Source organism: Zingiber officinale, chromosome 2B (genome assembly GCF_018446385.1).
Source record: "Zingiber officinale cultivar Zhangliang chromosome 2B, Zo_v1.1, whole genome shotgun sequence".
In the NCBI taxonomy this organism is placed as follows: Eukaryota; Viridiplantae; Streptophyta; class Magnoliopsida; order Zingiberales; family Zingiberaceae; genus Zingiber; species Zingiber officinale.
The window spans coordinates 87426531-87570709 of record NC_055989.1 but is presented as its reverse complement, the minus strand read 5'-3'; the positions used below and the strand labels follow the sequence as shown (position 1 = coordinate 87570709).

The following is a 144179-nucleotide window of genomic DNA, read 5'->3' as shown; positions in this document are numbered from 1 at the left end:
CAAAGGAACACCATGTAATCTAAAAATCTCACGACAGTATAACTCTGCTAATCGATCCAGAGAATCAGTCTTCCGGATCGCTAAAAAGTGTGCGGATTTGGTTAATCGGTCAACGATTACCCAAATCGCATCATGGCCTCGTCGAGTCCTAGGCAATCCTACCACAAAATCCATAGTAATATGCTCCCACTTCCACTCTGGAATAGGGATCCTCTGAAGTAAACCAGCAGGTCTCTGGTGCTCAGCCTTCACCTGTTGACAGACAAGACATCTAGCTACAAACTCCGCGATGTCTTTCTTCATACCGTTCCACCAATAGGAACGCCTCAAATCACGATACATACGGGTCCCACCTGGGTGGATAGCAAATCTAGAACGATGAGCCTCCTGAAGTAACTCCTCCATAACCGGGTGAGACTGAGGTACACATAATCTACCTCGGAAATAAACAACCTCGTAAACTCACCGCTATCCGAAGCTATCCGCCGCTAGTGAATCAGAATGCCGATCTCCTACCGGGCCTCGATCCTCATCCCGATCGACGATCGAGCAACCATGGTAACCAAAACACCTCGCTCTTCCTCAAGGCCCAACTCGGAGAATCCTCAATCAAGTCCGTGACTAAAACTCTATGACAAGCTAAAGTCCCTCTGCTAAATGCATCAGCAACCACATTAGCTTTACCCGATGGTAGCTAATAGTACAATCATAGTCCTTCAGAACTCCATCCACCTCCTCCGTCGGAGATTGAGTTCCTTCGTGAAAATATATTTGAGACTCTATGATCAGTAAGAATCTCAAAAGTAATACCATAAAGATGATGTCGCCAAATCTTCAAAGCAAAGATAATAGCGGCTAGCTCTAATCATGTAATCGGTAGTTCTTCTCATGCTCCTTCAACCGACGAGAAGCATAGGAGACTACCCTACCGTCGCATCAAAACAATACCAAGCCCTCAAGAGATGCGTCTGTAGTATTTAATCGCCATCACCGTAGGTAAAACCAAGATCGGTGCCGATACTAATCTCCGCTTCACCGAAGCCGGTCTCGCAAGCCTCGACCACGTGAACTTCACGCCTTTCCGGGTCGACGTGTCAACGATATAGCAATGCCGGAGAAACCCTCAACGAATCGCCGGTAATATCCAACCAAGCCCAAGAAATTGCGGATCTCCTGATCGACTAACCGTCCTCTCTGAACGAAACTCCGGACGCTACATGCCGAGCCTTCAGCGAATAGTTTCGGCTCATGTGCTTGCAATAATAGCAAACCGACCGTCCTGTGGTGCATGCAGAGGTGATGTGTTCTGGGATCCATATCAAGTGCGAAGAGTCACCAGATCGCTTCCGCTCACGAGAAGACCGGAACATCCTCGATGAACAAGATCTTGACTGGGTCGCACTGATGACCCAAGTACCACCCATCCGAGGGTGATTTCCGCCCGCCCAAGAGTCGTCGGGTTGCCGGATCCGTCCGAAGTCCGATCACCGCTTTTCTTATCTCGTATTTGCTTCATCGAGCCGCTTAAATCATAAGAGCTCTATCCAGCCTCAGTATATGATGAATGACCAAAATCGACAATCTACACTGAAGATGCTCGCCCACCCGACAATCAAGCATACGAGATCGGCCATCGGCAACCAACTCAGATGTAATCCGCCAACCTAAATTCGCATCATACTCCATCACTGAGCGGTTATTCTATCGAAGACTCAGGAAATCCCGCCGACGTGTCAGCTGATACGCCCGGGGAAAACACTGACTCTCGAATGCCTCTCTAAATCTCGTATATATAACATGCTGCTCGCCTATAATCGAGCGCTGTGTGTCCCACCAGATCTCTGCCCCGTCTCGTAAGTGGTACGCAGCTAGCTCGGCCTTCTCCCACTCGGAGCAGGCAATGTAAAAGAATGTCCGCTCCATAGTCTCAATCCAGGACTGAGCTATGCTCGGATCAGTCTCCCCGCGGAATAATGTGAATCGGCTCTTCGCCGACTCTGTTAAGGCTGGGATCCGTGCACGTGCTGTAACTATGTCAGTGGGCATCGCTGCAGCACTGGGCAGAACCACTGGGACTGCTCCTATAGGTAGTACTGATGGCGGAACTACTGAGTAGACATATGTAGGGGCCACTGAGGGTACGGTGGGTGGTACCGGGTAAGATGTAACCGGTACTGCTGGTGCAGGTACCGAGTATGTAGTAACCCGCACAGATGTCTGTGGTGGTACCGAGTACGCAGTAGGCACGGCTAGAGAAGGTGCCGAGTACCCTGTAGGTACTACAGGCGGTACAGGCGAGGTAGGTACCTCTGAAGTCGGAACCATCAGGATCTGATAGTCTAACGTGGTCACAATACCCTGAGGAGTCTATCCCTGACGGACAGACTCAACCCTAACAGAACTCTCTGGAGACTCTGTCTCTAGAGAATCGATCGCCCTCCTACCTGTGCGACCACGTCTAGTACTAGAACGCGTATCATATATGAAAAAAAAAATGTTATCCAGATATCACTACAGGTATGAAAACTATAAAATTACCTGATTTACCTATTGCCGTCTGGAGATGTCCTGTCGCTGCATAGCCCCCAAATAGAACCAATAAAACCTCAGAATTCCGAAACGAGAAAATCGACGGAAATCCGTACAATCCGAAATACCGAGAAATGCTCACGAAAGTAAGCCTCGTAAATCTGCAACCCGACAAGTAGGTATCGCAAAACTCGTACGAACTAGGATCAGATAGGCTCTGATACCAAAAATTGGTATCAGATAAACCTCGAAAATCCAAAACGAAGAGCAAGTATCGTGAGCCTGGCTCTGATACCAAATAAATTGTCACGCCCCAGGTAGTCCCTGTCCGAAGAAATTTCGGCAGCATCTCCCCTGTACGGCGGACAATATGAAGCTCCGTATACATATATCTCCATACCTCGGCCACACACGGCCGGAATAATACAATACAAATAAGAACAAGCCACGCAGTTTATATCAACAATCCACATAAGTCAACATATAATCAATCCACGCAGTATAATAAGGAAAGACGATATAGAATCTCGAAGATATATGTAAACATCCTACTCCACTACATCGAAGAAAACCAAATCCACGAAGTAACGGAAAATATCTGCAGCGGAAAACAATAGTAGTAAACCCGAATGTCAATGTCTACAATACAACCCACAATACAAGTATATAAGATGCAAAAGCAGGATAAAATCCGACAAAGAAAATCCTCGCTGGATGGGGCTAGCGACTGGAATATCTCCCGACGGCCTCAACCTGAAAAATAGTAACAACGGGGTGAGTCCAAAGAACTCAGCAGGTAATCCAATAGATATGTACAGCAACATATAACTACCAGTAATATCCTAAGGTACAGTCTCCTAACCCATAGGATCAAGAGTACAGTTCTCTAACCATACAACCTACGGTATAGTCTCCTAACAGAATAACAGATATGCATAGCCGAAATAAACTGTAGTAACCAGCAATAGGCATAAAGTACAGTCTATAGCAAGAATAATAAGAAAATGCATAACCGAAATAAATCAGATTACCGCGAGGCTTCAGGTAACCGATCGAAACATACACGATAAAGATAGTCGAGCAAAAGCATATAACTCATGCATGTCAATCATACGCATCACCAAATGCATCAATCATAATTAATGCAATCAGGCATATGATGCAAATGACATGGTCACCCCGACGCCAGAATCTCACACACAATGGTGAGACCGCATGGGTAGGGCTGTGACACCGTGCACTCGTCGTCACTACCCCTGAGTGATGCACGAGTACACCTATCCTCCAACCTCAACTATAGGAGGGAGCGCAATGCTCTCATCTCCGTACACAATGACGGGGAGGCGGTGTGCTACCACGCTGCCTATCACACTACCCATGAGTGGAGCCTCATGGAGCACCACCATACACACCCTGGGTGCCGTGCCACTACCCATGCAATGGTCACGTGTGCAGAAGTAGCCGACCGACGAGCTCAATAATAATGGAGTCGTCAATCACCCAGATGCAATCATGCGATATGGTGCATGCGGCTACAATATGACATACCTGAACAAATCCTCCTCCATATGTGTAGATGCCAAACAGATAAACACATATATAACAAGGATAATAAACAGCATAAATCCAAAGACATCACATATAACAATGATGTAAGTATCATGAATCCAAGAGCATGTATCACACATGTAAAGCAACTAATCCAGTAGAGTAGAGCACTATAGATATGCATCTCTATGAACACAGATAAGCATAGCAAGAAAGAAAAACATGCTAGACTAAGGTATAGATGCTAATCGTAGCAACATGTATCAAGTATCAAATAACTAAACCAGGGAATATGCTAACTACCAATCGTTAATAATCGCCTACAGGTATAGAATAAACTATAACCAGAGAAGAGAAAGATCTACCAATTACTAGTAAACATATATAAACTGCACATATCACTAGACAATATCAACAAGATAAGTCAAAGGGTACCCGCCTCAAATAGAAGGTACAATCCAGTCCTAGTCCAATGTCAACTTCGAGACGCCCGCCTCGAATCAGAATCCTGCGTCAACAAACACATGTACATTTTATTTAGCTAAATTCAGATGAAATAGCTAAATAAAACCCCTAAAACTAGATTAGAGCAAAACCCTAATCAACTTCAATCACAACCTACCTAATTAATCTAACGGTCAATTAGGGTTAGTTACCTAATCCCTAATCACCAATTAGATTAGAAATCTAAACTTAGATTAAATCCAATAGTTGACTAGAGTTAATCGCCTTAACCCTAATCATTCTATTAATTTAATCTAAGTATATAAATCTGATTACAATCAGCCACTAATTACAACCTCTGGTCAACCCTACATATGATCATAAAATCACAATTATACTATAATCTACTGCCAAGATCAAATACCTACATATAACAACTAAATCATATCTAGTACAACAAGTATCAACTACCTCTACACTTACCTCAATTCAACCACTGCCCTTGATCCGCAGCCAAAGATGAGCTGCTGGAAGGAGTGCTGCCGGAACCCAGAAGCCACAGAACCCAATTCTAGATCCACAGGACACTCAACCTCACTGGAAGTCAATCGGATTACAACAAGAGATCAATCAAGGAGATCACTGATCCAGCAGCAACTCTTCTAGGCATTGCCCGACAACTCAAACACCCTTCACTGATAGAATTATTTAGATCAAACAATGAAAATCACAAATCATCAGCACCTAATCTTACCTCAACAGGGACCTTAGCCAGCGACAAGGAAGAAGAGCAAGAACAGACCACAAAGAATCGATCCTTGCCTCCAAGATCACAGCCAGGGCACAATCAGTATCTCCAGCCCTAGATGGCGACAATCGAGTACAATCGGCATCCATGGAACCGAGAAGAAGAAGGGAAGAAGGATTAGGAGATCACTAATCAAACAATGACCTAATTCCAACAAAGTTTACCTCCAAGATCGGTGACAACCCTAATTTCCCTCCGACGAAACCGATTAGGGCGGAGATGGCCGACCGCCGCTGTCGCTTGCCAAGGCCGAAGAAGATCTGGACTCCGCAGGTCCGATCGGGCTCCAGCAAGCTCCGGCGACTGAGGATGATCACCGAAGGAGAAACTCTGCTCCCGTCGCCTCTGATTCGCCCGAGAGAGAGAGAACAGAGGAAGACGAGAGGGAACGAAGGGTGTGGCTTCGAGCAGGGGAGATCGGGGAAGAAGTTTGGGATCGGCGTTTTGGGGCGGAAATAAAGAGAAAAGGAATTTATAAATAAAATAATTCCTCACTTAAATGGATATCCCAAACAGGCCTTATCCGCACCCGTTAATTCATCCACTCAAAATTCGTCGTACAAGCTCCGAAAAATTCCCAGAAAATTTCTAAAAATTCTGGAAAAATTCTATAAGGCTATTTCGGAAATAACCCTATTTATTGAAATTTTCCGAGGTCTCACAATCTCACCACATGAACAATTGCACCTGCAATCTCCATGTCTTGTCTCCATGTATTGTCAAACATCGAAACCCAAACATTAAGACTCGAGCTTGACCCAATTCAAGCTCAGTCAACCAGGTCAACCTTGACCTAGGGAATATTGCACCAACAATCTCCCCCTTTTTGATGTTTGACAATACCACTTGTAAGTTAGGCTAATCCCATAGCCTCCACTCATTTCATGCCAATATGAGAATGATGGTTTCCTTCATTCTCCTCCTTTTCTAGAGGGCAAACTCTCTCTTAAGGTATTGAAGGTCTAACTTAACCACACATTCTCCCCCTATTGACACACATCAAAAACTCTCCCCCTGAAGAGTTACCCAACGTTGTTGACAACTTCACTCGTTGTTCACAACACAATAACGAAGGTCCCATACCCTTCATTATTCTAAACGCTCATCCTTGAGCATATACCACTTGGTATATTCACACACGATTCAAATGAAGGTCTCATACCTTTCATTGTCATCAAATGCTCACCTGTGAGCAAACACCACATAAATAATGAAGATATCCACTCTTCATTACATTCAAATGCCCAACCTTGAGCATTTTCGCTAAAGAAGGTTAACCACCTTCCAAGGTGTATGAAAAATAAATTTTCATGTCCTTAAAGAGTAACTCCCCCTAAAGACATGCACGTAATTTCTGTCATTGCACCAACAATGACTTAGAATCCGGCCTAAACCTTTATGAAACCCAAATTTAGAAGTTTTGAGGTTCAAAAATTCAATATTGAAGCCAAACCTCAACCTAAACCTCTACTTAGTCTTCCTTAACCAATTCATCCTTGTTTTCATCATGAAAACTCCCCCTTTTTGTATACAAATGTGTTGTGAGGGGTTAGGAGTGGTTAACTAGACTAAAGGTTGTTCAAAATGCCGAAATCAGGCTTTCCCAACCAAAATCAACATCCCCAATCGATTGGAGTTGGGTCCCAATCGATTGAACCCTGCTGAATCAATCCACTGATCAATTCAGACTGCGTGGATCGATTGGCTGATCGATCCAGCGAGCTTCTGCTCGCGAGAAATGCCTTCTCAATCGATCGCCCGATCGATTGAGGCACTTCAATCAATCGGGTGATCGATTGAAACTCTGAAATTGCTGAAATTCACTTTCAGTCAATTTCAGAAACTCCCCAAAAATTCTACAAAATTCGAAAAATTATGAAAGTTCATGTAGGCATTCCTTAGGGCATATATTATCAAGGAAAAATAGTTTTATATGAAAATACTTCATATTTTCCAATATTGACACAAATTAGAAAACTTGTAAAAACTTTAGTGGTTTCTTCTAGTTTGTGTTTAACTTTTCAATGATGAGTATTGTCAAAAGATAGTCTTCATCAAGGTTTTCCAAAAGCATTTTAAAAATATTTTCAAAATCAATTTCCAACTATGTTCTTTGGGCTCAATGCACATGACTTGTACATTAGTTTTCCCAATGATTGGAAAACACATAACTATGTGTTTGATGAACTTAAAACTCAAAAGAATGCACTCAATCAACATGTTGAGTTTTGTTCATCATCCTAACATCTCACTTGTATCTAATGTGCAATAAAACACATACAAGTCACCTTATAGTTCTTTTGTGAGATGTAAAGTTTGGTTTTGCCCTAATCTAGGGATCATGCATATCTACCTAGGCATTTTGAGGTTATGAACATCCACTAAGGATGTTATTTGTTAATAAATGTCATTTGTCCTTAAATTGCAAGCAATTAAAATAATGCATGATATGTTATGACATACATCAAAAAGAAATAATTTTCAAAAGAAAATTTCCTATAACTATATGATGTATGTATGACATGACTGTTGGTTAATCCTAGGAAAACGTACCGGTTCCACTGTACAAAAAAATTTTGTACAAGTGTTGAACCTTTTCTTAAATAACTTATTGTGTTCTTTAAAAGTTAAATTAGGAATCGCAGACGGAACTTAACATCATTGATTCCAAATTTAACTTATCTATTCTTAATGGTTTAGATTTGAATCGCAAGCGGAACTTAACACTATTGATTCAAATCTACCTAAGTTATTAATTTCATTAAATATTAATTTCCAAAATTGACTTCCAAGATTGCATGGCGAGGCACATGACCTTCTTGGATATGGGAGCAACCGCCATCGCCTAGGCAAAGCCTTTTAAGGAAAGCTAATATTTAATTTCCTTAAATAACTCTAAGTTAACCAAAAAGAACAATCGAATGACAAATTTGAGAAAGAAGAAAACATAAACTCAAAAGATAAATTCGAAAAACTAGATCTAATTGCCTCTTGTATTTAGAATTCTTACAAAGAAAATAAATAGTATGATGCGGAAGAAAATTACTAGTTATACCTTCTCTTTGTAAGCTAATGACCTCGAGATCTTCTGCCGCATTCCTCGCCTCACCTTGGACGTCGTGTGGGCGACGATCTTCCAAGATGAACACCACCCAAAAGAGCTTCTCCTCCTTGTAATATTCGGCCACCACCACCACAATAGAAAAGAGAGCAAAGGGAGAAGAGAGGGAGAGAGGGGTCGGCCACCAAGAGAGTCTCTAAGCCAAAGAATAAGAGTTGTGTCTCATGAAGCCCCCTCACCCCTTCTTTTATATTACTTGCCCAAGGCAAATAAGGAAAAACTTTTTACAAAAAATAAAATCATCCAAGAGTTTTTCCTTTTCCCTTTTTATTTTTCCTTTTCTTTCCTCTTGATTGAATCAATCACCAAAATTATTTTTTATGATGATTTTATATTTTTAATTATGGTCGGCCACTTGCTTGGGCACCAAGCAAGGTGGTCGACCACCTCATCAAGAGGAATAAGGAAATATTTTTTAAAAAAAAAATTACAAGAAGAAATCTTCTTATAAAATTTACAAGCTCTCTTTCCTAAAGTAGGAGTTAAAAAAGGAAAGTTCTAAAAATTAAAACCATGTTTTAAAATTTAAAACTTCTCTTATAAAATTTTCTTTTTTAACATGATGATAGAAAATTTTAATTTTAAAACTTTTCTCCCTTTTTTACTTAAACCATGAGGATGGTTAAAAAAGGAACGTTTTAAAACTTTTAAAACTCTCTATTAAAACATATGACCAAATTTAAATAAGAAAAGGTTTTAAAATTAAAATATCTCTTTTAAAACTTATAGTTTTCTACAAAGAGAAGATTTTAAAAATTCAAAAACAACCCTCCTTGTTTGAATATTGTGGTCGGCCCCTTCATGCTTGGTCACCAAGCAAAGGCCGACCCCTATAAAGAGGATGTGGCCGGCCCTTGCTTGGTCACCAAGCATTGGACCGGCTCACTTCTTGGACACCAAGAAGAGCCTTACATTTGGATGGACTTGAGGTTATAATGAGGCTACGACAGGGACCTAGAGGAGAAATTAGTTTTGACCTTCCGATGAGCTTGAGTATCCCGTGCTCGCCCCGAACACACAACTCAAGTTCATCGATAATAACTCATTCCACTAGAGAGTTATTACCGCACTACCGCACCAATCCCAAATTACATTATGGGATCCTTCTTATTATAAGTGTGTTAGTCTCCCTGTGTTTAAGATTACGAATGTCCACTAATTAAGTAAGTTACTGACAATTCACTTAATTAATATCTAGCTCCAAGAGTAGTACCACTCAACTTTATTGTCATGTCAGACTAAGTCCACCTGCGGGGTTTAACATGGCAATCCTTATGAGCTCCTCTTGGGGGCATTCTCAACCTAGATAACTAGGACACTGATTCCTTTTATAATCAACAACACACACTATAAGTAATATCATTTCTCAACTTATCGGGCATATTGATTTATCGAGCTAAACCTCACCCTTTGATAAGTCAAAGAAATAAATAATAAATATATGTTCTTGTTATTATATTAGGATTAAGAGCACACACTTCCATAATTACTAAGGTCTAGTTCTTTTACTAAGTCAGTACAAAAAGAACTTACCTAAATGGTCCTACTCAATACACTTAAAGTGTATCAGTGGAATTTATTAGTCAAGATAAACTAATACTTAATTACACTACGACTATTCTGAAGGTTTGTTCCTTTCCATCTTAGTTGTGAGCAACTGTTTATAATTTATAGAGAATCGACAACATGATCTTCTGAGTGTGACACCACACTCCATGTTATCTACTATATAAATTAATCGAACAATTTCATTTAACAAATAAATGCACATATTGACCAATGTGATTCTTTTATTTCAAAAATAAATGTTTACAAAAGCTAGGCTTTTAGTATACACTCCAACAATCTCCCAATTATACTAAAAGACTAAGTTGTCATATTTGTTGTCATACATCTGATTCCCATCCCCTCCACATGCCTATCGAAAGCTTTCGCCGGAAGGGCCTTAGTGAAAGGATCTGCCAGGTTATCTGCTGATGCAATCTTGGCGACGACAACTTCTCCTCGCTTGACGATGTCTCGTATCAGGTGGTACTTGCGCTCTATATATTTACTTGCCTTATGGGCTCATGGTTCCTTCGAGTTTGCAACTGCACCACTATTATCACAATAAATTGTGATGATCTTGGGCAAACCAGGAATCACATCTAAGTCCATTAGAAAGTTCCTGAGCCATACAGCTTCTTTGGTTGCCTCAGAGGCTACCACATACTCAGCTTCCATAGTTGAGTCCGAGACGCATTTCTGCTTAACACTCCTCCATGCAATGGCTCCACCTCCTAGAGTAAACACATAGCCTGACGTAGACTTACTATTGTCCCTATCTGATTGGAAGTCTGAATCCGTGTAACCCACAGGGAGCAAATCATCTGCCTGGTAAACTAGCATATAGTCTCTAATCCTTCTCAGGTACTTTAATATATGCTTCACCGCAGTCCAATGTCCTTGTCCAGGGTTACTCTGATATCTGCTAACCATGCCCACGGCAAAACAGATATCAGGTCTCGTACACAGCATTGCATACATAAGGCTTCCTACAGCCGAAGCATAAGGAACTGCCTTCATGTCCTCTATCTCCTTTGATGTCTTCGGAGACATCTCTTTAGATAAGGCTCTCCATGCCTAAAAGGTAAGAAACCTTTCTTGGAGTTTTGCATGCTAAAACAAGCAAGGATTGTATCTATATATAAAGCTTGGGATAGGCACAACATTCTTTTCTTGCGATCCCTTATAACTTTGATCCCAAGAATGTGTGCACATTCTCCTAAGTCCTTCATATCAAATGGTTTGGACAACCATACCCTTACGTCTGATAATACTTTGACATTGTTGCCAATTAACAAAATATCATCTACGTATAGTACAAGAAATACCACCACGTTTCCGTTACACTTCTTGTATACACAAGACTCATCCGGACACTGAATAAATCCATATGATTGTATTACTTCATTAAACCGGATGTTCCAAGATCTTGAAGCTTGCTTTAGTCCATAAATGGACCGATTGAGCTTGCACACTAGATGCTCTTTGCCCTTTTCAATGAACCCTTCTGGTTGCTTCATATAGATGTTTTCTTCAAGACTTCCATTAAGGAAAGTTGTCTTGACATCCATTTGCCAAATCTCATAATTCATATGAGCGGCAATGGATAAGAGCATCCGGATAGACTTAAGCATGGCTACCAGTGAAAAAGTCTCCTCATAATCGATTCTCTCTTTCTGAGTATACCCTTTCGCAACAAGCCTTGCTTTGAAGGTTTTTACCTTCCCATCTATCCCTCTTTTCCTTTTGTAGATCCACTTGCATCCAATGACTTTTACACCATCAGGTGGTTCTACAAGCTCCCAGACCTTATTAGAATACATAGATTCTATTTTGGAATTCATTGCCTTTTGCCAAGATACTGCATTTATATCTTGGAGTGCTTCATCATATGTTCGGGGATCAGGTTCATATTTACCTGGGATCAAGTCCGAAGACTCTCCCAAAAACATGAATCTCTCAGGTTGCCTCATAACCCTCCCACTACGACGAGGCATTGTCTCTGGCTGTGTATTATGTGTGACTCGTGTTGCAGTTTCTTGTGGTACTTCATCTTGTACTGTTGGTACTAAAGTAGACGTGTCCTCTCTAATTTCTTCTAGAATAATTTCACTCATGGGCTTATGGTTCATTATATAATCTTCTTCTAAAAATCGAGCATTGGTGCTAACAATGATTTTTTTTATTTTTATGATTATAAAACAAACCACCTTTCGTTCCCTTAGGATATCCCACAAACAGACAAACTTCTGTACGTGATTCCAACTTGTCAGTATCTCCCTTCAGCACATGTGTTGGACTATCCCATATCCGAATATGATTCAGACTAGGCTTTTGCACATTCCATAATTCCATGGGAGTAGAAGAAATTGTTTTAGAAGGTACCATATTTAGAATATACACTGCTGTTTCCAGAGCATATCCCCAAACCGAATTTGGTAATTCTGAATAACTCATCATCGATCTAACCATTTCCATAAGAGTCATATTCCTTCGTTCTGCCACACCATTCTGTTGGGGTGTACCAGGTGTAGACAATTGGGATTGAATCCCGACTTCTGATAAGTAACTCCTAAACTCTCCAAGGAGGTATTCGCCACCACGGTCAGACCGTAGTGTCTTGATACTTTTACCAAGACGTTTCTCCACATCAGCCCTATATTCTTTGAACTTGTCAAAGCATTCAAACTTGCGGCACATCAGGTAAATATATCTGTATCTTGAATAATTGTCTATAAAGGAAACGAAGTATTCATAACCACCTCTTGCCTGGATAAACATAGAACCACACAAATCAGAATGAACCAGTTCTAACGCATCTTTGGCTCTATACCCCTTGGCCTTAAAAGGTCTCTTGGTCATTTTACCTTCCAAGCAAGATTCACATGTTGGAAAGTTTTCCAACTCTAATGAACCCAAGAGTCCATCGGCTACAAGCCTTTGAATCCTACTTAAGTTAATATGTCCAAGCCTTAGATGCCAAAGATACGTTTGGTTCATTTCCGAAGGTTCTTTTCTTTTATTAGAGTTAGAAGATGTGTTATTAATTTCCATATTTTACTTTGTGGGAGAAATTGGATTTAAAGTATATAAATTGCCAACCAATGCACCAGAACAGATAATCACCTTATTTCTCTTTATAACCACATTGTTACTAAAGGAAACTGAATATTCATCCAAATACAGTTTAGAAACTGAAATTAAATTCTTTCTAAAACTGGGTACATAAAGACAATTTCTTAAAACGAAATTTCTATTCCTATCAAAAGATAAATAGACGTCTCCCACTGCAACAGCCTCTACCTTAGTAGCATTGCCCATGTAGACAGTATCACTCCATCAAATAGTCGTCGGGTTTCCTGGAACCCCTGCAAAGAATTGTAGACATGATCAGTGGCTCTCGTATCTACACATCAGGTGCTGGTAGATAACACCGCTAAACATGTTTCAACTACTAGAGTATGAGATATACATTTATTGTTCTGGTTCCTACGAGGACAGTCCGCTTTCCAATGTCCAGACTACTTGCAGATGAAGTACTTGCCCTTCGGCTTCTTCATTCCAGTTTTCTGTCCTGTACTCTGAGGTTTATTCACCTTCTTTGCTGAAAAGACCTGTTTCTTCTTCTTCTTGTCTTTCGACTTAGAAGTAGAACCATTTTCAGCATAGTGAATCTGAGAACTTTGACGAAAAATACCTTCTGCTACCTGTAGTTCTGTCAGAAGTTCCGCCAACGTATACTCTCTTTTGTTCATGTTATAGTTTAGGCGGAACTGCTCAAAACTTCTGGGTAGCATTTGGAGAATTATATCGACCTGGGTTTCCCCATCGATTTCTCCTCCAAGAACTTGTATTTCGTTCAGATAAGTCATTATTTTGAGGATTTGATGAGGATATGATCCCTTACGGGTGTCCCCTCAGACATGGTGGATGTCATTAGCTTTCTCATTGCCTCTTGCCTAGCAGTCCGACTCTGGTGCCCAAAGAGTTCTTTGAGATTATTCATTATATCATAAGTTGTTGGTAAATCTTGATGCTGATATTGCAATACATTTGACATTGATGCCAAAATGTAACACCGCGCCATCTCATCAGCTTTTACCCATTTCTTATGATACTCAATCTCCTCTGGGGTAGAGTCACCGTCAGGTGCATCAGGGCAAGCCTCAGTCAGTACAAACTTATAGCTTTTAGCAGTAAGAACAATGTCCAGGTTTCTTTTCTAATCAATATAGTTGGGACCAGTAAGTTTGTTCTCTTTTAGTATAATGACTAGTGGGTTGAAAGTCATCCTAAGAATCATAAAAATAAACTTTGGTCAAGACTCTAAATTTAGAATAATATTGATTCCTCAAACAATACTATTTTAAATTAACCAACACCTCAAATCACCGTGAATATTGCATGCCACGTTAGTGTAGACGTATACAAATTCAACATTTGTAAGAGGAGGGTGTGACCCATTAATTTTATTATCTTGTCATCCTAACTTTATGACAAATAAAATTAATAGTTGGTTTCACTTTGGTTACACAATACAATAGCAGTGACTCTGTTGGGGAGGATACTATTGAATGCGTCTAAGTGTATACCATTACTTGATACTAAGTCCATTAAATAGGATTGTGCCCCTTCAGTTGGAGAAGATCACATGCTCCTAAATAATTTCCTATAAACATCCATTAAGAAAATTTGATCTAGTGATCCGCAACAAACCCATCCGTTGTGGAGGGAGGCACTCAGAGCCAACACGCAAACTTGTTGCATCACTTACAAACCAGTAATGGAGACCATGAGATTTATTAAAATCCCTCTCCCACTTAGTTATTTAAAAATAAGGATTTTAACCTATGCTAGCATACATCACATGCATACACACACATCACAGTAAATAAAAACAATAAATATGGAAATCATTTTCCAACTATTATGGCCTTTTTCTGTTACTGTCCTCCATATGCTCCAACCCTAGTTGCTGTCATCTTTAGCCACCGCCATCGGGTCGAGTAGTCACATCCATCTTGCTTCTTATTTCGCTGCACCTCTGGTGCTCCAAAAGTACCACGCCTCGCAAGAATCTGATTCGCGACAAAAATAGAATTTTACATATATCGATCCTATATTCCACGAGGGAATGTACATGTATTCTAGATCGAAAAAATAAAATTATAAAAATAATACAACTTTTGCTGTATTTGATACATACAATCATGCACACAAAATAATGCCCTTGATATGTCCAAGGGTCCAATCACACACAACATCTATAAGCCATAATAGTTGGAGCCTGCAACCAAAGAGTTAGCACATCCTACTATTATCCTGCCTAAATTATGGATGACATGTGCATAACCTATTTGAATTATAAACACACAAAGGTAAACCCTAGCTCTGATACCAATTGTTGGTTAATCCTAGGAAAACGTATCGGTTCCACTGTACAAAAAATTTTTGTACAAGTGTCGAACCTTTCCTTAAATAACCTATTATGTTCTTTAGAAGTTAAATTAAGAATCGCAGACGGAACTTAACATCATTGATTCCAAATTTAACTTATCTGTTCTTAATGGTTTAGATTTGAATCGCAAGAGGAACTTAATACTATTGAATCAAATCTACCTAAGTTATTAATTTCATTAAATATTAATTTCTAAAATTGGCTTCCAGGACTGCATGGCGAGGCACATGGCCTTCTTGGATATGGGAGCAACCACCACCGCCTAGGCAAAGCCTTTTAAGGAAAGCTAATATTTAATTTTCTTAAATAACTCTAGGTTAACCAAGGTGTTTTGATGTGATCAAAACAAGCTAAGTTAGGTCCTGCGTTTGTTTAACCCTTGTGTCTAAGTGTGCAGGAGCTTAGGAACATAGGAAGTCGAGCGGAAGACGCGGCTAGCGAGAAGGACGGCAGGGGAGAGAGTCGACGGGCTCGGTGCGTCCGAGGGACGAGGTGACCGCGGAAGAGTACACCGGTGGACGAGAAGAACGTGCGCGGCGTTCGAGGGATGAGAAACCGGGAAGGAAGGCTGCTCGAGGAGAAGGCCTGAACATGGGTTCGGGTGAGCCCTATTCCGGATGGTCGAGATCACCCAAGCTAGTGGAGCCGGAACAGAAGATCCAGACCGAGACGAGCTGAACCGAAGCGGAGCGACCGGACAGAAAAAGTCAACCAGAGTTGACTTTTGGGGTCCGGGGCGCCCGGACCGATGTTTTTGACCAGATCGAGTCAAACTCGATTTGAACGTTGGGGGATAAAGTTTTATCCCCCCAGGGCGCCCCGACCAGTGCTATAAATATAGCACTGGTTTGCACAGATCATTTAAACTCACTTGTAATCAATTCTTTCTATGCTTTCAGTTGTGTTCTTTTTATTTGTGCTGTCAACGTTGTAAAGAGGTTTCTCCGCCCAGATGAGATCATAGTGTGCTTACTTTCCTTGGATTAGCAATCCTCTGATTGCAAACCAAGTAAATCTCTAGTGTATGATTTCTTTACTTAGTCTCTACTTTTTATTACAAGTGTTTATGATATAGTTGAAATCCGAGAAAGGTTCGAGTTTTATTTTGTAGGGCAATTCACCCCTCCCCTCTTGCCGGCCTCCAAAGGGACCAACAAGTGGTATCAAAGCAAGGTGCGCTTCAAGAGGACTAACCGCCGATCGAAGCAACAAGATGGTCGGACCAAGCATCGCCCCACCAAAATTCGAGGGGAACTTCGCAGACTGGAAGCGTCGTATGGAGGTATTCCTAAGAACTGATTTCGAAATTTGGTTTATAATGAAGTATGGTTTTTTAGCTCCGACGAATCAAGATGGAAAAGAAAAAGAAGAGAGCAATTGGACAAAGAAGGAACAGAGTGAATCTGTAGCAAATAGCCGTGCAGAATATCACCTGCTGAGTGTGTTACCACCTCAAGAGGTCAACCGCATCGGAAGCTATTCATCTGCTAAAGAACTCTGGGAGAAGTTCCTGGAACTCCATGAAAGCACGTCTGAAGCGAAGCTCGCAAGAAGAGACATCCTCTGGAACAAGTTGATGAACATTCGTCTGGAAAAAGGTGAGAAGGTAGCCAATCTACACGCAAAGGTAAAAGAACTGATTACTGATCTCGAGAACCTCGGAGAAACGGTAACAAATCGGGATAGCATACGCTACGCACTCAACGCGTTTCCCAGAACTCCAGAGTGGACGTCAATCATCGACGCCTACTACATCTCAAAGGAACTGGAGGTAAGTACATTAGAGGAATGTTTTTCTACCCTTGAATTACACGAAACTAGATGTGCAGAGATATCAAAGGACACAACCCAGACTAGAGCGCTGAACGCAACCAACAAGGATGAACCCGAGTCAGACTCCGAAGACGATCAAGAAGCGTGCATGGTAAGAAACTTTAAAAAGTTTTTTAGATCTAATAAATTTAAAATGCAGAATAAAAAGAATCAAAAAGGTAGAAGAAAGGTACGGTGCTACCAGTGTCAGAAGGAAGGACACCTAAGGAAAGACTGTCCAGAACTCAAGAAGGTCAAAATGAAGACACCCAAGAAACACAACCTAAAAGCAACTTGGGACGACACTTCTTCATCCGAATCAGAAGCTCAAGAATATGCCGAGATAGCACTGATGGCAAGCTACGAAGGACAAAGCACATCAGAACCCAGCATCGATGAAGGGGGAGCGACCTCATATGGAAGTAGCGAAGCAGGGGGAGATTCAGGCTTCAAGTATGATATGGTAAGTGAGGTATGCCTCTTACCCCCTGATGAACTTTACTTTGGTATCAAAGCTATGACTAAATCCATGTATAAATTAGAAAATAAAAATGCCAAATTAGAAAATGAAATTTTAGAAATAAAGAGAATTTTGGCAAAATCATGTCTTATAGAGGATTTTGAAAAATTAAAAATTGAAAATGAAAAACTAAAAGAAGAAATAAAAATATTGAAAAAATCTAATGGTCCAAATATTTCTACTTTTAGAAATTATAGATGTTTAAATTGGTATTATAGATTTCATCAAAGTCAAATTAGAAATATATCAAAAATCTATGTACCTAGGAAATACTTGGTTAATCCTGTAGGTAGGAACCTCTACTGGGTTCCAAAAACCTGTTTAATTTAAAATTAAAATCAGACTTAGCATTTTCAGCAAGGAAATTAAACTAATTTCTTTATGAGACTTTGTCTAAGGAAGTGGTTGTTGCTCCAATAACCAAGAAGGCCTAGTGCCTCGCCACGACTTGGAAGCCAAGTATCGAAATGAAAAGTTTAATTGACTAACTGAAAAAGCATTAATTTTAATTACTTAATGCTTTAAAAGAGTTATTCAATTTGTGTTAGAAAATAATTTTTTTAAAAAAAAAAAATTCTTAGAAATTTTTTAGAAATGTTTTATGAAAGTTATCTTAGAATTTTTTATGATAATATTGCCTTATAATTTTTCTTAAAATTGACTTAGAATTGTTTCTTATGAATATTAACTTAGAATTTTTTTAATTAGAAAATTTTTTTGGGGGAATGTTAAGATAAGTTTCAAACTTAAATTTTTTTTACACTTATAATTGTTTTTATCTGAAAAATGTTTTACTTAAATTTTTTTCGAAAGAAATATTCTGAAGAGTGTCTTTACTTAGACATTTTTTTACACTCAAAATTTTGTTTGAATTTACCTTAGACTTGTTTATAACCCCAAATTTTATGTGATCAAAGGGGGAGAAGTATGTTAAGTCTAGGGGGAGGTAATATAATTTTTCATTTGAAAAATATTTGGACTTATTTGAATATAAATTGTTTTTATTGCATGTGTTTACCCTAACTTAACTTGGGTTGCTCACATCAAAAAGGGGGAGATTGTTGGAACCCCAAGGTGTTTTGATGTGATCAAACAAGCTAAGTTATGTCCTGCGTTTGTTTAACCCTTGTGTCTAAGTGTGCAGGAGCTTAGGAACACAGGAAGTCGAGCGGAAGACGCGGCTAGCGAGAAGGACGGCACGGGAGAGAGCCGATGGGCTCGGTGCGTCTGAGGGACGAGGTGACCGCGGAAGAGTACACCGGTGGACGAGAAGAACGTGTGCGGCGTTCGAGGGACGAGAAACCGGGAAGGAAGGCTGCTCGAGGAGAAGGCCGGAACATGGGTTCGGGTGAGCCCTATTCCGGATGGTCGAGATCACCCAAGCTAGTGGAGCCGAAACAGAAGACCCGGACCGAGACGAGCTGAACCGAAGCGGAGCGACCGGACGGAAAAAGTCAACTAGAGTTGACTTTTGGGGTCCGGGGCGCCCGGACCGAAGTTTTTGACCAGATCGAGTCAAACTCGATCTGAACGTTGGGAAATAAAGTTTTATCCCCCCAGGGCGCCCCGACCAGTGCTATAAATATAGCACTGGTTTGCACAGATCATTTAAACTCACTTGTAATCAATTTTTTCTGTGCTTTCAGTTGTGTTCTTTTCATTTGTGCTGTCAACGTTGTAAAGAGGCTTCTCCGCCCATAGGAGATCATAGTGCGCTTACTTTCCTTGGATTAGCAATCCTCTGATTGCAAACTAAGTAAATCTCTGGTGTATGATTTCTTTACTTAGTCTCTACTTTTTATTACAAGTGTTTATGATATAGTTGAAATCCGAGAAAGGTTCGAGTTTTATTTTGTAGGGCAATTCACCCCTCCCCTCTTGCCGGCCTCCAAAGGGACCAACAGTTTGTTTCTTTCCATCTTAGTCGTGAGCTACTGTTTATAATTTATAGAGAACCGACAACATGATCTTCTGAATGTGACACCACACTCCATGTTATCTACTATATAAATTAATCGAATAATTTCATTTAACAAATAAATACACATATTGACCAATGTGATTCTTTTATTTCAAAAATAAATGTTTACAAAAGCTAGGCTTTTAGTATACACTCCAACAATGATATGGTAATTTTTGTGTTTTTCATAATAAGACATGAATGCAAAAATAAATTTGATGTCATGGCATATGTTGATCAAACAACTCATGGCAAATTAGCATAAAAGAAATACCTAGATTATCTATCTAAGTATCCTTAACCTTAACTAACTTAAAAGTTTAAAACCTAAATTGCCCACTGTTTCCCAAGAAAATGCCAAAATTCAATTTTGACATTTCTCTAATCTCTTGATGTATTTATGCCAATTAAAACTAAGCACATTCCTCAAATTTTGGCATATTTCATTCTTCCACAAGAGCAACCAATTCAAGTTAAGGCTTAAATTGCCTTTACTTTCCTAAGAACATACCACAATCCCAACTTGGTAGTTCTTATGATTTTTCCAAATGTGCCAAACTAATTGTAAAATTTAAATTTCTCACATTATGGCACATCTTACTCTTTCCAAGAGTAAATGAAAATCCACTTCATTTTCAAAGGTTAATAGTAACCTTGAAAATGCTCTCCAAGTGTCAACTTCATCAAAGTTGGGTTAACTACCCTTCTAATCGGAGTTGACACTCTCTAACTCATATAAGGGGTAGAGAAAATGCTCCTAGGAACCCAAAACCTATTGGTGCTCCTTGGATGCTCTAGGTATTCACTAGGGATAACTTCCCTAGATACCTTCCTAGTGACCTTGTTAGGCTTCTTAGAGTCCTTGGTCACCTTTTCTAGGTCAACTCTAGGGATTTCTTCTCTTGTGACCTTCTTAGTGACTTTCTTGGACTTCCTAGAAGTCTTAGTCACGTTTGTTGCAAAAATATTCTTAGGAATAACCTTCCTAGTATTTTTGACTTGACCATTTGACCTAGACTCAGTTCCATAATTATATGGAACCCTATGGTTAGAAATTTCATCCTTCTTAGCCTTAGATTTGTATCCCAAACATCTATGGTCATTGGATCGCTTTTGTACTCCTAGACCTAGGCTATGCTCATTTTGCACTTTAAGGATATTTTCCATCCTTTTTAGGGTCTTGTCCATCTTATCAAGTCTTGAACTCAAGACTTGATTTTCTTCCCATAAATCCCTAGATTTTGATTTTTCCTTAAATCCTTGAGCATTTTTATTTCTAGGCTTATAACTATGGTCCTTAGTGTTATTGCCTAAACTTTTACCTATCTTCCTAACCTTAGGTTGAGTGGTTTTAGCATGAAAAGCTACATGTTTTTCCTTAATGCTATCATGCTCCCTATTTTTATGGTAAATAGCGTTAAAATGATATAAATTAGAATTAACATGCTTTTTACCATTATTTAAATGGGTAGGCTCAATAAATGATACCTTTCGTTTTACCTTGGAGGCTCCCCCTTGACTCGTGCTTCCTCGCTTAGGCTTGACCACCTTCTTCCCCTTAGGACATTGGCTCCGGTAATGTCCTTTTTGATTGCAAGAGAAGCACACAATGTGCTCCTTGCTCTTCTTTGTTGTGGGGACGGTCTCCTTGGGCTTTACCTTGCCCTTTAGTGCCACCTGGCCTTTCTTCTTGGTCAATTTGGGGCACTTGCTCTTATAGTGCTCATGTTCCCTACACTCAAAACATATAATATGATTTTTATTTTTAATTGAAACTTTTTTACCTTCATGTGTAGGGATGGTATCTTCTCCTTTTGATCCGGATGTAGAAACTTCCTCTTGTTCCGACAGTGATGCTCCTCCAATAGATTTGACTCGACTTGTGGAGGTGAAAGCTTCTTCATCCTCTTCTTCTCTTGACCCGGATGTGGAGACCTCTCCTTCTTCTTGATCCGGTGTCACCAAAGGTCGCTCCCCCTCAAACCTAGAGGTGGAGGCTTCTTCCTCCTCATCTTGTATATAGAACAAAGAGTATGCTCCCTCTTTGCCCTTTTCATTGTACTCCTTTGAGGATGAGTCTTCTTAGACTTCTTCATCTTTGGAAGTTGAGCATCTCTCAACTTCGGAGTCCTCTTGATTTTGATCCAATGAATCACCCTCTTTGGATTCTTCTTGATTTGGTACAGTGGAGGGGATCTCATGAATCTTGGCCAATTTGCTCCATAGCTCTTTGCATCTTCAAAATCTCCAATTTGCTCCAAGATGTTGTTCGGCAATAAATTGACCAAAAGCTTGGTCACTTTGTCATTGGCCTCACATATTTGGATTTGTTCTTGGCTCCACTTGCTCCTCTTGAGAATTTTACCCTTTGAATTCTTTGGAGCTTCGAAGCCTTCCAATAGAGCAAACCATTGCTCTATCTCAACCATCAAGAAATTCTCGATCCTTGATCTCCAAATATCGAAGCTCATCATTGTGAATGGTGGAGACACCCTCGTATCGAATCCGAGTCCATCTTGGAATTCCATCTTGAAGTTGAGCTTCTTGAACTCTTTGACTTTGATTAATTTGCTTCACCTTCTTCACCCTCTAGCTTTGTTGCCCATTCCGGCGATGATTCCGGTGAAGAGCGGCCTCGCTCTGATACCACTTGTTGGGACCAATTATGTAGCTAGAGGGGGGGTGAATAGCTCGGCGCGATCCTCGTGCTCTTAGTTGCTTGTTTCTTCAAAGATATGCAGCGGAAAATACAAGAAATAATACATACAACGCTAACACAAGGATTTACTTGGTATCTACTGTTGGTGCAACCTTAGGTCAAGGTTGACCTGGTTGACCCGACTCGAGTTGACCTGACTCGAGTTGTATTTTGATGTTTGACGAGAATAGAAAAGTTGTATTTTGATGTTTGACAAGAATAGAAAAGTTGTATCTTGATGTTTGACAAGAATACAAACTTGGGAGATTGTGGGTGCAACCTTCGGTCAAGGTTGACCTAGTTGACCCGACTTGAGTTGACTTGATTCGGTAAAGTCCAAGTATGGATACTTGGCATGAAAAAGTCCAAGCAGGGAGCTTGGCACAGGAAAAGTCCGAGTATGGAGACTTGGCACGGAAAAGTCCAAGCAGGGAGCGTGGCATGGGAAAAGACCAAGCAAGGAGCTTGGCACGGGGAAAAGTCCAAGTATGGAAGCTTGGCATGGGAAGTCAGAGAGGGCTCGGTAGCTTGTTCTCTGAACTGGATGGAGTCGGAGAGGGCTCGGTAGCTCGTTCTCCGGACTAGGTCAGAGAGGGCTCGGGAGCTCGTTCTCTGGACCGGACGAAGTCGGAGAGGGCTCGGTAGCTCGTTCTCCAGACTAGGTCAGAGAGGGCTCGAGAGCTCGTTCTCTGAACCGGATGAGGAAGTCAGAGAGGGCTCGGTAGCTTATTCTCCGGACTAGATCAGAGAGGGCTCGGTAGCTCGTTCTCTAGACCGGGAAGGCTTTAGGTTTAAGGCTGGGAAATTGGATCGATCTGCAGACCGATCCAGTGATACTATGGGTTATCTGATCGGTCTGGTGACCGATCAAGAACCAAACAAAGGGCTCATCAAGGTATCGATCGCCAGACCGTCGAGGAAAGCGATCGAGGCGAGAAAAGTTAGGGGATCGGTGCGTGGACGATCCACTCATAGCTCATCGGTCCACGATCGAGCCTTGAGCCAACTCTCACGGAGAGTTGGTTGGATCCCTGACCGATCTGTGGACCGATCCATGGACCGATCAAGGTCCTCTGGACCGATCAGGATGGAGCTGATCTAGCCGTTATGACTCAACGGCTAGATTTCTGGACTCTTCTTTGTCTTCTTGGCGGTGCAGGGAACCATGGTAAAAAAAGGGCCTCTCTCTTTTCTTTCGATCTTCATATTCTTCTTCGTGGTTCTTCACTATTATTGTGCTGCATCTCAATAGGTGTTTCGTGAAGTTGTTGCTTCATCCAGTCGATGAGAAGGCAAGCTGTGTTTTTACATTCTTACTGCCTTTGTATTGTGCTGTATCTTTGTACTCCTATCTTGCTGTTGCAAGAAGTTTATGGCGATGTTTCTCCACCCAGAAGGAGTTTCTATTAGCCGGTTTTCCGGGGTCTCATCCACCGACGGATTGATAGGCTTCGTCCACCTTACGGACACGCCGAGGAGTAGGGGCAAGTTATCCCCGAACCTCGTATATACTTGTGTAAGCTGTGGTGATTGTTTTCCTTCCTTGCATCAGTTTTCTTGTTGTTTATTCCCGCTGTGCTAATAAAGCTTTGTGAGAAAATTGATTGAGTTTTAGAGGAGGCTATTCACACCCCCCTCTCTAGCCATCCGAAGGTCCTAACAAGTGGTATCAGAGCAAGGTTGCTCTTCGTCGGATTAACACCCAAGGGAGCACAAGCTAGAGAATGGATGGACTTGGAGAAGACGTCACGATTCCACCCTTCTACGATCGCGACGACTTCGCGTTTTGGAAGGTAAGAATGAAGTACTTTCTTATGACTAACTTAGTTAATTGGAATTGTGTACAAGTAGGTTTTGTTCCTCCAAGGGATGAAGAAGGAGAAAATCTTGAGAAGAAGAGGTGGACGAAGGAACAAATCCACCAATCCGTAATCAACGACGAGGTAATGAAAATTTTTGAATTCTCATTACCTAACGATATCTTGTGTAAGATAGGTGGTTACAACAATGCCAAGGAATTGTGGAACAACTTGGCCAAGTTCCATGAGGGAAGCTCCAATTCAAGTCATGAAGAGGAGTCAAGTGAGTCAAGTAGCTCACTTCATGGAGGTAAGGAATTAGAAGTTGAGGGCTACTCAACATCTAAGGAAGAAGAGGAGGAGAGTTCTTCTTCAAGATTGGAGCAAGAAGAAGAAGCTTCTACCTCCGGAAGGGATGAAGGAAAAAGCTCATATCCACCCTCAACACTAGGTAACTCAAGCAATTTAATTTCTTGTAAATTACATATAATGTGCTTTGAGTGTAGGGAATATGGACATTACAAGAGTAAGTGTCCAAGGAGGATTAGGAAGACTCCACCGGCGCCAAAGGTCAAGAAAGTCGGAGTCCCGATACGCAAGGGTAAGGAGCACGTGGTGTGCTTCCAATGCAAGCGAAGGGGACACTATAGGAGCCAATGTCCGAGAGGGAGGCAATCTCACAAGGACAAGAGACCGAGCACGTCTATAGGGGGAGCTAAGGCAAACCCTAAGGTAATCTCTAAGGTACATTCTTGCAATTCTAGTAGGATGCATGCTAGTAGCCTTATTGCTAGTGCCAATGATGATAAGCATGATAACCATAGAAACTGATACATGTGCTTAGGTGCCAAACATGTTAGTCTAGGTAAGGATGATACTAGAAATGTCAACCCTAGAATTAACTCATCTAAGGTTAAGGGAAACCTAGATAGGAATCCCAAAACAACTAGACATATGCCTAGGAATACCTCAAAGAAAAATGAAAAATTAAAGCTTGAGGTATTAGAGAAGGAAAATCAAGTCTTGAGGTCAAGACTTGACACCTTAGAAAAGACTCTTAAGAATTTGGAGAAGTCAACTCTAGGGTCTAAGGGTCAAAAGCAAAAGCCCAAGGACATGAGAGGTTTGAGTCACAAACCTAAGTCTCAAGTGGTCAAGCCCACTTACCATAATGTTTCATTCGATTATGGAACAAGACCTAGGGCTAGGAAGACCATCACCAAGGTCACAAGGGGAGTCACCCCTAGAGTTGATCTTGATGAGTCCCAAATGACCAAGGCTTTAAAGCCTAGGAGGGTTGCTAGGGAAGTCATCCCTAGTGAATATTTAGTGAACCCAATGAGCTCAAATAGGTATTGGGTTCCTAGGAGCGTGATTCCTTCACGCTAGATGGTTTAGGGTGTGCCAACCTTAATTGAATAGGTAGTTAACCTACTCATGGCAAAAGGTGGCATTTTAGGAATATTCAAGGTGTAATCAAGCCTTGAAAATGAAATTAAGAACTATTCCTAAGGTGATTAGGATGTGCCAACCACATTTGAGGGGTTTACTAAGATCAATCTAATTGGCACATAGTGATCTAAAAGTCTTTAGTATATGATTTTAGGTCTATTACACTTAGGAATATAGAATTTGTGGCAAAATGATCAGAATTATCAAAAATGGCAACTAAAGCTAGAATTAGGTATTTTCTATACCTTTATATGTTATTTGTCATATATTGTTTGCCATATGTCATGTCATGACATCATATCTAATTTACTATCATTTGAAATGTCATGATGATGCTTAGGTTAGTTATATGTCATGCCCTATTTAAGTTTCATACTTTATGACATGACATCATGACATTGGCACATGTTTTCACTTATGATATTATTTTATGCCATGTCATCATCTCTTGCATTTATGATCAATTAATTTGATTTAAGGATAAAAACACAATTTGATATGGAGATCAAATTGTTATTTAGAAAATGCATGAGAACTTAGCTTAAGATGACCTAAACTCATATCTCACATCAAAATTGACTTGGATGTGTTTGATACACCTTAGATGTGTGTGAGATATTAGGATTATGAGTTAGGATCAAGGTGCATAGCTCTTGTACATAGATGAGCCTAATTCTAAATTGAGGATCATAGGGAAAGCTTGTGTACAAGTCATGTACATTTAGCCCTAAGATTGTGGTCCTAAATTGAATGATTTAAAATCATTTCAAAATTGATTTGAAAAACCTTGATGAAGCTTTTCTAGTGATAGCATTCATCATTGAGCAAGTTGATACAAAGATGGATTAACCTTGAGCTATTTCAAAGTTTTTTGAACTTTGTATCAAGATTTGAAAATGGAAGTTATTTTCATAGAAAACTATTTTTCCATGATAATATATGTTATGAGAAATGTATCCTCAAAATCTTACAATTTTTGGAATTTTCTGTGAATTTTAGAGTTGAATTTGGGAAAATCATCGGAATATCGTTCAACGTCTTTCGATCAGATTGCATCGGTCCAAAATGGATCGGTCACTGGACTGATCCAGGGAAGTCTGATCGGTCTGGTGACCGATCCAGTAAAGGGCTGAGCTTGCCAAAATGATGATTTTCGACTGATTGTCTGAAATTTCAGCTGGAAGTTAGTATTTTAGATTTCTAAAGGTTTGAAACTCTCCAAGACATTGTTGGTGCAATGGTCAAGGGGGAGTTGACCTTTAGGGGGAGTTTTACCTATTAGTCAAGGGGGAGTTGACTTTTAGGGGGAGTTTTTACTCTAAAGACTTGAGTGATATAGGATTATCACTAAGTTGATTGTTGACTTTAGTATCAAGGGGGAATTTAAGGGTTTCAATGAAAGGTATGGGACTTTCAATAGGAAGAAACTCTTAACCTTGATTCACTCTTTTTGATGTGTGTCAAAAAGGGGGAGAAATGTCTAGAGAATGTTCAAGGAAGAACATTGGAGTTTGGGGAGAATGTTCAAGGAAGAACATTGATTGGAGAACTATTAGAAAACCTAAGTTAGGTTATCGGGTTAACCTAACTTGATTATGGTTTTTGTCAAACATCAAAAAGGGGGAGATTGTTGGTGCAAACTTAGGTCAAGGTTGACCTGGTTGACCCGACTCGAGTTGACCTGACTCGAGTTATATTTTGATGTTTGACGAGAATAGAAAAGTTGTATTTTGATGTTTGACGAGAATAGAAAAGTTGTATCTTGATGTTTGACAAGAATACAAACTTGGGAAATTGTGGGTGCAACCTTCGATCAAGGTTGACCTGGTTGACCCGACTTTAGTTGACTTGATTCGGTAAAGTCCAAGTATGGAGACTTGACACGAAAAAGTCCAAGTAGGGAGCTTGGCACGGGAAAAGTCCAAGTATGGAGACTTGGCACGGAAAAGTCCAAGCAGGGAGCGTGGCACGGGAAAAGACCAAGCAAGGAGCTTGGCACGGGGAAACGTCCAAGTATGGAAGCTTGGCATGGGAAGTCAGAGAGGGCTCGGTAGCTCGTTCTCCGGACTAGGTCAGAGAGGGCTCGGGAGCTCGTTCTCTGGACCGGACGAAGTCGGAGAGGGCTCGGTAGCTCGTTCTCCGGACTAGGTTAGAGAGGGCTCGGGAGCTCGTTCTCTGAACCGGATGAGGAAGTCGGAGAGGGCTCGGTAGCTCGTTCTCCGGACTAGATCAGAGAGGGCTCGGTAGCTCGTTCTCTAGACCGGGAAGGCTTTAGGTTTAAGGCTGGGAAATTGGATCGATCTGCAGACCGATCCAGTGATACTATGGGTTATCTGATCGGTCTGGTGACCGATCAGTAACCAAACAGTGGCTCACTGTAAGGTATCTGATCGGCCAACAGACCGATCAGGAAACGATCAGAGGCAGAAAAAGGTAGGGGAATCGGTCTGTGGACCGATCCACCTATAGCCTGATCGGTCCACAGACCGATCAGGCTTCGAAGCCAACTCTCACAGAGAGTTGGTTGATCGGTCTGGGGACCTATCAGCCTAGGGCCTGATCGGTCCACAGACCGATCAGGGTCCTCCTGGACCGATCAGGATGGAGCCTGATCGGTCCAGGCTTAGCCGTTGTGACTCAACGGCTAGATTTCTGGACTCTTCTTTGTCTTCTTCGCAGGTGCAGGATATAAGGCCGCTACAGTAGAAGAAGGGGAGGGAACGGCCTCTCTTTTCTTTCTGATCTTACTGCAATCAGAGCTTTGCTGAGCTCTCATTTTCCTGAAGCTTCGTGGAAGCTTCCTTCGGCTGGTTCCTGCTGTTGTAGGTGTTTCGTGAAGTTGTTGCTTCATCCAGTCGACGAGAAGGCAAGCTGTGTTTTTACATTCTTACTGCCTTTGTATTGTGTTGTATCTTTGTACTCCTATCTTGCTGTTGCAAGAAGTTTGTGGCGAGGTTTCTCCACCCAGAAGGAGTTTCTATTAGCTGGTTTTCCGGGGTCTCATCCACCGACGGATTGATAGGCTTCGTCCACCTTACGGACACGCCGAGGAGTAGGGGCAAGTTATCCCCGAACCTCGTATATACTTGTGTAAGCTGTGGTGATTGTTTTCCTTCCTTGCATCAGTTTTCTTGTTGTTTATTCCCGCTGTGCTAACAAAGCTTTGTGAGAAAATTGATTGAGTTTTAGAGGAGGCTATTCACACCCCCCTCTCTAGCCATCCGAAGGTCCTAACATCTACCTCAAGAAGAGGTGACTAATTCAAGGATCCACACACTCACACACCCTCCACTAATAAAAACCTCCTTTACGGTAACTACCGAAGGCGGAGAAGCCCTACAAGTTCACACTACAAGAAGAAAGGGAAAGGAAACAAAATATAAGCAAAAGCTTACAAGTTTGCACAAGAAAACCTTAACCCTAGCTTTCTTCTTCTTGCTGTAGATCCGCCTCTTGACTTGGAAAAACCTCCAAGAACCTTCAAGATCTGGCGTGAGAACTGTAGAGAAGTGGCTGGAGTCGCTGTGAGGATCAGAGATGAAAGCCGTGGAAGTTCTTCCGAGAAAAGCGCTCGCCAACAGCTATATCATGTGCCAACGGTCAGATCCCGATCGATTGGATTGCTCCCAATCGATCGGGGAGGCTTTGGATCGATCGGTCAATCAATCCAGAGCTCCTCTATGCTCTTGGGAATTGCCTGGATCGATCGGCTAATCGATCCAGTGCTTATCGTGCAAATCACACCTCCCAATCGATCGGCTGATCGATCGGAGGCTCCCAATCAATCGGCTGATCGATTGGGATGCTTTCTATTCGCACGACACTTCTCCCCAATCGATCCACTGATCGATTGGGAGGAGGATTATCACGGGGACTCTCCCAATCGATCAGTCGATCGATTGGGCATGAGACAATCGATCGGCTGATCAATCCAGCTCTTGTTTTTGCCCAAAAATAAGTTCAAAGTCCCCTAAACCAACATCCGGTCAACCATGACCTGTTGGTACATCATGCCTAGCATCCGGTCACCCTTGACCTGCTGAGACTCTCTCACCAAGTGTCCGGTCAATCCCTTTGACCCACTTGGACTTTTCTCCTCATGCCAAGTGTCCGGTCATCCTTGACCCACTTGGACATATCTCCACCAGGTGTCCGATCAACCTTGATCCACCTGGATTTCCCGTGCCAAGTATCTGGTCAATCCCTTTGACCTACTTGGGCTTCCCAACACCAGATGTCTGATCAACCTTGATCCATCTGGATTTCCTGTGCCTGGCTTCACTCACCAGGACTTTCACCTAGCTTCACTCACTAGGATTTCTTTCTGCCTAGCTTCACTCACTAGGACTTTCACCTACCTTCACTTACTAGGATTTCTTTCTGCCTAGCTTCACTCACTAAGACTTCTCATTTGTCTGGCTTCAATCACCAGGACTTTCCATCTGCCCGGCTTCACTCACTGGGACTTTCCATACTGCCTAGCTTTACTAACTAGGTCTTCCTTCTACCTGTCTTCACTCACCAGGACTTTCACCTAGCTTCACTCACTAGGATTTTCCAGTATGCCTAACCTCCCAGTTAGGACTTTTATCTGGCTTCACTCACCAGGACTTTCAGTCAAGTATCCAGTCAACCTTGACCTACTTGACTCTCCTTCACAATCTCACCACATGAACAATTGCACCTGCAATCTCTATGTCTTGTCTCCATGTATTGTCAAACATCGAAACACAAACATCAAGACTCAAGCTTGACCCAATTCAAGCTCAGTCAACCAGGTCAACCTTGACCTAGGGAATATTGCACCAACAGTAATTAGGTATTAGTTTATCTTGACTAATAAATTACACTAATACACTCTAAGTGTATTGAGTAGGATCATTTTAGATAAGTTATTTTTATACTGACTTGATAAAAGAACTAGACCTTAGTTATTATGGAAATGTGTGCTTTTAATCCTAATATAATAACAAACACATATATTTAGTATTTATTTCTTTGACTTATTAATGGGTGAGATTTAGCTCGATAAATCAATAAGCCCGATAAGTTGGGAAATAATATTACTTATAGTGTGTGTTGTTGATTATAGAAGGAAACTGTGTCCTACTAATCTAGGTTGAGAATGTCCCCAAGAGGAGCTCATAAGGATTGTCATGTTAAACTCTGCAGGTGGATTTAGTCCGACATGATGATGAGGTTGAGTGGTACTACTCTTGGACAAAGATATTAATTAAGTGAGTTGTCAGTAACTCATTTAATTAGTGGACATTCGACATCCTAAACACAGGGAGACTGACACACTCATAATAAGAAGGAGCCTAAAATGTAATTTGGGATTGGTGCGGTAGTTCAATAATAATTCTTTAGTGGTATGAATTATTATTGATGAAGTTAAGTTGTGTGTTCGGGGTGAACACGGGAAACTTAATTTTATCGGGAGACCAAAACCAATTCCTCCTCTCGGTCCCTATCGTAGCCTCTTGTATATAGAGATTTATACTCACCACATACCCACTTCTTACCCAACCCAAGGGGGCCAGCCAAGCTAGCTTGGAACCCAAGCTAGGGCCGACCAAGACCCAAGGATAGAGTCAAGATTAGTGGTCGACCCTAGCTTGGAGTCCAAGCTAGGTGTGGCCGACCACATAGAAAATAAAAAGGAATTTTTATTAAAATTATTTCTTATGTGAATATCATGATTTTAAAAGAGAGTTTGAATTTTAAATCTTTCCTTTTATAGTTTTCTACAAAAGATTAAGAAAAGATTTAAAATCTTTCCTTATTTGTGGATTGAAAGGTAGATTTTAATTTTGAGAAAACTTTCCTTTTAAACCATGTTCATGATTTAAAAGAGAGTTTAAAAATTAAATATTTCTTTTATAAATTTCTACAAAAGATTAAGAAAAGATTTGATATCTTTCCTTATTTGTAGATTGAAAGGAGATTTTAATTTTTAGAGATAACTTTCCTTTTTAGAAATCATCCACATGTTTAAACGAAAGATTTTAATTTATAAAATTTCCTTTTTACAAACTACCATGAAGGAAAGATTATTGGAGAAATTTTTATAAATTTCCGGAAACAAATTAGGAAGTTTTAATTCTTATGTTAATTAAAACTCTCCTTGTTTTGTTTTTAAAAGTGGTCGGCCATTACAATTGAGAAGGGAAAATTATTTTTAATTAAATAAATTTACCTTTTCATGGCAAAAGAATTAAGGAAGTTTTTATTTAAATTTCCTTATTTGCCAAGACCAAGGATTATAAAAGAGGGGGTAGAGGTGCCTTCATGGCTAACGACTCTATTCTTTTTCTCTCCCTCTCTTCCTTGGTGTGGTCGGCCATAGAAGTTTTCTCTTCTTCCTTTTCTTTCTTCTTCATTGGCCGAACCTCATCATCTCATGGAGCTTGAAGGTGGCCGAATTCTAGCTTAGAGAAGAAAGAGAGAAAGGAAGCATCCCTTGGAGCTTGGTGGTGGCCGAACATCATCCTTTCATAGAGTTATTGTGGTGGCCGAATCTTGCATGGAGAAGAAGGTGGCTTGGGTGGATTCTCATCTCGGTAGATCATTGCCCACACAACATTCGAGATAAGAAGAGGAATACGGTAGAAAATCAAGAGGTTATTTGCTTACAAAGAAAGGTATAACTAGTAATTGTTTTCCGCATCATACTAGTTTTCTTTGTATAGTTATTTTTGGAAATACCAAACACAAGAGGCATATGATTCTAGAGTTTTCAGATTTGTTTCGAATTTGTGTTTCTTTTGTTTTATTTTTTGAATTTGTGATTCGATTGTTCTTTTTGGTTAACCTAGAGTTATTTAAGGAAATTAAATATTAGCTTTCCTTAAAAGGCTTTGTCTAGGCAGTGGTGGATGCTCCCATACCCAAGAAGGTCATGTGTCTCGCCATGCAGTCCTGGAAGCCAATTTTAGAAATTAATATTTAATGGAATTAATAACATAGGTGGATTTGGATCAATAGTGTTAAGTTCCGCTTGCGATCCAAATCTAAACCATCAAGAACAGATAAGTTAAATTTGAAATCAATGATGTTAAGTTCCGTCTGCGATTCCTAATTTAACTTCTAAAGAACACAATAGGTTATTTATGGAAAGGTTCGACACTTGTACAAAATTTTTGTACAGTGAAACCGGTACGATTTTCCTAGGACTAACAAACAGTTTCTTCGGCCGACCGGCTGTCCCATTCGGCGACCAGGAGGTCCTTAGCTTCCTTAAGTTTTTGGGCGAGGGCCTGGGCCTCCTTATTCTTCAGCTCAAGGTCTTCAATGGCCAATTTTTCCGCGCGTTGACCGACTCGATTTTATTATCGAAGGTGGTGACATGTTTATTGAGCCGATCCAGCATCGTGGCCTGCTCGACGCTCTTGGCCCATTTAGCCTCAAGCAATTTATTGCTCTTCGCCAGATTGGCTCGAAGTTTGGCCACTTCGGCGTTTGTTTATTCTTGAGCGGTGGAGGATTGATCGCTCGACGCCTTCAGTTGTTTCACTTCCTCCTCTAAAAATGTGAGTCTTTAGCACATGGCCAGGCTCTCCACCTAATATTGCAAACAAAGCAAATATAAGCACCATTTGGAAGTGAACTATGCAAAGGTAAAGGTAAAACTTACCCCTGTAGACATCTGGGTGTGGCTGTCCGCGAGTGCCCCCGGAGGCATCACCACTGCACGAGCCCGGGCATCTTCCCATATTTTGGCTAGCGACCCTTGGATGATGATCTGGTGCTTTGAAGTTCGGGACTCAGCGTTGGATTCGCGCCATTCCTCGGTCAGCAGATGCAGAATTGTCGTAATGTGGTGGTAGCCACTCGAGGTTGACTGCGCAGAAGTAGCCCTCCCGGACGGTCATGATGAAAAAGCCGGTCGGATGCCCGACTTCTTAGTCTTCGCCTTTGGTGGCAGAAAAGCCACCGACGGCGCGTAGACCGTCCCCTGAGGCAAACCGAATAGAGAAGGCGTCTAATCAGACGACTCAGGGGCGGTGGACTCTTGGATGGGAGCAGCGATCAACGTCTCCACCCATTCGGCGGACCGCACCCCGAAAGTGGCGGAGCGCGATAAAGGCTCCGCCCGGCGCCTCTTGAGCCTGATCAGTGGCTCTGCTAAGGAGGTTGAGCCCGAGGCCCCCTCAACTTCAACAACCAGCTGTCGTTCAGAAGGTTGGGAGCCCCCGGTCGTTCCACCACTCGCCAGAGCAGGAGTCGCCTCACTCTCGTCTTGTGGCTTGTCTTGCGAGCCAACCGGTTGCAGGCCGTGACTCCCTAGTTCTTTAACAGCGACCGTGTTGATCACGGCGTCTACGAGCTTCGCCTTGCCGGCCAGACGTGCACGCAGCATGACTTTGGCTGCAAAAGAGGAAGAGAAATCAGTTAGAATCAAAAGAGGGATTAAAAGAAGTGACATACTTAGGTTGGTCGGCAGGCAAGTGCGGATCAAACTCAGGTCGAAGATATATAGGACATCCTCTAGTAGCAGCTTGTGGATGTCGTATTTCTGACCGACCAACATCGATGCAGCGTTGAGGTAGTCCGATCGGCTCTTATACTTTTTTAGGGGAGGCTGAGGCGTCACGTCGAGCTGTCAGGAGGTGGGAAAGTCTGGCCACTCAGGAAAGCGCATGAAAAAGTACTCCTTCCACTGTTTGTTGGAAGTCGATATTTTATCAAAGAAAACCAAGCCCACTCGGGCTTGGAAAAGAAAAGTCCCCGGCTCGGACGACTTGATGTAATAAAAGTAATGGAAGAGTCGGGGAGTGAGTGGATTGTCGTACAGGCGAAAAAGAACCACCACCCCGCACAGTAGCGAAAGGAGTTCGGCAATAGCTGATGGAGGGAGACTTTGAAATATTTACACACGGAAGAAAAGAAGGGGTGGATGGGAAATCGTAGACCGACTGTAAAATGATCTCGAAAGAAGGTGATACATCCGGGTGGTGGATAATTCGATCGATCAGAAGGAGAGGGAAGGATGACTTCATATTCATAAGGAAGCTCAAAAGCGGCTTTTAGACCCTCAGCGTCGCCGGTGTCGAACCGGGACTTGGTAGAAGTGTACCATAGCCCCGGGATGTCGGTGGGAGGTTGCAATAAACTTGCCATTGTAAAACAAGAAAAAAGGAGAAGGAATGGAGTGGCGGAATGGTCGCCGGAACACTGAGATGACAAAAAACTCGAGAACAGGGAAGAACAGACATTGGAAGACGAAAAAACTCGGAGGCCAGTGTGATAGGAAGGAAGCTTACGAGCAAAAGGTTGACAGAGAAAGGATGATGGGGGAAGGTCGCCGGAGGAGGAGTAGGGGAATGTCGTCAGACCACGAAGCAGGCGGCACCAAAGAGCACGAAGGCGAAATGCGCAAAGGCAGCGACATGCACGGGCTTATAAGCCTGGGGGTCGGCCGATTGAAGTCATCCAATCTAGGTCGTAGAAACCCAGGCAAAAATCGGACCATTGAATTCAAACTGCCAAACGTCACATTAATACCCTATCACGTCAAGCATGTGACGGCAGCGAGTGTGGCACGTGGCGTATCGCCACAGGTCGACATTTAATGAAGACATGGGAGCGTGCTCAGCCTTAATGCATGGAGATTTGCACGATTTCCCATAAATCTGGGTGATGTAAGTCCTGCTTGCGCTCGCCCAAGATAGTCCAAGCAAAGATTTACAAGTACAAACATTCGTGGTGTCGATCAGATTGAGGGAGCATACCTATGACCGAACGACAAGCTTCAATAGGTCGATCGACAAGGAACGATCGCATCCCGATCAGCAACCACATAGTGTAGAAGGCCGATCGGGAGGAAATCTACTCAGACAATTGTCCAGTCAGTCAGACTTACAACCTCCTTCGACTAGACTTGAGGGAAAGACTTGTGATGTGGTGATGATGAAGGGCCCCACCCTGCTGCCACGGTGGAGGTCAGAGGATGTCAAAGTCAAGGCGCTCAACACGTAAATTGTTGGGATCTTAGATGGCTAGAGGGGGGTGAATAGCCTCTTAAAAACTTAAACACAAATTTCTACAAAGAAACTTGTTAGCACAGCGGAATTAGGAAACTAAAACAAAGAGGAAACAAGCACACTAACACACTGATTTACGAGGTTCGGGGATAACTTGCCCCTACTCCTCGGCGTGTCCGTAAGGTGGACGACCCCTGATCTTCGGTAGATCGCACCCCGGATAAATTCCGGCTAAAGATCCTCCTTCTCGGTGGAGTAACCTCTCCACAAAGTCTCAAGAAATATATATGTTAAAGCACAAGACTTACAGAGCTCGGTGGCAAAGAAGAATGAACTAACGCTTACAACCACGCGAGGATCAGTGGAAACAGAGAACTCACAGATCGCAGTTTTTCACCCGAGAGCTCAAGAACTTAGCACACCTCAACGATTAACAGAACGTTTTCTTTTTTTCTTGCTTTCTTGTTGTTCTTTCCTCTCGCTTTTTACTGCTTCTTAAGCCCCTGTTCTCCGCTGTCACGGATCGTGGTCAAACTGCACAGAATCATCGCTGCAGCCAATCCCTCTTCCTCCTTACCTGGTTCTCTGAACTCACACCAATGAAATCACAGTCTTCACTGGTGTCTTCTGAGCTCGAACCAATCACCAGGAGTCAAGCGGATCGCAGCCAGATCACACCAGTAGCCGTTGATGCTTCAAATGCACCATGCGCCGCGAATCACAGCAGAAAGGCCATTTGTCGTATTCCTCTTATGGACTTAATTTGAAATTAGGCTTGGAATGATACCTGTGATCCTGCAAATTCAAAAGCTAATAGCACAGAGGGTTATATCACATGAATCAGACAAATCAAATGCAGTGGAGGAATCGCAGAAACAACAACAAATCTGATTGTGTGTGGATCGGTCACCAGACCTATCCATGGACCGATCAGGACATATCCTGATCGGTCCACAGCTTGTCTGATTGGTCGTGGAGACCGATCAGACTGCAGGTGGATCGGTCTCCACGACCGATCCCTGCCTTCTTCTCTTCGCAATAACATCTTCTGATCGGTCTCCAAGACCGATCAGATTACTCGATCGCCATCGAGTGTTGCACGATCGGCCTACTGACCGTCGATTACACTCGATGTGCATCTGGTGTTTCTGATCGGTCACCGGACCGATCCATGGAAACTTAGTTTCACTGGTGCCGACCGATCCAATGTACCATGGAATGTCCACTTGGGTCCCTCTCGGACCTAGTCAAGAGAGCGAGCTACGAGCCCTCTCCGACTTCTGGGTCCGGAGCGAGCTCGAGGCCCTCTCGACCTGGTCAGGAGACGATCTCGAGCCCTCTCCGGCCCGTCGGGGTCAGGAGAACGAGCTACCGAGCCCTCTCTGACCTAGTCCGGAGAACGAGCTACCGAGCCCTCTCCGACTTTATCCGGTCCAGAGAACGAGCTACCGAGCCCTCTCTGACCTAGTCCGGAGAACGAGCTACCGAGCCCTCTCCGACTTCGTCCGGTCCAGAGAACGAGCTACCGAGCCCTCTCCGACTTCGCGTGCCAATTTTCCAACTTGGACTTTTCCCTTCCACTTGATCAACCTTGATCATTAATCAAACCGAGTTTAATTAACATCTGATACAAACTTAAATCCGTGTCAACATCAAAACAACAGTCAGGTCAGACTGTATCAACACAAATGACATCAGCCGATCGGGCGAAGCATGCCCGGACCGGGAAGAAGGCTCCGACCCGCCGCCACCTTCGACACGGGGAGCAATCAAACAATCGACGCTCAAGACAATGTGCAGAAGTTGAGCTAGCGGCTATCCCGCTCGGCCTAGTGATGGCCTTCGGCCGAGCGGCTACTCCGCTCAGCCTGACAGCAGGCTTTGGCAATAACAAAGTGGACCTTCGATCGAGCAGACACATTGAGGTACATCAAGGTTCTGGCCGATCAAACGGGGCATCAGAACGGCAGAAGGACGACCGAGCAGCCAAGCCTCTCGGCCCAACAATACACTCATGATATCCAATGATATCCTTTTGGGAATTAGTGTCGCTGGCACCGGACATGGGCTGTCAGAAGATCGTACGAAGGAAATTTCCACTGTCACTTCAGAGATATGCTTGACATGTTAAGGTACTGTGTCAGGGACACTTTACTGACAAGTCTTTTCAGGGAATGCTTTGAGAAGTGTGCTCGCCTTAGGAAGCGTGCACGCGCGCTACCAGAGCTCTATATAAAGGGGGTCCAAGCATCGGCGGAGGTACGCAATACACGCGATATTCACTGTTTGCTCTACAGTCTTCTTATTGCTCCGCCTCATCTCTCATCGCCGGTGACTGACTTGAGCATCGAAGGGCCAATGCCGGGGACCCCTTCCCTGGCTCGACACTGACGTAGTCTATGTTGCAGGTCCGCGCGAAGTCCACAAGAGGTCAGCGTGAGCGCTACATCCCCAGCTTTCCGTCTCTTCGACTTTCTGACAAGATCACATATTGTGAGCATTCAGTAAGTGAGTTTAAAATCATTCAACACACATAAATAATATGCACTCAAATAGTAAATTTTTATTTATCAAAATAAATAGTACAAACTATAAGGTGATTGTCTTAGGACATCTCTCAAACATAATAATATGTTCATCTAGTTCTTCTAATCATATCTATATCCTTTGAAATAGTGACTGATGCATGAGGTTTAAAAATTGGATACCTGATTCGTTGGTAAAAAGTTGAAATGAAGAAGCGGGAAAAACATAGGGGAAGGATCTTCTAGTCCATAAATATTGGACCACCCCTAGCCCAATACATAGTTTGCAAAATCGCGATCCGGATCATAGGATCGTATGATCCGAAAACCCAAAATTGATCCATGATCATGCATAATTGATTTTTGCAATAGGATTGCAACAGAATTGGTAGGATCGGAACGGAATCGGTAGGATCGAAACAGGATCAGAGCATAATCGGAGAAGGATCGGCGAAAGCTTTGAGAGATTATAACTTTTGACTCAGATTAAACCACATGACCTATAATATATCAAATCAAAACTTGTTCAGAGATTTTTAATAAATTTCAAAGTTTATCCTTAACCACCCTATTTCAAATCCAAAAAATATCATTTAAATCTTTTTCGGATGTTTAGAATATTTTATCTTTTTTTTATTATCTTTTTTCATCTTATTGGGGTTTTAAATTATTTAAACATATGTTCAATTATTTTTGAGTTAGTTTTTTATCACTAATATTCTATCATTTTTTTTTCTCCAAAATGATGAGTTTTTGGATGCATAGTGTTGTGTGGCATCAACCAGTCTTTAGAAAATTATTTCTGGTGCTCATATTTGATCAAAGGATTCAATGGTTTCTGTTATATACGTTAGGTGCTTTGTTGGCCTTTAAATTGAATTATCTTATAAACCAAGGAAATATTTTTGACATTGAATGTGTTATTATTATTGTGTTAATAGAAATTTTAAATTCTTTTATTTTATGATATATAAATATAAATATTATTAATATACGAGAATGATAGTTAAACTACAAGTTAATTTAAATTTGTACATGTAGTAATGTAATATGAAGTGTTGAGTATAAATGATTACATATATATACAAAATTAGTTATCTATTTATATGTAAATGAGTTTTTTAGGTATTTTTTCTAATTATTAATCATGTATGATAAGATTTTAAGGGTTTTTGGTAGGATCATACGATTCTACGATCCGATCCTGACCCTAAATCGATTTTACGTACGATCATGGTTCTACAAACTATGGTCAAATATTTATATTGATGGGAGGTAATGACCCCCACCTGTGGAGGTCATTGTCTCCTACCAATTCATCTTTCCTAATCTAGGAGCGGACCAGGAAAGGTGATCTCAGGGGTGTAAATGAATCAAGCCGCTCATGAGCTATTCGAAATTCGATTCAATAAAAGCTCGTTTGAGCTCGTTTAATGAGGCTCGTTAAAATAAACAAATCAAACTCAAGCTTCATAATATTCGGCTCGTTAGCTCGTAAACATATTTGTTAAGATTATAAATCAACTTTTAAATAAAAAAATAATAATTTTGATATTGAATTTATAGACTTTATATTCTACCTATAAAACATATAAATAAATTAATATATTTATTTATTAGAATAAAATTATAAATTTTAATAAGAATATTAGAATTTTTTCTAAATATATAATTTAATTTTTAATGAGTATTTAATTTTATAATTTATATTAATTAAACTCGTTTAGATTCGATAAAAGTTCAAATAAATTTGTGAGTCATGAATATATTCATTAAATAAAATTTGAGACCGGTTAGATTATAAACTAACTAAAGTTAAATAGAATTTAGCTCGACTCGACTTAGAGCCTTAATCCCGAGGATCCCATCCCAAAACATAGACGCTCTTTTAATTTTTTACCCAAAATATATTAACCCTCGCTGCAAGCTCCGACCGACCCAAAAATTGGTCCCGCAAACCCTAGCTCTACAGGGAGAGCCTGTAGAGCGCGACTCGGCTTCTTCCTTCCCGCAAACCCTAATTGTCGTCGGATTCGCCTCATCCGGAAACCCCTAATTGCCTTCGGATTCGCTTGACTTCTCTCACCTGTATACACGAGCTGCGATGTACGCTGATCAGATAGCATCGGGGCGGAAGAGATCCATCAAAGAGCGCCTGCATGGCGATGTAGGGGGAGATTTCAGCCACTCTAGCGCGGTTCCGGCTAAAAGGTATAATCTTGAAGACGTTATCTGTTTTTCTTCTTCTTCTTTTCAGAACTACCAGCAGGCAGGCCTTTCTTGTTTTCCTTCTATTGGTGATGTATATATTCTGGTGAATACTTTGTTGCTGCATCTATCATTTGCAATCTGATATTTTCTAGTCACTAGTTGAAAAAACAATTGTCAATTCCTGTTACTTCGCATCCCCTCCTTTTTTTTTTTTGAAATGTTTCTAATTTGAATTACTAACATTTGTCCTGATGATTGATTTTATGATTTTAGCTGAGATTAATCTCGATAGTATATTGATTGTGGAAACCATTATACATTCGCTGAGATGGCGCGGATGACTACTTTGCAAACTTTGACTATAATTTGCCAATATGTGAGCAATGTTTGTGCGCTTCTATCTGTTCTTTGGTGTAGTAGTGGATAAGATACAAAACACAGCATCAGGATAGCATGGTTTGACTTCAAATCACCTTTTTTCGTTTTAATGATTCCCACAGTGGGTTAATGTATTGACTATCTTCAATGGTTTTTAAATTTTTCTTCAACTTTTTCTATTATTACAGTGTGATGTGGCCAATTGACACTATGTGATCCCTAAATGAATATTCAATTATGGTGGTTGTTGTTTTAGGATAGGTTTTGTTTTATTTTATTTTGTTTCCTTGTGAGGTTGGTGCTGGATTTAATTTCTCTTTATAAAAACAGATGCTAGGTAGCACTAGTAGTCATTTGTAAAACAAATGGTCCAATTGGGTAATGGCACTTTAATTTTGATAGGTTTTTTTTAATTTCCATATAATTGAGTGGTATACCAACTTTTTTTAACCAGATATTTTCTTTTAATTGAATGGTTGCCAATTCAACACACGCCAAACTTTTGATAAACTGAATGGTATATGAATTATCGATCCTTATCATTTATACATACTTGGTAACCAGGTAAATACTCACAGTTAGCGTGCTAGTATGATCAGTATTAATGAAGCATGGCTTTTGTTTACATAGTTCATCTTGATTCCTGGCTAGATTGGTTAATGGGATTTTATCATGTTGGAATTAAGAAATACAGTTACAAACTCTAACTCAAGTTTGGCAAGCTTGGTTGAGACTAGCCAAAGTTGCAGTACTAATGAAAAATTGCATCTTTACTATTGAGGCTGAAACTGCATTACTAAGGCCTCTTATTGTGTGACTTGCCTACAATTCAGATTGTTTTGACACAGTTCAGATATATCTACCAACAGTGTTGTAAATGGCGATAGGCAATGGCGGGGCGGTCAATGACTGCCTACTACCTTGGCCCTCTAGGCGGTGCTTAGGCAATGTTTAGGCGGTTGAATTTTTTTACTATTTTTTATACATAATATTATAAATAATCATTAGTCTTTATAATATTTACTTTTAATAAAATATATTAATTAAAAATTAAAAATTTAATCTAAATTTTAAAAATAAAAAAAATAATTATATATATTAAATTAATGGGATAATTTTATTAGACTTTAATTAAGTAAATTTAAATTATTCTAATTATAATTAGGAGTTAATTAAAATTATTAACTTAAATTAATTTAATTAAACCCTAACTTACAACTTACCTGCATACTCGGTTTCGGCCGGGCAATGAGTTTGACGCATCACTGAGACCGTGCGATGAGTTTGGACGCGTTGCCGAGCCCAGGCGACATGTCCGGGCTTGTCACTAGGTCTAGGTGATGCGTCCGATCCTGTCGCTGGGTTGGGGCGACTCCTCCAGACCCATTGTAGAGCTCGAGCGACACGTCCGAGCTTGCATGATGCGTTCGGATGCATCACCAAGCTCAGACGGTACTTCCATGCTCGCACGACACGTCCAGACTCATCGCCGGGCCCAAGCGATGCGTCCGGATGTGTTGTGGTGGCGAAACGGCGGTAGCGATGGCTCTAGGTGCGGCAGAGTTACCGCCTAATGCACCGCCTCTGAGACAGTGCGGTTGATGCCCGCCTTCCGCCTAGGTGACCACCTTGACCGCCATTTAGAACACCGTTCATCAATAATAATATTTTGCTGCGAGGTATATTTCAAATAATGAGTGGATTTGATTTTTATGACGATTGCTGATAGATATACTGAACTACTTGGTACACATGGATTAAAATGCAAGTCACATTCTGTTCGATATGGGTGGCATGAACCATTCTACTGAAGAACAAAGACAAATGATTCACCTTCCTCTCAACTCATCCCTGAACACGTCCAATGCTTATTTTCCATCTCATGTTGCTTCATCTCCATCTCAAGCCACTTCTTCTCTTGAGTATGATTACTGTTTCCTCCATCTCCTCTAGGTAAGCTGCTGCTGCCTCTTTTTCTTCTTCTGGATTTCTTCCTCCTACCAAGGCTTCTTCTTTTTGTTATTTTGTTCCTCCTACTCATTGCCACTGGCACCTATATATTTCAGCATTTCAACACTGCACCAAGTACTGATAATGTGGCTCAGTTTGATATTTTAATCCTTGCTTAGTTCTAGAAGTAAACATAACGGAAGTTATTTAATAATAGTTGGTAATAATTTGAGCCTGCTATTTTACAAAGTCCATTGTAGGTGTTGGTTATAGTGATTATGCACTCTTTGAGTATTATAGATTTTCAAAATCATATTATTCATTGATATTCTCTATGACAGCAGTTTCTTCTGTATATATGTTAATGTACTTCTTCTTTTGATATTATGGGCATAAGCTGCCCATAAGCTTCATTTATTTAAAATTCTTACAAGTTATTATCAAACTGGTTATTCCGGACATTGTGCAGGCAACGCCAAAGTGATGACAAATGGAAGCATGATCTTTATGATGAGGACAGGGAACATGAAACATTCAGTTAAAACTTTTATGACCTCCCTGTATTTGCAACACAGTTCCTTATTTTGTGTGTTAACGTTAACTTTTCAGTGATACATGCCACACTTTGTATCTCTAGAATCTGTTAATCCCAATGACCTCAGATGGAAGCTTCAGAACAGAGGTTCACAGCAAGCTTTCCAGAGTGGAAAAGTTTCTGCAGTCAGAGATCTTCGTGACAAGCTAACTGGTACAATGCACTCACAGCCATCAAATAGTGAACCTTCAAAGGCTAAGCGAATGTCTGAAATATCTGAAGCCATCAAGAAGAGTCTCCGAAATGATCCACCCATACCGGAAACCAAAAAAACTAATGCCCCAAAAAAGGCATCTCAGAGCAAGGTGCATCAATTTACATGCATTATTTGTATGGGTACTTTTATCAACGAAACTAATATTTGATGATGCATATTAAAGTAGTTAGTCATTTGTAATTTTATATCTTTTCTTGAATATGATTCTCTTGATAGTGAGTGTGAATATGCATACTTTTGCACATTGGTAAATTCTACTGCACTTTGACCTAGTTTTGGCGACAGAGTTGGCAAGTTACATACTATGAAGGTTGTTAAATTTGAGCACGGTATTCATATATGCTTCATGAAGTATGTTGAGATAGTTTTCCAGTAGATTTAAGTAGCTAACTTCTACTACCCTGCATACTATGAGTAAATGTTTCTTCCTCATTTTTTTGTTGCTAAACTTTGGTTTCATTTACATTAATCGTGTGTGAAATTTTTATGTCCTCAATTTGTTGCTGCTGCTATTGCACGATTCCTTTCCTAAACTTTCTTGCCATAAATTTGCAGTCTGTATTGTCGGTAGATGGTTTCCTGGACTCTTTAGGTCTAGGGAAATATTCAATAACATTCCAGGCAGAGGAGGTATGCTGTACCTTTTCATGATTTTACATCTTTATCTTGTATTTTCTTTTGTTTGTTAGACTTGAAAGAAATTTTATTTGTAGGTTGACATGACAGTTCTCAAGCATATGAATGATGAGGATCTTAGAGCTCTAGGAATTCCAATGGTACATGAAGCCTTCTAACTTCTCATCATGTTTGCTGTTACTTCCTCTCTTTTTTCCTCTAATTTGCACCCTTTTTTGTTACAAAATTCTTATGATCTGGATCTTATGGCTTTTTCATCATTTGTTATTCCTTTCAGTAATCCAAATAGAAAAACTTTTAGCAGATTAATTTCCAAATGTATATATATACACAAACTGTATAAATTGGATATGTTCTGTAGTTTGGCTAAAATCAGTGCCGTGAGTAATTTTAAAGGTTTATAAATGGTGTAATCTTGATGAGATGTGAAATTCTATTTTTTCCCTTACCTTTCCTCTGTTTAGTAAAACAGAGAGAGGACCTTATTGTTCAGAAATAATCTACATCTTGTTATCATATTTTCAGTAATCTTTTTATCCTTCGCTATTCCTTCCTTCCAATTAATTGCCTGATTACAATGTATTTAGTGTTTGTAGTCGATGTTTCGTTTGTGATATCTGCAGCCTCAAGCTGCATACCCATCACCTAAGTTGTTTTGGTTTATTTGGGTGGTTTCAGGGTCCAAGAAAAAAGATCCTATTGTCGTTGGAATCAAGAGCCTAAGGGAAGGTGCGCGATCTTGTAAGCTGGCTCCGATAGTTTCTCATTTCCTACTGAATGACGTGATGCGCTATGTTCGGTTTGTTATCATCGTGTCCTGTTTTCCCCATTGTACATGCAACTATGCACCTTGTAGCGATATCCTGTTTGGTAGCTTCTTCCAACTGAAAATGTACGCTATGGTAGGCTCGTGCTAGTCATTTTTCCTTCTGCTTGTTGCGTTTCTTGTAAACTGAAATTTTTATATAGCATAGTTGATTGTGCTTCCGGCGATCAGTTCCCTTTTGCTGCTAGCTTAATGCTAGACATTGCATTTTCATGATGCTATCTCGAACAGGTGATTGCAAGTCGATAACACAGTTTTTTGGTTAATTGGTGACCTTAATTGGTGTGTGACGGCCTCGTGCATTGACTACTCATAATCATACCACACACACCTTAATCTCATTAACCATGCTAACCTTCTGCTTCAAGGTGGTCATGGACGAAGTCTTCCATCAACAGCATACCAACGACTTTGGCCTTACGGCTTCTGGGTTCAATGGCTACTTCTCTACTGAGTTATCTCCGGTGCCATCAGTGGAAGAAATAGACTTGGCCACTAGGTGTTACCTTCATCCTCTCTACTGAGTTCTCTCCGGTGCCATCAGTGGAAAAATTAGACTTGGCCACTAGCAGCGTTCCAGGCCTTTCGCCAAAAGCTTGGAGCTCAATGTTAAGTGGCTTGAAGCCCACGCCTGGTCCACGGAATGGGGAGAAGGCTCGGAGGAAGACAACTGCAACTCTTGAAGAAGAACAAGACTATAAATATAGATCTGGCCATAACGAAAAAGACGGAACAAAAAAAGAAAAGAAAGAACAGATCTGGGGCAGGTCATGATAGAATACAGATAAAAATATGTAAAAATAGAATAGCTATAAATGATAGTTAACAGAGGAACAAAACTATAACACGATCAAATTGGATCCCTAGAAAACGTAAAATATGGAAATCAACCATGCTTATAATAAGCAAATGACACTATGACAGAGAACATCCGGTCATGCTAATAAAGCCGGTGCTATCTTCTAGCAGAAACACTGGATAGGATGACAGTCTTTAACACTTGATGGAAGCTTATCCTCGCAATAAAACTGCAAAAAGGATACAACGCATCCATGCGAAGAACACTTCAATGACCAGAACAATCATCAGTTTGCATTGAGGTCATGTTATTTGTTGGAAGACAATTCTTGGTTCTCAGAGCTAGAGAACTCTGGATCTTCAACCGGTAGATGTAGACAGTTTGCATCTGTCTCAACTGGGCTTGAACGTTGTTTCTCATCGCAGTCAGGTCTGGTGGAAATGAGGGATTCTTCAACTCCATTTGGCGTGTGGTTGTCGGAAATCGGAGGTGGATTTACATCGAGGAAGAGGCATACCGCGGCACAGTCATCGATTCTAGAAGTAGGGTATTTAACTTTCCAGGCCTTCACAGCTGACTCGACGAGGAGATGAGCTGCAGATGACCTATCTGGAGCTGATGCTACAATGTCTACCACTTGTTGGTTGGACAGGACATCCCACACCTGCAAGATCAGCCAGGTTCAGGTATGTAACTCCAAAATGCCCACAATATGCCTTTTACCGTGTGCTTTCGAAGTGGCAAAACAAGCATATAACTCGTTAAAGCTAAAAGGAAACGTACTGTCTGAAATGAGAATAAGAATCAGATAATTAACAGATCCATGCTCACTCACCCCATCAGTAGCCAAGACAACGAGCTCATCCCTTTCTGTGATGTGCCTGTATGATATCTCTGGAACAGAACTCAAACCATAATCCTTTAGAATAAAATCCCCCAGCGCTCGGGCCATTGCCAAGCCTGGCATGTCCTTGTCTGGTAGCCAAACTCTAGTCACATCAGGCTCCTCCCTTAAAGCAAAAACTCTGCCCCTGCACTTTCTTATTCTTTCTGCCTCGCCTGTCAAAGAAACACATGATATTATATTTGAAGAGTAATTAAATGTTGCATTTAGAAAATTGAAGAAGAAACAACCTGATTATATGATAAAAAAAATGTACGGGAAATTAGCAGAAGCATGAAATTAGCAAAAAGAAGAAAAGAAAGAAAGAAAATACTACATTTAGGAAGTACTATAACCTACTGCATTTTCTGGTCTTCCACAAATTACATGAAAGCTAGTTTACAAGCAGGTTCCCTTGATTTTAAAGAATAGGTGAGCTCATATCAAATAGAAAATAATCACAAGCTCAGATAATTTAACATTATGAACAAATCCACAGTCAGGGTACATTGCTGGTTTTCTATTCACATTGAAGAACTTCCTTTATCAGTTAGAACTTGGTGTCTCTGCAAACAACCTGCTACTTCAATAACATGTTTGATATAAGAAACGACAAATAAATTGAAACAGAAAAAAATACAATCTTCTTCTGTTTGTATCCTAAAATCAAACTTGATATAATCTCAACTTGTTCATTGTGCCTATTCAGTTCTGAACATCATTGTTGGTTTTCCATCCTCTACCAATTTGCTTATTACAAACTTTCCAAGACCTTGCCAGATTTCACTACTACCTTTTGGTGGTGAAACATATGGAGACACAGATGAGAGAATTGATCCATAAACTTGGGCCAAACCACCGGGCCAAAATACTAAGTTCGAGTTAATGTAACTCACTAATCTAAAGTTATGAAGTCCCTAAATAAGCCCACAACTAATTGTGTAAGACTAAGATACCACAATCTCTCCTACTTAAGATTTTACATTCATATCAAGACTAAAAATTTCATAATCTAGAATTCTCCCTAAGTGGAGGCATGTGAGGCACAATGGAGGCTCCAACAACGCGTGCAGCCCTTTTGAATATGATGTCACACTTAAAGACGTCATATAAATATTAAATATTTCTGAGGAAATAGAGAAAATGGGCACATATTATTTCTTCTCTAGAAACCTATCTTTCATCATCCAAGTCCTCCATACTTAGTTTGAAAGCTAAAATTATGGCAAGGACGTAAACAAACAACAATTATTTCACATAACAATCTAGATGCCCTGAGAAATTTTGCTGTTCACACAACATCTACACCCAAAATAAGTGTGCACCATGATATTAATAGGGGACATCTAGGCAACTATCAAGAAGTCTCAGCAGAATGCTACCAGTATTAATTACACCTTCAAGGAAATCAGAAAAATGGAACCATTTGTTCTAAACAACATAATATATATAGAACATTCAAATTATAAGTTAGTGGGAACTACAAGCAAACAACTATTTTGTTCTGTTTAACTGGATATATAGTTGGCCTTCATGTATATGCTTTCTATGTAAAGGAGATAGAAAAGATTAGAAGGAAAGGGCAAGCAAATGATCTGTCAAAATACTAAGCAAACCTGGAAACTAGAAATTAAGGGGGAGGTAGTATCTTAGTATGAATTTCATGAAAATCAAAACATCAACTGCTACTTCATGTCACTATGAAGAAAGGTCAGGTATATTTGCTAACTGTTTGCACATTTAAGATTGTAAATAAAATTCATGTGTTTGTGTATGCAAATGGTAAAATACAATTACTATACATTAAGTATGCATCTGTCATGACATCCAGAAACAAAATTATATTTTATATTTATCTAACTTCATTTAGTAAAAAGGTACCTGGAAGATTTGGTTTAAGGTCCACAGTCAATTGAATTGCAATCAATGAGTTATTTTGATCCCGAGTTCCAAGCACCGCTCTTGAGTCTCCAACATTTCCAATAACAAGTTCATCACCCTGCAAACAAGACAACAAATTATATCAATCAATCCAGACAGTTATTTATCATGGTTTCTCAAAATAACCGTAATTAGGCTTTTGTTTCATAAAATTGAGGAAATGTCATGGCACTCTGGCAAAGTTTTTCTTTAGCAACTAATATGAAAATAATGCATCTTTTTTTAGTGATAATACTGTCTATCAACAGACCCGTTACTGTTAGGAGAGTAATAAACTCAGTTTGAAAATTTGTTTCAAAAGACATTAAAAATGTAAGATGCTAAAGGGTTAAGCCAAACCTGTTTAATCAAAGTAACTGCAGTTGTCCCACTGTAGGAGCAGTCTATATCGTTATACTGTCTCAGTTCTCTATCCACAAACCTAAAAGCCTTTAGCAAAGGAATTTCAAGTCTCCTCAGCATCTGGGAGCACTCTCCATTCTCTTCAAAATCTATAGAATCCTTGAGCTCCTCATGGAGGGATAAAGTTGAACTTGCCTCTGGATTGATGTTTCCAGAATTATTTATAGATCCTTCCAAACTGGAAGTCAGCTTTAAAGGGAGTATATCTCTTACTCTCTTAGCCACCATATGGCCATATGGCCCGTGACCATCAAATACTCCACAAAGTATGGTGTCATTCATTGACCCAAAATTCTGAAGATGGCAGACAAAGTTCTAGTTAGTAATTCATGTAATTGGCTGTATAGTGAAAATATATCAATTGCAAATTGTCAGTTATAAGAGTGGCAAAAAAATAATTCAAATGAGAAATATGCACAAATAAGAAAATTAGAAAGGATGAGGGAAAATTGCAAAGGAATTCTATCTCAAAAGAGAGAAAGCGAGAAATTTAGTGAAAGAAATCAGTCATAGCCACTGACTTAGAGGATGTATGGATTTATTTACAAAGTGCAAGATCAGAGAAATCATGTGAAGAGAGACAAACAACATGAGATTCATCTTTTTGTATCTCATTGAACTTCTGAAATTTGTCCCATAGCATCCAATTTGAACATCTATGATGGTGTCCAAGAGTAGGTGACCGACATGAAGACTAAAAGTGTAGGAGAATTCTAGTACCAGAGGTAAATATCGATGGCAATTAAAGAAGCATATTGAGTATTGCAAATTGAATGTCAAGCTACTAAAAAAGATGCATCTACATATGAAGGGGATAAAAACTCTAAATTCAGACAATAATCTGAAAATGTTGCAAACAAGCATCGAGCATGGAGGAGAATCTTAGGCAAACAAAGATGGAATTCTTGCGCATTCGAACCTCCCAAACGAGCATGGCATCCTGGTTGATTCCCTTCCTCCCTTGCTGGGTGAAAAGCGAAGCGACCTCACTGGCCCCGTTCAAGAACATCCTCCCAGAGATCCCATGGAGCTGCTCCTCCCTCCTGGAGGAGCCCCGCTTCCTCCTCCTCGCCCCCTTCAGGGGCTTCTTTTCCTGCGACGAAGAAACACCAGAGGAGGCGCTGCTCCTATCATCCGACGACAGGCAGGAATCCAGCCAGAGCGCCCTGACGACGCCCAGCAAGCACTCCAGCCCAGCCGCGCAGCCGAACCCACCGCTCCCGGCCCTCGCCGACGGATCCGCGGAGGTTTCCCCCGATCCGCCGCTTCGCTCACTCCCGAGCGAATCCTTCCTCGAGTGGATCACAAACATCGAGGCTCAATCCATTCAAAGCGAAAAGGATCGCAATGAACGGAGCGCAGAGAGAATCCAGTCCTCCTTCTCGTGATCCCAGGGATCGAAGGAGGAGGGATGAATAATGGAGCCGAATCCAGTCGAGCGCACGAAAAACAGGCGAGGGAAAGTATGGGGAAAAGGAAAAGGCCACGCTGCCGGAGTTTGGTCTCTCCTCTTAAGTTTGACCTAGTAGGGCTGCCGTTGGCGTGATGCTTACGCTTCGACCTATTGCTGTCGATGGGCGAAATCGGCAGTGCCTAAGACTGAACGTATTATTTTTTTTTATATAATCCATTATCTTTCTCATAAATTTTTTTTCATAAATTCCAAAAAAAAAAAATGCATATATAAAATAGTCGAGTTAATTGTTACGTGACATATTTATAAAATGGGATAAGAATTGAATACCAATAAACATTGAGAAATTATCCATTCACTAACTTTTCTTAATTCACTTCCTCTGGAACAATAGTCATGTGAGACTCCTTATGAGTGCATTCTATTTCTTAGCGATTTCAATTATAACAAACGGTGTTATGCTCGTCCTAATCGCTTTTCACCGTCTGTTCTTAAATTATGGGAAGAAAATTAATCACGTGACCGGGGAGTTTAACCACTGACATTCTTTAATGTTTCGAACAATCAACTGTTATTAATTAATTGGATGGCATGGGTGGTGAAAGATGATTAAACAAACGGTAAATGATAGACAGGTTGTTTTTTAAAAATAAAAAATACATGATCAATTTATTAAAGGTCGTAAAATATAATCTAGAAAATTGTAAAATGTAATAGATTTAGTGATTAAATTATAATAAAAAATAATTTAAATATTATTGTATTGGAGAAATATTAATGAAGGAATTTGAATTTCGTAATAATTAGGACAAAGGACGAAATTTCCCTGTTTGCATTTTTTTTAAAATAAAACGGAATCTCTTTTTAAGGTTTTACCGTAGAGCTTTTCTAATAATGAAACTTTGAAAACTCAGAAAGTACAACGAAAAATATAGAAAAACAAATGTAAACAAACCGACCCTCCACCAGACTCCCCTTTTTGTCAATGACAGAAGCCAGAGCGGGCCCTCCATTTATCATACAGATTCCAAAATTGCATTCAATTTTACATTTTTTTTAGTTTTCTGATTTTATTTTTTGTTCTATTTCTCAGCAATTTTCATAATATTTTTTTCTACATTTTTTTTAAAAAACGGCAGCAAATATTTTATTTATTTTTCATTCTACACTCAAAATTTTTAGTTTTCAAACTCCATTTTTTCCCCCAACACTTTATAATATTTTTGTAATAACTTATTTCTTAAAATTTTGAAATACAATAATACATATACTGTTATATTTCTCAAAGTCCCAGAAATATATAAACATTACCATATTTAATATAACAAATGAAATAATTGATATTTACAAAAAGTAAATCCATTTACATGAAACAAAATAAGATAATATTAAATTTAAATAAATATACAATATGTTTTAAAAAATTAAATACCATTATCTCTTTTTTTTTATTTTTAAAAGTTTTAATAAAAAAATTATAGTAATTTTAGGTACCGCACTTTTTTTTTAAAAAAAAACTTTTTGAGTCGGACGCCAAAATTTGTCCCTCTATAGTGTGTAATGTATCCCGGAAAGAACGAAGATGCCCTCGCCAACAAATGAAGCAACCTGCAAAAACAAATCAAAGAACGAATCAGTACTCAATTAATCAACACGACATAAATAAATTAAAAAAGGCAATTACTTTTGTCTTTTGAAAGGAAAGATGCAGTCCTAGAACGTACTGACGACGTCAACAAACGGAGGTAACGCTCAACCAAAATGCAATAAAAGTAACGGAAATGGGCTGACACGGAGACGGAACCCTAACCCATGAACAAACAAAGAATGGGCGGATCAAGGACAGGAACACAAAGAGGGCAACAGGCGAAGTTAATTGATCGGAGAAGTTTGGTTTTTAGTGGGTTTCTGTGTGTTTTTAAAATTTTAATTGTATTGTACTGAAAGCATACGAGATTGCTACATCGATCGATGGTCCTCGGTCTACAAGCAAATCAGTTTTGTTTGGTCCATTGATTTACCTCAGCTTCTTTTACAGCCAACTGTGGCCATGGCAGCGGTGCCGGCGATGGTATTATTACGGTCAGCGGTTGCCGTGGTGCACCAGGTGGTAGTTCGACGGCCGGGCAGCCACAGGATGGCCATGGAGGTGGTGGTGCCCGTGGTATCGAACCACCCGGCCAGTGTGCCTCGCCGGGGAGGCGATCTGGCGTGCGAAGGGCAGGGCAGCAAAGATCGGACGAGTAGGGCTCCCTGCCTGGCCGCTGCTACTCTTGCTGCCAGGCTTGGCCGCAGTGGCAGGGAAAAAGAAAGTACGGACCTTCTCGCTGCCAGCGGCATCGTACTCCGCCACCACGTTGGTGAGATCCTCGTCGGACTTGACCGAGACGAGGGCGTCGAGATCCAAAGTCGGAAGTTGGCACCGAACGCTCACAGGGCCACCCCACCCACACATCTCGCTCAACTTCTCCTGCAGTTCTGTTCACCAAACCAAATTAACACCCACCGATCTCACAGCTTGGACGAAACCTAATCTCATGGCTGAAAAAAAAAAAAGGGAAGAAAAAAGAACCTGAGAAGGGGAGGGATCGTTGTACAGAGAGCACACGAGTGTCGCCGCCGACGTAACGGAGTTTGCCGTCGGGGTAACGGGGGAGGATCTTGCCGCCATAGCTGCAGAGGAACTTGACGGTGGCGGAGACGGCGGAGGAGGGCTTGGATGCGTCGTCGAAGGAGCCAGAGGAGGTGCAGGAGGAAGAGGAGGAAGCGCTCACCATCGCCCTTGAAGGTGAGCAAGCTGCTTCCTTCAAGCCTAGAATTGGAGATCCTATGGCAACCATTTATAGGGGAAGGCGAAGGGGAAGGCCGGAAGGGGAAGCACGACACGCAATGGTATTAACAATTAGACCTAATCTTGTAAAACATTAGGTAAAAATAAGCAGTGCGCCTCAATTTATTAAAATATCAAAAACCACCTCATCTTTTAATTTTAAAAATATTTAAATTTTAGTAATAATATGGGCATAGATTAAAAAAGGCACCCTAATATTTAAATTTTAGTTTTAATTTCTTTATCGTTTTAACATGACTTGAGCAAGGTAAGTCAGTCAAAAGAGAGAAATGTGGAGTATATTCCAATCTCTCTCGGTACATTACGTTGAAAGTCAAAAGCCCGACTAATGAAATTAAAGCAATTAAGCACCGCCAGGCGTTGGAGAATCCAAAATTCCAAAGTCCATGGTCTCTTGCAGCTCTACCTCCCCTCCAAAGTCCAATCTGGGAGAATCTCTCCCCACTTCTTCCGCGTCATCTCTTCCCGTTCGCATCCAACAAAACAGTGCGGTGTCCGCTAGCTTCGATCCTGACTGCTAAAATCATGCCCTTCTGAAAAAACATGAGCATAATTTTCCGCAGCCCTGTGGTTTTATTAAGGTGGACAGTGAATGGATATCCTTTGTCTATCTCCGCATCATCCTTTATAATGAAAAAAAAAAAAGGTTCTTTAGGATGATCTTATGTAATCTAGATAGAAAGAGATAAATCATGAGAATTTATTCAAATTTAGAAACACGAGATAATCTAAAATAATATTTACATCCAAAATCGAACTACGTCTTGCTAATGAGAAATCCTGTCTGAACACAAACTGATCATCTATGGGGCATCGATATCCTCCTCTAGCCAACGTACTGGGAATACCAATCTTTGGAATCCGTCCAAAGCCACTGCGCTGCGCTGCATTGCACTGAAGCATGAGTGGTGTTTGCTTTTTCCTTCTCGACGTGTTGTGTCTGCCTGCTCCACGTGTTGTGTCTCTGCCTACGTAATAAAATGGATAAGTCGTGTATGCTTTTATCGTTTGATGCGCGGTGGATTCGGACCACTCGATGGTACTATTGCTGAGTATACATCTGACTGCGTGCGGGATTTCTGCTGGGCAATCGTCTCTATCTTCTACGAGAGATATGATGCGAAGTGGAAATGACTGGGCACCAACTAGTGATCTCCTAGCCGATGTTATTGTACAATGTCACATAAATGTAGCATAAAAATAAATAAACAAATTGCCCGGAGTACGCTGAGCATTTTTTATTTATTTTGCAGACCTTTAAAAATTGAATCGCAGTTTAGGATGAATTTTTAATTAATGAATGATTTATCTAAGAATATCTATTGTGATTTTTTTTTAAACTTATCTTGATAGTCGATCACCTTTAATTTATGATGATAAGTTTTATTTATATTATGTATCGAACAACCGTTTATTTTTTACTATTAAACAACTGTTTTTTTCTTTTTATTAATTTTATTTTAAAGCAAAACAAAATTAAAATTATAAAATCATTTTACTTTATTTTTTAAAATAATAAATAGCGGCTCCCCTACTCTTAGATGGAAAAACTAATGGATTCTTATAAAGCGGTGATTAAGTAAAAACAATTTAAGAGATATAATGATTTGTTAAACATTTGGGACATTTAGGAGGCGTTTGTTTAGGAGAATATAAGTGGGGAATGAAAATAGCAATCATTGTTAGTGTTTGATTTATAAGAATGAAAATACAAATATGAGAATGATTTTTTATTAATGGGTAATGACTCATTACCGTGTCTCACCCTTTCAATCATTTATTCTTGTATTTACAGTAATCAAAATTTCCACTTAATACCAAAAATACCCTTAACCTAATATTTCCCATCGCATATCTCTCCTCTCCATTTCAGTTTGCTTCCTCCTCACCACGTCAACCTAACTTCATTCCCTCCCTCTTCTCCCCCTTTGTCCTCTAGTGAAAGCTTCAAGGCGAAGGAAGCACTTTCCTTCTCCTCCTCAGATCTTGTCCCCTTCTCGCTACCAGATCTGTTTACAGCCTGCTCTCGAACGACGCAGACGTCGCTCTCGAACGACGCCTAACACCGTCACCTCGCCAAACGCCGCCCCCTCGTCGAGGATTCGAAGATCCCCTTCCTCCCCGAACCTGAACTCCTCCACCTTCCTCATTACAAAATGTATCATCAGTTATCTTGTCGGGAAGCAGAGAAGATGAACCTACCGGTGTGACGTGTCTGGAAGGTTGACCGCATCCCCATGACCCGGTTAATGAGTTGTCTCATGTGTTGACCAAGTCGTCCGATGTCTTCCGGTCAACAACACCTGCAACCAATGATCGGGTTGCCCCGATCCCTGGCACCTCGATGCTCGAGGTGGGTCCCGCGCACAGATAAGCATCCACATAATAACAGGACAATAAAATATGTACAAAGTGAATACGGCGACGTACCCTGGGGGGCGCCCTCAGATGGATGGATAAACTGATCGGGACACTGACCGAGTCGTCGCGACCCTGAATAGTAGGTGAACGTCCGTCTGGTGAGTAGCTAGCTCCAATGGCTCGGAGCGGGACGCGATATGGACCCGTAGGACGATGCACTGTCCGACTACAACCTCGGCTCGTAGGCCGGAATATAACAGCGGCAAGAAGGCCGAACACACTCTCGGCTCGCAGGGGCGGAATATATGCATAATACGATACCTAAGCACTCGGACGGCTGTGACTCGGAGGGTAACGACGGCTGACAGGCGATGCCGGCGGCTGCGGCAATGGTTGCAAGAGATGACGGCACTAGACGTTGAAGGCGATGGCTGCCCAAGGCAGCTGGGCAGTGGCCGCCAGTGGTAGCGTTGGCTGCCGGAGGCGACAGTTGTCGCTAAGGACGGATGAGGGCGGCGATTGCCGCTAAGGCGGCTACTGTCGCTAGGACGGCGCGAACCGCCAGAGGCGGTGCCCACTAGGGGCAGCCCTGGCTGTGCTCCGAGGCACTGCCGGCGTGGAGAAGAGTGACGGGGACGAGGAGAGCATGAGGCTCGGCTGCTAGCCGTCGCGAGGGCGGCGGTCTATTCGTGGAGGCTGGCCGACGAGGAAGGAGAGGAGTGAGAAGAGCGCTGGTGACGACTAGCGATGGCACCGGCGAGACGCCGGAGAGGATAATGAAGATGGTTTTTTTTCCTGTGTGCGGCGGCAGAACCACGAACCCCCCCCCCCCCCCCTCCTCCCTTTTTTCCCTATGAACAGTGCTTCTTTAAACGCACTAAAGCCCTAATGTCTGAAATGACCCAAATGCCCCCTCTCTTATATATCCTAACCTGTATCCGGATCACAAGCCTCCCCTTCAAGTCTAGTCGAAGGAGGCGCAAGTCCGATTGACTGGACCAAATCCCAAAACAGAATCACTACCGAACACGAAATCAGATCACTGTGCTCATCTTATCACGTCGAATCAGCAGCTATGGTGATGCCAAGCAAGTGACTCAAGTAGTAGCGAGCAAGTGACAAGAAATAGTGTGGTCCGGGCAATGGAGATAGTGCTGATCAGATGGAAAGGCGGGAGATCGAGTCGAGTGCGCGATCAAGAAGGTGCTAATCAGGTAACTAAAAAAAATACGAACCGAGTAATTCGAGAGCGCGTCGCGCGGGGGATGGTAGCCATGCCGAGCGAACTACGAGAAATGATGCCAAGTCGGCCACTGGATCGACGTCGAGCGTCAAGCAAGCGATGAGCAAAATGATAGTAGACCGAGCAACATGCGGGACCACGAGTGGACCGAGCGGACGAGCGATGCCGAACGCGCGACCGCAAAGATGTCAATCGGACGATTGAAAGGATGCCGAGTGAAACAAGCACGCGACTAAGTAGACGCGCCAAAGATCAAGTGGCTACCAAAGTGTCGATCGAGTGACGAAGAATAGTGCCGAGCGACTGCCAGGCAAGCTCCCAGCCGACCGCTAAGTGAGCTCATAGGCGAATACCAAACAAGCGATGAAGCAGCACTGGGCAAGAGTGGAGCCCAATAACCAAGCGGAAGCGTAGCCTGTGAAATCAAATGCGGATAGAGACGAATGTCGTGAGCCCAGTGGGTGCATCGACTGAACTGGAGCGTAGCCCGTGAATCGAAGGCGCATGGACGCGAAACTCTTTAGCCGAGTGGACATAGAGCCCGTGAGATATTATGGCCCGAAACCAGCGGAGATACTCTCGTTCGCGACCATTGGAGATAGTTCGACCCCGAACGGGGGACATAAGATGCTCTGATGCACCGTGACCAATGAAGACATCTCTACTCGGACGGGTGAGATATGAGATCCGATATGCTGATCCAAGACCAGCGAATACTGCTCAACCCCGAACAGAAGAGATAAATGCTCATGAAGACTGCTCAACCTTGAACGGGGGAGATTAATGTTCGCCAAGAATGCTCGGCCCCGAGTGGGGGAGATAAAATATATGATAGTGACAATCGCTCGACCCCGAACGGGGGAGATAGAATATCTGATAAGCTGGTCCGAGACCAGTGAAGACACTCGACCCCGAACGGGGGAGATAGATGATCTGATAAGCTTATCCGAGACTAGTGGAGACACTCGACCCCGAACAGGGGAGATAAAATATCTGAAACTAGTCTGATATCAATGATAATCACTTGACCCCGAACGGGGGAGATGAAATATCTGATAAGCCGGTCACTCATCCCCGAACGGGGAGAGATACACACTCTGATAAGCTTGACCCCGAACGGGGGAGAAAGAATATCCGATGAACTGGTCTGAGACCAGTGATGATCTTTCGACCCCGAATCGGGGGAGATAGAAGATCCGGTAAGCTCGACTCCGAACGGGGGAGATAGTTGCTCTGATAAGCTCGATCCCGAATGGGGGGAGAAAGAATACCCGATAAACTAGTCCGTGAAGACCGGGGTTTTTATAGTCGCCGGTTCGATTCCAGAGTTTAACGTCGCCGCTCGACGGTCTTCAAGCCGGGGTTTTTATAGTCGTCGGTTCGACTCTAGAGTTTAACGTTGCCGTTCGACGGTCTTCAAGCCGGGGTTTTATAGTCGTCGGTTCGACTCTAGGATTTAACGTCGCCGCTCGACGGTCTTCAAGTCAGGGTTTTATAGTCGCCGGTTCGACTCTAGAGTTTAACGTCGCCGCTCGACGGTCTTCAAGTCGGGGTTTTTATAGTCGCCGGTTCGACTCTAGAGTTTAACGTCGCCGCTCGACGATCTTCAAGTCGGGGTTTTTATAGTCGCCGGTTCGACTCTAGAGTTTAACGTCGCCGCTCGACGGTCTTCAAGCCGGGGTTTTTATAGTCGCCGGTTCGACTCTAAAGTTTAACGTCGTCGCTCGACGGTCTTCCACAATGAGCTTTCAGCTCGGATAATATACGCCCGGCCGATCGGCAAGGGGTCTTCGACATCGAGCCTATGACTCGGATAATATACGCCCGGCCGATCGGCACGGGGTCTTCGACATCGAGCCTATGACTCGGATAATATACGCCCGGCCGATCGACACGGGGTCTTCGACATCGAGCCTATGACTCGGATAATATACGCCCGGCCGATCGGCACAGGGTCTTCGACATCGAGCCCTTGGCTCGGATGATATACGCCCGGCCGATCGGCACGGGGTCTTCGACATCGAGCCCTTGGCTCGGATGATATACGCCCGGCCGATCGGCACGGGGTGTTCGGCATCGAGCCGGTGGCTCGGCTAATGTACGCTCGGTCGATCGGCACAGGGTCTTCGACATCGAGCCCTTGGCTCGGATGATATACGCGCGGCCGATCGGCACGGGGTCTTCGACATCGAGCCCGTAGCTCGCTTAATATACGCCCGGCCGATCGACACTCGGTCTTCGACATCGAGCCCGTGGCTCGGCTAATGTACGCCCGGCCGATCGGCACAGGGTCTTCGACATCGAGCCCTTGGCTCGGATGATATACGCCGGCCGGTCGGCACGGGGTCTTCAACATCGAGCCCGTGGCTCGGTTAATATATGCCCGGTCGATCGGCACAGGGTCTTCGACATCGAGCCCTTGGCTCGGTTAATATACGCCCGGTCGATCGGCACGGGGTCTTCGACATCGAGTCTGTGGCTCGGCTAATGTACGCCCGACCGATCGGCATAGGGTGTTCGACATCGAGCCCTTTGCTCGGATGATATACGCCGGCTGATCGGCACGGGATCTTCGACATCGAGCCCGTGGCTCGGTTAATATACGCCCGGCCGATTGGCATGGGGTCTTCGACATCGAGCCCTTGGCTCGGATGATATACGCCCAGCCGATCGGCACGGGGGGTCTTCGACATCGAGCCCTTGGCTCGGTTAATATACGTCCGCCCAATCGGCATGGGGTCTTCGACATCGAGCCCTTGGCTCGGATGATATACGCCCGGCCGATCGGTACGGGGTCTTCGGCATCGAGCCCGTGGCTCGCATATGCTGGAAACCCGGCCGACCGGCACGGGAGTCCTTGCTCTAGAAATTATGATAAATTCTATGACCGAAAGAGAATGTAACTGAAAAACTGACCTGCTGACCAGCAGAGGATTTGACTCAATTTCTCGACTCCCGAATACCCGTGGAGTGAGGAGGATACGATATACTCGTCGAAGATCATCCCGGCCATGAGGATGGCGGAACTTTCCGGGTCGTCCGTCTTCACGTTCCAGACCAGGTGCGTTCCCACAGACCACGCCAATTTGATCCTGTCGGGAAGTTGAGAAGACGAACCTGCCGGTGTGACGTGTCTGGAAGGTTGACCACATCCCCATGACCCGGTTGATGAGTTGTCTCCTGTGTTGACCAAGTCGTCCGATGTCTTCTGGTCAACAACACCTGCAACCAGTGATCGAGTTGCCCCGATCCCTGGCACCTCGATGCTCGAGGTGGGTCCCGCGCACAGATAAGCATCCACATAATAACAGGACAATAAAATATGTACAAAGTGAATACGGCGACGTACCCTGGCCCCGGGGGGGGGGGCGCCCTCAAATGGATGGATAAGCTGATCGGGATACTGACCGAATCGTCGCAACCCTGAATAGTAGGTGAACGTTCGCCTGGTGAGTAGCTAGCTCTAGTGGCTCGGAGCCGGACGCGATATGGACTCGTAGGATGATGCACTGTCCGACTACAACCTCGGCTCGCAAGCCGGAACACAACAGCGGCACGAAGGCCAAACACACTCTTGGCTCGCAGGTCGGAATATATGCATAATACGATACCTGAGCACTCGGGCGGCTGTGGCTCGGAGGGTAACGACGGCTGACAGGCGATGCCGGCGGCTGCGACAATGGTTGCCAGAGATGACGGCACTAGACGCCGAAAGCGCTGGCTGCCCAAGGCAGCTGGGGCAGTGGCCGCCAGTGGTAGCGTTGGCTGCCGGAGGCGACAGTTGTCGCTAAGGGCGGATGAGGGCGGTGATTGCCGCTAAGGGCGGCTACTGCCGCTGGGACGGCGCGAACCGCCAGAGGCGGTGCCCACTAGGGGGCGGCGCTGGCTGTGCTCCGAGGCGTTGCCGGCGTGGAGAAGAGAGACGGGGACGAGGAGAGCATGAGGTTCGGCTGCTGGCCGTCGTGAGGGCGGCGGTCTGTTCGTGGAGGCTTGCCGGTGAGGAAGGAGAGGAGTGAGAAGAGCGCTGGTGGCGGCTAGCGATGGCACCGGCGAGGCGCCGGAGAGGATAAGGAAGATGTTTTTTTTTTCCCGTGTGCGGCGATAGAACCACGAAACCCCCCCCCCCCCCCCCCCCTTATGAACAGTGCTTCTTTAAACGCACTAAAGCCCTAATGTCTGAAATGACCCAAATGCCCCCTCTCTTATATATCCTAACCTATATCCAGATCAATCAGAATGTTTACCAGCAACTCTTGGACCAATCTGGTCCCGACGTGATTCACTAGTGTGGTTTCTTCTCTGATTGCATTAACCCTTCATCTGAAGACCAAATTAGAAGTGGCTTGCTAGCTGATGAAGGAACAAGTATATCAGCAGAAGGTGAATTGCTAGGAAAAATAATTGTTTGGCATTCCTGGTCAGCTAAGGCCTACCTTGGGCTAGAAACACCATACTTATTGTCAAGGGATATACATGATTTTAGGATCCGGATCGATCGATCGAATCATCATCACATGATGTTCTCCTCTCTTAAAAAAATTTAAAATTTTAAAAGTTTACATTTTAAAATTGAGTATTTCTATTTCAAATTAAAATGAACCAAATTAAAATACATAAATAATTAAAATGAAAAAATTAAAATATCTTTTGTTATAATTTTAACATGTATATTTTTTTAAAAAATAGGGATATTATTTTTTAATAATTTTTAATACATTAACAGTTAAAGGTAAAATTAAAAATTTATTTGATTCTCATTACTTGATTCGAAATAAACAACCCCTTAGTTTTAGCTGTACGTAGAATGATAAATGGAACCTTCCCACTTTTATTGTTAATAGAATAATTTTCTTCAATTATGAAAATATTATCTATGGGAAAAGAGCGTTTTTTTTTTAAATTTACATTGTCATAAAAAAAATAGTTTTTTATTTACATTATCATAAAAAAATATTTTTTATTTTTATTATTATTAAAAAGTAATTTGTTTTTTAAAAAAATTAATTTATTTTATTTTATTAAATTGGACTAAGATTACCTTAGCACGCAACAATTGAATTATTAATAAAAGTGCTTTTGAGTATATAGTACCGTGACATTTAAAACGGTAAATAAAAGTGTTTTTGAATAGGTTTGTTGTTATTTATGTTCATTTAATATATATAATATTAATTAAATAAATTAATTTTAACAATTCATTAAATTAAATAAATAAATTTAAACATATATATATATTTAGTTTGTTAATATTCATGAATAATATTCATCAACAATATAGGTAAACAATATCTTTGAACAATATTTGTTGATCAATAAATAACCTAACGAACAAAAATTTCATAATTTGATAATATCTAAATTCTAAACAAACTAAGTTCAAGTTAAATTCAAATTAAACCTAAATTTATAATAAAAAATTAAATCAAACCAAACTTGAATAATCATTTAAATGATTTGAGTTTCTTAACTTTACTTAATTATCCTATTAAATATGTTTGAATGCCACTCTAATCAAATTGTTCTAGTAATATTGAATAATTTTGATTATTTTAAATTAAATTTAATTTAATTTAATTTATTTAATAATTAAAATAAAAAATCGGATACTGAATTAAAAATAATAATTTTGATGAATATTAAAATAATTTTAATTATTTATCTCAAAACAAATTTTTGAGATATGACTATTTTAAAATCAGTTCATTTTTTATTAGGAGGGCGCCGTAAAGTAGCGATTTTCCCAAATTACCCTCGAACGGCGCCGCCCCCTCCTAATCACCGGCGCCTGAGAGCCGGAGATTCGGCTGGAAGAGTTGCTGGGTGGGAGCCGATGGAAGAGTGGGAGTGGCGCGGTAGCAGTCCACTTCGATATCCTCGCCGACTCCGTCAAATCTGCCCTCCTGCCGGCGGATCGCCGAGTAATCCTTCTGGGTTCACCTCGCTGCTGCCTGGGCCGCCTTCCTACTCTGCGTCTCTGTCCTCTCCGCCTATCGATTCGCTTCCTGGCCCTGTTCGTGGCGCTCGGCTTCACCGCCAGTGTTGAAGATGCTGCTGCTGCAGATGCCAAGGCAGCCGATGCAGATCGATGCGACGAATAGCCGGAATCTGAGCCAGAAGTTGGGGCCGGCGAAGAGGCGAACCTGCCGCAAAAAGGGTACCGAGGGCCACCGCGTGCGTTGATGATGAGACGGGGGTGCCGGATGGAGGTAATTTGAGAAAATTTGATAATTTTGGGGTGTCCTTTGTTAATTTTTGATATTTTGGGACGCCCTTTTCTTCTCTGTTAAGGCGGCGGCGGCGGCGGCTTCCATTGCACGAAGCACCACTTCCGGAATATTTTGTCGGGCGGTATCCTCCTCGCCCCTGCCTCGCTCGCATCGCATCGCATCTCAAGTGAAGGATGCTTCAGTTCCCTGCGTTCATGCGGCAGATGACGTCCCCTCCACTCATCCCCACTTCCACCCTGCTCCCCGTCGCTGCCCACGCCCACAGCGATGACGAATCTCTCGCCGTCTTGGAAGCCGAGCTCGAAGAAAAGGCAATCTTTCCTATTTTTATGCTTCCTCCCATCATATCTTGCTTCCTTTCTCTTCGTTCTCGAATCTAGGGTTTCTGATTTCGAGTTTTTATTGACCAAATATTCTGATAGCATTTCGTACGGATTCTCACCTGATGATTATGGCTAATTTTGATCCTCTAATGTGAATGCTTGTCATTCGGAATGGTGCACTGATCACTTTGAGGATCAAGCCTTTTGATTTCTTAGGTTTTGCAGTGGGTTATCCTTTTAATATACAAACTACATATTATCATCAACCAATGGGATCTAGAATTGCCAGTATTGTCCCCTTTGTCATCCTAATCGTGGGAAAAGGAGGTAGTTTCACTAAGGCCTATCTATGATGACTGTGTGATAAAGTTTGTTCATCTAGTATCCTGGATGCATAAATATCATTATTATTCTTTTCTACTTATCCAGATTGATGAAATCAGGGAATTCTTCTTAGAGATATCTTCTATTAATGTGGTCAAGTATGAAATCAAATTAGATGAAAGTAGTATACATTGCCTTGACGATGGATACAACTGCTTTTAGATCATTTTTTGTAAGACAATTTAGATGGGAAAAAATGTCTTAAAAAACAAGAGTTAGGTTTTTTGTTTTAATAATTAGGGAGGTTTGTGTGTCTTTCTCTTGTTTTGTTTACTAATTGCAAACCATTAGATTAAAACGAATAACTAATGATTTCAAGGGTAGGCATCCAGAAAAATGTGTTTACATTGGGATTTTGAGGATGAGATATTAAAGTTTGTCTAAAGATTGATGTCATATTGTTTAAGGTGATTTTATCAGAAGGTAACCTATGTGCCATTTGGGTAGATTTATCATGATGCTATACTTGTTCTGACTTTATTACTTCTTGAGTTTGATACAAGGTAATATAATATTAATATTCAAATAAATTAGATCAATTTTTGTTCCATCAACTAAAATTTTCTTTGCTTCCCAATCTCCTTCTGCCATCCACTCTAATCAATTCAATCTATTGATCACCTTTTTAAACATGTTCATATCATATAGTAGCTATTGCCCATTATCATTCTCACATATAGAATCTTCAAGTGGACCTTCTATTGATAGCAAACCCAACAAAATCAATAGTAGATAAAAACATTAATAATCGGATTTTTATGCATAAAGCAGGCCTGGAACACCTTAGACTAACCATTAGCAAGTGAAGTGACTGTGATCAGCATGTACTTAGAAGCACAAGCTCAGGTAACTAAGAGTCACATCTAGAAACAAGCAAGTGAAGTGACTACGGGACAAAAAATACTTAGGAGCTCGTGTAAAGAGTCATCTAGTCTTAACAGAACTTTCACCATGAAGAAATTTCCTGCTAGAATTTGAGATTCACGATGACAATGGTAATTGGATTATAGTCAGTTTCATTTTGCTCTGCTCAAGTCAATGAAGTCCTAAATAGAGAAGTCATCATGTTTGAGTTTGAGATTGAAGATGCTGACTGTTATCTTGTTTGGAGACTCAAGATTCATTCGTGTCATTATAGTACATTTGTTTGTTTCTATAAAGGAAAGAGAAATCATAATAAAATAAACATGAAGTTTCATCCCAATGAAAAACCAAGAAGAAAAGTAAAACTTTTCCAAGGAACTAATAGAATCCAATCAATTTTGTCTGATTTCTAGCTAAATCTTTTGACCGAGATATTTGTGATCTTTTCTTTTTGTCTTCTGATGGAGTAAGATGGGGTTTCCAATTTCACAGTCAAACTACATCATCTATTGACCGATAGAGTTGATTGTGTAGCCAAATCAGAATTAATAATCTAGATTGGAATCAAATGGTCCGCAAACTATGGTTAAGATGACAAAATGACTTAACAAACCAAGTGTAACATCTGTGATGGTAGAAAATGCTTTTTTGGCTCAAATAGTTCTAGCAGTCGCATACCTTCTTGTTGTGCAATAAAAGATAGCCATAATATTGGCAAGACCAGCATTGCATACCTTCACCATGCTAGGGTCTGGGATGGTGCTTCCTATGTTTCTTATTTTCTAGAAGAATTTTGGCTAGATTAAATCTTTGTCTTATTGTTTAGATTATTCATTACTTTCTGCTCTTTCTAGCCAAATTTCTTCTGGAGAAAGTAATCTTTGAATTAATAAATTTAGTACCTGATGATCCACTAGTCCCACAAATGAAGGTTATTGTAGTTCATTAGTTGGTCCTCTCGGGACGGTGCGATAGTTGAGACATGGGTGTTGCCAAATTAGATCATGGGATCGAAACTCGACGCATCTAAGCACATCTTCCCCCATACCTTGGCCACTACACTAATGGCTAGTAGTCATCTGTAATTTACCTCCTTCTTGTTAACGTAGAGACAGATTAACGAGGGTGCTAGGAGTGAGTGAACCACTTTTTATCACATTGTAGTTCATTAGTTGAATTAATAAAGGTAATTAGTTCATTTATATTTCACTTTGTTTATAATTCTCTTTGACCTATTCTCATAAATCTTACATGGAATTTTTTCAAGTAAAGGAAGTTTCGCGTTTGCCTTTTTCTCAGTTAATTTGGTAGTCTTAAATCCATTTCAGTGAAAAGTCTTTGCTTACCAAGTGAGTTCTATTTTGTTTTTTCTTCCTCATTGTTTAGAACTTGGTAGTTGTATAAAAAAGTTTGGTTCAAGGTAAGTTAAGGATCATATCCGTCAAAAGCATTATTTATAAGATCTGTGGTTAGACTACGTAATAAGTAGATTATGGATATGCTTTCCATCAGATCTTTGCATCATTGTTACTCTTTTTGGCCGTCATTAAGTTTGTGATTTGACCATCAAAAATATTAATCCCGTTTGGAAGCTGAGTAGATGGATGACCGATGAGATGGTAGGAGTGTTGATGGAGGAAAGACTTCGAGTTGAGAACTGCGAACCTTGAGTTGGAAGTTACGAATCTACGCACATCATAGACAGAACCAACAAGAATATTAGAGCGAGAACTAGGAAGAGGTCCTTGGTACAGACATTCCAACGCTCAACTCAGAACAGTAGTCAGACGAAAATGGAGAGAAGATGAACAGTAGAATAGTAGTATGTATGTGTGTGTGCGCGTACCTCGTCAACGGAGATAATTAATCCCTTTTTATACTGGTTCTAATAACCTCCGCAATAATAAAGCGTCAAATATATTGGGTGTCAGAATATGTCAGATGATAGAGAATGTACAACAGTCTTCCTCTAGGCAAAAGAAGATTCCATTGCGAGTATATGTCAGAGTAATGAAATATCTTTGGTGAGCAACCGTTATTCTCTGACAGGTTGTTGCGATTCTTTGACAATGCTGTCTCCTAGAGGTATTCTGGCTAGTGTTGTATCCATCCGAGTTTATGTAGAGAGCCGTATTCATGAGAAGTAGGGACTAAGCCTGTAGGTCCGACCTACTTTAGGACAACCCGGGTTTATGCTGAGAGTCGTTCCTATGAAAAGTGGGGAGCTAAACCCTATATGTCCGGTCGACTCTAGGGCCGCTTTGGTTTATGCTAGGAGTCTTACCCATGAGAGTGGGGAGTTGGGTCCCGTATGTCCAACTGACTCTAGGGTCGCTCGGGTTTATACTGGGAGCCTTGCCCATGGGAAGTGGGGAGATGAATCCCGTATGTTTGATCAACTCTAGGGCACCTAAGTTTATGCTGGGAGTCTTGCTCATGAGATTGGAAACTAAGCCCCATATGTCCGGTTGGCTCTAGGACTGCCCGGGTTTATATTGGGAGCCTTGTCCATGAGAAGTGGGGAGTTGAACCCTGCATACCCTACCGATTTTAGGGTCTCTCGGGTTTATGTTGGGAGCCTTGCCCATGAGAAGCGGAGAACTGAGTCTTGTATGTTTGGCCGACTCTAGGGCCGTTTAAGTTTATGCTGGGAGTCTTGCTCCTGAGAAGTGGGGAGCTGAGCATCGTATGCCCAGATGACTCTATGACCGTTCGGATTTATGTTGGGAGTCTTATCCATGAGAAGTGGAGAACTGAGTTCCGTAAATTTATTGGAGGTGATTCATTCGGTTATGCACACTCTAACTTCGATTATCACATTTCTTTGATTTTGAGTTGTCATATTAGTTTGATTATCGATTCTATAATACCTTTGTGATATTCACGACATGCTGTATCACATATGAAAACAAAGGAAGAAAAAACGTTATTCATCTTCCTATGATTTGTTAATTTGTTTGACTCTGCATTTATCTTCCTCGCAGTTAAGTGAAATTAGGAAGGGGGACGTAAACCAGTCGGTTATCGGTAAAAAAGTCGTCGATAACAAGGAGGAACTGGAAGCTGGTGCAGAAGATGATGATGTGGACAATGGCGACTCAGAAGGCGATGAGTTCGAGCAGGAAACTGGTTGACGCACCACACCTCCTCGTCTCGTTGGGAACCTCGGTTATTTCAGTCTACTTAAGCAGTTCCATCGGCAATGTTTAACATTTTAAATCGTAACAGGTGTTTATCGACGTGAAGTTAATGATCAAATTAGAATTTAAACATGCAGGAATTAAAGGACATGCATGCAGAAGCAACACAGGAATTGCTTAATTCACAGAACGTGGAGCCAAAGTTAATGCACACAACTGGTCACAGCATGTATGTTCAGTAGCGCAGAGCAGACAGAGAATCAGAGATGCAAGTTCAGAGAAGCAACAGCATTTGCCCTCCCTGATTCGTCGTCTCCATTTCCACCTATTGGTCTTAAAACCCTCAGGCGACCAGCAGGGAACAATCTCTGATCGCCGACAGTCGTAATCATTCCAAATCATAGTCATGCACTAACCGTGCTCCAGCTTCACTCCCTCTGCAAGCAAAGCAAGCCATGGATAGTTGGATACCGAGAGGAGCAGTAACTTATTCTATTGGTTATTCACTGCCTATTTTTCCGCACACAGGCACGGCCAAGCCCATCAATCAGATGCATGCCGTCCATTCTTTCCCTAGACGCAGTGACAGCTCTTAGCTGGCCTGCATGACATGCTTCATCTCCATCCCTCCTAAGTCGAAAGGTCAAACCTAAACCTAAACCTACGCGGATTAGCAGGATGTATAGTTTCCATAGAAGAGTGCTTCCGCAAAGAAGAAACCGCTCATATCAGTGTGTTTGTCGGACTCCATCTAAGGTCATAGAAAAATAAATTATGATAATCAAAAGAATAAGTGGTAGGAAAAGTGAGATATACAGGGTTCGAAAATTTACGTCTCAACATCTCTATAATTCGACTCACATTTTTAGTCTCAACATCTCTATAATTCGACTCACATTTTTAACTGTAAACATAATTACTACTTATAATCTCGAATAATTTTATAGGATTTTCCACAAAAGTATGCATTGTGCAAAAAGACGGGTCCGCCGCCCAGCGGTCCCCTAGGCCTGGTCCCACAGGGATCCTAGGAGGAGGTAAATCAGCGGTGAATGCTGATCCGGGTAAAGCGTGGTATCTCCGGAATTTAACACAGCCGACCCAGATTATTCATCCAGTGCGCGTCCGTGGACTTTCGACCCTACGACTTATTGTGCAAGGATGTCACGTTTTAACCGGTTGATCCAGCCCATGGGGGCTCCACAAAAGTATGCATGATTATATGCATGATGTCTTCAACTTGTACAATAAATTGGAGTTTGAAGGTTTTCCCTTGTTTTAAGTGAAGGAACCTATAAATTATGACTAATATGAAAATATTAATATTTAAATTTAAATGTAAAAAATATATTAAAATTATATTCAAAATTTAAAAATATAATTAATTTTTGGTTGGAGATCTATTCGAAATAAAATTAAGTTGTTTAAATTGTTGAAACTTTAATTCGATCATAATTAAATTATAATTTAAAATGACTTAAATGATTTGCGCCCCTGTCGTACCCACGCACAAGATTAATTACTCAACCTGCCGATCCAATTCTACGGTTTTCAAAGTGGGATAGGGATTGATTATTTGAGCCGTTAAATCGGAATAATTAATTTCAGTAATTATTTATGATTAATTTCGTGAGTGGAGCAGTCGGAAACCTCAAACTCCCAATTAATTAATCTATTAATTAAATAATTTTTTTCTATAAATATACGTACCCTCTCCTACTGCTACGGGAGAAGGCGACGGCGACGACATGGAGGATCATGGCGACGGGGTCCATCCCAACGGACGGAGGAGAGGGGGCTGTGGGAGCAAGGATGGCACGCGTTACCGTGGCGTCCGGCGGCGCCCGTGGGGGAGCTACGCGGCGGAGATCGGCGACCCGAAGTCGAAGGAGCGGCGCTGGCTCGGCACCTTCGACACGGCGGAGCAGGCGGCCTGTGCCTACGACATTGCGGCGCGCGCCATGCGCGGCCTCAAGGCGCGGACTAACTTCCACTACCAACCTCCTATAATCTCCTCCTCCTCCTCCTCCACCGCCGCCGCCGGCCAAACTCCCTCCGCCGCCTCCGCTGTCATTCTTCACTCCTCCGACTGGCCTTGGCCCGACACTTCGCTTCTTCTTCGCGATCTCGCCAACCATTCGATCCTTAATTTCAACGCTTGCCCTTCCTGCTCCCTTCCCTCTTCTCTCCCGAGCCCCAACTTTCTCCCCCATTCCGGCTCAATCACTGCCTCTGCTGCTCCCTCGTACAACTTCAGCAGTACTCCGAGTTGGACCGCCGCCGCCGCTCCATCACCACCGCCCGCAGCTACCGAACTCGTCGCCGTCGACGACGAAGGCGATTTCTTCCGCACGGAACCTCCCGGCTCCGGCCTCCTCCAAGAGATAGTCAACGGCTGCCGGAAACAGAGCAAGCGAACCGAAAAACCCCTCCACTCCACCTTCGACAGTAGTTCTTCCATCTGCGACGCTGCCGGCAACTTCCCCATGATCCCTCCGGGCCGCCTCGTCCTCGAGGACATCATCCGGTACCCGGACTTCTTCGAGCTCTCATCCACCAACTCGCACCAAGCTTAATCAAAACACTTCCAATTTCCTTGCACGTACGTCAGAGATGGAAGAACAAGGCGCATGATATCTGTATAATTAGAAGTTCTTAGGCATGCATGAAATTGCATGGTGAAGTTTGAATCTGTGTGTGCAGGTAGAACAGAATATGTTTGAGTTGACAAAAATCAAAGATGGTTAATTAATTTCTTGTCAAATCACAAGGTCAATTTGTGGCATCAGTTGCACTGTTTCCCAAGATGGTTTTTTTACTGAACAGGGGCCAACATCCATATCTCTACTGTCACAGGAGAGAACACACAGTTGAAGGAAAGGAGACTAGCATACTTAGCGTTTCCATGACTTTATTAATTACAATCACGGGACGTAATTAGTGCCAAATGATGAATTAGGATGAAGGTGATGATAACTGATCACATGGTATTAGTGGGTGATTAGTGCAGAATATTTTGGTGTTGACAGCTTGATGTTTTTGCAGAGGTTATTTAAAGCTAGGGCAGAGTTTGTCTGGCCTTTTTCTCTTTCCAGGTATTTGTTCATCGTGCAGTTTAATGTTCGTGCAGTACAAGTAGAAAAGTTGGGAAGAACATGCAGATTTAATTACAGTAAATTTTGTTCATTATATAGAATCTGCCAAGCTAGAAATTGGTCAATTGTAATTAATATATATATATATATATAATATTATTAAAATATTTTTATAATAATTTATAAAATATATTCTAATTAATCAAATTCTAATTATTTATCGCTATCCTTAAAATTAATTATTTCATTATTATTATTATTATTATTATTATTATTATTATTATTATTTTTCATTGGTTGACTTGCATGCTGCTCTAATGCAATCTTACAGTTGATTTGGTAACGTAGATATTTAATTTTTAAATTAATTAATAGCGATGATTGATTTAATTTTACAGGAGTTTCATTAATCACTGAAGTAAATTTAAAATTAAATTTAGAAATGCAAGTGAGGAGTATCCAATAATCTAATATCCTAGATTTTTTTTATTATACTAAAAAAAAATATCCTATAATATGTTATAGTTGAAAATTAAATTATAAGTGTTTGAGAGTGCATATACACTTACGGTGTTGCCTGAGGGCATCTTCTCAATGGTTGTATATATAAACTCAAATTTTCTTCCGTTATTATTCTATTTGATTAATTATTACAAATCAATGATTATTGTTTAAGGGCCATTAACATAATATAGAAATCCTCTTAGGATGATCTAGTGGCTAGCGCGTGAGGTGTTGTCATTATGATGTCTGAGGTTCGAATTTCGATATAACAGAGGTAAATGTCTCATTCGTACGCCAGTTACTATTACAAAGGCTAATAGTCATCCGTGATTTATCTCCTTCGTGTTGACTCTAGGACAGGTTAGCGGAGGCACTGAGGGCGAGCGTAGTCATTTTTTGCCACTATTAACATAATATAGAAAAATATAGTAAAAATGTATTTGCCAATACTGAATAGTTTAGAGTAATAATAAAAACATTATCGAGATTACTCGAGGAATACAGTTTGATTCTCTACTAAGACTTGTTCTGGCCTAAATATCGTAGATGGTTAAGTCATCGGCCAACGGATTTAGACGGACCACATGACTCCTAGGGGATGCCAACAAGGGAGATAAATATACCTAACGCTCACAAAGAAAGAGATTAAAATGGCGTTGGGAGGTGCCCCAACATAGTTACTACGATGTTCAAGTTAGTGAGGTGTGCATGAGTTGGAGGAGAACAATTAAAAGTTGGGGAGTTTGAGCTAGTGTGCATGTGCCTATGCTCGTGGGAGTGGATGATCTTTTAAAGAGTTGTTTGTTGGTGCAACCTTAGGTCAAGGTTGACCTGACTCGAGTTGTATTTTGATGTTTGACTTAGGAAGATTGTCGGTGCAACCTTAGGTCAAGGTTGACCTAGTTGAGTTGCATGTTGATGTTTGACACTCGTGGACGAGTTGTATTCTTGATATGGGACAAGAATAGATGTTTGGGAGATTGTTGGTGCAACCTTAGGTCAAGGTTGACCTGGTTGACCTGATTCGGGAAAAAGTCCAAGTATGGAAACTTGGCAACGGAAAAGTCCAAGCAGGGAGCTTGGCACTAGAAAAGTCCAAGTATGGAGACTTAGCACTGGAAAAGTCCAAGCAGGGAGCTTGGCACGCGAAGAGTCCAAGTATGGAGACTTGGCACGGAAAAGTCCTAACTGGGATGTTAGGCAGTGTGGAAAGTCCTGGTGAGTGAAGCCAGGCAGTGGGAAAGTCCTAACTGGGATGTTAGGCAGTTGAAAAGTCCTGGTGAGTGAAGCCAGGCAGTCGGGAAATACTGGTAAGTGAATCCAGGTGAAAATCCTAGTGAGTGAAGCTAGGTGAAGGTGAAAGTCCTGGTGAGTGAAGCCAGGCATTCGGGAAAATCCTGGTGAGTGAAGCCAGGTGAAAATCCTAGTGAGTGAAGCTAGGTGAATGAGAAAGTCCTAACTGGGATGTTAGGCAGTTGGAAAGTCCTGGTGAGTGAAGCCAGGCAGTTGTGGAAATCCTGGTGAGTAAAGCCAGGTGAAAACCCTAGTGAGTGAAGCTAGGTGAAAGTCCTGGTGAGTGAAGCCGGGCAAGGGAAACTCCAGATGGATCAAGGGTGATCGGACATCTGGTGATGGGAAGTCCAAGTAGGTCATAGGAGTGACCGGATACTTGATACGGAGAGAAAAGTCTAAGTGGGTCAAAGGGATTGACCGGACACTTAGCGGAGAGTCCTAGCAGGTCAAGGGAGTGACCGGATGCTAGGCGCAATATACCAACAGGTCAAGATTGACCGGATGTTGGTTTGGACTTGGTTTGGGCGAAAACCATGAGCTGGATCGATCTGGTGATCGATCCGGTGATCAGAATATTCGATCGATGCGGTGACCGATCGCACACATCGATAGCATATCAGTGTTAACGGTCGATCGGTGACCGATCGTGAGTCGATCGAGCCGAAAGGAGCGAGGCGCAAGAGGGTTGATCGGTCCGGGACCGATCAGCCTGATCGGTCCCGGACCGATCAGAGGTTCTGATCGGTCCATGGACCGATCGGGGATGGAAAGCGAAGGAGGAGGGAATGGATCGGTGCGTGGACCGATCCACATGAACTGATCGGTCCACGACCATCGATTCAGCACTAGATGCGACGCAACGGCTAGATTTCTTCTGTGTTTCTTCGTTTTCTTCGCAGGTTATAAAAGGAGGGCTGCTGCTGCGAGCCTACTTCTTCTTCTTCTTCCTTCTTCCTTCTTCCTGTTCTTGGAGCTGCTGCTGTGCTCTTGAGCTTTGTTGAGTTCCGAAGCTTCGTGTGAGTTTCTTCGACTGGGTTCCTGCTGTTGTAGGCGTCTCGTGAAGTTGCTGCTTCAACCAGTCTACGAGAAGGCAAGCGTGTTTGTTTTTACATTCATATTGTCTTGTGCTTCTTTGTATTTTGTGTACTTCTATCTTGCTGTTGCAAGAGTTATTGTGGCGAGGTTTCTCCACCCACAAGGAGTATATATTAGCCGGTTCTCCGGGGACTCATCCACCGACGGATTGATAGGCTTCGTCCACCTTACGGATACGCCGAGGAGTAGGAGTTTCATCTCCGAACCTCGTTACATCGCTGCGTCTAAGGTTTGATTTCTCCATTTACGTTTCTGTTGTTATTTTTCCGCTGCGCTAACCTGATTTGTAGAAAGAAACGAGCGATTTGGGGCGGCTATTCACACCCCCCCTCTCTAGCCGCGTACGAAGAGATCCTAACAAGTGGTATCAGAGCGAGGTCGCTCTTCGTTGGATCAACACCCGGGGGAGCACGAGCTAGAGAATGGAACGATTTGGAGAGGACATCACGATTCCACCATTCTACGATCGCGACGACTTCGCGTATTGGAAGGTAAGAATGAAATATTTTCTTATGACTAATCTTGAGAATTGGAGGTGTGTGCAATTAGGTTTTACTCCTCCATTGGATAAAGAAGGAGAACTTTTGGAGAAGAAGAAGTGGACGAAGGAGCAAATCCACCAATCAACCATCAATGATGAGGTAACGAAAATCATTGAATTTTCTTTACCTAATGATGTTTTGTGTAGGATAGGTGGATATAACGATGCCAAGGAGTTGTGGAACAACTTGGCCAAGTTCCATGAGGGAAGCTCCACTTCAAGTCATGAAGAGGAGTCAAGTGAGCTAAGTAGCTCACATCATGGAGAAGAGGAATTAGAAGTTGAGGGCTACTCAACATCTAAGGAAGAAGAGGAGGAGAGTTCTTCTTCAAGAATGGAGCAAGAGGAAGAAGCTTCTACCTCCGAAAGGGATGAAGAAGAAAGTCTTCATCCATCCTCAACCCTAGGTAACTCAAGCATTTCAATTTCAAATAAATTACACATAATGTGCTTTGAGTGTAGGGAGTATGGACATTACAAGAGTAAATGTCCAAAGAGGGTTAGAAAGACTCCACCGGCGCCAAAGGTCAAGGAACCCGGAGTCTCAACACGCAAAGGCAAGGAACACGTGGTGTGCTTCCAATGCAAGCGAAGGGGACATTATCGGAGCCAATGTCCGAAGGGGAGTCAATCTCACAAGGACAAGAGATCGAGCACATGTATAGGGGGAGCTAGGGCAAACCCTAAGGTAATCTCTAAGGCACATTCTTGCAATACTAGTAGGATGCATGCTAGTAGCCTTATTGCTATTGTCAAGAATGATAAGCATGTTAATTATAGAAATCGATACACATGCTTAGGAGCCAAACATGTTAACCTAGATAAGGATAACTCTAGGAATGCTAACCCTAGGATTAACACTTCTAAGGTTAAGGAAAACCTAGGTAGAAACCCTAAATCAACTAGACACATGCCTAGGAACACCTCAAGAAAGAATGACAAATCAAAACTTGAGGTATTAGAGAGGGAAAATCAAGTCTTGAGGTCAAGACTTGATAATTTAGAAAAGGCCCTTAAAAACATGGAGAAGTCATCTCTAGGGTTTAAGGGTCAAAAACCAATGTCCAAGGACAAGAAAGGTTTGGGTCACAAACCTAAGTCCCAAATGGTCAAGCCCACCTATCATAATGTTCCATTCGATTATGGAACAAGACCTAGGGCTAGGGAGACCAACACCAAGGTCACAAGGGGAGTCAGCCCTAGAGTTGATATTGATGAGACCCAAATGACCAAGGCTTCAAAGCCTAAGAGGGTCATTAGGAGGGTTGCTAGGGAAGTCATCTCTAGTGAATATTTAGTGAACCCAATGAGCTCACATAGGTATTGGGTTCCTAGGAGCATCTTCTCTACCCCATAAATGGGTTAGAGAGTGTCAACTCTAATAAGAAGGGTAGTTAACCCAACTTTGAGGAAATTGACACTCAAGGAGCATTTTCAAGGTTTTGTGAACCTTTGAAAATGAAATGGAATTATCATTTACTCCTTGGAAGAGTAAAATGTGCCATTATGGAAAAGAATGATCTTATTTGGCACAATTTAAGAAAACCTAGAGAAACACCATAATTGGGATTTTGGTTTTCTCTTAGGGATATATGGGCAATCTAGGGTTAGATTTTAAGTTAGCTAAGGCTAAGGATACTTAGATAGGGAATTTAGGTATTTTATTTGCGCTAACTTGCCATGATTGGTTGCCATATGCCATGCCATGACATCATATTTAGTTTATTATCATTTGAAATGTCATGATAATGCTTAGGCTAGTTTATATGTCATGCTTTATTTAAGTTTTCAAACTTTATGCCATGACATCATGACATTGACACATGTTTTTACTTATGATATCATTATATGCCATGTCATCATCTCTTGCATTATAATCAATGAAATTGATTTAAGGACAAACATATAATTTGATATTGAGATCAAATTGGTGTTTAGAAAATGCATGAGAACTTAGCCTAAGTTGACCTTAACCCATATCTCACATCAAATTGACTTGAATGTGGTTTGATACACCTTAGATGTGTGTGAGATATTAGGATCATGAGTTAGGATCAAGGTGCATAGTTCTTGTACCTAGATGAGACTAATTCAAGAAGGAGGATCATAGGGAAAGCTTGTGTACAAGTCATGTACATCTAGCCCTAAGATTTTGGTCCTAAATTCAAATGGTTTTAAAAGTATTTTAAAATTGATTTGAAAAACATTGATGAAGCTTTCCTAGTGATAGCATTCATCATTGAACATTGTGATACAAAGTTGAGTTAAACTTTGAACTATTTCAAAGTTTTTGAACTTTGTATCAAGATTGAAAAATAGAAACTATTTTCATAGAAAACTATTTTTCCTTGATAGAATATGGTATGAGGAATGTATCCTCAAAATTTCACAATTTTTCAAATTTTCTGGAATTTGTTGTGAGTTTCTGAATTTCGGGAGCGAAAAAATCAGAAACCGCCTGATCCAAGGCTGGATCGGTCACTGGGGAAGTCTGGATCGGTCTGGGGGACCGATCCAGAGGGGTCCTGATCGGTCCGGTGACCGATCAGGTGTGCTGAACTTGCTGAATTTCGACTGTGGTCTGAAATTTCAGCTGTGGGAGTTGAGTTTCGGGTTTCTAAAGGTTTGAAACTCTCCAAGACATTGTTGGTGCAATGGTCAAGGGGGAGTTGACCTTTAGGGAGAGTTTTACCTATTAGTCAAGGGGGAGTTTTTACTCCTTAAGATTTTTGAGGTTTAGTGATATGGGATTATCACTAAGTTGATTGTTGAGTTTAGTATCAAGGGGAAATTAAGAGTTTCAATGAAAGGTATGAGACTTTCATTAGGAAGAAACTCTTGACCTTGATACCCTCCTTTTTCCTTTTTGATATGTGTCAAAAAGGGGAGAGTGTTCATTGGAGAATTATTGGAGAACCCAAGTTAGGTTATCGGTTTAACCTAAGCTAGGGGAAGAATGTCAAGGAATGTTCAAGGAAGAACATTGGAATTCTTTTTGATGTGTGTCAAAAAGGGAGAGAATTATTGGAGAACTCAAGTTAGGTTATCGGGTTAACCTAAGGGGAAAATGTCCAGAGAATGTTCAAGGAAAGAACATTGGACATTGGAAGATGGTTGGAAAACCTAAGTTAGGTTATCGGGTTAACCTAACTTGATTATGAGTTTTGTCAAACATCAAAAAGGGGGAGATTGTTGGTGCAACCTTAGGTCAAGGTTGACCTGGTTGACCTGACTCGAGTTGACCTGACTCGAGTTGTATTTTGATGTTTGACTTAGGAAGATTGTCGGTGCAACCTTATGTCAAGGTTGACCTAGTTGAGTTGCATGTTGATGTTTGACACTCGTGGAAGAGTTGCATTCTTGATATGGGACAAGAATAGATGTTTGGGAGATTGTTGGTGCAACCTTAGGTCAAGGTTGACCTGGTTGACCTGATTCGGGAAAAAGTCCAAGTATGGAAACTTGGCAACGGAAAAGTCCAAGCAGGGAGCTTGGCACTAGAAAAGTCCAAGTATGGAGACTTGGCACTGGAAAAGTCCAAGCAGGGAGCTTGGCACGCGAAGAGTCCAAGTATGGAGACTTGGCACGGAAAAGTCCTAACTGGGATGTTAGGCAGTGTGGAAAGTCCTGGTGAGTGAAGCCAGGCAGTGGGAAAGTCCTAACTGGGATGTTAGGCAGTTGAAAAGTCCTGGTGAGTGAAGCCAGGCAGTCGGGAAATACTGGTAAGTGAATCCAGGTGAAAATCCTAGTGAGTGAAGCTAGGTGAAGGTGAAAGTCCTGGTGAGTGAAGCCAGGCATTCGGGAAAATCCTGGTGAGTGAAGCCAGGTGAAAATCCTAGTGAGTGAAGCTAGGTGAATGAGAAAGTCCTAACTGGGATGTTAGGCAGTTGGAAAGTCCTGGTGAGTGAAGCCAGGCAGTTGTGGAAATCCTGGTGAGTAAAGCCAGGTGAAAACCCTAGTGAGTGAAGCTAGGTGAAAGTCCTGGTGAGTGAAGCCGGGCAAGGGAAAATCCAGATGGATCAAGGGTGATCGGACATCCGGTGATGGAAGTCCAAGTAGGTCATGGGAGTGACCGGATACTTGAAGGAGAGAAAGTCTAAGTGGGTCAAAGGTTGACCGGATACTTAGCGGGGAGTCCTAGCGGTCAAGGGAGTGACCGGATGCTAGCGAATTTACCAACAGTGTCAAGATTGACGGATGTTGGTTGGACTTGGTTGGCGAAACCAAGAGCTAGATCGATCGTGATCGATCCAAGTGATCTGAGAATATTCGATCGATGCGGTGACCGATCGGTAACACATCGATAGCATCTGTGTGTTAAGCGATCGATCGGTGACCGTCGAGAGTCGATCGGCCGAAAGGAGCGAGGCGCAAGAGGGGTGATCGGTGCGGGGACCGATCAGGTAACCCGGACCGATCAGGAGGTTCCTGATCGGTCCATGGACCGATCGGGGGGCGAAAGGAGGAGGAATGGATCGGTGCGTGGACCGATCACATAACTGATCGGTCCACGGATCGATCCAGCACTAAACGCAACGGCTAGATTTCTTCTGTGTTTCTTCGTTTTCTTCGCAGGTTATAAAAGGAGGGCTGCGAGCCTACTTCTTCTTCTTCTTCCTTCTTCCTGTTCTTGGAGCTGCTGCTGTGCTCTTGAGCTTTGTTGAGTTCCGAAGCTTCGTGTGAGCTTCTTCGATTGGGTTCCTGCTGTTGTAGGCGTCTCGTGAAGTTGCTGCTTCAACCAGTCGACGAGAAGGCAAGCGTGTTTGTTTTTACATTCATATTGTCTTGTGCTTCTTTGTATTTTGTGTACTTCTATCTTGCTGTTGCAAGAGTTATTGTGGCGAGGTTTCTCCACCCACAAGGAGTATATATTAGCCGGTTCTCCGGGGACTCATCCACCGATGGATTGATAGGCTTCGTCCACCTTACGGACACGCCGAGGAGTAGGAGTTTCATCTCCGAACCTCGTTACATCGCTGCGTCTAAGGTTTGATTTCTCCATTTACGTTTCTGTTGTTATTTTTCCGCTGCGCTAACCTGATTTGTAGAAAGAAACGAGCGATTTGGGGCGGCTATTCACACCCCCCCTCTCTAGCCGCGTACGAAGAGATCCTAACATTGTTGAGGTCCACATTTTCCTCAATGTGTGCACTTGTTGCCCACATTTTCAAGGGGTGTGGCTACGTTACCCCATGATCTAAGATGTTCTTGTTAGCAATGGGTTCGGGGGAGTAACATGGTCCCATGTTCTTCATGTTCCCTGCATTTCTAGTAGGCCACGTCAGAAGTGAGGTGAAAATGGGGGTAGAGAAGTTGTTGGCTTGCGAGAGACCCTGGGTTGAGTTAAGTATTTGAGGGAGATCTTAGGCCAAGTCAGAGGGAGTGGTCGACATATGTTCGAGTTGAGGAGTTGGTGATGTAGGGTCAAGCTGAGGAGTCGATGATATGCGAAGTGACTAAACTAAATTGGAGTTGCTAAAGGGGTAAGAGTATCTTGAGATGAGTTGAGACGTTAGTTTAGACTGAGACTCCCTAGGGAAAGCCAAGCAAACATATATAGCGGGATTGCCTGCTAGAGTTCTTTGGGAGGTTGACACTCAAGACAAGACAATGTTCTCAATGGCGCCTAAGGCAACCACATAGGTCGCCAAGGCAGGTGGTGGACATCACTTGCATTGCTTTTATTAAAGGTGGAGTTTTAGGCGGTAAAAAAACCCTTGTGGTGCTTTGATTTCAAAATTAAAACTCATCTCCTTTCATCTTGAATCGCTGCAGCTAATGTCGCCCACCACCGCTATTGCAGTCCGCCGTCGCTATTGTTGCTGTCATTAGATTAAGCTTTTATATATATTAGGTTAGACTTTTATATATTTTGGATTGAAATCTCATGAGATACAGCCATTTTGCTCAGACTGACTTGGCATACGTGAGACCTCAATACACCACGATGTGTTTGAATGTGTCACTGAGGCTCCACAAAGAGTCAGAACCCATTGTGTAGGCCTAGCGATGAGTCTGGACCCGTTGCACAAGCCCAGACGCATTGCTCGAGCATGGAGATGGGCTCAAATGAGTCAACCAAGCTCGACGACATGCTCAGACGAGTCTCCCGAGCTCGGCGATGGTACCGTAAGTGTCAATCAAACTCGACGACGGGCCCGAAAGCGTCGCCTCGGTCCGACGACGTGTCAAACACATCGGGTGTTGCCTTCGAAGTAGCAATGCTAAAACTATATAGTTTATTTTTTAACTTAGGTTTAATCGAATAACTTTATTTTAATAATTTTAATCAACTATCAATTATCTTTGAGATAATTTAAATGGATTTAATTAAAGCCAAGTGGAATTGAAGTGAAAGTCTAGTGATATTATTTGGGATTATAAGGTATTGTATTGCAAATAAAAAAGAGATTGGATATTATGCAAATTGTATAAGAGGCTTATTAAGAGAGAAGTTTATCGGATGAAGCATCAAATTGCAAATATTGTAGGACAAGTTGAAGTATATCCTAAAGCATTTGTGAAGAAAAAAAAGAGAGTAAAAGCTTATCTTGAAAATAACAAGAATAAGAAGTGAGAAAGGGTAAAAGAACTAAATGAAGGGAGGATGAAAGTAAATATAGGTGTTGATTGATGAAGATAATAATAAATTTTTTTATTGTTTTTTTGTTTGTTGTATCGCTTGGCTTGCATGCTTCTAATGCAATCTTATAGTTGATTTGATAATCTAAATATTTAATTTTTTAAAATTAATTAATGGAGATGATCGATTTAACTTTATGAAAATTTTTTATTTGCTACCAAAGTAAATTTGGAAGCGCACGAGTGGCCCAATAGCCTAATATCTTGGGTTTTCATCCCACTAAAAGAAAATATCCTATAGCGCGTCATAGTTGAGAATTGAATCATAGGTGCTTGAGAGACTGCATAGGTACCTTGCGGTGCAGCCCGAGGGCATCTTCTCAAACTTCTTAATGGTTGTATATATTGCCATAAGCTCAAATTTCTTTGGTTATTATTCCATTTGATTAGTTATTACAAATCAATGATCATTGTGTAAGGGTCATGTTATAGAAGAAATATGGCCAAAATGTATTTTCCATACGACTAATATTGAATAGGATTTAGGGCAGTGACAAAGGTGTTATGGAGGTTACTCAAGGACTGTGATTCGATCATTTACTGAGATATGTTTGGACTAAATACCGTGGATGGTTAAGTCACCAATAACGGACTTAGACAGACCACATGACTTATAGGGCACACCAACGAAGGAGATAAATGTACCTGAGGCTCACAAAGAAAGAGGTTATCATGACACTGGGAGGTGCCCCGACGTAGCGACAACGATACTTAAGTCAGTGATGTGTGCATGAGTTGGAGGAGAACAATGAAAAGTTGGGGAGTTTGAAAGCTGGTGTGTGTGTACCTATGCTCGCGGGAGCAATCGATCTATAAAAGAGTCATTGAGGTCCACATTCTTCTCAATGTGCACTCCTATTGCCCACGTTTTCGAGGGAGGTGGCCACGTCGCCCCATGATTTCTGATGTTCTTGCTAGCGATGGGTATGGGGGAGCAACATGGTATGCTCTCTATGTTCCCTGCATTTCTAAATGACCACGTAGGAAATGAGGTGAAAATGGGGGTAAAGAAGTCGTTAGCTTGCGAGAGACCCTGGGCTAAGCTAGTCGTTTGAGGGAGATCTTGGACCGAGTCGGAGGGAGAGGTCGACATCGTGTGTTCGAGCTGAGGATTTGGTGATGTAGGGTCGAGCTGAGGAGTTGGAGATGTGAGAAATGACTGAGTTGAATCGAAGTTGCTGAAGGGGTAAGGGTATCTTGAGATGAGTCGGGACATTAGTTCAGACTGAGGCTCCTTGTGGCATTCTAATTGAACATCTCGGGGTTGCCTGCCTAAGTTCTCTAGGAGGTTGGCATTCAAGACAAGCCAATGTTCTAAATGGCACTTGATGTAGTGGCCTAGGCTCCCCAACGAGGGAGACGAACATCACTCGCACCGCTTTTGTCAAAGGTGAAGTTTTAGGCGGTAAAAGCAACGCAGGTTAAAAAACTCTTGCAATGCTTTGATTTCAAAACCTCATCTCCTTTCGCCTTGAACCACTATATAGCTGATGTTGCCTGCCGTCGTTGCTATCACCCGTTGCTGCTGTTGTTGCTCGTCGCCGCTGTTGCTACCGTCATTAGGTTAGGCTTATATAGATTAGGTTAGACTTTTATATATTTCAGATTGAACTCTCGTAAGATATAGTCGTTTTGCTCAGATTGGCTTAGCCAACGTGAGGTGTCGATGCACCACAATACGTTTGGATGTGTCCTTGGGGCTCGACGACAAGTCTGGACCTGTCATGTGGGTCCAGCGATGAGTCTGAACCCATCATGCAAGATCGGGCGCATCACCTGAGCATGGCGACGGGCCTAGACGAGTCGCCCGAGCCCAGCGACGAGCCCAGACGAGTTGCCTGAACCAGGCGAAGGGCCCATAAGCATCACTTGAGCCTGACAACTGGCCTGGAAGCGTCGCACGAGTCCGACGATGTGTTTGACGCATCGCATGACGCCTTAGAAGTAGAAACGTCGAAACCATATAGTGATGTTTTTTAAACTTAGGTTTGATCGAATAACTTTAGATTAATAATTTTAGTCAACTCCTATCTATATTTAATATAATTTAAATAGACTTAATTAAAGCCTAATAAAATTATTATATATATATAATATTTAGATTATTTTTTATTTTTAGTTGATATAATTTATAGTAAATTGTTGTTCTAATTTTTGATCTTTTATTTAATTATTAAAAATTAATAGTTGAAAATAAGAAACAATCGAAGGTGAAATTGAAGCAAAAGTTTAATGATATTATTTGGGATTATGAGGTATTGCATTGCAAAGAAAAAAGAGATTGGATCTTATGCAAATTGTGTAAGAGACTTATTAAGGGAGGAGTTTATCGGATGAAGTATCATATTGCAGATATTGCAGGACAAGTTGAAGTGTATCCTAAAGCATATGATAAAGACAAAAAAATAGTAAAAGCTTATCTTAAAAATAACAAGAATAAAAAGTAAAAAAGGGTAGAAGAACTAAATGAAGGGAGGATGAAAGTAAATATATGTGTTGATTCAAAGGATGAAGATTGTCAAGTGGATGAAGATTCTTCTAAAAATAAGTCAAAGCGCCTCAGCATCTTGATTACTGGACATCCAACAAAGGCAAGACTACAAAACATAAATGATGCATTGAAGTTAAAGTTTATAAATAATATGCATAAGTATCTTGCAAGATGAATTTATGAAGCAGGGATTTCTTTTCATGCAATTGACAATCAAAACTTTAGATAATTTGTAGAGACGGTTGGTCAATTCAGGTCTATCTATAAACCTCTAAGTCAATATATTCTAAGAAAGTCACTTTTGAAACAATAAGTTGAGAGAACCAATTATCTCTAAAAGAATGTGAAGAAGAGTGAGTGAAAAATGGATATTCAATTATGACTGATGGATGGATGGATCGTAAGAGGAGAAGCATTATAAATTTATGTGTTAATTGCAAACTAGTCACTTCATTCCTTGGTTCTATTGAAGAATCCATAGAGGCACACACCAATGCTTACATCTTTGAGTTTGTTGAAAAATACATCAATGAAATTAGCCCTCGACATATTGTTCAAGTAGTGATAGACAATCTGACAAATAATATGACAACAACAAAGTTGTTGAATATTACACAACCTCAAACTTTTTGGACCTCTTGTGTGACTCATACAATTAATCTCATGCTTGAAGTAATTGGAAAGCTACTCAAGTTTAGTGAAATACTTGAGAAAGCAAAGACCCTAACAATATTCATCTATGCACATCATAGAACTTTGGCTATTATGAGGAAATGTACCAAGAAGAGAGATATTATGAGGCTCGTGGTGACTATATTTGCTACTTTATTTTTGACCTTGGAAAGTCTCAAAAACAAGAAATATCAATTGAGACTTATGTTTACATCCGAGAAGTGGAACAACACAAAATTAAGGAGTAGTGTGAAGGGAAAAGCGGTAAAGGCGACAATAATAAGTCTCTCTTTTTAGAATGATATTTCTTTAATTTTGAATATTTTTATGCCTTTAATGAAAGTTTTACTCCTTGTTGACGGAAATAAAATGGTGGTGTAATTTGTACTAATGATCTAACTCAGATTTCGATAAATGATAAGTGATTTAAAGTTAGAGTGTTTGTATTCTAATTGCTTTACCAAGTGTGCAGGAGTTGATGAGTCTGAAGGACCTGACACCAGGTTGAAATCTAGCTAGGTCCACGGGACCCAATTTCTGGTGGAAAGTTCGGTTGAGTCCGCGAGACCTGATAACTGATCAAAGTCTAGTTGGGTCTATGAACCTAATAACTAGCGGGAATACCTGGTGGGTCAAAAGTTAGTCAAGCGACTGTAATTGGTAAGTAAGAGGTAACTAATTGGAGGAGAGATCTAGTGAGGACACATTCCCGGTTGAGGGAACTGTAGGCATCGGTCCAGCTTAGGTCAATTTGGGAAACTTAAGCTGAGACCTTGATTAGATCCTGGTCTCAGGAATACATGATCTAATTACTACTCCTATCTTATTATGTTGTGCTAACTTTTTTTTACAGGATAAACATATTTTTTATTTGCTTGGACTAACTCTTTTTGCAGGAAGAAGAAGTGCGAAAAAGGGTGCCCAGAGCTGGTCCGGGCACTCCGACCAACTCTCCCGGGTAGGTGCCTGGCTAGGCACCTGGGCGGTTCGGGCCCTCAAAGTTGGTCCAGGCTTCCGGACCACAAATTTCATCCCAAAGCTGAGTTAGAGCGCGACGACTAACCGAATCTATGTCAATGGTCCGAGCGCCCGGAAGTGGATAAACTTGATGGATCAAGTTTCAACTCGACACTAACGCTCTTGATTTTACAGGACAGCGCCAGATCTTTCTCCAGTCAACCATAGAGCCACATTCCCAGCCTGTCATTTTCTAAGCTTTCGGACAGGATCATATTTGGTGCAGTATGTGAGAAGCGCGAGCGGTGGCCCCTTGAGGAGGTGTCGAGGGTGGCGGAGTGCTTTCGCTGGAGAAAAATGAAGATTCTCCCCCTGTTTGCGTCTAAGCCCATCCCTAAAATGGGGTCTACAGTGAATTTTCCAAACTACCTTTATGCCCACGTGGCTAAATCCCTTCACCGTATCAAATATGGTAATGACTTTTTATTAATTATCTTATTAGTTACATTTATATATTTATTTGTAATGTATTGTATGAAGCTTATTTATGCATAAACATAAAAAAAAATGATGATTATTTATAACATTATGTATAAAAATAGTGCCCCCATGGGCTGACACACTTGGTTCATGCAAGGTTGTTGCTGCCAATAAGTCCAGGGTCGACTCTAACAGATCACCTCGCTACCAAGGGCATAGCTACGTGGGGACGGGCTGGTGCGACCCCCCTTGAATTTGGGGAAATAGTAAATACAATGGATTTTCTTATAAAAAGACCTAGCTAGTTGTAAATTCTAAAACTTTCTAGACTTTTTCTCAAAACATCTAATTAAAACCAACCAATCGAACCATTTTTTCTCTTGCTCGGGCCAAACCTTTTTTTTCTCTTTCCTATGTTTTCTTCTTCCTCCCCTATCTCTTTCTTATTCTCTTCCCAACTCTAATTTTGTCCTCAAAATCCTCTGCTACACATCGCTGTCATTGTCGTTCACGTCATTGTCATCGCACACCATTGTCGTTGCACGTTATTACTACCATCACTGTCATCATTTGCTATCAGCGTCGCTGTCATTGCTTCATCGACGTTCCACAACAAATGTATTTTGATTGAGGTGAAGTTTTCTTGTTTGATCTCTTTCGATTACAAATGTAAGTGTTGAAAAAACATATAGTGTTAATTTTTCAGATATTCATGTTTTTGTTTGTTAGTCAAGTATGCCACCAAACCTTTTTTTTCTCTTTCCCATGTTTTCTTCTTCCTCCCCTAATCTCTTTCTTATTCTCTTCCCAACTCTAATTTTGTCCTTAAAATCCTCTGTTGCACATCGTTGTCATTGTCGTTCATGTCACTGTCACCGTACACCACTATCGCTGCACGTTATTGTTGCATTCCATCGTCGTTTGCTATCAGTGCTGCTGTCATCTCTTTGTCAACGCTCCACAACAAACGTCTTTTGATTGAGGTAAAATTTTCTTTCTTGTCTCTTTCAATTACAGATTTAAGTGTTGAAAAAGCATATAGTGTTAATTTTTCATATATTCATATTTTTATTTGTTAGTCAAATATGCCAAGTGTTTGCAAATATTGAGGTATTCTGTGCATTTGATGTTTGATTTGTTATATGAAAGTGATCAGTTTCATTAGCGACCATTCAAAAGTGTGATCAATTAAATTATATTATTTATTATATGGATCGATTCATCATATAATTGATCATGTTAGGATATAACAATACACGAACATTTATAATAACCATATGCTTATGGAAGGAGTCATCTTTGGGATAAGAATTAAAATTAGATATTTGTATGGCTAGAGAAGTATGTCTTTATAATGTAAACATTTGACTTAGTACCTCTACCAATATGTGTGACAAATAAGGGATAATTAACTCGCAAGTCGGTTTATCAATTTTGTTTGTTATTTATTTTTAAATTGTTAGAAAAAGATAGTCATTAAATTAGATAATTATGTTCTAAAATATTGTGTTAATTATGATAAATTAGGTGAAATAATAATGTTGAAGTATTTTAAAAAATACAAGATGTACAACAGGGCATCTCCCCCTCTCCCTCCACTTCCCCTTCTTCCCCCGCCTCCTCCATCACCTTCTAATGTTGACTTGAATGAGTATCCTAGTATTTTGGACTAAGAAAGAACATCCTCAAGTATATGTGAATGAAAGAGAGATTGTTCAACGTTAGTATTTACAAAAGGGTCTATTTCAACATAAGAATCATGAATTTCTTAGCGTTCTTGTCCAAAGGAGAAACAAAGTTTTGAGCTATATGGTTTAGTAATCATCCTAATTGTCTAGACTATAGCATTGCAAAAGATGTCATCTTCCTTCTATCTTTATTGCTATTTATTCAAAGTGAATCATAGTGGTAAAAATGGTGGTGATTTTTTTTTATTACTAAGAGATTTAAAAATTAGAAAAAGAAATAAAAATTTCATGAACATGTTGGAAATTAGAACAACATTCACAATAGGTGTATAATGGAAGCTTATGACTTAATGAATCAAAATAACATATTGAAACTTATTTAGTCAATCAATTTAGTCAGATAACTATTGATTATCATGTTCATTTGACAACATTAATTGATTGCATAAGATTTCTTGTACGCTAATGATTACTATTTCGTGGTTATGATGAATCCACAGACTCACTCAATCATGGTAATTTCTTGAACTGTTAAGATTTCTTGCTGACCATGAAAAGAATTTCAATAGAGTTTCATTGGATAATGCTCCCTTAAACCTCAAACTGAAATCACCTAATATTCAACAAGATATTATCAAATCCATTGTCTATTTAACCACTAATTCTATACTTGAAGATCTTAGTGATGAATTATTTACTATATTGGTTGATGAGGCTCGTGATGTATCCATTAAAGAGTAAATGGAAGTTGCTTTATGATTTGTAGATGAAAGGGAAAGTATTATTGAACACTTTCTAGGCATTGTATATGTAAGTGATACTACTACCTTATCACTTAAGATTGCTTTTGATTCTTTATTGTGCCAATATAGGCTATCTATATCTAATTTGCGAGGGCAAGGATATGATAGAACTAGCAATATGAGAGGAGAATTCAGTAGCTTAAAAAGCTTAATTATGATGGAGACATATATTTATTATGTTTATTGTTTATTGTTTTACTCATCAACTCCAACTTGTAGCTATTGCTAAAAATCACATGAGAATTTTTACTTTTTTTGATATGATTGTATACTTAACAATATTGTTGGAGCATCATGCAAGTGAATAGACATACTTCATGAGAAAAAATTTGAAAAAGTTGTTAAAGAAAATTGTAATGGTGATATCTTCACTGATTGAGATATGAATCAAGAGAATACATTAAAAAGAGTTAGGAGTGCACATTGGAGTTTACATTATAATACATTGTTAAGTTTGATGTACTTGTATCCTTTAATAATTGATGTATTTTTAATTGTTGAAGAGGAGGAAAAAATCACAAGCAAAAGGCGCAAACGAATAATTTGTTGGAATTAATGGGAAAATATGAATTTATATTTCAAATGCACTTAATGAAAAATATCTTGAGAGTTACGAATGATTTGACGTAAGTTTTGCAAAGAAAAGATCAAGACATCGTAAATGTCATGATTCTTATAAAATTAAGCAAACATCAACTTCAAATCATGAGATATGATAGTTGAGATTTGTTACTAAATGAAGTTTTTTTTATTGTGTTAAATATGAGATAGTCACCCTGCACGTAGAAGATTTATTCATCTTTCATTGGAGATCATGACAAAATATTGAAGGAAAGATAAATCTTTACTATTATTGTTTTGAAATTATAAGTGCCCCGGATTGATTTTAATATGGTTAACCAAGTCAAGTTAGTTCCTATTGCGTTTGATCCTTGTGTCTAAGTGTACAGGAATTTAAGAACACAAGAAGTGGAGCGGAAGACATAGCAGATAAGAAGGATAGCACGAGAAGGGAGTCACAGTCTCAGTGCATCCGAGAGACGAGAAGTTGTGGAAGAGTACATTAGTGGACGAGAAGGACGCGTGTAGCATATCCGAGGGACGAGAAGTCAGAGAAGAAACCTGCTCGAGGAGAAGGTCGGAGTTGAGTTTGAGTGAGCTTAACTCCGGATGGGCAAAGTATCACCCACGCGAAGAAAGGCAACTCCAAGGTTGACTTTAGAATTTACCAACAACTGCTGGAAGTGTCTTCAAGGAGATGGAATGTGCCTTCTATTGGATCGAGATCCATATGAGCGGAGGGGGGCGGGATGAATCATGTGGTTTTAAAATTCTAACTTTTTTGTTTTGAAAACAAAGTGTGTAGTAAAAAATTAAATACGAAATACAGAAACTCAGTCGATTTTACTTAGTTTGGAGCTTTCGATGACTCCTACTCCAAGACCCAAGTCTCATGGACCTATCGATGGATAATCCACTAAAGACCTCCTTTGGAACCGCCGAAAGAATAGATCGAGTATAAAAAGGAATAGGGAAAATGTAACAAATTACACTTTCCTTTATGCAAAAATTAAGTACAATATTAAACGTTCGTTACCCAACACCTTAGAAGATGATCGGATCAGACTTGGTGTTGGATGACTCCTCAGTAGTAGTCAGAAGTAGTAGTGTCGTAGTAGAGCAGTAACATGAAGCTGGAGTAATCGGAACATCAAACGGACATGTAGAAGCTTGTAATTGAAGTGTATATTGAAGGTTGGTCGAGATGATCTTTTATTGAGTGTTGAAGGTGCCTTCCATAGCACCGAATACGCCTTCAACCCCAAAAGTTATCACACAATTTCATCTTCTTATCATCCCTGAAGTCTTCTGTGTTATTCGACTAAAGGCTCCTTCCATGAACAGTACTTAAGATGTCTTCCAATGACTTGAAGACACCTTAATTACTATTCACTAAGGCATTTTATGTTCTTTTGCCCTGCAAAATATGTTAGTTCAACACAAACAAAATATGCCCTAGAAGACAAAGTTAGCATAATAAAAATAAGTAGTTTAGTAATAATATCATGTCTCTCTAAGACCAGGATCTAATCAGGGTCTCAATTTAGGTTTCCAAAATAGACCTAAATTGGATCGATACCTACTGTCCCCTCAACCGTGATGCATCTTCATTGAGTCACTCTCCTCTAATAACTTACCTTCACTTACCAAGTGTCAAGTTACTTTCTTGACATCAATCTGACTCACTAGGTCTTTCTGTCGGAATGACTCATCCGGACTTCATCAATCGGGAATCGAACATCCTGACCTCCTACTGGAATCGCACATCCAGACTTCAACCTATTAGAAATCAAACATTCAAACCTCCAACCAGAATTATACATCTGAACTTTCTGCTTGGTGTCTGGTCCTCTTGACTCATCAAGTTAGTCAACCATGTGTTGGTGCAGGTGAATTGCCTACGATTAAAGTTAAAATGAATCTCTTGCTTTGCTTAGCAAGGATGCATAATTAAATTAAACAAATATATAGACAATAAACATTAATGAAAACAACTTAAAGGATAAGGTAAAAGGCTAGAGTTTTACTTAATTACAACTTAGGTGGTTGTTAATCTAAGGCGTTGAAAAGCTCACCAAGAAACTCCTTCGTTGAAGGTGTAGAAGTCTTTTACACACGTTGATAGCTTAGAAATGACTAGGAAAATTTATACAGAAGTTGTTATTTATTTCCTATCTCTAGGGACCTTTTTATAGCTGTTGAAAAATCTTATCCGAAGGCGGAAGACCCCTTCAATGGGGTTCAAGGTGCCTTCAATCAGTTAAGTTTTATCGCTGAAGATAAAGTTGATAAAACTTTATTTTCGGCTTAATGGCTAGGGAAGGCACCTTCAAGGGTTGTAAGGTACCTTCACACTTGATCCTGTTTGAGTGCTTGCGAGATGAAGCGCTGGGCGACGATGAGCGGTGACGAATAATGACCCTGATGCCGACGAACAGGGGAGGATCTAAGAAAACCACAGCGGACCTCACAAGACCCTAAATGTAAAAAGATAGACCCGAGAAAACCAAAGCGGATCTATGAAAAATACCTCATAAAAATGAACTCCTGCGAGGTGCCTCCATAGATCGGTGAAGACTCAGCAATCCAATGGATGATCTCCTCTTCCCGCGCACAATGAGACCAACCAACAAGACGTTAGTGACCTAAGACCAGGGTGGGAATTCCTGGCTAGGCCCTCCGACGCTCAAGTTAGTCTCCACGCGAGAGGAAAGGAAAACAGTGTGGAAGAAGATGAAAATTAGGGTTTGATTCTGATGCAATGCGTATGTTTGCGTACTTGGCCAGTGGAGAGGATTCCCCTTTTTATTCTACCTCATCTAACCTCCACAGTCATGAGGTGAACCCCGGTTTGTTAAAGTTTGTTAAGAGATGACGTAAGCTGAAACTGCAATAATAGTTTAAGAAACCTTTTTCTTACCCCAGATGTACCTTCTTTGTTGTCTAGCATACCTGTGGAGACTTCTAGAAGCTGTCTGCCGCCCAATTAATTAAGCTGTCATATGATCACATATTCTTATGGTTCACCTATTACATACATTTGGTTAGTCACATAAGCTCATTCTGTATATATGAGAAATATCTTCTGTTGTATTAGTCTCGACCGGTATTCTATACTCGATTGATTGTTTATACTGGACCAGGATTCTACTATTATAAATATGCCAGGGACCGTACAAGGTTGAAGACCTTTATGCTCAACCTGCTTTCCATGTTCGGCCATTCTATTAAGCCCGGCCGATCCCGCCTTATCAACCAGGATTAATCAGTCGGCATATACAAACACTATTGCCTGGTGGACCTTCTCTCAGTCGGCCATATGCCAAGGATCGTGCAAGCCTAAATGCCTCAATGCTCGGCCGGTCTATGGAGCTCGGCCGATCATGCCTTATCGACCGAGATTAATCAGTCAGGTGTATATAAACATTCAGGACAGCTTAAGGATAAGTACTTTTACGCTCGATCGATCTCTTAACCTCGTCCAGCTTTTGCCCGCCGAACTTATATGTTTGGTCGGTCTATTACGTTCGATCGATCTTTGTCTATTGCGCATACAATTAAGAGCTTCTACGCTTTGCCGACTCTTCATGCTCAGTCTGTTATTTATGCTGAACCAAGCACTCGTGTTCGATCGGTCTTCGCTTATCAAACTCATATGTTCGGATGACCTTACCATGCCTTGGACCGCCTAAGATTAAACTCCTTTACGCTAGGTCGATCCTTTATACCTGACCGACCATACATACTCGGTCGATCTTTTATATTCGGTCGATCTCCATCTGCCGACCTTATATGATCTGCAGATCCGCTGCGCTCGACCGGTCTTTCCCTATTGAATACAACATGTTCTTTATTGTATGTCTAAGCACTTTTATACTTGGCCAGCTGTTATCGCTCGGCCTATTTTGGCCTGCGGCACTCCTACTTTCGGTTGTTCCCGTATTCTCGATCGGTATTTATCCATCGTGCATATGATATCATTCGGACCTGGTCAGACCTCTTTTGAGCAGCCTACTTTGTCTGACCGGTTTGTATTTCCTGAGTGCACTACTGCACCTTCCTCCTATTCTTTCTGACCCTTCCTGCCTTATTATCATGTTTCCTTTTTGCTACCTTGGGTCCAATTATCATAACACATATCATTAGTGTTCCCTTCAAGTTTAGTCGAAGGAGATATAACTGACTGACTAGACCTAAGTCTATTTCTGACCTCTTGATACCTTCTGTGGCAACCCTGTGATAACTTTTACAATGATCTTGTGATATTTTTTACAGTGATCTCATGACTCCTTTTTACAGTGATCCCGTGACTACTCTTACAGTAATCTCGTGACTCCTTTTGGCAAGTTAAATAGAGCTGTGCTTTAGCTTCCTTCCCCATTCACATTTGTTCCTTGTGATCTTACTTTTTTCCCAAGATTTACTGAGAGTCATGGCTTCCGAACCCCCTCCTTGGGATCAACTGCTATGCGAGAAGGAGAAATTTTTAAATGAGGTCATGCAAGCCCTAGATTCATATCGTTCCCCTCAACAGGAACCAGAGGTGCATCTGCTCTTAGCTCAAGCACAGGTCCAGTTAGAAGTGGCTATGAGGAATAAAGCTTACTCGGAGTTGCAGCAAAAGACTGAGGAGCTGGATAATCTAAGATTCTAGCATGCCTCAAAGGTAGCTGCTCTGAACAGAAAAGCTCACGCGGATGGTTTACTATTATCCCAACAACAACAAGCTCTGGATCGGCAGAAGGCTAAGGTGGATATTCTACAAGCCGAGTTGGCTCATATTAGGTCAGAGAGGACCTTTCAGTCACTTGTTTGTAAGGGGGAACCTCACAAACGCCAGAGGAAAGGGCCAACTCCTCCCCTTTGCCCAAGCGATCATTCTACTTCTCGCTCCCATTTAGGTGCGGAAGCACAATCTGACGTCTATAAACGGAAGTGAGATTCCGTTGGATGACAGATCCCTCTCTCCTTACCACAGTACCGGGCAAAATATTCCTCTTCCCCCTACTTGATCAGGAATAGTTCGAATAGGGTTGATATACTTATGGTAGCCCAGGAATTATGTTTGTAACATTACTGGTAACAATGTTAGGGTTTGATGTTTGAGAAGGACATGTAATGTAATGTGTCTGGTCATACCCAAAATGAAAAAATGGGTGATCCCCTGTATACGATTAAATAAATCTTTGAGGTCCGTCCTGTCTACAAGACCGAGCGGACTTATAAATTATTCAGATATCCCAACTCTTTCTCACATTATAATTTAATATTGATCCCTTCTATTTATTATACCTAGGAAACTAGACACCTTTTCAACATCTTCTGCTCGTCGATTGGTCCTTCAACGGTAAGAGAATATTAGTGGTGTGTGATACGGAGGCGTTGATATGAGCATGATTTGCCCTATTGTGTCTATTATAAATGCTTGTTTACGGCTTCCCGACACGTGTTTGCTAATTTCTCTTTCCTGACATAATAAGCCGCACACTTTTGTGATAACGTCTTGTCGCGTCTTTTCTTTGCGAGATCTACGGTTTCCCTCATGGGCGCTCTTTACATCCAACGGTGCTTCTTATCACTTAATATTTTCAAAAAACCCTAAACCCTTTACCTTTTCGTCTTCTTCCTCACGCTCTTTGCTAAAATTACTATTTGGTTTTTTCGCATTCTCCACTGCCTCCTTTCCTTCCTTATCTCTCCGCATTTTCCCTCTTCTTCAAACCTCAGTAAGTTGCTTTTCTTGTATCCTTGTATCATTCTATGGCCGAAGAGTCCTTCTCCGCTTGGTATGCTCAAATCCCCTCTGTTTTTCGCAAATCTGATAGGTCTGCTCTTCGTTCTTTATACAATATCCCCAAGACTTATCGCATTACCATCTTGACTCTGATGCTCGCCCTCATCTTCCCCCTAAGAATCATATCACCTTTTTTAAAGACCAATTAGTGGCGGGCTTGCGTTTCCCTATTCCCCCTTTTTTGTTAGAAATTAGCCAGTATTTCGATATTGCCCTACAACAATTCACCCCCAATGCTTTTCGCTATCTTTGTGGTCTATATATGTTTTTCCACATTCACAACATCCCTCCAACCCCTCAAAATTTCTTCCTATTTTTCTACTCAAAGAAATCAGATCTCGGTGTCTTCCTATTCCAATCAAGACCTAAGATAACCTTTTTTGAGGAGATGCCTTTTTTCATTAAAGGATGGAAATTCCGCTTCTTCTTTGTGGAACTTCCGGAGCCTATCCCTTGGTCTTCTTCCTGGAAATCTTCTTTACCCTCCCGTCCTGACGTAAAAGAATTGCATAGACACCCTTCCTTTGCTACCTACTCCAAGAAGCTATCAGGTCTTCGCTTATTCATTCACAAGTGAATTCGTGATAACCTCCTCTATCTATTCGGGTTGAGTCCTGTCAAGATAGAGCTTCATGGCTCCCTTGGTAAGTCTTTATTCATCTATCCCAATCCTTTTTTACTAACTAAGATATTTTTTATTTTGTGTAGTGGACGCTTTGTATGAAGCCGCGATCAATGATCAGTTCTGCCTGGCGAAAGAATTAATTCTAGCTAAGGAGCAAAAGCTCCTGACCGCATTGAGCCAGCCTCTTCCGACAGAAACTCCTGCTGACACAGAGGGTACTTCTGGCTCTCAAAATGTAGCTCTAGAAGGAACCTCTACTAATTTTCCTTCCGTCGATGAGCCTACTTCTTCGCCGGCCTTGGAGCTATCCCCCGAAGTAGCCTCCACCAAGAAAAAACGTAAGCCAACCCTCGCTTCGCCCCCGAAATAGAAATCCATTTCTCATTTTGAAGACCTTCCTCCCTCGGATGCTGCCCCTCCTTCTCCTGGTCTCCCTCTCTCAGCTCTTTATCCTTCTCTTGTTCCTGTTTCGTCTGCCCCCCAACTATTCCTAGCGGTAGTTCTTCGCCTCCCATTTTTTATGAACTTTCCTGAACAGATGACCGTACCCCCTTACAACTTACCATACATTATTTACTGTCCCTCTTCGCTTTAGACTTCTTTGTCTTCCACTTCTTCCCTTACCGCTACCCTACCCATACTCTTGGGAGGGTCTTTCACCATAGCTAGGGAGGAGGTACGCCGAGTAATTGAATGCATCAATTACTCCGAGATGGCAAATAAATTTTCTCTGGAGGAGACGAAGGTATCTTTATTTTTCTTTACAGTCTTATTTTCCTATGTATCCTCTTAATGCCCCTTGTTTTACAGCGCTGGATATACAACATGAGTATAACCCATTTGTTGTATACCTTAATCCAAGAAAATGCAACGCTGAAGAAACGGGTCTCCGAGCTATCTCTTGACCAGGTGGACGAGAAACTAAAGGGTTTATTTGCCCAATTGGAAAAGACTATCCAATTACTCAAGACGGAGATTGAGCACTCCCAGCAATACAAAGCTGACACAGAAAGTCTCCAGTCTCAACTACAATCAGCCAATGCTCGTGGTGTGGAGCTATCCTCCAAGTTAGAAGAACAAACGTCTGAAGTTGTTCGACTGTCTTCCCAGTTGCAGCCATTGAAGGATGCACATGCCACTGAATTAACTAATCAGTTATCTACATTGAACCTCAAAGAGACTGCTCTAAAGGCTACCCAAGAGGAACAAGCAGATTATAAGGCTAACGAAGGCACCTGCTTCGAAGAGCGCAAAAAGGCCTACCTCAAATCTCCTGATTTTGTTGTTTGGGTCTCGAACTTTTTCATAAATTCCTTCAAGTTCGTAACAAAGGAAAGGGCAGAGCAGCTAAAGGAGTTGAAGTTATTGGTTGCAGATCCCCCCCAGCTTTCCTGACACAAGGAGGATAGTAACGAATCACCCTCCCAACTTCTTCCCCCAATTATTGTAATTGGGGCAAGATTATAACTTCCCCCTTTTTATGAACTTTTTTTTTTGTAATGTTTTTGTATGAACTCTCCCCTGATATTATTTGTACCTCCTAAATATTTCTTTGATGATGAGTTGCCTCTGCATAGGCCAACTAATTGACTGATTATGTTTAGGTGTGTGTGGCTTAGGTTTCCAACCGGTCCCTACTGGTCGATCGATCTTGTTCTTAACTCTTCTTCTGGCCAGACCATACATATATCTTTCCCTTCCATTAAGTTGTTTTACTAACCATATGTCATTATTTATTTATAACTATTTGTTTAATTCAAGACATCCCACTGGCCTTATTTATACGTGTTTTTTCCTCTTATACAAATTGTTGTTTTGACTTATGAAACCCCGGACCTGAACCTTTTACCCCTCGCTCGGCTCCTAGTGACAGGGCGAGCTTGTAGCTCGACCTGTCCCGCCTACGATACTTATTTATTTTATCTTCTATGTGCTTGATTAATCTTAAAATATAAAACAAAGGAATATCAAAAGATTGATCACCACACCCCTTGGGATCTTACAACTTCTCCCATTCGAACTTGTACCCCGGGAATGCCACAATTACGGTTATCCAGATAAGTATACCCCTTCTTACATACCCAATATTTTAATTAGAGGCCTAATGGCTTGCTGTCAGTTTACCCTTTTCTTGTTTTCTATTTACCCTTCTCGGTAATAGCATCGAGGGTTTTAGAGACGAGCCAAAAGGGTTCATCCCGTCATCTTCTTCCTTTGCGGCATTTGTTCCTTCTCTGTTCCATTTATTGTTCTCCTTCCTCCTCTGATCTTTTCTCCACAATGGCGTCTTCTTCTTCCTTCTCTGAGTGGTTCGTTCATTGCTCTTCCAGCGCCAGTGAGTCGGAAGTTTATGCAATGGGCTTAGATTATGGGTTCTCTTCCTATTTAGTCCTTCCTACTCCGAAGGACCGCCCTCATCTCTCTCCTACAGGGAGCGTCCCTGTCTTTTGGGAACAAGCGATTTTCGACTTTCGGCTTCCTCTTCACCCTTTCTTTGTTGCTGTAAGTCAATATTTCAGCGTGCCCTTGAATCAACTCATCCCTCAATCTTTCTCCATATTATCTGCCTTTGTCGCTATTTCTTAATTACTTAACTTTCCCCCTTCTCCCCGTTTGTTCCACCAATTTTTTGTTCTCCGTCAAGTAGAAGATAACCTTTTTAAGTTTCAGAGTCGTCCCAAGACTATCTTATTCAACAAAATCCCAGCACAAGCAGAATGAAGACAAAAGTTCTTCTTTTTGTGCCTTCCTTCTCCTCCTCCATACCCTATCACTTGGCAACGGACTCTTCCCGCTCTCCCAAATCCTCGGGATGATACTGCCGACTTGACCTTTTATGAGTCAATGTCGAAACTGAAAGGGGCTAAATTTTATTTACCTGCACTAATTGTCGAAGGTCTGCTTTTTTATCTTTGGAATAAGCTCTACCGACATAGAATTGGAGGCTCCCTTTGTTAAGTTATATGCTTTTCCTCACTGATCTTTCATCATTTTTAAATTGCCTCTTCCTTAAATTTATACTTTTTACCTTTTCCGGTTGATGCCGTTCTTCCAGCTCTCATGTACAAAAACCCTGGGTTGAATAAATCAGCTTTAGCTAAATTGGGAGTCGATTTATTGAAGAATCGTCGCCTCAATCCCACTACTTCATCTCTCGGCTTACTTCCTCCTCAAGAGGTCCCTGTCGAGGCGCCTGAATCTTCCGAGGAAGAGAGTCCCTTCACTGCTCGGCGAGAGAGAGGACATATGTTCCAAAGAACAGCTTGACTTCGATCACTATTTCTGAATTGGAGCAAATTCCCATTGTTACTTCTGAGATGTCTCATGGGAGAGGTAAAGAACCTATGTCTTATACTCGTATCCATCCCAACATTGCTCTTAACATGATGCGACCAGGTTTATTGATTCCGACAATTCTCCCAAACATTCCTGCCTCCAGGGTAACTCCGGGCGCGCTGGTGTCCTCCCCGTCTTCCCAAGTTCCTCTCCTTCTCTTCCAGTAGTGAGAGCTAGAAGGACCCCTTGCAAAATATCCTCTAGTTCTGCCTTTCAAGATGTTGTTATTGAGCCAACCATTGAGTCTGTGCCCTCTGTTTCACTCCCTGTTATCCCTATTGTTGTACCAAGGCCTCCCCTTACTTCTAGTGTCGGCCCTTCTTTTTCCTGTCCTAGTGTATTGGCTTCTTCTTCAGCAAGGCCTCCAACCCCTGTTTCTATTCCTCCTCAAGTCCTTTTCAGGCAAGTCCAAGACTTGCCCTCTTTACTGGGACAAAATCAAACTCCTTTTTCTTATGGGCTCCTTCAGTTGAAAGATTCCCTGGCTACTTCTTGGTTACAGAGTTAGAATTCCATGCAGGGAAAGTCTATCTTTGATCAAGCCGACAACCACAACCGTCAAGCCATTGCGGTAAGTATTTTAAATGTGTTCTTTTATTTCGTACTTACAACTTATAATTGCGTTATTGTTCTATTTAGTTTTGTGTCTCGAGCTTGTACATGGGCAATTTAGCTGCGGACTTAGAGAGGGAGAATAAGGAGTTGAAGGATCAATTAAAAGCCCTAAAGGCAGCCTCTCCTACCCCGAGCAATGAGGCCATGCAACTCCAAGGGAAGATAAATTCTCAAGCTAATCAGATTGTTAGAGTGTATACTAAAAGCCTAGCTTTTGGTATAAACATTTATCTAGAAATAAGAATCACATTGGTCAAATGTCTACATTTATGATAAATGTAGTTGTTCAATTAATTTATATTGTAGATAACATGGTGTGTGGTGTCACACACAGAGGATCATGTTATCAGTACCTTATAAATTATAAACAGTAACTCACGACCATAATGGAAAGGAACAAACCATTGGAAGGTCGTAGTGTAATTAGGTATTAGTTTATCTTAACTATATAATTACACTAGTACACTTAGAGTGTATTGAGTAGGACCATTTGAGGTCGTTCCTTTTATACTGACTTTATGAAGGAACAAAGACCTCAGTTATTATGGAAGTGTGTGCTCTTAATCCTAATATAATAACAAGCACATATATTTGATATTTATTTCTTTAATTTATCAATGGGTGAGATTTAGTTCGATGAATCAATAAACCCGATAAGTTGGGAAATGATATCACTTATAGTGTGTGTTGTTGATTATAGAAGGAAACTGTGTCCTAGTAATCTAGGTTGAGAATGTCCCCAAGAGGAGCTCATAAGGATTGTCATGTTAAACCCTGCAGGTGGACTTAGTCCGACATGATGATGAAGTTGAGTGGTACTACTCTTGGAGCTAGATATTAATTAAGTGAGTTGTCAGTGACTTACTTAATTAGTGGACATTTGATATCTTAAACACAGGGAGACTAACATACTCATAATAAGAAGGAGCCCAAAATGTAATTTGGGATTGGTGCGGTAGTTCAATAATAGTTCTCTAGTGGAATGAATTATTATTGATAAAATTAAGTTGTGTGTTCGGGGCGAACACGGGATGCTTAGTTTTATCGGGAGACCAAAACCAATTCCTCCTCTCGGTCCCTATCGTAGCCTCTTATTTATAGAGTACTATACCCACCTATACCCACCTTCATACCCATGTTATAGGGGCCGGCCAAGCTAGCTTGTGGATCAAGCTAAGGTCGGCCAAACCATTGGTTCATGGGTGGCCGGCCCTAGCTTGAACCCAAGCTTAGGTGGCCGGCCCTATTTAATTTAAAAATAATTTTAATTTTAAAATTTTCTTATGTGAAAGATATAATTTATTGAAGAGATTAAAAATTAAATTATCTCTTTTATAAGTCTCTACAAAAGATAAAGAAAGAGATTAAATCTCTTTCCTTATTTGTAGATTGGAAAGGATATTTTATTTCTCTTCTTTATAAATTATTCATATGTTGAAAAATTAAAATTATAGAAATTTCTTTTTATAAACCAATCATAAAAGGGATAAAAATTATTGGAGAAATTTTTTATAAAATTTCTGGAGACAAATTAGGAAGTTTTAATTAATTAAAACTCTCCTTGTTTTGTTTTTTAAAGTGTTTGGCCATTGTTTTTAAAAGAAGAAAAATTGTTTTAATTAAAATAATTTTTCTTTACATGGCAAAAGAATTAAGGAAATTTTTAATTAAATTTCCTTATTTGCCGAGACCAAGGATTATAAAAGAGGGGGTAGAGGTGCCTTCAAGGGAACAACTCTATTCTTTTTCTTCCTCTCTTTTCTTCCTAGGTGTGGCCGGCCCTTCCCTTTCTTTTCTTCTCCATCTTGTGGCCGAACCTCTTCATGCTCTTGGAGTTTTAATTGGTGGCCGGATTCTAGCTTGGAGAAGAAGGAGAGAAAGTTTGCATCCCTTGGAGCTTGATTGGTGGAAAAAGTTCTTCATCCTTTGGAAGTTTTTGCTTGGCCGAAACTTGAAGGAAGAAGAAGAAGGTGCTAGGTGGTTCTCGTCTCGGAAGATCATTGCCCACACAATGTCCGAGATTAGAAGAGGAATACGGTAGAAGATCAAGAGATTTTTCTACAAGGTATAACTAGTAATTTTTCTTTCCGCATCATGCTAGTTATTTATGGAAATAATACCAAATACAAGAGGCTTACGTTCTAAAATTTCGAATATGTTTTTCGATGTTGTGTTCTTTTATTTTTTTTCTTTTCCTTGTGATTTGATTGTTCTTTTTGGTTAACCTAAAGTTATTTTAGGAAATTAAATATTAGATTTCTATAAAAGGTTTTGTCTAGTCGGTGGTGGTTGCTCCCATATCCAAGAAGGCCGTGTGCCTCGCCACGTCAGTACTGGGAACCAATTATGGAAATTAATATTTAATGGAATTAATAACTTAAGGTGATTTGGGTCGAACGTGTTAAGTTCCGCAGGAGATCCAAGTCAAAACCTAAAAGAACAAATAGATTAAGTTTTGGATCAAACGTGTTAAGTTCCGCAGGCGATCCAAAATTTAATTTAAAAGAACACATGGTAGCTAGGAAAAGGTTAAGACCTTTGTACAAATTTTTATACAGTGGAACCTCTAGGTTTTCCGAGTAGCAACTAACACAGATAACCCTTTTGGAGAAGGATTTGCATCATCATCGCCAAATGTTAGGGGTTAAAGAAGAAGAGAAAAAGACTTTGGAGCTGCAAATACAAAGCCTATCCTCTTAGTTGAGTGTTGAAGTAGCCAAGAAAAATAAGGCTATCTCATATGCTACTCTCAGATCTTCTATCCTAGAACAGTTTCAAACTTCTATCTCTAGATCTCCGGATTAAGCTCAAGAGTTGGTCTCTCAGAATTTTGAGTTATTACAGCTACAAGAGAGATTGAAAACTCAAGATTCAGAAATAGATTTCCTCACTAAAGAGTCAGAGCGTCTCAAAACTGAAAGGACCAATTTCCAGGAGAAAGCGGAATGCCTTGAGTCAGAATTATAGGCATATAAGGCTGGTGAAGAGGAAAGATGGGAAAGCCGTCGTCGAGAGTACCTGACTTCTCCTGAGTTCAGGGATGAGTTCGCCAGTCGCATTGTGGGGACCTTGACACATTCAGTCGATGAGGTTCTGACACAATTGTGAGAAGGAGGGTTCTTATCTAAAGAACCGTCTTCTCGATTCATAGACCGTCGGCGACTTAACAAGGAGCTACCCAAGCACCTCATCAGTAGTTTTAAGTGAGCCTTGTGTAGATGAACTGGCTGTAAGACAAACTATGGGTGCTTGCTCTCCATCATTCGGTGAGCCTTGCGCCACAAAAAATATTACTGACTCGTGACTTGGTGCATATATGTATATATTTCAGATTATGATAAATACACTTACAAATCTCTAAAGGAGATATGTGTTAATCCTGTTAGACATATTCATAGATTTCTCAAGCAGACATAATAATAATAATAATAATAATAATAATAATAATAATAATAATAATAATAATAATAATAGTAGGATAAAATAAACCGGACATAAGCGTGTAAATAAACATTTCTTCTGTTTCAGGTTAAATTCATTTAACTTCATCTACAAATAGAACCTCAGTTCGACATAGTTAGCAATCAAAGAACGCTAATATGCAAAATGAGTTCTTGCTTAGATTTTTTTTTTTCCAATCTTTTTTAAACCTTCTGTACTTACAAAGCCAATATGCAGCAGACGCGACTGTTCCAAAAACTACACAAGTACTTTAAGTGCCAAGAAAAAAGACGTTTTTTATCCGTCGTGCAGATTGCTATAGACAAACTGGGAACAAGAACATGGATGAAGATTTACAATGTATTCGATCTCTGGCGATAGAAATCTTAAAGGCTTTATATATGCATCACAGACAGGCTTGCTTTGACATCATTTGTCTACGGTGCCATTAGTTTCCCTGTAGCTGAGTACCTCGGCTTGTCAAAGGAACATATCGCACAGAAGTTGCACTGTGAACGCTGATGGATCCATCTGCGTTCTTGTCCACCACCTTCAAATCCTGGAAGTAGCTTCCAACGGGAATGACCATTCTTCCACCAGGTTTTAACTGCTCAAGCAATGCTGGAGGGATTTCAGGCGCAGCGGCACCGACATGAATAGCATCATAAGGTGCCAATTCAGGCCAACCGAGTCTTCCATCTGCAGCACTTGTCAAAAGTTTGTCTCAGTTCATGGTAACTAGAACTTGTAAGTTCCGATGATGCAGTTTTTTTTTTTTTTTTGCAGTCAGGCAATGAATGGAGTGCTAAAACAATGATATCATGAAAGGATAAACCCAACCACAAGTATATAATTCAAGTTGTATTACATCAATTTAGTAGCTATTTACATTTTTTATTCTATTTTCATTCTGTAATGCTACAAAGTGAGTTATAACATTCCTACTATTTCTGATTGCTGTACATATGCAAGAATGTTCCTAGTAATACCTTGCATAGAGGCTCAATAGATAGTGCTCAATAGTGGAATGAGATCCATATAACTAACTTCATATAGTTGAAAATATGATTTAATGATCATAATGTCACATAAGTGAACGCCATTAAATTTCACCATACTATGTTTCAGTACATCTAATATGTGGATGTATAATTCACAAGAGAAAACAATAACAGCTACCGAATGATTGGCGACCAAATTATTGCATCACCAAAATCTAAGTGGCAGCTAAGACGTTAGTTGGTAAAAATACAACATTTTTAGGTAAAGGAAAAAAAAGGAAAAAAATTAAGTGTAGCTCCATTGTATAATAAAATGATAAAACGAGATGAAATTGTTATATTCAAAGGCAACTCCTATGCTATAATTTGAAGAGTTGTATTGTTAGGGTGGAAAATGCAAATACTAAGGGGAGACAAAAGTTTGTTTAACGAAATAAAAAATGACAACTTTATTCATAGGATTCAAATAGATCACCCTAAATAGTTAGGACAAATACTATTTCTAATAACAAGCTAAGTCTTTGTAAATTAGAAACTCACTTACCACCAACATGCACAGAGAGAACACCATCCTCGAGTAATGATGCTGCAGCACTTTTTTTAATGCTACTAATAGAAGAGGCAACTAGTTCTGGTATGTGCTCGACACCCACTGCATGACCATGTGGTCCAACCATCAATGCAAAGCCTGCCGTTAGGTAACCAGTCCCTAGAATGGGAAACAGAAGAACTGCTGCTTAGTGTTTCAATCTGTAAAGATAGAATCAATTTCTCATCTGTAACTAATGTTAAATGAAAATAGTGTGCAGAAGTTCAAGACTAAGAATCTGTAACTGATGTTAAATAAAAGAGCTTAAGTTCAAGACTAAGTGTGCTACAAACTGGTTGTTAAAAGGACAATGACAATGAAAAGAATCATCATAAAAGTCAAACCCAAAACCCACTTTGAAGGCGTGTCTTCCTGTCGGACAAAAGAACATGGTCTTTGAGTCCTTTGTGATTACCATCTTACTTCAGTCATGCAACGGGGCCACATAATAGATATCCAAGACATGCTACGAACTGGTTGTTAAAGAGACAATGACAATGAGAAGCTTCATCATAAAAGTCAAACCCAACACCCACATTGGTGTTGTGTCTTCTTGTCGAACAAAAGAACATTGCCCTCGAGTCCTTTGTGGCTACCATCTCACTTCAGTCGTGCAAACAGGGCCACAATAATAGATATCCAAGATGTTTAATCAACTTGCAGAAAAATGCAACGATATTAAAAAGTAATAATAAGCACAGATCCTTAGGATTCAGTAACATTCAGGGGCCTATCCATTTACTTAATCATTTGAGATCCAAAATGTAATTTAGGAAGTTACTACCAAATATCCATCTCAATAGCATTCATGCAATTCTTGAATAGATGCGAAGATTGTAAAGTATCACTATGAAATAATTTATGGTTTGTGATCGCCAATATGTGCATCCCAAGTACTGCCTACGGTGGTACGTGCAATAATTAATCTTCAATCTGGTGCACACAGATTGCAATGCCCACTATTGTCAAATAATTTGAATCTATTTTGGCATGTCCAATGAACTGTTTCTGAACCAACCTAAGTTGATCAGCACACTGAGTCCAATCCATCACCAATTTGCATATATGCTGATCAAGGAACGATTTATCTCAACACATAGAGCAAGTATTATAACACAAAAAGGAACATTTTCATTGTCCTAAAAACCACAAGAATGATAATATTAAACAATTTATGTATCTTATAGAAACGTTTTTGCAAGAATCTTCTATAATACTTGAATCATTACACCTCGACTTTGTCATTAGTTGATGATCTTGCATTCTTGAGTTATGAATATATCTAACTGAAATTATAGGAACAATAGTAGAATTCAAATTTATGATTTTCCCTACCATGTAAGTTTCATAACCTATCACCTAACATGGATGTGTTTTTTTTTCTTTCTTTCTTTTTATTCTACAATATGGGAAAAAAAACACCACCATTAATACATTCTTATAATAATGTACCTGAACCAATATCCAGGGCACGCATGCCTGGTTGTAGATGTTCTTTCAATAGTTCAAGACAAGTTGCATGCATATGAGGAGCAGATATTGTTGCATTATAACCTATTGGCATTGGGCTATCCACGTATGCAGGAGAGCCTTCAGGTACAAACAAGGCACGATTAATAGTCTTCATTACTTCTGCAACTTTATTTGATTGGATTGCACCATATTGTTTCAACTGCTCCACCAAACCTTCATTTGTATCAATTGATCCCTGTGACCAGAACTAGTGCAACAAAGCACAACAATAACAATGCCTATTAATAAATTATGTTAAATTGGGTGATTTGGCGAAAGAGATAAACTAATAATTACAAAACAATATAGCCTAGAAAATCATGAATAGCAACCAAAATTATTGCAAAGAAGAAAGATGCATCAGGTTAGATTCAGTTTTTATTTTCTTCAGTTTTAAGGTATGGATGCAGGGATCTTACAACTGATTAATGAATATCTTCTGCCCAAATACAAGACAATTGTGTTGTATAACAACTTTGTTGCCATAAGATGAAATCAATGAGCGATCACATAGAACAACCAGATACAAGGAAATATGCCATGCTGAACCATGTGAGAAAGGAAGTGATGGATAGAATAGAAGCACTTGGAATAAGTAAATAACTTAAAGCATCAAACCTTGTTGCTTTCAAATAGCAAAACTACATAGGCTTTACCATATGAGAACATGGGGAGCATGAGAGTAAAAAGAGGATAATCAGGTAATTAGCATCACATATCATTAGGGCCAATTACAAAAGCAAATACTAATTCACCCTGTCATATTTAATAAAAGAAGAATAAATACAAAGCCTAAAATTCATTGCATCGACATGATTCCTTAATCTTTGAAAATTAATGTATCAAATTAAACAACTTAATAGAGTAAATGAAGTACCTATTGAAGTGGCACCAAGAACACCATAACTCATTGAAAGGAAAAATACTAACTAAAAGATGATTGAGTAGCAAGCATCCGAAGCCCTTTTATAAATATGACTTAGTTATCCCAAATATCTCTAATAAACAAAAATTAAATATAAACAACTCTTTTTTAGAATTTAAAATAACAACATTTCTAAATTATATAAAAAATATGTATATTGTTGGATCGAGACGTGCTAGAGGGGGGGGGTGAATAGCGCTCGTGACTTTCACTCTTTTCGAATTCGTAAATCGTGTGTAATAAAGCAGCGGAAATGGTAAAATGCACAAACACACAGAAGACACGAGAATTTACTTCGTTTGGAGCCTATCTCGACTCCTACTCGAAGGTCCACGCTCGTTGAGCGTTTACGTTGGGCAACAGTTATAGTTCGTAAAAACTATTACAAACTAAGTACAATTCAAAGCAGTAATAAAAAATTATATCGACAACAAAAGACTAAATCTGAAGCTCCGGGTTGTCGGGGTGTCGTTGTAGCACTTTGAGATCGTCTCGCAGGCAGCTTGTAGCAGAAAGTTCGCTTGGAAGAAGATGTTGAGAGTTGCTATTCGAAGTCCCCTTATAAACAGTGCTGGAGGCGCCTCCAAGCCTGTCCGAGGCGCCTCCAGGCCGCCGAGTCGCACGGGTGGATCAGCGCAAACCTGGTCGCACCTCATCCCTCTGAAGGCGCCTCCAAGCTGCTCCAAGGTGCCTCCAACGCCTGGTCCAAGACGCCTCAAGCTTCCTCCGAGGCGCCTCCGACTCCTCTGGACAGCTGGTTTCGGCTAGCACCCGAGGCGCCTCCAAGCCCCATGGAGGCGCCTCGGACACTGTTCATCCGAGGTTTTGAGTTGCTCCTTTGTTCCTGCAAATTGTGTTAGTCCCAAACACAAACCCTGCAAAACAAAGTTAGCATAGAAATACTATTATAGATAAACTTGACAGTCATCGGACTGTCATCGGACTGTCCGGGTCTGACTTCGGATTTCCAACCGGAAACCCTAGGTCGACCCGACGCCTACTGTTCCCTCTACGGGGAATGCGTCCTCACCTACTCCACTCAGGAGATTTACCTGTTGTCAGTGCGATCCTCCAGATCGACTGGACTTTTGCTCAACGTTCGAAGCTTCCGAACTTTCTGCTGGACTTCCGCTTCCCGGCTGGTCCAGTCTTTCATCTGGTTCGCGACACCAGGACTTTCCACCTAGGGTTACCCCCCTGCCCCTAGGACTTTTGCTTGAAGCTCACGACCCGCCAAGACTTTTCGCATAGGGTTACCACCCCCTATGACCTAGGGTTACCACCCCCTAGGGTTTTCTTCCTGCCTAACCGCAGCTAGGACTTTTGCCTAAGTACACTTAGGACTTTTCTGCAAACTTGTTCAACATATTAGAAACCAAAACACCTTAACTTTGAACTCTTTGACATATCAAAACATAGGTTCGATCGTCGGATGCTTCCCGCACCAACATATATGTCATTAAATCCCACAAAGAAGAATCTAACCTCATCGAGACTTGCCAAATCATACTTGCAGCGCCAAACATAGATGCGAAGTGGCTATCAATCTTTTCAAAATGCCCACCCTGATTGGTTAATATCAAAATGCCCCATAATTTCCATTGTGTTATAAGTTGTCCCTTTTCTAAGACCAAAATACCTATTTACCCTTCTAAGTTAATATCTAAATCACTTATTTACTGGTGGAAAGGGGGTATTTTGACAACAAAATATGGCACATTTTGATATAAGTTTGCACCATTTTGAAAAGGTCAGTAAAGATAGAAGGCATTCTGAAAATTACCTATGTTTTATGAATGCCCTTAAGGGAACGTGAATCTAAATTATCTAATGTGTGTGTCTGATAATATCATTAATGCAAGGGTCCTAAAACAAATGAGAGTTCTTGTAGAAAATCCTCAAGGCCTCGATGACTATATTAGCCATGTGCATTCTCAGTCATTCATGGAAAAGGAAAATCCCACCCTACATCCAATTTCATGTCCAGGAGTTTGTGTGAGTTTCCTTCTCAGCTAGCTAACTCCCTCCCTCCCTCAAGATCACTCACTGCTCTGCCCCTCCAAGCATACTGCCTTCAACCACTATGAGCTCCCTCCCTGGTTCCCCCATATTAATAACTCATCACCACCCCCATGTCATTGATCCAACAAGCTGATGATCCCCCTTATCCACGCCTGCTTAATAGTTGATGTCGATTCTTGCCAATAATTACCTACTCCCTTATGAGGTAAACAAACCACCCTTCTTTCTCCTAGTTCAAAGCATCTTCTAACAAGACGAACAAGGGTGAGGTGGAAGAGTGGTGTTGGTACCTTAAATTGGAGGGGTTATCTCAACCAAATATTCAAGAAATTCCCTCTACTGGAAGGACATAAACTTGGCCTCCATCATCACCTAGTGAGAGACTTACATGCTCTCCGTCATCATGGGGAGGTCCAATCGCCGCAGTCCAAGAAGAATACCATCTAATCAGAGAAAGCATGAGACTTAAGAGACCAAAATTGTAATCTTCAATACATTTGATGTCATGTTGGAATTTATAAGTAGCAAATGCAAATGTTAACGTTTAACTTCAATTTACTAATTTTTAATTCTCATTCAACAGGTTTAATCAATTTGTCTAGCTTAACCATTGATCTAATAGCATTGTTGTTTCAATCTATGACTTGGTTTTTAAAACATTGGGATGGGGATCCCTACTGACTGAGAGGGAGGAGTAAAACACAAGACTGACACTTCAGCTAGATTAGAAATTTGAACCGTAACCACTCAGTCAGAAATAATTTGTCCTCGAGCAAGCAATAAGGCCCATGGGTCTAGACACTCTCCTAAAAAAATAAAGTTAATTAAACAACACTCAGACTCAAGGAAGTCTCTTGTAATCGAAGACATCTAGATTCTTGGACATGTCTGATTTGTGTCAATTGTGTTTCATTCAATGCTTGGGATGCACAAGCACAAAGAAGCATTCCTCTCTATAGCCAAGTGCGTACCCACCATATTGGCCGCTTGACAAAATGATAATCCAACCTTTCCACCCTAGGCCTATGAAAAGCTAGCTAAATGGTGCGGCCAAGATAATATCAATTCTTTCTAACAATTTGCCCACATACGCTCTTAGATTTAGTCTCAAACACCTAGCATCAGTTTTTGTGGGGCCAAGGAATGCAAGCCTGCTCTCAGCTGGAACCACTCTCTCTCTAAACGAGTATCAAGCTAGTTCATCCGCTTAAACCAATTTCTACTTCTGTAGTTCTGTGGAGGTAAACAGATCGCATAGTCTAGGGACAGGTGGGATCTATCACTCCCTTCACCAAAAACATCACCTTAAATCCATGTGTACTATCCAAATCTCAGCATGTATATAGCAAGAAGATTAACAAAGTCATCCAATCCTATCAGTGTCTCCTTGCTCCAGACGAAGAAACCCGGTACCAATTATGCGCTATGCTTTCTGCTTTCACTCACCTCGAAATTACATTCCATAAAAGAAGAGCGCACAAGCTCGTTGCCCATGGCCAATTAGAACAGCAAAACACAAACTCAAGACACTATACACCTCATGGAAACCTTGTTCTGCACCCAATTCAGAATACGGGCAACGCAGGACCAGATTAAAAGCAAGTTACGCGGAAAAACCGACCAGAGGACGACGACGGGAACGAGTAAAAAGTTAGTAAGGAGCGAAGCACCTCCATTCTAGTTGTAAAGCGGTGGAAAAAATGGCAGTGGCTTGCAAGCTTGGTATAAGGCGAGGCGGAGGAGGAGGCAGGAGAAAGAGGAGAGGAGCAGAGTGACAGCGAATGGATGAACACCGCAGGCGTCCTTTCTCGCCGGCGATTCTTGAGCAAAGCGCACAATCCTGCAAATCTAGAGGCCACGGCGGCCATGGCGTCGTCTTCTCAAGTCAAATAGGGCGTGGCTCTGGGCGACCGCTGTTGATCTAGAAGACTCCACCGCGAGAGTTTGCCCGCCGAGCCATTGCTGTGCCGATGATTCAAGAGCATTCTGATCCGATCAGATCAGATCAGATCAAGGGTCAAATTACAAGTTACTACATCACGTTTCCAAAATAGTCCGTCCATAATTTTCTTGGCAATTTCTTTTTAAAATCACACACTCAAATTTAAAAATAGCCAAAAGACACCTTTTATACTAAAATAATACTTTCTTTCCAACTTCCAACATAAATAAATAAATTTTATTATCTTTTGCAAGATAAAATAGTATTTTAGCATATTTTTTAAAAGTACTATATATAAAATATTTTTATATCAAAATATTCTTTACTAAATTATTAACATTATTAAAATTGTTCAAAATTATTTTAATTTAATTAAAATTACTTTAAAATTGTCATATTATATATACTAATTATATAATTTTAAAATTACTATATAAAATTAAAGTAGTTATATAGTACTTTAAAATTATTATAGAGTGTATAGCAGTTATAATATTTTTAATAAAGTTAAAATAATTTTGATTTAATTTATTTTTTTAATAAAAACGAAATAATTTTAATAAAGTTAGTAAAAAATAATTTAATATGCCGTACTTCATATAGTCTCCGTTGCTATGGTTAAAGAATCAATTGGTTTCAAGAACATTAGTTAATTTGTGTACAATTGAATTTCTATATAAATCAATTTAATTTATTTATTTATTTTATTAAAAATATTATAAATGTATATAATTAATCTTTATTAATTTAATAAAATATTTAATTTTTGTTTAAATTATTTTTATATTACTTTATATATTATGATCACATTATAGTTACAACCATAATTCATGGCAAAATTTAATATCTTTATTTTAAAATACTAAATTTAAAAGAAATTATATTTATTTTAAAATTTTTTGTATTTAAAAAATACTATGAGTAATTAGATAACTATATTTATACGAGGAAGAGTGAAAATAATTTTTTTTTCAACACGGAAACTCATGTAAAATTGGAATTGTGACGGGAGATTTCCAAAATAATTTACCGTAAAAAAACAATTATTGATTATTTGAAAACATTTAGGGATTAAAATGAAATTTTCTATGAAAAAAATAGAACGAAAAAAGGGGCGTTAAAACAGAAACGAAGAACGGGAATTATCCGCTTTCTCGCTCCGTGCCATTCCCCTCTCCGGTTAGGGTTCTCTCCCGATCGCCCGTCGAAGGTCTCGACTAGATTGGAGCCGATTCCCCCCTCTGCCATGTCCTGATTCGTCGAGCATAAGGTTTGCCGAAAGACTGGTTTCCTTATTTGATCGAGTCCGTCGAGATCTTTGGCGACATGGCCGACGCCTTGTCGTTGATCCCCGCCAACGTCTTCCGCAACCTCGCAGACAAGCTCTACGAAAAGCGGAAGAATGCTGCTCTCGAGGTATTCTGCACCGATCCCGATCCTTTCCCCTAATTCTTCGGGAAGAGGGATCCTTGCTTTTTTGTGATATGATGTGTTTGGTCATATTGAGATATTTCGAGAGCGCAGATCGAAGGGATCATCAAACAGTTCGCACTTTCTGGGGAGCATGATAAGATTTCGGCTGTGATCAACCTGTTGACCTCGGAATTTGCTGGCTCGCCGCAGGCAAACCATAGGAAGGTCCGTTCGCTATTACTTAAACAACTGTGATATTTCATTTCTCTGGAATGAGCAAACCGTTCGTTTGGATTTGAAAAGTCTATGTTGGTGCTTCGCGAACTCGTATATTCTATTTTTTACTTGCAGGGCGGGTTAATAGGGCTTGCAGCGGCTACTGTTGGTTTGGGAACAGATGCTGCTCAGCATCTGGAGGTAAGACTTACACGTTATATTTATCAAAATTGGAAGTGTTTCCTGCTGGTTTATGTTACAGACGTTCTTAGCTAACATATCCTTTTTGGATGATATTATAGAAAATTGTACCACCAGTTCTTAAATCTTTTGTTGATCAAGACAGCAGAGTTCGATATTATGCTTGTGAAGCATTGTATAATATTGCAAAGGTGATTATGATTTTGTTTATCTTGTCTAGCTCACAAAATTAGTTTTTTGCTCTTCTTCAGTAATGGTTATCTATGTTATTCTATCATTGTGCAGGTTGTTAGAGGAGATTTTATTGTATTTTTCAATAAGATATTTGATGCACTTTGTAAGCTTTCAGCAGACTCTGATCCTAGTGTGCAGAGTGCAGCTCATCTTTTAGATCGTCTCATAAAGGTAATTTTTGAATTTGATGAGTTCATGTGTGAAAAATTGGTAAATATAGATAATCTCCTCTTGAGTTCAATGCCTTCAACAGGATATTGTGACTGAGAGTGATCAATTCAGGTGTGCCATTTTGACTTATCTGCTTTAGTTTCTTTTATTACATGTATGGTCCTGAAATGTGTTTACATTTTTGTTATTTCCCTTTAAAGCATAGAAGAATTTATACCACTACTAAGGGAGCGCATGAATGTACTCAATCCTTACGTCCGACAATTTTTGGTTGGATGGATAACTGTGTTGGATAGTGTTCCAGATATTGACATGCTTGGCTTTCTGCCAGATTTCCTTGATGGTAATCTAACTGAAAAAGCAAACATTTTTTTGGGGTTGCACTGGAGTGATTGCATAAAGTGATTATTTTTTCTTAGGTTTGTTCAACATGTTAAGTGACTCCAGCCATGAAATACGACAACAAGCAGATTCTGCACTATCTGAGTTTCTTCAAGAAATAAAAAATTCTCCTGTAAGCTTCAATTCAACCAGCTAGTTGTGCAAGTGCAAGGCTGCTTGATATTCTATATATATTGAGAGAATTCTAGAAATTGTTACTCTAGATCTCCGCTTGATGGTTATACTATTCTATGTTTCCTAATTTGAGGTTTTTCTGTTATGAAGAATGTTGACTATGGACGAATGGCTGAAATATTAGTCCAGAGGGCTAGTTCTCCAGATGAATTTACTCGATTGACAGCTATCACATGGGTATGCCCTCTTGTAACTTTCTTTAATTAAATTCTTGGAATTAGGCATTATGTTAGATGTCTCAACCTTATCAATTGTCGGCAAGGCCCTACTTCTCTGTAGCTTCATTATTTTAATTTAGGATAATTGATAATTAAACTACAAATATCATGTTCTTCAGATAAATGAGTTTGTAAAACTTGGTCGAGAGCAGCTTGTGCCTTACTATGCAGAAATTCTAGGGGCTATATTACCCTGCATATCTGACAAGGAGGAAAAGATAAGAGTGGTGAGTAGAATGCACATCTTCTGCATTTTCTATTTAAACTTTTTGATGAAGTTTCATGTTATTGCATGATTTATGAACAGGTTGCTCGTGAAACCAATGAGGAGCTTCGTGGCATCCATGCTAATCCAGCTGATGGATTCAATATAGATGCAATTCTCTCGATTGCTAGGAGGTGTGTTTATTTAGCACTTGGGTATCAGTTAGATGTGAAAATTACTTTGCATTTAGAATCTGATAATTTAGCTCTTCTGCCTTTAAATCAGCATGAAAGATATGTAATACAAATGTTTGATTTGAACTGTACATAAACAATCATCATTCTTCTCTCCAGAGACATCCAAAAAAGGTGTGGGTCATCGTCGGTGTAAGAAAATGGGATTATTTTTGAAAGTCACTTCTTCTTTTTTTCATTTTCTTTGGTCAGAGAACTAACGAATGAATGGGAGGCAACTCGAATTGAAGCATTACAATGGATCTCAAAGCTTTTGGTTCGGCATAGAAATGAGGTAATTGGTTGACAGTTTGCTGATCTGTACATGCAGCAATTCTAAAAAATGATTTTTTGCTTTGTTTATTTCATTGAAGTATTGTGTGAAGAGTTGCATATGTTCACAACTTATTGTATGATTATACTAATCAACCTCCTTCCCTCTGCCAACATATTTTAGAAAAGAATGGTCTAGCAGTTACCAATGTGAACTGGGTTGAACTCGCACGTTTTTTTAAATAATATTATTTATTAACTTTTAATTCTATAGCTTTTTTTGTGTAAACCTGTTCTTGGTGATCATTCTTTGCATTTCTATATACCTAAACAGTTAATTCTTGGTTAGCTCTTGGATATTGAGATATGATTTAATTCAAGATACTTATTTTTTTTCTTGCGTGGCCTTTCTAGTAACTTGTTTGAAAATTTGATCCGCTGTTTCTCTATATATATGATTTAGAAGGTGCTCCAATCTGTTTTTATTAATGATTTCATATAATGTCCTCGGTACTTTCATTTTAGCAAACTTATTTATGCCTTTTTGACAAAGCTAATTCACCATACTGTCAGCCATTGAAGATGGCATCCGCATCAGGCCAATCAAATGGATCGACATGCCACATTGGTTCAACAATTGATAATTTTGATTAAACCTTTTAATCGCAAGTTATTCTAAGAAATCAACTAAACTATATCATGTCATCCATGTTATTATTATTATTTTCTGACAATGCCATGTTATGTTTATTCACTTAAGCAGATGTTATTTGCCACTACTTGGTATTGCTAGCATGAACAACTAGCAATAAAATTTATTCACTGATGATGAAATACACGTGACACAAAGTAAAGAGTATGATAAATTTCTTAACAGTGAAAGATTGACCTAGATTCCTTAAACCATCCATTGTATACGATTATAATTAACAATTAATTCCTAAATTTAAAATTATTACTAAAAAGATAGCTGTTTGGAATTGGTTTTAGTACTATTAGCAGACTCCGATCCCTGTGATTGATGAAATACACTTACACATGGTAGAAAATACATATATAAATTTCTTAACAATGAAAGGTTGACCTAGATGCCTTAAACCATCCATTGTGTATGATTAGAATTAACAATTAATTCATAAATTAAAAAATAATTATTAAAAAGAGAGTTGGTCTGGAATTGAGATTAATTTAGATCAGATATCATACTGCCTTTGTCACAACACTTTTTTTTTCTATACAAGTTAAGCTTTATGGCTAATCCTTTCCATCGCCTGCATCCTTTTCTCTGTCTTAAGTGCCTTGGTGCTTACGTGGTCTATCTTTACTCCATCTCAATTTCCTTCCTTTCCCCTTCTCCCGTCTTCTTTATTTTGAGGTTATCCAACATTCAAATTTGCTAAAATGGGACAAACTAGGGCTATTTTTTTTAATATTCTGACCCTAATTATACTTTGATCAAAACATGCATCTGCTAATATTATATGGTTTCTGTAAACAGTCTATCTTCCATCTCCCATGCTTAATTTTATTATGAATGTAGACAAACTATACTATATTTTATCATTTTTTTGAAGTTTGTGTTGCTGTGGTCAATTGTTTATAATTTAAGACATTTGTTAAATTCTCTTCCACTAGTGTTCTCAATCAGATTACATGTGTGAATCCATGAACATCAGATATAAAAGATCGAATTCTATGTTGTGGATTATTTTCAGTCATAAAATCACTTTTGCATATGTATTGCAAATCAAATCTTCTATTTAAGAAGTGTTAATGCATTTCTTCATGCGGTCAATTATATAAGAAAATATGTTAAAAGTTTGTATCATCTTGTGTCTATATCATTTTTCCCAGTCATTGACTCATTGTATTGTTCTCTCTCACTACTGTTATTTGTGTTTATAAATGTGACTCCATTCTGCAAGATGTATAATAGCTCTAGTATTGTGGGAGTATGTTCATTCATTTTTCTTGGACAGGTTATTTCATACTTGAATTGCACCTTTGACTCTCTTATGAATGCTCTTTCAGATTCTTCAAACAGGGTAATTCTTGATCATTCTCTTAAGTTAATGTTATCATTGATGAAATTCTCTAGCATGAATTACATTTGTATGGATCTTTTTTGTAATATATCACTACAACTATCCTTGGAATGTAGATATTCTTTGTTTTTCCAAGCCCTAGTGTTAATCATGTATATGTGCTCCAGACCTGGCCATGCAAAAAACGATCAAAGGATGCCAGAATACATATATTCTTATTAATTAGAAACAAACTCACAGATACTACACTTATACTACAAGTGGGAAGTGACCTTGTGACAAACAGTTTTATATCATCTTTTTCTTATCAATTGATCCATTGTCTATCACCTGTTACATGAAAATTAGTTGTGTTAAATTTGATGTGCTGTTTGCTTTAGTATATTGTACAAGTACCTGGCTGCTTTGTGCTTGATCGCTTACAAATCATCATAGACATGCCAGGCAAGATCAGCACTTTGGATAACATAATCTATAATCCAAAAACTGCTGGTTTTTTCATCATTCAGTAATTGTCTTTCTAGTGGGTCTACTTTAAACTGTATTCATAGATCTAAAAGATCAATGATTGTCAATCATTTTAAGTAGCAGCTACTTTTCAATCAAATATGAATTATTAGTTTGGTAGGGCACTGTAGCCAATATGAGTCACCAGAAGTACCCAGTCTTTTCCATTTAGTTTAGGAGACCACATCAATAATTCGGTGTTATTACATGCATAGGTAGGTAGGATAGCTCTCTGCATTTGGACATTCCTTTCATCGTCAATGCAAGGAGGATACTGTCATGCTATCTCATTATTATGGCCAGACCATTTCTTAATAAGAACAACTTTCAAAGTTAGTCATCTTTGTTGCCAACTTGCATTTTCTCACATTGCTTACTTGATAAAGTATCAAGTGAACTACTTTGGTTTCTTTGGTTGTCCAATTCTGGTACACAGAAGGCACATGAAGTGAAATCTCTTCAATATTAAGAGTTGATTGATTTGGAGGACTAAGGATAGAAATCTAGAACCCGTTGAGCATTGCTGTTTCATTTGGTAAGTGTTTCGTGTCAATTTCATGAAGACCTGAATAAGTTTGTATGGATGTGCATTTTGTTTGCGAACATGTACTTTCAGAATCTTGCTGAGAAATTACAGAAATGAAAGTTGACTTAAATTGGTGCTATTCCTAGTAATTTCTTGTGATGTCAATTATACCAGTCACTTTTTTCTAAACTTCTGTTAATGAACAAGACCAATTTATGCTTATATGTTTGGGAGATATACAGTCTCTTGAAATATTTGCAGAACCTTTATGCTCAACCAGCTCATTTTTTTGTTTGTGCATGTTTGTGACTGTTTTTCCTTTGTTGTTCATGTTATGAATTGAGTTAAAGTGTGCCCTTTCTGGGATGAGAAGTATTCTTCTTTCCCATCATATTTGATGCTTGGATTTAATAAACCACTATGTTGGTAAACTGCATGGTCTCAGGTACTGGCTAGTTGGTCCATGGAGTCCTTACCCTATCTTGTTTACATGCTTCCTAACTGTTTGCTTCTACACAATAAATACTATAGCTGCCACTTCTATTCTGATGAAATTTGTCATGTATGCTTGATGGAAGGTTGTACTTTTGGTACTTGAAGTTCATGCTTGCATAGCAGAAGATCCTCAACATTTTTGTCGTCTGATTGAACTTCTAGTTCGCAAATTTCAAAGAGACCGTGCCCTTCTTGAAAGGTATGGCAAACATTTTTTTGTAAGTTTTACTTATCACTCATCAGTGGCTATTGAATTCTTCTCATGATTTATAATAGAACTAAGTACTTTCTATTCAGCTTAAGGGCTATTTTTTGTCTGCAGGCGTGGGGCTTTGATTGTACGAAGACTTTGTGTTCTTTTGGATGCAGAGCGAGTTTACCGCCAATTTTCTTTGAATCTAGAGCATGAAACTGACTTGGGCTTTGCATCCGTTATGGTTCAGGTATATATGAGATAAACCTGGTCTTAAAGCATTATTTGAAAATTTCCAGCTAAAAAAAGTGATTTGTGTTGATTCATCTTTGTTTAGGCATTGAACTTAATTTTATTAACTTCATCGGAATTGGCGGACTTACGGGCCCTTGTTAAGCAATCATTGGTGAATTCTTCAGGCAAGGACCTATTCATCTCGTTGTATTCTTCTTGGTGCCATTCGCCTATGGCTACAATTAGTTTGTGCCTACTAGCTCAGGTACAGCTACTATCATTCATATCTTTTTCTCAAAATGTTAGAGACACTCTGACTTTTTTATGTTTTCCATGTTAGGCATACAATCATGCCAGTTCTGTGATTCAGTCACTGTGTGAAGAAGACATAAATGCAAAGTTTTTGGTTCAACTGGACAAGTTAATCCGGTTGCTGGAGACCCCAATTTTTGCTTACATCAGATTGCAGGTACTTTCTCATCTGTAGCTGCTCTTTTCTAGAGCAACCTTTAGAGGAAACGTGAGAACATATAGCCTGCCTGTACTTCTTTAGAGTTTGGATTTGTTCTCTAATTTTGATATCCGTTAGGTATTGTTTTTTCTAGCGTGGCTCATGTATTTGCATTTTGCAGCTTCTCGAGCCTGGAAAACATACATGGCTATTGAAGACTCTGTATGGTCTTTTAATGTTGTTGCCTCAGGTATGTTTGCTAATCTATATATCATATAGGATATTTTTGTATCATTGAGCAAGCAATAAGATTGACAGAGAACATAACATTCTAAGTCAAGTCATCAGTAATCTATGCTAGCCAAGATCCTCAATGAGGTTTATGGATGCTGCTCCAACTACATTTTGCAAAAGAGAGATCTAGGATACAAAATTTTTGTCTCAGAAGTGAGATAAGCCAGTGATACGGCAGCAAAATTGAAGTGATCTGGAAGATATGGACTTGAGCATAGGACATTCATATATATTATTTATGTTATTCGTACCTCAGAATAATCTTTTTTACCAAGTTGGTGAACCATTCTCACTGAGGAATGACGTTCAAGGGTTCTCTCATTGATCTAGTTTAATTTTTGAGATCTTTTGGCTCAGGACCTGCATTAACTGTATATTAGGAAAACATGTCCTTTATCAGACAGTTGACTTTTTGTATATTGGGCTTTCAACTAATGGAAGTTTAACTTAGTTTTATCTTTAATTCTCCAGCCATGTTCAGTTATACCATAACACTTTAACTTTTAGCTGTCCATTTTGCTTGAAAACTGATAGAAGGAACATATGGACTCAGACACACAGAGAAACAAATGGGCCTCCATTTCACTCTGTTGAACTATGCTCTTAACTAGAAAAACATTTGAATGCCCACCTTCACAACCTTAAATGATAAACTCATTTCTTAGAGGAAATTTAGCTCCAGTCTGAGTTCTCTGTTCCTTACATTATTCTTTTTGGTTTAGTTTCTATATACTTCGACAGTAGTATAGTACATAATGTTGATATGGATAATTTGGAAATTAGGCCTATTAAACCCATTATTCATGTTAAACTATGTTATTGGACATGCAGCAAAGTGCAGCATTCAAGATACTGAGGACCCGTCTAAAAACTGTACCATCGTACACTCTTGGTGCTGAACAACTAAAGCGCACATCATCAGAAAATCCATATTCCCAGATTCTACAAGTAACAGAGGACAGTAGAACTCAATATACTACAATTGACTTCCAATCGAAGTTGCAAAAATTTGAGCAAATGCAGCATAGGCATCGGTTGCATTCTAGATCACAGCTACAATCTCCTAATTTGTCTAGCTCCACTATGTCACAGGTATATGCTGCTTGTCAAGTATTGTTGCATGTTTTCTTAATTTTCTGTTCTCGCATATAGCATTTGCTTCTTTTACAATTTTGGTTTAACCACAACTTTTAGAGAATATTAATGGGGATGCTGAATGTAGGAAATACAGATATCTGAAGAATCACGTGAATCTTCCCCTCAGCCGGAGATCATGCAACATCCTTCAGGACCAACATGGAATGTCCCGGGGCAGCTAAGAACATGATCATTGCATTCTAATCTGCTCCAAGCTGTATGACGTTGACCACAGCATCTAAGTCGTACCACCACAATAAGATGGAATCGCATCAAAGAAGTCATCTGGGTTAGAAGTTGTATATCCTTTTATTTTTATGTATAAGCTCATCCTGTTGGGATACGGCGGGAATCGAGATAAACAAGATATGCCTGGCAGGTAAGTAAGCTTTAATTCTTTCTTGCTTATGCAGTATCCGCTCATGTGGTTCTGTAATTTTTTTCTGAAGACCATGTGAGTTGTGGGAAGCATTTGGGTGAGTTTCAGTTCTTTGAACTTTAAAGTCAAGTGACCAGTTTGAATAAAACAGTCAAATTGTACATTGTAGTGTTTCCCTCATGGAAATTCTAGTCATTGTCATTATAATTATTTACAATGTTTCCTTTCCCTTAGCGTATGTAGTTGTTTTCTCTTTGATTTGTGTTTATCTGGATTTGTATGAAATAAACGGGCTACTTGAGCTATTGGACTTAACCAGTGTTACCAAATATCTTCCTATTGTGATCAATATCTTCCTATTGACATCTTTTAATGAAGCTTGTGAAGTGGGGACAGTTACAGTACATTGGCGGATTAGTCTTATATTTGTGTCTTCTTGTGTTCTTTCGTTAATGCACAAAACAGTGTAGAAACATTCTTCAATAACGGCTCAATTGGACTAGGGTAGAAAGTTGACGATAAACCATTATCGTTTGTTTGAGCCCTAGAAGAAAATTCAACTTTCATTGACTGACAGCTGCTGTCGTGTAGCTTCTGACATGGAGGCCACGAGTTCAAGTCGCCAAAACAGTCTAACAATTGATTTTTCTTTGAATCTGAAATCTTTAGGACTCCAACTGCCCTTAGAACCAAAAGTCTTAACGTAATTCTCAATGTAACTGAAAAGAAGATCCGTAACTAGATGTCGAAATCTTGGTTACGTCAAGCAAAATTCTGCCTCACTTGGCGGCCGACATATACTTGTCACACTAATTGACCTCCTAAAAATCTATCGTTCAAATTGCTGATTCTTTGTACGTGAACTGGATTCGTTGTGCGTGGAAACTTCCCTGTCCAGTCAACTACTTGGGCTGCTTAATTATTCACGATGACGATGCAGAATTCGCAAGTTGGGATAATTTAGATACGACGTCTCACAGTCGATGCCTCCTTCCTGCGGTCTCAAATTAAGATGCCTTCTTCCTGTGGCCATCAGGCAATTGGAGTTATCAAGGGATATAATTAGTAGAGACGCAAAGTTTCTGATTTGATCCGTGGGGCTTAGCCGATTAACTCCAAGATTAATAATCAGAAATACCTGAATTTAAAAAAAAAATGCTTTTGATTTGATCCTATAGTATATACGAGAAGCCAATCGACGTCCATGGGAGCTGGACCCTTGTGGCATAGTTAGTTAAGATGACGCCTTCCCTATATCCACCATGCCAGGGTTTGGTCTAGCCTAGTCCGGCCAGGCATAGCCAGCAGATCAGGCCCCGGTGCCGAGACGCTGCCCCGCAAGCTTCGACTGGTTTGGATTTGTGAACTCAGCTGTGTCTAATTCAACATAGGACCATGTTTGAAATGACTTACTAATCCAATTTAGCTTATTTTTTCTTATAATTTTATTTAACAATAACAAGTCTTATTCTGTTAGCTAGATGGACTATATAAATTCTTTTATGTCATTTAAATTTTATATATTTAAATATTTCGTATTTTATTCTATCAGTGTTAACTATTTTTTTTTTCTTTCTCATTTGATACATAGTATTATACGTTGTCTGATTCAAATGTTTATTGATTATTTAAAGTAGCGTATTCTTAAAGTTTTTATTCAATAGGTATAATCTTATTAGACCCTATCAATCTGGATTAAGGGTGCATCATATCTAATCTTGATCACGATAAAAAAACGGCTGAAATTGCAGGATTTGTTTAAATAATCTATATATGCATGTACTAATCACGACACACAAGCGTACTAATCGTCATTAAGGATGAAGATAAGGTGATTAACAGAGAGGAGAGATGGAGTTTGTGTATCATTGATCCGTGTGTTTCCAGAGGAGAGTAATTGACGGTGGTCGATCAGAAACCGAGCTTGTGGATGAGGGCCAGGGCGATGCTGGTGTGCTTCTCGACCTCCCTGACCCGGCGGTACACCTCGCCGGCCTTCGAGTCGCCGCCGCCTGCAGCCGTCGGAGCCGCCAGCCAGTCCGCGCACGTGTCCTCGTCCGTCAGCGCCGCGCTCATCCACGTCATCGCGTTGGACACCTGCCACGCCAGCGCCGGCCCCGTCGCGCTCTCCACCGCTCGCAGCGCCTCCGCCGCCTGCCCCGCCCGCTCCGCCGCGTCGCTCAGCATTTCGGAGCAGTCGCGCAGCGCCGCTCTCAGCCGCGGCCCCGCCGCCGCGCCGCCGCCCGCCAGCGTCGCCGAGACGTTGGCGGAGACGGAGCGCACCCGGGCGAGGGTGACGTTCGACGCCACCTGCGAGAGCCGGACGTCGCTCCGCTGGACCACCGCGGCGTAGCCGACCAGGGAACTGAAGCAGAGCTGCGGGTACAAGGTGCCCCCGCAGGCCTCGCGGATGAACTCCGTCGAGTTCCCGACCCCGGCCGCCGCCGTCCGGCAGCCGGCGAGGAAGAAGAAAAGGAAGGTGGGAAAAAGAAAGGCGCCCTGCGATGCCATGCTAACGCAGACGACACAAAACAATAATCTATGGCTATATATACACACAAACGCATGATTTCATCCACATTTTCTTGTACATATCCTGATAATTTTACTCTGCTTAAGGATCACTAAATTTACATCAGTAATTAAGTAAAGAGCCTACTTGAAATTATATAATTTGTTGTGTAAATCCTAAAATCAATCGCAATTACTATCGTGATGCTGATTTTTAATATACGTGTTGTCTTTTGAAATCCAATACTATAATTATATTATTTTTTAAATGCAGAAAAATAAGTGTGCCCTTTCATACATTTAAAAGTTAAATAGATTTTTGAGAGTTCCGCAACTTTAATGCTCAATTGCCTGATTTACATTATTGGAGCTCCTACAGCAGGCTGTGGATCAGGAGCTAATCAGCTTGACAAGACAGATTAATTATGATGTGTGGTGGTCCGATTAATGGCGAAGTGGATCGGTTTTGGAGAGGAGACAAGGGAGAGGGGGCCATGGATAGCTACTGTAGAGATAGCATGGGGGCAGAAGACGAGTCGTTTGATTTTGAAGAGAAATTTAGCATCAGTGACTTGTGCTTCTCACTGTTTCAGAAATCATTTGTTTGCGGATTTGTCTGTTCTGTTGTATGTTGAGTGAGGAAGGGAGCTTTTGACGTAACAATACATATTAGACCTTTCCGTGATATCCTGTATTAATTCAAGTCATGTACTGGACTATCTTTTCTTGAATGTTGAGTGACGGTAGACTAATTTTATTGGCAAAGTAGAGGATGTGTTGCACAATGTTGCTTTGTATCATGACTGATGTGGCGGTAAGGAAGAGTTTATCTAACATAAATCAATTATTATAGAGTAAATCAAAATTAAGATGGTCAATACTAGGGAAGTAGATCATCAGTCGATCGGAGAGGCCCTTATCCAATTGATCATCATATTGTCCGATCGACCATCTGAGTAACCATTATAATTAGTCTAGTCGGTAGGAGAACAAGCTACGTGAGCTCGGAGCCCGAGTCGAGTGGACCGGCCGGCGGGAGAACAAGCTACGTGAGTCGGGAGCCCGAGCAAAGCGGACCACTCGTTTGACTCGAAGAATAACGTTGGCATTATACACTTAATGAAGTAACAAAATGGATGATTAATAAAGGAAAGAGAAAATCAAATAGAACACTCTATCTATCATTAAATGAGAAGTCAAGACAATGATATCCTCTGTCGGTAATCAATATCATTAAACGATAAAGATGAAGGGTCAGCATAAAAGGTATAAAAAGGGCACGCTAGGTATGAAGAAAGCAAGAAAAATCATTATCCTTAGTACTTATTATTTTCCTCTTCTATTTTTGACTTGAGCGTCAGAGGGCCAACGCCAGGGATCTCTTCCCTGATTTATGTTTTGTTTTATAGAGAGCGAGGTCTTCATCTAGTTAGCGAAACTGCCATTTCCCTGGCTTTCCAGCTTTGCGCCTTCGGACAAGATCATTTTGGCGTCGTTTGTGGGAACGTAGCCTGCATTTGAGTAAAAAGATGGAAGACGCTGGACGACTCACCACCTTAACGCTGACACGAGAGGATCTCGACGAATTAATACAAGCTCAAGTGGTGAAGATATTAGAGCAACAGCAACAGACGGTCGCCGAACAAAGAGTACAGGAGCTGCAACTTCCGCGGAAGGTCGCCGGGTTGAGCGAGAAGTCCGAACGGAACATCTTGCCAATCGGGACCCAAATGGCAAGAGGTCGATCGACACCTATGGGAAAGAACCTCACGCACCAGCCTCCCTACGATGAGCGTCGTTTTGGACCTCGACAGAAGAGAGGGGTCGGGGTGACAGAGATCGGGGATCATCCTTTGATGAGACACCCGTTCAAAATACAAGAAAGAGGAAACCCAAGGAAGACAACTCGCCTGAACAGGTCAACCAACAGTTTTCAGAGGGGATTCTAAATGATCCTCTGCCAAACCACTACACCCCCACTAATTAACGATTGTGGAATATAATGCGACATCCGACCCCGATGACCACTTGGCCAAGTTTGGCAACGCGACCACGCTATACCAATACATGGACGGGGTAAAATGCCAAGTTTTCCTTACCATGTTGTCTGGATCAACGTAACGTTTGTTCAAGCGTTTGTCGAGCGGCTTGATACATAGCTTCAAAGACTTTTGAGCGGCCTTCCTACATCATTTTGCTAGCAGTCGCTGTCACTAGAAGACAAGCGTGAATCTGCTCTCACTAAAGCAAGGGTCGCGAGAGGCCTTAAGGGCATATATCCAATGCTTCAATCAGGTGGCGATGGACATCCCGGTAGTCTCCTCGGATGTATTGGTAAACGCTTTCACTCAGGGGCTCACTGAAGGAGAATTCTTTCGGTCACTCATCCGAAAGACGCCAAAGGACTTTAGCCATCTACAGAAAGGGCAAATAAATACATTAATGTAGAAGAAGCTCAGGCGTCCAGGAAAAAAGAGAAACACGCTGAACCAGCACCGACGTCCAACGACGTCAACCGAGCAGCCATCAGCTTCCTAAAGGACCTCGATCGGGAGGAACTAAATCACAACATGAGCCTAGGACACATGCCGTACAACAAGTTGAGTTTGGACACCCAAAACCCTCTAGGAGCAAAATATGGATATCGATGTTTTACTCCTTCCATCAGTCGGTGACTGAAAATACACGCGATTGTTATTTGGCTAGCAGACTAGCCCCAAGAAGGTAGTATCGTCAATCACCGTTGCTCGATCGAAGATGCAGGCACTGATTAGATGGGCGAAGGGAAGGTGAAAGGATAGCGGTCAAATCACACCGCCCATCTCAATGACGGAATAGTCCAAGTCCTGTTCGAGAGCAAGCCAAAAGAGACGACCCTCAGTTCATGAGGAGGAAAATAGGAGCAACGTTGCTCGGGGGTGAGATAGGAATGATCATCGGGGGCCGACCGGCGGTAATTCCAATCGAGCAAGAAAATTGCACGCTCGGTGGCTGGAAACTCTTGTAGTTGGCTGCAGCAAGGAGAAGGTCGAGGGACCTTAGATCAACTTCGGTCCGAAAGATTTGGAGGGGTAGAGATCCCCCATGACGATGCCTTGATTATCTGAGTGGTAATAACTAATTATGTTATTCACAGTACCTTTGTTGACACAGGGAGCTTGGTGAACATCATCTTTAAGAAAGCATTGGATCAGCTGCAAATCGACCAGAGCGACTTACTGCCCATGACGACTCCACTGTATGAGTTCAACGACAATGAAGTATTGCTGATCAGCCAACTATGTCTGGCTGTTTCGCTTGGGGAAGAATCACTGAAGAGGACACGGACGACCAATTTCATCGTGGTAAACGCGCCATCAGGCTACAACGTCATTCTGGGTCGATCGGCTCTGAATGAGTTCTGAGCGATGATATCCACTTTCTACCAGAAAATCAAGTTCCCGGTGGGGGACAAGGTGGGTGAGGTCAGAGGCGATCAGTTGGCCGCTTGGCGTTGTTACGTTGAGATGGTCAGAACGGAAGCACTAATCGTTCGGAAGACACCTCGCTTGGAGGTGAGCGCTATCACGGAGAAGCATCCTGCTCTAGTCTACGATGAAAAGGAAGAGGTCTTGAAACATCCAAACCGAGCGGAGGTGACAACCTTTATCGCCACCGATCTAGACATCGAGAAGAAAACAGAATTGGTTGCCTACCTTAGACAAAACTATGATGTGTTCACCTGGTCGACACATGAATTTCCTGACATTTCTCCAAGTGTGGCTTAACATGAGCTACATGCTCGACCGGACTCTCGACCAGTTAAATAGAAGAAGAGGGACTTCAGCCCGGAGCAGAACTTGATCATCCAAGCAGAGATAGAGAAATTACTGGAGGCAGACCTGTTGGTTGCTACTCGGAAAACCTATAGGTTCCACTGTACAAAAATTTTGTACAAAGGTCTGAACCTTTTCCTAGCTACCATGTGTTCTTTTAAATTAAATTTTGGATCGCCTGCGGAACATAACACGTTTGATCCAAAACTTAATCTATTTGTTCTTTTAGGTTTTGACTTGGATCTCCTGCGGAACTTAACACGTTCGACCCAAGTCTCCTTAAGTTATTAATTCCATTAAATATTAATTTCCATAATTGGTTCCCAGTACTGACGTGGCGAGGCACATGACCTTCTTGGATATGGGAGCAACCACCACCGACTAGACAAAACCTTTTATAGAAATCTAATATTTAATTTCCTAAAATAACTTTAGGTTAACCGAAGAGAACAATCAAATCACAAGGAAAAGAAAAAAAAATAAAAGAACACAACATCGAAAAATATATTCGAAATTCTAGAACGTAAGCCTCTTGTATTTGGTATTATTTCCATAAATAACTAGTATGATGCGGAAAGAAAAATTACTAGTTATACCTTGTAGAAAAACCTCTTGATCTTCTACCGTATTCCTCTTCTAACCTCGGACGTTGTGTGGGCAACGATCTTCCGAGATGAGAAACCACCAACCACCTTCTTCTCCTCCTAACTAGGTTCGGCCAATAAAGAAGCTTTACCAAGGAAGAAAATCAAAACACCAACCAAGCTCCAAGAGATGCTAGCTTCCTCTCCTTCTTCTTCTTCTTCTCCAAGTAGTATCCGGCCACCACAAGAGCTCCAAGGAAAGAGAGGGGTTCGGCCACCACAAGAGGAAGAGAGGGAAAGGATGGCCGGCCACACCAAGGAACAAAAGAGGGAGAGAAAATAATAGAGGTTGTGTCTCATGAGGCACCCTCACCCCTTCTTTTATATTCCTTGGCCTAGGCAAATTAGGAAATTTAATTACAATAAAATTTTCTTAATTTCCTTGACATGATTTAATTGAGAAAAATAAAATAAAATTTCCCCAATTAAATTCAAGTGGCCGGCCACATCATGAAGAACAAATTGGACAAATTTCAATCAACAATTAAAACTTCCTAATTTGTATCCGGAAATTTTAAAAAATAAAATTTCTCTTCAAAAATCTCTTCATGGTTGATAAAAGTAAATTTCTATAATTTTAATTTTATCAACATGTGAATAATTTTAAAGATAAAATAAAATATCTCACCAATCTATAAATAAGGAAAGAGATCTAATCTCTTTCTTTAATCTTTTGTAGATCTTTTATAAGAGAGATATTTTAATTTAAATTCTCTCTAATAAATTATTTCTTCCACATAATAAAAATTAAAATTAAAATTCCTTTTTAATTTAATTTGGCCGGCCCCCACTAGCTTGGGTTCAAGCTAGGGCCGCCACCCAGGCCCTAGCTTGGTTCCCAAGCTAGCTTGGCCAGCCCCATTGTGGTATAGAAGGTGGGTATAGGTGGGTATAGTACTCTATAAATAAGAGGCTACGATAGGGACCGAGAGGAGGAATTGGTTTTGGTCTCCCGATAAAATTAAGCATCCCGTGTTCGCCCCGAACACACAACTTAATTTTATCAATAATAATTCATTCCACTAGAGAACTATTATTGAACTACCGCATAAATCCCAAATTACATTTTTGGGCTCCTTCTTATTATGAGCGTGTTAGTCTCCCTGTGTTTAAGATATCGAATGTCCACTAATTAAGTGAGTTACTGACAACTCATTTAATTAATATCTAAGTCCAAGAGTAGTACCACTCAACCTTATCGTCATGTCAGACTAAGTCCACCTGCAGGGTTTAACATGACAATCCTTATGAGCTCCTCTTGGGGACATTATCAACCTAGTATCTCTAGGACACAGTTTCCTTCTATAATCAACAACACACACTATAAGTGATATCATTTCCCAACTTATCGGGCTTATTGATTCATCGAACTAAATCTCACCCATTGATAAATTAAAGAAATAAATATCAAATATATATGCTTGTTATTATATTAGGATTAAGAGCACACACTTCCATAATAACTGAGGTTTTTGTTCCTTTATAAAGTCAGTATAAAAGAAACGACCTCAAATGGTCCTACTCAATACACTCTAAGTGTACTAGTGTAATTATACAGTCAAGATAAACTGATACCTAATTACACTACGACCTTCTAATGATTTGTTCCTTTCCATTTTGGTCGTGAGCTACTGTTTATAATTTATAAGGTACTGATAACATTATCTTCTGCATGTGACACCACATGCTATGTTATCTACAATATAAATTAATTGAACAACTACAAACAAATGTAGATAATTTGATCAAATGTGATTCTTTATTCAAAACAAATGTTTACAAAAGCTTAGGCTTTCAGTATACACTCCAATAAGACCATATACGGGAAGTCCAATTCTCAAGTTGGCTCGCTAACGTGGTACTAGTCTCAAGCCATGCAATAAATGACGGGTCTGCATCAACTTCCATGACTCAAATAAGGCATGTCCGAAAAGACTTCTATCCGTTGTCTCAGATAGATCAAATGGTGGACTCTATAGCGAGCTACAAATTAATATACATGCTCGACGCATACCAGGATTACCATCAAGTGTCGCTCGCCCGAGAAGATCAAGAGAAGGTCAGTTTCATCACGGCTGATGGAACCTATTACTACAACGTCATGCCGTTCGGACTGAAGAATGTTGGAGCAAGTTATCAAAAGCTGATGAATAAGGTGTTTCGTAAGCAGATCGACCGTAACATGGAGGTTTGTGTCGATGATATACTTATAAAATCCCTCTGAACGGCCGACCTCTGTATGGACATTGAGGAAACATGCCAAACACTAAGAACCTATGGAATGAAACTGAACCCTAGCAAATGCTTGTTCGGCGCAAGGAGCGATCGTTTTCTTGGGTATATCGTGACCGAGCGGGGGATTAAAGAAAATCCAAGTAAGGTGAAGACTCTGCAAGACACGCCTCCACCTTGCAATCTGAAAGAGGCCCAATGACTGACTGGGCAGATTATCGCACTCTCAAGGTTTATCTCTAAGATGTTTGATCGAAGTCTACCATTCTTCAAAGTTCTGCGTCGAGCTACGAGGTTCCAACAGGACACAAAGTGTGATCGAGCTTTAAAGGAGCTCAAAGAGTATCTTAACTCTTTGTCTGTGTTAGCTAAGCCAATCGTCGAAGAGTCTCTCTGGATCTATCTGTCATCCACTGGGTATGCGGTCGGCTCGGCATTAATCAAGCAGAACAACCACGACCAGTAGCTTGTGTACTTTTTAAGTCATATATTTAGATGTTAAATCTCGCTACACTGGCCTGGAAAAGTTAGCTTACGCTTCGATGCTTGTCGCTCGAAGACTCCGTCCTTATTTTATTGCTTACCCGATCATCATCATGACCAATAGTACCCTGGGAAAAGTCCTCCTTAATACAGAGACATCCGAACGGCTAATCAAATGGGCAATTGAATTAAGAAAGTTTGATATTCAATATCAACCCCGAATGGCGATTAAAGCACAAACCTTAGTTGATTTCATCACAGAAGTACAGAATGCGAAACCAGAAACAACCTGGAGAATATATGTGGGTCATTCTTCCACTCGTCAAGGGGTGGGATCGGCATACTATTGATCTCACCAAGGAAAGATCGAATACAACTTTCCGTCTGGCTAGATTATATTGGGCCACCAACAACGAAGTTGAGTATGAAGCCTTGATAGCCGATTTATATGCAGCACGACATGTCAGAGCCACAAGAGTCCTCATTCACTCAGATTTTCAGTTGGGCGCCCAACACCTGTCAGGAACATTTGAGATTCGCAGCTCCCGACTCAAGTTGTATGTAGAAGCCTTCAAGAAGCTAAAGGAAAATTTTCAGGAGGTCACTATACAGAAGATCCCCGGTCAGACAATCAAGTAGCAGATGAGCTGGCTAAGTTATCCAGTTCACTATCACCAGTCGTGATCAACCAGCCGATCGAACAGGTCTTGTTGGTGGCTCATATCGATCAGATGGAGGTAGTTTACTCAAGCGACTGGAGATCGCCATTGATCGAATTCCTCCGAGCGGGTATCATGTCGGTCGACCAAGAAGTGGCGCGACTATTAAAGAAAATAGTCGGACGGTTCACCTTGATCGGTGATCAACTTTATAAGAGAGCCTTCTCCAGACCCTTACTCAAGTGCGTTGGATCGGAGGAAGCAGAGTATATCCTACAGGAAGTGCACCAAGGCTCCTGCAGAAGCCATCCGGGCAGTCGTTCCCTGACTCGAAAGATCCTCCTAACCGAGTATTTTTGGCCAACTCTCCAATAGGATGTCGCTCGAACAGTGTCCACCTGTCTGTCTTGCCAAAGGTATCACAACATCCCGCAACGACCAACTAAGGAGATGAAGACATCCATAGTATCTTGCCCATTCGACCAATGGGGCATGGACATCGTAGGGTCGTTCCCCATGGTGATCGGTCAGCAGAGGTTCTTGCTCGTCGTTGTGGACTACTTCTCAAAGTGGGTAGAGGTCGAGCCACTAGCAAAGATAAGTGAGCAAATGATCATCAAATTCATCTGGCAAAACATTCTATGTCGGTTCAGCATCCCCCACTGACTCGTCTCAGATAACGGGAGACAATTTGCTGGTCGAAAGCTCAAAGAATGGTACAAAGGTTACGGAATCCAACAGGCCTTCACCTCTGTGGCCTACCCCCAAAGCAACGACCAGACGAAAGTCGCCAATCGGGAGATACTCAGAGGATTGAGAGCTCGGTTCGACCATACAGGAGGCAAGTAGGTTGATGAACTCCCAAGCATCCTGTGGGCCATGTGCACGACCCTAAAGGAGGTGACCAGCATGATGTCATTCCATCTAGTGTACGACAGTGAAGCACTAGTCTCAATGGAAGTTGGGGTAGAGTTTGACCAAGTTCAACACTATGACGAGAAGAACAGCGAGCGGAGATTGATGGAGCTAGACTTGGTCGACGAGGCACGGGATAAGGCTGTTGTTCAGCTTATGGCGTACCGTCAGTAGATGAAGCAGAACTACAACTGAAGGGTGATCCCAAGGTCCTTCCAGATCAGTGATCTAGTGTGGAAGAAGAAAAAGTCAGACGGCGATGTCACTAAACTCAAAGCTCAATGGGTAGGACCTTACAAGGTCATACAGAAACTCCGTTCGGGGGGTCTACTACTTAGAGGACAAAGATGGAAGAAGGCTCGAGCGGTCGTGGAGAGCAAATCACCTCCAATCCTACAAGCCCGAATAAGAGGTGCGTGAGCAAATGATGTATTTATGTATTTGTCTTCTGTATGTAGGATAAACAAGAATAAAATCGAAGTTTTCCACTCACCAACGGTCGAGCGACAACCTTAAACTCTTGTCTTCACCAACGGTCGAGTGGCGACCTTAAACCCTTATCTTCATCAATGGTCGAGGGGTTACCTTAAACCCTTATCTTCATCAATGATCAAGTGGTGACCTTAAACCCTTATTTTTACCAACGGTCGAGTGACCACCTTAAACCCTTGTCTTCACTAACGGTCGAGTGGCGACCTTAAACCCTTTTCTTCACCAACGGTCAAGCGACGATCTTAAACCCTTGTCTTTACCAACGGTCGAGCTGCGACCTTAAACCCTTGTCTTCACCAACGGTCGAGCGACGAACTTAAACCCTTATTTTCACCAACGGTCGAGCGGCGGCCTTAAACCCTTGTTTTCATCAACGGTCGAGCGGTGACCTTAAACCCACGACTACGCCATGAAATGGTCGAGCGAAGAACTTAAAATCGGAACTGATTGACCACTTAAGAAAGCAGATAATCCATCGCTGATCGGAGAAACACGAGGCCACACTTGTAGTTTACACGACAATACTTGTTCTAAATACAAGTAGAAAATGTCGCACGACCAGAAAGGAGACAAAGAAAAATAGTATTTCGCTGGACGGACGTACATTCATTGATACTTGGAGAAAATTTTACAAAGACAAAACTCACTGGCTCACTCCAAAAAATCAAAAATATCGTCGGGCAATGACTCAGTCAGCTTGTCCCAACTGATGACCTTGATTGTCAGGGTAGAGGGGAGGTAGCTGTCTTCCTTTAGTTGATTAAGTCTCTCATCGATAGCCAGGTCGAATAGACGGAGTGCCCGATCAGCGACCTTATTGTTAAAAGCATCCGGGAGGATATAGGCTTATTTTATAAGATCAAACCTGCTCGATTCGGCTCCCTGGTAAGTCTCTAAGGTTGTGCGGTAAGCTTTCAGCCCTTCCTTCAACTTGGCCAGCTCTTTATCTTTAGCAGCAAGCTGGGTCTTCAATGCGGTCTGGTCGACCATCCCGCTTGTCCTTCAAGCTGGCCTCAACCTCCTACAGGTTCTGAGCCAACACACTAAACTCTTTATTTTTTATCTCTAGATCTTCAATGACTCGGAGTTTCCTAGTGTTGGCCAAGTGGATTTTGGACTCAAAGGAGGCGGCCTATTTATTTAGTCGGGTCAGCTGTACTATCTGCTCGGCGCTCTTATCTTTCTCCGCTTCGAGCTGCTCAGAGCTTTTATTCAGGTCGACCCTTAACTGAGCCATCTCAACATTCATCTACTCCAATTGTGCTTGAGAAACAGATGACTGGTCGCTCGAAGCATGGAGCTGTTGGATTTCACACTCCAGGTAAGCAAGCCTATGGCATATGGCCAAACTTTCCACCTAATACTGCAAAGAATGTTAAGCATTATACAAACTGAGTGGACAAAAGAAAGAGGAAAAAAGATACATACATGAGTAGACATCTTGGTGTGGCTATTCGCCAGTTCCCCCGGAGCTACCACCGCCGCACGAGCTTGAGCGTCACCCCATATCTGTGCGAGCGATCCTTGTATTCTTATTTGATATTCGGGGGTGAGGGACGCTGGGTCATCCGGATGGCGGTACTCGTCAATCAGCAAGTGGATGATTGTCATTATTGATCTCTGGCCACTCGGGCCAGAAGGTCTAGAAGTCGTCTAGCTGGTAGGCTATGAGGAGATCGACCGGATGCGGGACACTTGCGCCACAGGCAAAGATGGGGGCATGAAGGCTATCGACGGCATGCAGATCGTCCCCTTGTTGGATCGAATGAGTGCGATAAGGGGGATGTATCGTGTTTTTAAAACTCTTCTTTTACTTGTTAAAAATAAAGTTGTGCAGCGAAAAAATAAAGAACAGTTCGGTTACTTGGTTCGAAGCCTAGGTTAACTCCTACTCCAAGGCCCGCGATCCTTAATCGCACTGATGGGAAATCCACTAAGATTCTTCTTTCCGAAAATCTCGGAAAGAAGTAATGCGTACAGTATGCAATAATATAAGATAGTAACAACCTACTATCTTATATAAGTTTAAGTTCAATGCACAAACAAAATATACCAACAGTAAGTGAAGTTGAAGCTTGGTCGGCACTTGCTTGTGTTGGAATCCCAAGGTTGTTTTGGTGTGATCAACAAGCCGGATGAGTACACCGGCGGACGAGAAGGAAGCGCGCGGTGGTTTCGAGGGACGAAAGCCGGAGCGGAAGATTGCTCGGGGAGCAAGAGACGCAGCTAGCGAGAAGGACGACACACTGTGCGTCCGAGGGACGAAGACTACGGATGAGTACACCGGCGGACGAGAAGGGAACATGGGGCGATTCTAAAGGACGAGAAGCTGGAGGGAAGCCCGCTCGAGAAGACCGGAAGTTGGGTTCGGGTGAGCCCTATTCCGGATGGCAGAGATTACCCAAGCTAGCGGAACCGGAGTTGAAGACCCGGACCGAGGCGAAAGAAGTCAACCGGAGTTGACTTAGGGTTCGGGGCGCCCAGAACTGTCTGGGGCGCTCGAACCATCCCGGGGCGCCCGGAGCTTGAAGTTTGACCAGATCGAGTCAATCTCGATCTGAATGTTGGGGGATAAAGTTTTATCCCCCCAGGGCGCCCGGAACCCTTCCAGGCGCCCTGACCAAGGCTATAAATATAGCCTTGGTCCAGAAGCTTTTTAACGAACTCAGAATTATAATTCCAACGCTTGTGTGCTATTAGAGTTAAACTTCTGTTTTTGTGCTTCAAAGTTGTAAGAGGCTTCTCTGCCTGAAGGAGTATTTAGTGTGCTTAATCTTTCTTGGATTAACAACCACATCGGTTGTAACCAATTAAACCTCTTGTCTCTTACTTTATGTTTTTAATTTACTGTTCTGCTTTATTTATGCAAGTGTTAGCTTAAAGAGTTCGAGGAAGGGTTGTTTTACTTTTTATTTTAACAGGACTATCCAACAACCCCCTTCCAGCCGGCTGCAATGGTCCTACAAGTGGTATCAGAGCCGATACGCCTCAGAAGGACTAACCGTCGTCTGAAACAACAAAATGATGGTCGGAGCTAGCGACTACCCACCGGCATTTTAGGGGGAGTTTGCCGTTTGGAAACAAAAAATGGACGTATATTTAAATTTAGATTTTGGTATTTATTTAATATTGAAATGTGGTTATGAAAAACCGAAGAACACAAACGGAGAAAAAATCAACATACGCTTCTGGAACGAGAAGCAACGTAACGAGTCTATGGCAAACGCTCGAGCAGAATTTCACATTCTGACCGTAATACCAAAAGAAGATCTCGACAGAATCGGAGAGTACAAAAGCGCAAAAGAACTTTGGGAAAAGTTCTTGAAGATTCATGAAGAATCAGAAGAAGCCGAATCCGAGACTAAAGAAATTGCCGAAACAACAATCATAGCAGAAGACCCAACTAAAGATGAAGAAAGCTCAACCGAGAAAAGCATTGATGAAGGGGGAGAGTCTTCGGAAGAAAGTAATTCAACAGGGGGAGAACCAACGACCGACAAGGTAAGTAAGGTATGACCTCTACCCTTTGAACAGCTGGTTCAATTAATCAAAAAATTACCTGAAGATTTTTACGAATTAAAAATTGAATCATCGAAAGAGTTTTTCGTATTAGAAAATCAACTGTCGAACACTTTTTGCAAACTAGAAACATTATCGAAAGAGTTTCTCGAATTGCAAAAAGTTTTGACGAAAGATTCTTACGAATTACAAATTATTTTGTCAAAAGAATTTTTCAAATCAGAAATATTGCCAAAAGATTCTTGCAAGTTACAAAATATTTTTTCAAATGAATCTTGCAAATTAGAAAAATTGTCAAACGAATTTTTACCAATTATTTTATCAATACAATTTCTTGCATGTTTAATATTTGTTGCTTTAAAGCTGAAAGAAATAACCTGTCGATTAAAGTATCTCGACAAACTATTAACAAAAATTAACATGATACAATTCTTCGCATGTTCAAATTTTTTTGCTTCAAATTTAAGAAATTATGATAAATTAAAATGAAAATTTAAAACTTTCTGATAAAAACATTAGAATAAAATAAATAAATAAATGCATAGAAAATTTCTTTTAAATGTTATCAATTCTCTTAAATTTTCTTGCATAAAGTTTTTGGCTTAGAAAGTTTTTTTCTTGATGACGAAAACTTAGAAATTTCTCTTGACTTAGAAACATTTTCCAGAAAATCATTGAAATAGATTTTTATAAAATTTCTAAGTGTCAACCCTTAGATTTTTATTGCAACCCCAATTTTTATGTGATCAAAGGGGGAGAAGAAAAAGTATAAGTCTAGGGGGAGGTAGAAAATTAAAATTTGCAAAATTTTGAAAATTAATGTTTCTATCTTATTGCACGTTATTTCAATTGTTTAGATTGTTTAAATTTTATGTCTATTTTTAACTCTAGCTTAACTTGGGTTGATCACACCAAAAAGGGGGAGATTATTGGAACCCCAAAGTTATTTTGGTGTGATCAACAAGTTAAGTTAGGTCATGTTTGTTTCTAACCTAGTGTCTAAGTGTGCAAGAGCTTAGGAGCACCGGTAGTCGAGCGGAAGACGCAACCAGCGAGAAGGACGGCACGCGATGCATCCGAGGGATGAGGCGCTGCGGAAGAGTACACCGACGGACGAGAAGGAAGCGCGCGGTGGTTCCGAGGGACGAAAGCCGGAGCGGAAGATTGCTCGGGGAGCAAGAGACGCAGCTAGTGAGGAACGAGAAGTCGGAGGGAAGCCCGCTCGAGAAGACCGGAAGTTGGGTTCGGGTGAGCCATATTCCGGATGACAGAGATCACCCAAGCGAGCAGAACTGAAGTTGAAGACCCGGACCGAGGCGAAAGAAGTCAACCGGAGTTGACTTAGGGTCCAGGGCGCCCGGAACTGTCCGGGGCGCCCGGACCAGCCCAGGGCGCCCGGACCAGACCAGGGCGCCCGGAACCCTTCCGGGCTCTCGGAGCTTGAAGTTTGACCAGATCGAGTCAATCTCGATTTGAACGTTGGGGGATAAAGTTTTTATCCTCCCCAAGGCGCCCAGAACCCTTCCAGGCACCCCGACCAAGGTTATAAATATAGCCTTGGTCCAGAAGCTTTTCAACGAACTCAGAATTGTAATTCCAACGCTTGTGTGCTATTAGAGTTAAACTTCTGTTTCTGTGCTACAAAGTTGTAAAAGGCTTCTCCGCCTGAAGGAGTATTTAGTATGCTTAATCTTCCTTGGATTAACAACCACATCGGTTGTAACCAAGTAAACCTCTTGTCTCTTACTTTATGTTTTTAATTTACTGTTCTGCTTTATTTATGCAAGTGCTAGCTTAAAGAGTTCGAGGAAGGGTTGTTTTTCTTTTTATTTTAACAGAACTATCCAACAACCCCCTTCCAGCCGACCGCAACGGTCCTACAGCTTGCGTGTAGATGACTTGTAGAGCAGTAGCGTGAATAGCAACAGTTAGCACAGAGATGGACTTTGAACACCACAGACTTCGTTACACAGCCTCAGACCTCGAGCTCCCTTTTATAAGAATCGTCAATGTTCGGTCGACTGTTCCCTGGGTTCGGTCGACCGAACCAGCTCCATTCCTTCCTGCTGAGATCTGATGTTAATTTGATTTTCGACAATTAATGACCATTAAGGGTTCGGTCGACCGATCCCGCTATTTGATCGACCGAACATGCTCCTTTCCTGTTCATCAAGATTTCCCAAGATTCGCATTTACTGTGCCTTTAATGATTGATCGTTCGATCGACCGGTCCTCTGGTTTGGTCGACCGATCAGTGTAGTTTCCTTCGCTACTGATCGTTGCTGATTGAACTATACCGAGTCACCTTGGTTCAGTCGATCGATCCCTACGTTTGGTCGACCGATCCGGCTGAACCTGCAAAACAATGTTAGACAAAGTATCCTTACAACACAAATGTTAGCACAATAATATATAATGCATGAGTAATATTAGACAGTAGAACTTGTCTTGATCTCAACTTGGAAACCTTCCCGGTTTCTTCAGTTGGATCAGTGACCTTAGGTTGTTCCTTTCAGGAACTCGATCTCTCTGTCGCTCCTCTAGTTGCTTACCTCAACTTACCTACCAAACATTGGTCCTCTAGACTTGTTTGGACTTTCTCTGCTCAGTATCTGATCACCTGATCCACTAAGGCCTTTCCTGCAATACTATATTAGCCAGCAATAATAGTAATACAGAATGCTATGGTAAAACTAAACTTAGAATCACCAAGATCTTCTAGTCTTTGCTTGGAGTTCACTCCTCTAAGACTTCTCGCTACCTAATGTTATTTCCTCTTAGGATTTTCACCATCTGGCTTCACTTACCATAACCTAAGGTTACCACCCCTTAGGGTTTTCTCCACCTGACTTCACTCACTAGGACTTAGTATTCAGCTACCCAGGGATCAGATCCTCCATACCTATCAGCCTGGCTTCCACGATCTATCGAGATTTCCCTTGCCTCAGTATTCGGCTACCTAGGGATCAGGTTCTCTAGACCTATTAAATCCACCTGGCTTCCACGATATACCGAGATTTCCTTGCCTAGCCTACAACTAGGACTTTCCTTGCCTAACCACAGTTATGACTAGTCATTCGGTTGACTTCCCACCCTTGCCTAGCCATGACTAGGACTTCCCATGATCAAGCTCCATTAAACATACTTAAACATATTTGTCGGACATTAAAACCTTGGAGGTAGATTGTGTTGGACCGTTGGGCCGGCTAGAAGGGTTGGTAAATAACCTGTCAATTAAAAACAGACAACCCTTCCTCGAACGATTAAGCTAACACTTGTAAAATGAATTAAGAAGATAAATAAAAGCATAAAAGTAAATATGAGGCACCAGATGTTTACTTGGTTACAACCGATGTGGTTGTTAATCCAAGGAAGATTAAGCTCAAAAACTCCTTCAGGCGGAGAAGCCTCTTACAGCATTTTAGGCACAGAAAATAGAAGCTTAACTACAACTAAAGCATACAAGTGTTTGGAAATAGAATGATCGTGATGGTTGAAAAGCTTCTGGACCAAGGCTATATTTATAGCCTTGGTCGGGGCGCCTGGATGGGTTCCGGCGCCTGGAGATTTATCTCACGGTTGGATCGAGTCAGCTCGATCCAAAGTCCTTCCGCCGGATGGTTCGGCGCCCCGGACTCCGGGCCAAAAGTCAACCCATTGACTTTTGGTCCGTGCTCTCTTCTGCGGTTCACTTGCCTCTGGTCTCTGCTTCGGCTCCGCTTGCTTGGGTGATCTCGACATCCAGAAAGGCTCACCCGAACCCATCTTCCGGTCTTCTCGGGCGTGCTTCCCTCCGGCTTCTCGTCCTCGGAATTACGTGTCCCTTCGTCCACCAACTCATCCGGACTTAGTCCCTCGGTCGTGCCCGTGCCGACCTTCGCTAGTTCGTCTCTTGCTCCCGAGCAATCTTCCGCTCCGGCTTTCGTACCTCGGAACCACCGCGCGCACTCCTCCCGTGTACTCTTCCGACACCTCGTCCCTCGGACGCCTATCGTCCTTCTCGCTAGCTGCGTCTTCCGCTCGAGTACCTGTGCTCCTAAGCTCCTGCACACTTAGACACAAGGTTAGAAACAACGCAGGACCTAACTTAACTTGTTGATCACATCAAAACAACCTTGGGGTTTCAACAATCTCCCCCTTTTTGGTGTGATCAACCCAAGTTAAGCTAGGGTCAACAATATATATGAAATTAAACAGTTTATTGCAATAACATGCAACATGATAGAAAAAATTAAATTTCAAACATTCCAAATTTTAATTTTCAATTTTTTCTACCTCCCCCTAGACTTATACTTTCCCTTCTCCCCCTTTGATCACAATAAAAATGGGGTACAAACGAAATCTAAGGGTTGACATTAAAAATTTTTTGAAACTATATTTTAATAATTTTCAGGGAAATATTTCTAAGTCAAGACAAATTTCTAAGTCATTCGACATCAAGATTAAGAAGTTTCTAAACAGAAAGCTTTATGCAAGAAAATTTCAGAGAATTAATAACATAAAGAGAAATTTTCTATGCATTTATTTATTTATATATTTTATGCTTTAATCAGAAGGTTTAAATTTCTATTTTAATTTATCAGAAATTCTTAAGTCACACTTTTTCAGATTTAAAGCAAAAAATATTAAACATGCAACAATTTGTATCATGTTAATTTCTATTATTTTTTAAATTTCAAGTTCACAAAAATATTTCGATAGCATAGATTCTAACTTGATAAAAATTTTCGACGCTATAAAAAATTCTTTCGACAATGTGCAAAATTCGTTTGAAAGAATATTTTGTAATTTGCAAGAATTTTTTAATAAAAATTCTAATTTGCAAGAATTTATTAATAATAGATTTCTTAATCCGAAACACTTTTTCGATGACTCATTTTCTGAATTGCAAAACTCTTTCGAGAAAGTAATTTGTAATTCGAAAAAATATTCGAAGAAAGTTTTTGACATCATTTCTAATTTGCATAATTCTTTCGAAAAAATATTTTGCAATTTACAAAAGTTTTTCGACAAAATTTCTAACTTGCAAAATTCTTTTAATAATAATTTGCAAGGCAAGTTTGAAAATTGATTTTCTAATTCGAAAAATTCTTTCGATGATTCAATTTCTTATTCGAAAGACTCTTCAGGCAATTTTTCGATTGAATCATTTAATTGATCAGAGGTTTGAGTCCATACCTGACTTACCTTTTCGGTAGTTGATTCTCCCCCTGTCGAGTTGCTTTTATCCAAAGATTCTCCCCCTTCATCACTCTCGGGATGTACTTCGACTGTTGGGGCTGTCTCGGTAATTTCTTCCATCACAGACTGTTCTGTCGGCAGCTCGGTGTCCATCAAAGAGTCGGATTGGGCTTCAGTTGGTTCTTCGTAGAGTTTTAAGAACTTTTCCCAAAGTTCTTTTTTGCTTTCCAACTCTATCGAAATCTTCATTTGGTATTGCGGTTAGAATGTGAAACTCTGCGACAGTTTGCCATTGACTCGTCACTGCTTCTTGTTCGAGGCGTAGATCGAGTCTTTCTCCGTTCATTTTCTTCGGTGCTTCATAACCTGTTTTCATTATTAGAAAAATATCAGAGTTAATCATTGTTTTGCTTCCAAGAAGCAAGCTCCCCTCGAATGTTGGTGGGTAGTCGCTAGCTCCGGCCATTGTTTTGTTGCTTCAGACGGTAGTGCGACCTTGCTTGATACCACTTGTTGGACCGTTGGGCGGCTAGAAGGTAAATAACTTGTCAATTAAAAGCAGACAACCCTTCCTCGAGCGATTAAGCTAACACTTGTAAAATGAATTAAGCGGATAAATAAAAGCATAAAAGTAAATATGGGGCACCGATGTTTACTTGGTTACAACCGATGTGGTTGTTAATCCAAGGAAGATTAAGCTCAAAAACTCTTACAACGTTGTCGTACAAAAAATGTAAGCTTAACTACAACTAAAGCATACAAGTGTTTGGAAATAGAATGATCGTGATGGTTGGCTATATTTATAGCCTTGGGCGGGGATCGTTAGGGATAAAATTTATCCCCAGCGGTTGGATCGAGATGCTGAGAAAAATCCTTACTTGGTGAGGCGCCGGACTTTTGGTCGTCTCTCTCTCCGGGCGCCGGGCAATTACTTGGGTGTGTTGGTTTCTACTCGAAAACCTATAGGTTCTCTTAAAATTTTTTGTCCTAGGCTACCAGCTATCGTTTTTAAATTTGATCTGAGAACTTAACACGTTTGATCCAAACTTAATCTATTTGTTCTTTTAGGTTTTGACTTGGATCTCTCTGACTTAACGTTCGACCCAAGTCTCCTTAAGTTATTAATTCCATTAAATATTAATTTCCATAAAGGTTCCCGATCGGCGTGTGGGCACAGCTTCTTGGATATGGGAGCAACCACCACGACTAGACAAAACCTTTAATAGAAAGCTAATATTTAATTTCCTAAAATAACTTTAGGTTAACCAAAGAGAACAATCAAATCTCAAGGAAAGAAAAAAAAGAACACAACGAAAAAAAACATATTGAAATTCTAAACGTAAGCCTCTTGTATTTAGTATTATTTCCATAAATAACTAGCATGATGCGGAAATAGAAATTACTAGTTATACCTTGTAGAAAAACCCTCTTGATCTTCTATTCCTCTTCTAACCTCGGACGTTGTGTGGGCAACGATCTAGAGATGAGAAACCACCAACCACCCTTCTCCTCCAAGCAAGGTTGGACACAAGGAAGAACACCAAAGAAGAAAATCAAAATACTAACCAAGCTCCAAGAGATGCTAGCTTTCTCTCCTTCTTCTTCTTCTTCTCCAAGTAGTATCCGCCACCACAAGAACTCCAAGAAAGATGAAGTATTCGCCACAAGAGGAAGAGGGAGGGTAATGTAATGGACCACAACACCAAGGAGAGAGAACATAGGAGGTTGTCCTCGTGGGCACCTACCCCTTCTTTATATTCCTTGGCCTAGGCAAATTAGGAAATTTATTTACAATAAAATTTCCTTAATTTCCTTGACATGATTTATTTGAGAAAAATAAAATAAAATTTCCCAAATAAACTCTAATGGTCAGCCACATCAAGAAGAAGCAAATTGGACAAGTTTCAATTAACAATTAAAACTTTCCTTATTTGTTTCGGAAGTTTTAAAAATAAAATTTCTCTTTAAAATCTCTTCATGGTTAATAAAAGGAAATATCTATAATTTTAATTTTATTAACATGTGAATAATTTAAAAGAGAAAATAAAAATCTCTCCAATCTACAAATAAGGAAAGATCTAATCTCTTTCTTTAATCTTTGTAAATCTTTTACAAGGAGATATTTTAATTTTAATTCTCTTTAAATTATATCTACCACATAATAAAAATTAAAATTAAATTTCTTTTTAATTTAATTTGGCCGGCCCTACTAGCTTGGGTTCAAGCTAGGGCCGGCCACCCAATTTTATACCTAGGCCGGCCCTAGCTTGATTCCCAAGCTAGCTTGGCCGGCCCCCTTATTGGTTGGTATAGAAGGTGGGTATAGGTGGGTATAGAACTCTATAAATAAGAGGCTACGATAGGGACCGAGAGGAGGAATTGGTTTTGGTCTCCCGATAAAATTAAGCATCCCGTGTTCGCCCGAACACACAACTTAATTTTAATGATAATTCATTCCACTAGAGAACTATCATTGAACTACGCACCAATCCCAAATTACATTTTGGGCTCCTTCTTATTATGAGTGTGTTAGTCTCCTGTTTAAGATATCGAATGTCCACTAATTAAGTGAGTTCTTGACAACTCATTTAATTAATGTCTAGAAGTCCAAGAGTAGTACCACTCAACCTTATCGTCATATGGACTAAGTCCACTGCGAGGTTTAACATGACAATCCTTATGAGCTCCTCTTGGGGACATTATCAACCTAGTATCTCTAGGAGCAGTTTCCTTCTATAATCAACAACACACACTATAAGTGATATCATTTCCCAATTTATCGGGCTTATTGATTCATCGAACTAAATCTCACCCATTGATAAATTAAAGAAATAAATATCAAATATATGTGCTTGTTATTATATTAGGATTAAGAGCACACACTTCCATAATAACCGAGGTCTTTGTTCCTTTATAAAGTCGGTATAAAAACGACCTCAAATGGTCCTACTCAATACACTCCGAGTGTACTAGTGTAATTATATAGTCAAGATAAACTAATACCTAATTACACTACGACCTTTTAATGGTTTGTTCCTTTCCATTCTGGTCGTGAGTTACTGTTATAATTTATAAGGTAATGATAACATCATCTTACGTATGTGACACCACATACTATGTTATCTACAATATAAATTAAATGAACAACTACAAACAAATGTAGATAATTAGACCAAATGTAATTCTTTTTCATAATGAATGTTTACAAAGCTTAGGTTTTCAGCAACAATCTCACTTATACTAATGACTACAT

General features: G+C 40.7%; 8 protein-coding genes across 11 annotated transcripts; 4 read left to right on the top strand and 4 right to left on the bottom strand.

Annotated features, from left to right (window-relative positions):
- The first annotated feature begins 40105 nt into the window (after positions 1-40105).
- Positions 40106-45188, top strand: LOC122046210 (SEC23-interacting protein-like). Its single transcript, XM_042606785.1, has 6 exons — positions 40106-40416; positions 43214-43281; positions 43382-43644; positions 44112-44186; positions 44270-44332; positions 44871-45188. Exons 1-6 carry the CDS (start codon positions 40310-40312, stop codon positions 44913-44915), a joined length of 621 nt encoding a protein of 206 aa, XP_042462719.1. The 5' UTR covers positions 40106-40309; the 3' UTR covers positions 44916-45188.
- A 606-nt stretch (positions 45189-45794) lies between these two features.
- On the bottom strand, positions 45795-51176 carry LOC122046208 (probable protein phosphatase 2C 33). Its single transcript, XM_042606783.1, has 5 exons — positions 49963-51176; positions 48981-49337; positions 48582-48699; positions 46653-46876; positions 45795-46481 (listed from the first exon to the last, which is right to left on the bottom strand). Exons 1-5 carry the CDS (start codon positions 50353-50355, stop codon positions 46125-46127), a joined length of 1449 nt encoding a protein of 482 aa, XP_042462717.1. The 5' UTR covers positions 50356-51176; the 3' UTR covers positions 45795-46124.
- A 199-nt stretch (positions 51177-51375) lies between these two features.
- Positions 51376-53312, bottom strand: LOC122046209. Of its 2 annotated transcripts, XR_006130191.1 has the most exons (3): positions 53030-53312; positions 52479-52935; positions 51967-52065 (listed from the first exon to the last, which is right to left on the bottom strand). XR_006130191.1 is itself a non-coding variant. In XM_042606784.1 (2 exons), the coding sequence occupies exons 1-2, from the start codon at positions 53295-53297 to the stop codon at positions 52541-52543; spliced, it is 663 nt and encodes a 220-aa protein (XP_042462718.1). In that variant the 5' UTR covers positions 53298-53312; the 3' UTR covers positions 51376-52540. The 2 variants fall into 2 exon arrangements, 1 of the variants encoding a protein (XP_042462718.1); XM_042606784.1 differs by having other exon boundaries at positions 51376-52935.
- Positions 53313-62629: 9317 nt separating this feature from the next.
- On the top strand, positions 62630-67982 carry LOC122046207. The gene is made up of 3 exons (XM_042606782.1): positions 62630-63118; positions 63201-63450; positions 67695-67982. The coding sequence occupies exons 2-3, from the start codon at positions 63313-63315 to the stop codon at positions 67842-67844; spliced, it is 288 nt and encodes a 95-aa protein (XP_042462716.1). The 5' UTR covers positions 62630-63118; positions 63201-63312; the 3' UTR covers positions 67845-67982.
- Positions 67983-69596: 1614 nt separating this feature from the next.
- On the top strand, positions 69597-70426 carry LOC122048424 (ethylene-responsive transcription factor 12-like). The gene has a single exon (XM_042609992.1). The coding sequence runs from the start codon at positions 69599-69601 to the stop codon at positions 70424-70426; it is 828 nt and encodes a 275-aa protein (XP_042465926.1). The 5' UTR covers positions 69597-69598.
- A 32216-nt stretch (positions 70427-102642) lies between these two features.
- LOC122046205 (protein-L-isoaspartate O-methyltransferase-like) lies at positions 102643-110522 on the bottom strand. 2 transcript variants are annotated; one of them, XM_042606780.1, is made up of 4 exons: positions 110203-110519; positions 105526-105793; positions 104029-104193; positions 102643-103182 (listed from the first exon to the last, which is right to left on the bottom strand). In XM_042606780.1, exons 1-4 carry the CDS (start codon positions 110398-110400, stop codon positions 102932-102934), a joined length of 882 nt encoding a protein of 293 aa, XP_042462714.1. In that variant the 5' UTR covers positions 110401-110519; the 3' UTR covers positions 102643-102931. The 2 variants fall into 2 exon arrangements, with proteins under 2 accessions (XP_042462714.1, XP_042462715.1); XM_042606781.1 differs by having other exon boundaries at positions 102949-103190; positions 110203-110522.
- A 1074-nt stretch (positions 110523-111596) lies between these two features.
- On the top strand, positions 111597-120685 carry LOC122046204 (protein VAC14 homolog). Of its 2 annotated transcripts, none has more exons than XM_042606779.1 (20): positions 111597-111890; positions 111999-112112; positions 112239-112304; positions 112406-112495; positions 112590-112709; positions 112792-112820; positions 112910-113052; positions 113129-113223; positions 113376-113462; positions 113623-113730; positions 113811-113902; positions 114155-114236; positions 116194-116259; positions 117871-117986; positions 118110-118230; positions 118318-118479; positions 118555-118683; positions 118847-118915; positions 119791-120051; positions 120191-120685. In XM_042606779.1, the coding sequence occupies exons 1-20, from the start codon at positions 111801-111803 to the stop codon at positions 120284-120286; spliced, it is 2136 nt and encodes a 711-aa protein (XP_042462713.1). In that variant the 5' UTR covers positions 111597-111800; the 3' UTR covers positions 120287-120685. The 2 variants fall into 2 exon arrangements, with proteins under 2 accessions (XP_042462713.1, XP_042462712.1); XM_042606778.1 differs by having other exon boundaries at positions 111598-111890; positions 120182-120685.
- A 1512-nt stretch (positions 120686-122197) lies between these two features.
- Positions 122198-123017, bottom strand: LOC122049262 (21 kDa protein-like). The gene has a single exon (XM_042610670.1). The coding sequence runs from the start codon at positions 122984-122986 to the stop codon at positions 122387-122389; it is 600 nt and encodes a 199-aa protein (XP_042466604.1). The 5' UTR covers positions 122987-123017; the 3' UTR covers positions 122198-122386.
- Between the last annotated feature and the right edge of the window lie 21162 nt (positions 123018-144179).

Coding starts and splice junctions, on each gene's coding strand:
- LOC122046210 (XM_042606785.1), top strand. CDS start 40,310: ATGTACGCTGATCAGATAGCATCGGGGCGGAAGAGATCCATCAAAGAG. Junction 40,417..43,213: donor AGCGCGGTTCCGGCTAAAAG/GTATAATCTTGA, acceptor GACATTGTGCAG/GCAACGCCAAAGTGATGACA. Junction 44,187..44,269: donor TAACATTCCAGGCAGAGGAG/GTATGCTGTACC, acceptor TTTTATTTGTAG/GTTGACATGACAGTTCTCAA.
- LOC122046208 (XM_042606783.1), bottom strand. CDS start 50,355: ATGTTTGTGATCCACTCGAGGAAGGATTCGCTCGGGAGTGAGCGAAGC. Junction 48,700..48,980: donor CAGTTACTTTGATTAAACAG/GTTTGGCTTAAC, acceptor TCTTGTTTGCAG/GGTGATGAACTTGTTATTGG. Junction 46,482..46,652: donor TTGTCTTGGCTACTGATGGG/GTGAGTGAGCAT, acceptor CTGATCTTGCAG/GTGTGGGATGTCCTGTCCAA.
- LOC122046209 (XM_042606784.1), bottom strand. CDS start 53,297: ATGGTTGCCATAGGATCTCCAATTCTAGGCTTGAAGGAAGCAGCTTGC. Junction 52,936..53,029: donor ACGATCCCTCCCCTTCTCAG/GTTCTTTTTTCT, acceptor TTTGGTGAACAG/AACTGCAGGAGAAGTTGAGC.
- LOC122046207 (XM_042606782.1), top strand. CDS start 63,313: ATGCTTCAGTTCCCTGCGTTCATGCGGCAGATGACGTCCCCTCCACTC. Junction 63,451..67,694: donor AAGCCGAGCTCGAAGAAAAG/GCAATCTTTCCT, acceptor TCTTCCTCGCAG/TTAAGTGAAATTAGGAAGGG.
- LOC122048424 (XM_042609992.1), top strand. CDS start 69,599: ATGGAGGATCATGGCGACGGGGTCCATCCCAACGGACGGAGGAGAGGG.
- LOC122046205 (XM_042606780.1), bottom strand. CDS start 110,400: ATGGCCGCCGTGGCCTCTAGATTTGCAGGATTGTGCGCTTTGCTCAAG. Junction 105,794..110,202: donor GCTTTACAACTAGAATGGAG/GTGCTTCGCTCC, acceptor TTGTTGCACTAG/TTCTGGTCACAGGGATCAAT. Junction 104,194..105,525: donor TGCCCTGGATATTGGTTCAG/GTACATTATTAT, acceptor TTCCCATTCTAG/GGACTGGTTACCTAACGGCA.
- LOC122046204 (XM_042606778.1), top strand. CDS start 111,801: ATGGCCGACGCCTTGTCGTTGATCCCCGCCAACGTCTTCCGCAACCTC. Junction 118,684..118,846: donor TTGCTTACATCAGATTGCAG/GTACTTTCTCAT, acceptor TGCATTTTGCAG/CTTCTCGAGCCTGGAAAACA. Junction 120,052..120,181: donor CTAGCTCCACTATGTCACAG/GTATATGCTGCT, acceptor TGCTGAATGTAG/GAAATACAGATATCTGAAGA.
- LOC122049262 (XM_042610670.1), bottom strand. CDS start 122,986: ATGGCATCGCAGGGCGCCTTTCTTTTTCCCACCTTCCTTTTCTTCTTC.